Raw genomic sequence first — 121,896 nt, 5'->3', positions numbered from 1 at the left:
CTGAACTTCCTTTGTGCGCTGCTGCTGCCGAAAGACCAGGTTGTGCCTGCTCCCAGCTGGTTCAAGCAGCAATGGCGGGTGGATTTACCCGGATGGGAAGGATCGATGAAACTGCTCCAGAGTTCACTTGAGGAAGAGTGAGGCTTTTAGGAAATGCCCTTGTGCAGGAGTGTAAGCATCAGACGGAAGAAACAAGAGGGTGACAGGGACACGGTGTTTGCTTGGCGAGTGGGAAGGGGAGAGCTCTGGTGGGCGTCTCGGTCAGGAGCTGGTGCAGGGTTAGTGCTTCCCTTCCTGGAGAGACGAGGGTGATGCCAGACTTGAATCGCTTTAATTAGGCTGTCACTGCTAAGGGATGTACTGGTGAAGTGTTTTCAGAAACAATTTAAAAGTTCACGTTCATCGAGGCCTCACTCTGACCAGACGCAGCCTTGCCCGGATTCTGCAACGTGTCTCAGGGTGTTGGTCCTCGAGACTGGCCTGTTTCTTCGCAGGTGAACCTGATGCCTGGCTTTTTGGGAAGATGCCCTTCAGTATTGCTTTGTTTTGCTATTTAAAGCATGGGCACTGAAATGATAGAACGCTTGCCCCTTGGGCTTGCGTATCCACAGCGGGTTTGGGAGACTGGCTTGCAGGCTGCGGGCTGCAGTGGTTGATGCTCAGGACAAGCATGACACACACTCCTCTGCTTTTTTAACAGATCTTCTGGGCACCCAAGGGTGAGGTGCTGCCCAGGCGGCCCCAGGTCCGCAGGGAGGGCTGGAGGCGGCTTTTGTGCATGAAAAAATGTTCTTTGGTGCAGTTCAGGAGCCTGCAGAGACTTTCCATTTCCTATGTCATTTCTGATCTCCACAGGAAAGGGTGATGCCCGCATGTCCCTGCACAAGCCAGGGGCAGAGTGTGCGTGTGTCCTTGTGAGCACTGGGGTATGCAGTCCCTCAGAGTCGGTGGCTGTGCTCCTGGCACTGCTCCCTCCACTCTGCCTGGCAGCTGGGATGCGGCTCCGCCATGTCTTAAAACGTGGCCGAAGGATCACAGTCATTCAAGTACTTCTGGAGGTTTTGCCTTTAATCTCCTGGATAGCAAAAGAGGGCTCAGGTCTGGGTTTTTTTGCCATTTAGTACTTAAAGGGATGTCCTGTGACGGTGCAGAGCGCTGTTAGCCGACAGCTCATTTGGGGCCAGTAACAGCATCACCCCCCCGCCTGGCAGGCGCCACAGAGCAGATCCATCTAAGGAGATGGAAACATCAAGTCAGATAATTGCGAGGGTGACGTGAACGTTGCGATTCATACGTTATTTTAATAACACTGACAACAATTTTCCTTATACGTCTGTGTGGCAGCTGGAGCTGAGACCAGTGCTGCCACCACGATGCGGCTCGGGTGAGCCGTGGTGCGGCTGTATCCCGGCAGGTCTCGGGTGGAGGTGGGTGGGTGTGTGCCGTGGGACCAGAGGAGATGAGTGTTTGCACCTCAGTGTTTGGAAACAAATGTGTTGACTGCAAGTGCTATGCCTGAATCTGTTGCTCCTGACTCTGCCAGACTTCGGGGGTGGAAATGGTTGAATTTCTGTCACTCCCATGGCTCAGGCGCTGCTGGGGCCTGGGATGGGCCGCGCTGTGAGGCGAGGGCCAGCGCCACTCCATGGCTGTAGCTTCAGCAGGGCTGGGGCAGCTCCCCATGGCGCTGTGCCCCAACTCCTCCATCTTCACCCCCAATGTGGCACCAGAAGCTCAGGCTTGTTGTGCAGAAAGGTGTCTGAGATGCTCCATAGGGTATTTTTCTGCCCCAGAGTAGGTGGAGGCATCGAATCATTTTGGTTGGAAGAGACCTTTAAGATCATCGAGCCCAACCGCAAACTTAAGACTGCCAAGTCCACCACTAAACCATGTCCCTCAATACCACATCTACATGTCTTTTAAATACCCAAAGCCTGTCCTTGTCCTGCTGGAGCAGTTGATGCCAGGTACTGTGAAACATTGCAGCATGGCCTTCACGCTAGCGTGGCACCAGCCCCTCGGCCACCCTGGGGACTGAGAGGACAGGAGGGATCCTGACCCCAGCCGCTGGCTCCCTGTGCTCCATGCCCCTCTGATGCCAGCAGGGCAGCGTCCTGCTGACCTGGCAGCGGTTTAAACCTCTTGCAAAACAGGAGGAAAAAGTTTCAGCTGCTGTGAGGACGGCGGCCCCCGGCGAGGGCTCCCCTGGAGGGCCCTCTCCATCCTCCCGGGCAGTGCACGGCGAGGGCAAGCGGGGATTCCGGCACCTCTGCCCGGAGGGAGCCCCGCCGGGGGGCGGTCGGGCTGTGCCGGCAGCCGGGGACCCTGCGCCTGTCCCCAGGTGGCGGCCACCCCGCGGGGATGCCGTGCCGCTGGTCCCGGCGCCGGTGCGTGGGTCCGCGCGCGTGGCCCCGGCCCCCGCCCCCGCGACGGACACGCGTGGGCGGGGCGCGGGCGTGGGCGGAGCGGCGGGGCGGGGCGGGGCGGGGCGGGGCGGGGCGGGGCGGGGCGGGGAGCGGCGCGGCGCGGCGGGGAGCGCGCCCGCAGAGAGCCGCGCTCGGTGCCCGCTCGGCAGCGCCTCCCGCCGCCCCGGCACCATGTGGCAGCCGGCCACGGAGCGGCTGCAGGTAGGGGCGGGGGGGATCCGGTCCGGCGCCGGGCGGGGGGACCGAGCCCGCCGAGCTGCCCGGGGAGGCCGGCGGGGGCTGTGGCGATGGGAGCGAGGCCGGCGGGAGCGGGGCCGGCAGAGCATCACCCCCCCGCCCCGGTACCGGGAGTTTGTTGCAACTTCTCTCCTCGCCTCCGCGGAGGGTGGGTGTGCGGGGGGTTGGGTGGACGGGACTCGCACGCACACACAGTGCCGGGGGAGGGAGGCGCTGTCCCGGCCCGGGTCCCGGCAGCCGCTGCCCGGCGACTCCGATCTCCCGGCGGGGCTTCGCTGCCGGCAGGCGGGGGCGGCACGGCTGCGGCCACCCCGGCCCCGGGAGGCGGCGCGGCTCGGGGGGGTTTCGGCGGGGGAAGCGCCTTTTGCGGTGAGGGAGAGCCCCGCCGGCCCGGCCGCCGCCTGCATCCGCGGTGCGGGACGGGTCACCCCCGCGGCCGGGCGGGACCCGCGGAGCGGGGCGCGGGGGACACGAAATCCCGCGGGAGACGTTTGCCACCCCCCAAATCTACAGGTCCGGGTGGCTCGTGGGAACAGGGTGCTCCCCGCGCCCCGCCAGGTGACCCACACCTTTTTGCGGCGGGTCGGGCTCTGCTAGCCCTGGGCTTTCTTTTTTTTAATGTGTGCTTTTACGCATATTTCACATTCAGGGTGAAATCTGAAACAGGCAGAGAGCAAGATGAAATAAAACTCACTTTGTTGTTCCACTGTGCCAACTTCATGTAGTTTTCCAGAGCAAGTGTCTAGTGAGAGAGAACTGGACATTTTAAGTAAGGATCAATGGTCTTAGCTGATAACAAGAAAAGGTTATTATTGCTTTTGCAATTGAAATAGTGAATTTACTTTGATATCATCAAGCAGAAAATTCAGTGGTTTGATTTGAGTTGATAGTGAAGTCAAGCAGATCGTGAGCTTTAATCTGCAACAGCCAGTAACGGGAATTATTCCTGTTCTTAAAAAGACATATTTCTCTTTATGACAAGAAACTTGATTTTTAGTGGATAGGAATGATCTGCCACAGCTACAGTTCATGGATTCAAGGGTGAAAACTGTGTCAGCACTTTGTTATTTATTTGTTTCCCTGTGTTAGCCAGAAACCTCTCTGTAGTGAACACAAGCAGCATGATCCCCTGTATTAAGAAGTGAATGATCTTGGGCCGGTTGTGGGGGCAGCAGCACCTGTATCACCTTTGCTCTGGAGCAGGGTTGTCCCCTCGGGGGCTGCTGCAGGGGAAGCACCTGAGGTGCCTGGTCCTCTGGCTTACCTGTTGCAGCACAACACGGGCTTGTAGTGAGGGGAGCCCGTGCTCCTCCCTGTCGCTGGAGGGGAGCCACGATCACCAGAGTTCTCAGCAGTGGCCACTGACTCTGTGCAGCCTACTGTAGGTCACCTCTCGCTGGGGACTCCGGGCATCCTGAGCCTCCCAAAATGCTAAGTGCCCGCAATTGCGCTTCTTGCCAACAGGAGTTTGTAGGGAAGCGTATGAAGAGCTGTAGGTTCTCTAAAAAACAAGCCAGAGGGATATAAAATTGCAGAATTAAATGATGGTTTGGGCTTGTATCAGCTCCTAAAACATGGAGAAGGGGAAAGCCTTGGAAAAGCCACAAGAAGCCCATAATAATGCTGTGTTCACACAAGGTTTAAGTAACAACATAGTGAACGGTATACAAAATGAATGGAGTGAGTGGAAGGATGCTGGGAGTAACTAGGATGTGATTCTATAATTGGGATCTGGATCCTGATCCACATACACACAACCCAGAGTTGCGTGGGCAATAGACTATATAATATCTCCAACCCCTTTGATTTTTTTTTTTTCTCCAAAAGAACTTTGAAACCTGGTCACTTCATGTAGCCTGATCTCCCATTCTGTCCCTAAGAACTACATGTTGAGCATCACCAACCTGGCCAGAGCTGCTTGGTCCCCCTGAGGAGGGCTTGTGCAAGGCAATAAATACATATTTTTTCCCCTTCTTTCTCCCTCTCAACATCTTAATTCAGTTTCAGGTGTCCCACATTACTGTCTTGGTCCCAGGCTCCCCCTCTCCTGGCTCCCAGCTGCTGTGAAACAAATCTTGGTGCCACTGGGGTGTTGAAGGGGGGCCCTCTGCTTGTCCCTGGCTGGCAAGTGTGTGTTGGGAGGGCACGGGGCATGGGATTTTGGTTGTAGCAGGGGGGTATTTTGTCACTGGGTAGAGTAGGTGACATCTTGTGGTCTGCATTCATGTGGTCTGCGATTACGGGTTATGCCAAGTCACTACTGCAGGATATTTGGGGAATGGCCCTGTATTCTATATGTTCTTCTTCTAGCTGATGTATGAGTGCAGAAATTGTGGAGCTGGCAGAATTTTCTTAATGTTTTCATGTGTGAGTTGTATGTGGCGTAATTTTGACCCAGATGCATCTTGCATTAATATCCAGCTGTGGTGAAGTGCAGCTCTGTCCTAAATAAAACGGCAATGAAAATATTTTCATCTTTCAGAATATTTCTTTTGGCCTGGTTCAGTAAGGGAAAGTATGAACTGACTTTGGAAGTGACTGCCTCTTGGTGTAGGTCAGTCCTGCCGTCATTGCTAAGGGGAGCTGTGTATGTTTAACTTAAACAGGAGCAAGCATAGTGGCGTGAAGACTTCTGTCATGGTCATCAATGGCTTGCAGGTCTCCTTTCCCAGTCTCGTGCAGTGTATAACAAGGTTGCGTGTTCCTGGTCTGTGGCCATTCATGTAAAAGCTAATTTTGTTGCAAATGTGCTTGGTCCTGTCAAGTTTCACAATTTGTGCTGAAATTTTTGGCGTTGACTAAATGGGTACCATTCCAGTAGTGAGGTCAGCAGCAGAGCTCACGCATACGCAATAGGGAGGAAGCGTGATCAGCAGCTGGGTTACAAAAGCGTGGCGAGCTGGGGCACGAGCTGGACATCTCCCCACCGCTGTCGTGGCCACTTGCTGCTGAAATGCAACCCCCCTTTTGGTGGCGCTGGTTTCTGGCTTTGCTGGAATAAGCTGTGATCACTTGTTTTGTTTTTTTTTTTTGTTTCTTTTTTTTTTTTTTCTGGTCACTTGGTTCTCCAGTCCACTTCTCTCTGATGGAAGCTTTTCCTGTTATCCTGCTGCTTAATGAAGAAGCCTTGCTGTTTCTGGAAGATATGCTGAATTGATTTCAATGGATTAGAGGAATAAGCTAGAAAAATGTAAATACAGAGGTTTCTGGACTTTCCTTGAAAATACAGTGAAGCTTGCATTTTCTTCTGGTGTTCCTTTCCTTTTCCATTTTGTGATTCTTGCACCTATAGTGACATCACAGTTATATATATTTTCTGCAAAGTTCACATGACAGTCAGTTACATGGGAAATGGCACAGCGGGGACATTGCAGGAATATACCATAGGGATCAGCAAGTCTCTGGTGTGGTACTCAAGATTATGATTTTGCAGGTAATACAACCATTAACATTATTCATGCTTAATATAAAAGAGATGATCTGGGACTGTGTCTTTTTTGAAGACTTTTTCCCCTCTAATTTCTGTGGCAGCATTCCTGGTTTGTGTTCAGTAAAGTGTCGGTGAACGTACCACCCACGTGTGTGCCTCCCCGTCTTCTCTGCTGGCCCAGCGGCCAGGGGGTGTTTCGGGTTTCTAAGGGCTCTTCTCCCTGCTGGGAAGGATGGGACTCCAGCCTGGGCTCGCTGTACCTTCTGGGTATGGTTTTCGTTGCCGTGTCTGCAGCAGAGATTATTGATGGTTAAAAGCAGTGCGCTCTGATTTTTGGCTCGGCATTTGTGGCAGCGGCACTGGTTGAAACAATGCCAAAAATCTTCTGAAATTTTTCTTTAAAATTATTTCCAAATGTGCCCTTTGTGCCTGGTTCGGGACACAAGGGTTGGGAGTCCTCGGTGGCGCAGCTGGCATTTCAGAGCCACTGGCCTCAGCGATGCTGCTGTGAGGACTCTGAAGTGGTTTTTGAAAACCAGGTCTTCGTGCAGTTTCATATGCCTGTCTGAGAGATGACTGCTATTCACTTGGAAACCTAAATTTTCCTGGAAGCTTGATGCCAGGCATTGTTTCTAGATAATAAATCCCAGTGTGTGCATAGTTTCTGAGGTCATGCTGTTTATAAGCCCGGTTTATAAGTTTTCCTGCTTTCCTTAACACGTGTGGGTAATGGTGATCACCACGTCCAAATACGTGCTCCCCTGGAGCAGGAGACGCGGTAGTGGTGGTGCTGCTGCTGCCTGGCCTTGTGCTGTAATGCTGGGTGTCCCTGAGCTGAGCTGTGCCCACGAGCCCTTGTTCTGGAGAAGCTCTTGCTTTTCTTCTGCAGGTGGTGTGGCCGTGGGCTCGCACAAGCGGTGGTCAGGCAGTGGGGAGGGGACAGTGATGCCGTGTCACGGAGCCTGCCCCTGCCTGCAGGTCCATGTGGGAAAACGCTGCTGTTTTAGATGCTTTTCTTGACCATGCGGTTGCCTTTTGCCAAGCGGTCACTTGGTTTCTGCCATCATCTGGGCCTACCCCAAACCACTGTAGGGCAGCTAGAGAGACCCCCTTGCTGCCCCCCACCTCCCAGCCCTGCCAGCTGCCTCCCCGCTGCGGGGCTGGACATCGTTTGGTGAAGTGGCTTCATAAGTACATGCCAATGGCCAAGTGTTCATGGTAGGACTTCAGTGATTCTCTGTCTACTCATCTGGAAATTCAATATTGTTACCAATACCCACAGTTTGGGGCCATTTCTGGGCAAGGATTTAATAGTGGATGGCTGTGGTGTATTCTCATATGGCTAGAATTTATTTCTTTCATAAAATATAGTTCCACATCTTCTCTAAAGTGCTGTGAAATGCCGTGGGGGAGAGCTACAGGTGGGTGAGATGAGATGAAGCAAATTGGGTGGTGAAGCGCAGGAAGCTTCAGGCCCTTCTTTACTTAATTTTGCCTTTGTGTAACTTGTGCATTCCCTGTGAAGTCCATGGGAAATGTAAGGTCAGTTTACCATAGTCTTTGAGTTATTGGTGTAATTTACCTCCACATCGTTAAGATATAGCAGTAAAACCACAGCGTGGGTATTGATGGAGGTAAAAAAAGTGAAAGCAGCAGGACTAGGGATTTTGCTGCTCGCTTTCTCGCCTACCTGCGAGCCCTGCCCTCCGAGACAGGAATCATAGAATGGTTCGGGTTAGAAGGGGCTGTAGAGAGCATTTAGTTCCACCCCCCTGCCATGGTCAGGGATGCATCCCACTAGACCAGGCTGCTCAGTTGTTGAACCAACCAGTTGTTGAAACTCTTCACTGAAGAGAAGTCAGGTCTGGGCAGCGTTGTGTGTGCGATGGCTTTGAGGTAATGGTGGGCGCGGTGGTTTTATGACAGTGTGTGTTTGTGCCTGTGCAGATGTAATGTGGTTTTAGGTGCTATTGCTGCTTTCAAAATGAACTTCTTGACTTTCTATTAAATGCCTGGTGTTCAGACGCATTCATCTATTGAAAAACGCAGTACGCGGTCAGTTGAAACTAGAGCTGGAAAAACTCTTCTCTAAACCAAACACAAACAGGTTGTAAGTGTTAAGCATGCAAACAACTGTCGAGGCAGAAACCGCTGCAAGAGGTGTAGCAGGACTGGTACTGCAACTGAGCTCTGGTTTTATTAAATATTATGTCAGAAGGAAAAAGTGAAAAGTATTTGAAATTTAAGCTTGAGTCATGTGGATGCAAACATGCGGGAAGTCTTACAGCCCAGTGTTTTGGCTCTATATAGCTTCAGGATATCTTTCAAGGCATCAAAGTTTTTGCACTAGTTTGCTGCTATGGCTTTACAGCAGTTAGAGATCTTTAAAACAAAGCTCTGTGATTTCAGCAAGCTCATCTGGCACCACTTAGCTCGGGCAGTTCCTTTTTTCTACGTTATTTATTCTTTGTAGAAAATGAATGGCCCTGGAAAAATGCTAATTTTGGGAAGCATTCTATGACCAAAAGAATCAAAATCAGTGACTGCCTTGTGGAAAGCCCCCTGGGAGATGATCTTAAGGGTTCATTTATAGTGTACTACTAGTTTCTGTTTACGAAGCTGACAGCCTGTTTGATGACCAAGAAAAATTAAAAAAAAAAAAAAAAAAAAAGCAAAAGCAGTGATTTCCTTGAAGGAAGACAAACTAAAGCATTCAGTCTAAGTAGTTCAGGACTTTAACTGCCTGTTTCTTATTTTCTCTTTGTGCCTGGTGGCAGCCAGCAGGACAGTCAGCAGTGGCGTGTCCAGAGCGTTACTGTTTCCTTCCAAGCGTGATTGTGTTTGCAGCAGACAGACCTTCAGCTGGGCAATGGGAGACGTGCTGCCGAGGCTTTGTGCTAGCGTCCTTTCACATAGCTCAGTACGGCCGTGACTTCGTTGGCGATGTGTCTCTCAGTGCAAGCAAGATGAGAGTCTGGCCCAGAGATGTGTAGATGAGAAGTCCCTTTAAGCGATGTTTAGTACTTGCTTCCTCGTGCCCGCCCCCAAGTGCTTTCATGTATAATAATTGAACTTATTTGCACTTCAAATAATACCTTGAAAAGTTGCAGGTTACAGTAGTCTTAGTCTTCTGGGCTGTTTCTGAATAAGCACATCAGAACTTTTCAACCAAAGCTTTTAAATGTGGGTGACTGTAAATGTGCCCTGAGAAGACCTAATATGGCTTTTCATGATTCGTTTTTCCTGCTGAAGTACTGAAGATATGGAGGGGCAAATATAAATCTTTGATGCACAGAATCTTAAAAGAAAAAAAAAAGAAGTTGTGTATTTCTGGTATTTCATATTCTTTTAATGACGGCCCTTCAACCAATCATATACGTGGCCTCAGAATGATTACCTTGGTCTCGTTGCACTGACCCTTTCCTTAGCAGTTTGGTGATGGTTTCTGAAGTGCGGGTCTTTTTGAAGACCAAACATGTTTTCATTGGGAGCATTTAAACAATAACCGCTTTTCTGACAAAATGATTATCAGTGGTAATAATTCCAGTGTCAATTTGGAAATGTATTTTGCCCTTCCATCTATTCCCTCGTAGGCTTCCCCTGCTCCGTTCTGCTGAGCACTTCAAGGGAGGGGTGGAAGTCTGGAGCAGGTCGGGGGCCTTTTGTTGGGCTGTTTCACTCCCCTTTCGCAGCTTAATGTCTGGTTGTGGTTCCAAACGATGTTAACAACTACATTTCTAACCTGAGTTACTACTAGTAACTTTTACTGACCAAGCTATGCTGCGAGTGCAGTGCTGTTTAGTTTGGGATCTCCGTGCCGTAGCCATACCCTTTGTGGTGTTCGGTCCGTGTCATGCCAGACAACTTTCAAATGTCTCCTTATGTGAAAACATTTTCTCCAGATATATTTGATGGGAACTGCCAAAAACACTGAGAGCAGATAGAAAGTTAATTAAATGTCCTGAAGCACAGATTTGTGGCCATCTCTTTCTTCCTGTGCCAGGCTCCCTCTGGGTTTGAGAGATGGTTATTCCATACATTTCATGTGAAGCTTTTAGAATGACCCTGGAGTAAGTTTCCAAGCATTCAGAGCCTCCATTTAGGGCCAGGCTTTTCCAGAGAGCATTTTACCTGGTGGACTGAGCTTTTCTGAAAACTTGCCCACTTGTTCAGTGCCTGGAGAGAAGTGATGTTCAGAGTCTGGTCCCACTGATAGAGTAGCTGCCCTGAAGACCTTGCAGTGGGATCTGGTCCAGGATCCACAGTGGTCAGTACCAACCTTGAGCCTGACTAAATTGTGGAGCAGGGCAGCAGTCCCACCCATTGGGCTGTTACAGGAGATGCAGAAAGTTTGTATAGTCTCATTTAAAACAAACATTTCTCCATGCTATGGAGCTTTTTCCTGATGGTGTCTGCTGGCTGGAAGCCAGGGCAGAGGAGTTTGGGGTCTGCAGGGGACCAAGGGCATGAGACCTCTATGTTGATGGTGGCAACATCAAATACATCATCTGAGCCTGCAAGTTTCCAGCTCTCCGTTCCCTCCCCGAGCCTGGGTGTTGAGAGACAGGAGGGATGGCCGGACTCAGCGTTTCTTCTCTGAATGGCTACAGGGGGAGGCTCTCCAGAGGGAATCTCAGCTGCTCCGTGGCTTTCCTATAGCTGGGGATGAGCTTTCCTGCTGTCAGGATTAATCTGTGCTTTCTGAGCCGGTGGTGATGATACCGACCTGAAAATGGTATAGTTTCTTGGAGTGGGGGAATTTCCTCTCCCTCCAGTCATTCTGGTTGAAAAACTAGGCCAAAAAACCCTCTGTGGTTATTTATGAAAACTATTCAGTCCAAATTAATATGCTGAGCTTCGTTTTTAGTGTTAAGAAATCTTGTCCTCAGTTTTCTAGTATTTCCTTCTGCTGAGGAGAGGAACACCATGAGAACAATTGTGTCATGGTGCGCTAGTTCTTCTGGCTCCATCTTGGAGCTGGAGAATATAAAGACAAACAGCAAAATTATTAGGAAAAAATACATCAGGCTTCAAAAATGGGGTTTTAATCTTTTTTTTTTTTTTCTCCCCCCGATTTGAGACTATTTATTTACCAGAACCTTTTGCCCATTTTTAACTTTTCATCTGGGATTTTTTTTTTTTCCAGTTTTTGACTAGAAAAGTACTTTTTGAGCTTGAGCAAGCACCAGGCTGCATCTCCCCGAGCTGCCTGGGTGTCAGGGCATAGTGTGTACCTCTGCCCCGGCTCACTGTGCTGGGTGTCTGTGGAAGGCGGCAGTGAATTTCTTTCATCTTCCAGAAAACTGTCAGCTTAAGCATCAGATTAACAGGAGTGAGTCAATAGAAAGATTTGAGAGAGGATTTTGGCTGTGTGTTGCTTTCCAGCTGGGGACTTCAAATTGTCTGATGAGCTGAGTGATGTTTTTCATGGGATCACTTGTGAGGGGACTGAGGAAGCATGACTTCCAGGTACAGAAACAGGCAGTTTAACAGATTTCTCATATGTACCTATTTTAAGGCAGAGGTGAACCCATACCTAGAAGCATTTGCATGTGTGTGCAGAGGATGAAGTGAGAGATTTCTGTGGCTGGCTTGCTTGCTTATGCCATAGTGTCCATATTGCTTTCTGTGCTGCCAGTTCCAGCATTGCTGAAAGATATTAAACCAATTTTAATGTGGGGTGGGTTTTTTTTTGCTTTGTGGTTTGTTGATTATTTTTTTTTCTTTCTTTTTTTTCCCTAGTCCATGGGAATTTTCTGTGCCTGACCGTAAATTTGAATCAGAAAATGTAGAAGCTTCAATCTTGTCCCAGTGCTTTTAAGAGGGAGCCTGTACAGCACAGATCTGCACAGCCTTCAGTTTTCACAGCTGTGCTCTGTTGTTTGGATTAGAATCAGAAGGAAGGATATTTTGAAAATTTTATGCCAGTCCTCTCGATAGTTTGCCTGAAAGGGCCTATTGAGCTTGATACTGTGTGTTTGAGAAAATCCTGATAGTAAAGACAGCTTTGGTGCCTCCTGCTAAAACAAGCCGCTGGAGGGATGAGCGGTGCTGTTAGAGAGTGCTGGTGGTTAACTTTTCTGGTAGCCAACAAAGAGAGAACCCAACAGTGATTCTTGAGACACCGGAAGCCTGGTAATCCTCCGTCTGAGGACAAGGCACAGGGGTTGGCCCCGGCTCTGAGCCTGCCTGCTTCGCAGCTGGGCTGCCCTGGGAACCGTGGGTTTGTGCCCCTGGCTCCCCCCAGGCTGGGCAGTGCTGCTACCAGCACGACCACCAGCAAAGCTGCCTGCTGGGAAACGTGGTCGGGGTGATGGCGGAAGCGGAGCCCTCCCTAACGCATTCTTGTTGGTGGAGCATCAGTGCTGAGGTGTGCAGAGGGATGTTACTTTCTATGAGATTGGACAGTTCACTTTGATAAATGTCTGTTAAATCACTTGGATTTATGAATGCAGTCTTACCTCCATGCCTTTGAATCCATTAACTTTTATCTTGCCATTTGAGATGGCAATATAACTTTTCAGTGGTTTATGAGGAACGTTAGGAAGCAGTTGTCTGTGAGTGACTGTTTGGTTTTGATCTGGTGTTTAGAGGCTCTTTTTTTCATTAAAGAGCCTGAAGCTTGGTGCTAGGATGTGTAATATTTTCAAAGGGCAATGTTTTAATCTTGTACCTCTCAAATACAGAGTTGCTGTAAAAGGAAGAGTTGCACAGTTTGAAAGATTACAGGAGCCCAGGTAGGTCCTGCTGTTCCCTTTTCCCCACAGATCAGTGTTGCAATATTCGGTTCTTTTTTCTTTCTTGAAGCTTTGAGCACGCGTGTGACTCCTTGTGCCTCCCCTTCACAATCCTGTGGTTTCTGGCTGCGTAATGGGATGCACGTTTCCAAGGAGTTACCCCGCTGCAAAGACTTGGGATTTTGTTTTACTCAGCAGCTAGCGTGGATGGAGCTCAGGTCATTTCCTTGGGGGTGTGCAGTGGGGACTGGGGCTGTGTGCTGTAGGAAATAGCCCCACCAGAAATCCCTGGTGTGCCGCAGGGTCTGCAGAGGCGAAGGGTGGCCTTTCTGTGCAGCACGGCGAGCCTGGAACCACTCTCTAAATGAATGAGACAACTGCCTTTCATGATCAAGGGTGATGAAAAGCCCTGGCACTTCAGGACAGTGAGAAATACTCACTGAACTTTGAGTTAGTCACTGCTTAATTGTTCCTTTCCTGAAGCCACTCTCCCGCATCCTTCTCACATTTAAAATCCTAGAATCACAGAATGGTTTGGGTTAGAAAGGACCTTAAAGATCCTCTAGTTCCAACCCCCCTGCCATGGGCAGGGACACCTCCCACCAGACCAGGTTGCTCAAAGCCCCATCCAACCTGGCCTTGAACACTTCAGGGATGGGGCAGCCACAGCATCTCTGGGCAACCTCTTCCAGTGCCTCACCACCCTCACAGGAAAGAGGGTGTAAGGTAAAGAGTAAAATCTACATTTTCCCTCTTTCAGTTTAAAACAGTTACCCCTCATCCTCTTGCTACGCTCCCTGATAAAGAGTCCCTCCCCATCATTCCTGTAGGCCCCCTTTGGGTACTGGAAGGGCTATAAGGTCTCCCTGGAGTCTTCTCTTCTTCAGGCTGAACAACCCTGACTCTCAGCTTCAGGCTGCAGAAGCGGTGGAGCTCATCTTCCCTAAGAAGAGTCACACTTGAAGAGATCTAGAGTAGCAAGTGCTAGCTGAAATGAGCTGTGGCAAGATCTTCACCCAAAAAGAGGCTTTCCAGAGCTGCAGCTTAGGGATTTTGCCCCCGCGGTCAGATGAGCTCCCACTGGCTTTCTGTGCCTGGGACTGGGCTCCAGCAGGTCAGAGCAGGAGTCCAGCTGTGTGGGGCAGCGAGGCCTGTATAGGTGAAAGGATCCGGGGACATTTGTCAGAAAGGTGTAATCTAAGGAGGCTTTGGACTAATATAAAATGCTTTGTACAGATGTAGAGCTGCTGGGGGTAGGAGGAGCAGGTCAGCAGTTGGGGACCAGTGAGGTCCATGAGCAGTCTGGGGTCAGGCATGGCCCAGGAGCCCCCTCTGCAGAAACCTTGCATTGAAACAGCTCGCTTCTGGTTGGCTTAAATTATTTTCAGAGGGCATTTATATTGTTTTTTCAGGTTAGGATTTTTATTTCTCAACATTAGAAGTTATTCATGCTGCTTTCACAATATTAGAAAAATTGCCACACGCAGTGGGCAGCATTGACCAGGGAAATGCCCATACCTTGTTTGTTCTGAAGTTTACTGTGCTGGTTCTGGAAATAACAGCCTGACCTTTTGTTCCTCTGTTATGGTCTGAGGGTGTTCTTATGTGGATGTGGAGCTTTCCAAGATAAACGAACTGAGTGTGGTTTGGCATTTAAATCACTAACGTTGTATCAAGCTAGAGAATTTCAGAAACCATTAATATCTAAAGGGATGTCATTTTGTTCACTTGGGGATAAACTTTGCCCCAGTCTATATGTGGGTCTTTTTTTTTTGGTTCAAATTCAGATCTTGGTAATGGTATAAATTTAAGTGCCGTTGCTAATGCCAGTGGAGTTACTTTGTGTTTCTTTTACTTCATGTGTTTTTAAGAATCCAAATCTTACCCGATTGTTTTTCTTCCTTTTTTTTTTTTTTTTCTTTTTAAGAGTAGATACATGTGAAAAGATTTGGTGTCTGAGAGAGCTGAACTGAACGTTTCTGTATTACTCTTTTTGGAAAGCATGTGTTATTGAAGTCATTCTGGACTGTGCCCTAACGCTGTTTGGATAAGGGGCTGCCGTGGACCCCAGAGAGGATCTGGGAGCAGGCTCGGAGCATCGCTGGCTGCTGGCCCCACGGTGCCTGCAGCCGCCTCCCAGCACAGTGTGCAGCCCGTGCCCAGCTTCAGCAAATATTTTCAGTTTTGAGCTGAAAACCATATTTCTCATTTGTGAATCTAGTCTATTTCTGAGGCCTTTTCTTATTTTCGTATTGCCTTGTGAAAACTTATTTTCTTCTTCAAAGGGTTTAAAATGCCTGCTCTGCCTCCCCCGCCCCCCCACAAGCATTTCTCAGGAACAAAAAAGTGTTTCTTGCCTTGCAACCGTTGTTACAGAGCTGAGGTTAGAGAGCAGTCTGCCTCATCCCGGGAAAAAGGACATTGTTCCCAACATTTTCTTAATCTCAAAACCATATGTGGGACAATAGGAAAGTGCTGTCATATTCTTCCCTATTACCCCAAAATCTATCTGGTAATACTTTTATTTATTTTTTTATTAAACAGCTTCCTGGGAGGTTTTTCGATCTGGTCTCCTTACCGAGTTTTACAACTCGGTATACACCTGCATAAAATCAGACTGAAACATTTGCTTTAAAAATATCTTAGTCCTTACAGTGCCATACATGACTTCCCATATAGATAGTAAAGTGATGTTGTGAGTTTGAGGAGTCGGATAACAAAGTTAGTCGTTGTTAATCACTGCAACTGTGCTGCAGAGCCGTCGACACAGGGCGATTGCGGCTGGGTAGTAGAGTGTTCAGAAAACTTGCAGTCTTTGTAGCATCCCAGTTAGAAGGTGTCAACATGCAGCAGTACAGTTTTATTTAAGATAGAGTTTTATTAAAGCGCATTTATTAGGCCTCCTCTGCTAAAGGAGCAGGTAAAGGCTCCCTTCACAATGCCACCTCCTATCAGACCAGCGGGATCGGCTGGCCAGGGAGGGAGCAGGGATGTCAGGACCACTCAGGGGGACTCGGCAAGTATTTTCTAATAGGAACAAACTGACACAGCACTGCTTGTCCACCTATTATTCTTCCCTGGATGTGGAGGAATGACTTTCAACCATGTAATCACCTCCTTAATGTAATTAGTTTTTTCTCCTAAAAGAAGGCGATTGCAGTGGTAGTGATGCCAAGGTGACGTTGTGCACTAGATCCTCTGCGCTGTGCAGTGATGTTTCCCAGGTGAACAGCGGGTGTGATGCTGTTGATGCCAGAATAACGCCCCTTGCTTTGCCCAGGTGATTCACAATACTTGGCAGTCATAGTCACTGTCTTTGGCCCTTCTAATTCTTCCTGTGTACAGGCAGGAACAGGATACAGAGATGCTAAAGTCCAGATCTCCAGCTGAGCAGGGAGTTTGGGCTGGCAGCACGCGCCGTCATAGAGAATTGGGCTGTGATCTTGTGCTTTGTAAAATTCTCATATATGCCGTTGTTTGTGCGGGTCCAGCCTTTGAACAAGGCTTTGGGAGAGAGTTTGGAGGCAGGCATCTGCCTGAGGCTGCTGTGTTACTCGGTGTCTCCAGTCGCTTGCCTGCCTTGATACATCTGACCAGGAGGAAAGGGGCTCCATAGCGAGAGTTTGTGCTGTAAATGCTGCACAGTGATTACTGCCGAGGCTGGTTATCCCACGTGGTGGTGAACTGCACCCTGCGAACAGATCCAAGGTTTGCTCTAGGAAATATTTAATGCCTTTCTGCTTTGTATACTTGGAGGTCAAAAGAGAATGTGCCTTTTCTAGCTAATCATCATCTATTGCAAACTAATTGTAAGTAAAACAAAGCAAAAAGAAAGTGTGTGAAGTCTGGCCAGCTCTTCAGTGACGTCTGGACCAACTAGTCCAATGCTATGTTATTTCTCTGACTTGATTTTACTGAACTTTTATGGGTTTTTGAAGTTTTACCCTGTGTAGCTTACCTTAACTTTCAATGTGGGGTGGTTATTTTTTGTGGGTACTCCCCCCCTACTCCCCCCCGCCCCAAGACAGTGGGTCAATATAAAGAATTATTTTAAAGAGTGGATGTGAGATGGCTTTAAAAAAAATCATAGGAGTTGCTACCAGCACTTATGTTATAGATGCTCCACTGGAAGTTAATAGTGATTGTTCTAATGGGCAGGATGCTCACTTACAGGGGTCGTATTTACAAAGGTGTGGAATTTATCTCCATTCCTGGGCAGTATTTGGCGCTGAAGGGGTGTGTCCTTCTCCTTCAGACCTGGCACAGGATCAGCAGGGCACTTTGGATGGTGGGGAGGCTGCCCATGTCCTGCCATGTGAGTGAGCATTTCCGTGTTTACCTCTCTTGGCTGTTTTGCCCTTTCCTCCCAGAGCAGCCAGACCTCACATCTGCCGAGATACTGGATGGACAAAGGCTGGGTCCTCATCTGAGGCGCTGAAGAGTTACAAGGGGCAGTGAGATTCAGTTTCTAATGTGCGTGTTTCCATTATTGTCTTGTTAACCCTTAACACTATGTGATTACTAGTATAGATATTTACGCTTGGTATGTAGCTACAGAAATATGGCAGGATTATTGCTAAATTTTTAGTACTTAGTGTAAGTAAAATCAGTTTGTCAGATTGCTTCCTTTTGTGTTTTTTTTTTTCTTATTTTTAATTGGTAAAAGAGTATGCACAAACAGGGTTCAGATAGCCAGAGCCTCCAGAATCTCATTGTCTTAATTGAAAAATGTCAGCCTTTGACATTAATGAATGATTTAGCTAGTACATGATTTAGTCACTGGGGAGAAATGGAATCGACTGCTGCAGCCATCCTTTGCTTCTAGATGATAATGATAAGCTACAGCCCACAGCTCTTAAGAATTAATAGCTTAGAACATTATTTTTGTATATTAGAACATCTCATTTTCATTATATTTGTGAATGTTTTATTCTGGAATACCTTCACTTAGGAAAAAATGGGAAGGTGCACAAAGGACATCCTGCTGTATCCTCAAATGTCACTCTTCAGCTTTTTACAGTCTGCAGATGCGTTGACAGTGCTTTGCCTCTGCTTTTTTAAAAATCAGTGTTTTGTTTCTGTTGACCATTCTTCCCTTACTGGAGGAAATAAGTTGTTCAGACGATGTGTGGGGATTAGCTGTCTATTGAACTACCATGGTAAACAAGTAATTAATTCTCATCAAAATGTACGCTGTGCTCTGTACGTGGATTTTATGGAGTCTTCTGGAAAGGAAAATATTTTTCTGTCTAAAAAGCATTTCCTACCCAGTGACTAGCTGTAAAAGAAACAGCTTGAAAATATTTCCTGGCCGAAGGAAAGGATCAGTACATACTTTTAGTTTGCCATTGTGGTTAACAGCACTATGTGTTTTTCTAACACTTCCTCAATTTTTCTCAGTTTTATGTACATAAGTGTTAATAAACATAGGTACAGAAATAACAGTCCGTCTGAGCCAATCCGTTTGATCTTTTCTTTTGGTAACACCAATGCTGGGATTTTGCAATGGATAATCTGAGGAGTCAGGCTTGGCTTTGCTCCTGTTTGAAATAGCTGTTAAAATACTGACGACTGCTGCTGGATCAGGAGCCCGAGGGTTGTGCTTTAGTTGTTGTGTTTTTTTTTTTCCCGTTTTTCTTTTTTTCTTTTTTAGTGTATGGCAGGATAGGCGGGTGAGGTCGGTGTGGCTGCTGGAGTGCCATGCGTGGGGTCTGTGCCACACACAGTTGTGCAAGAGCAAGCGGGAGTTTGCCATGAGACATGTTTCAGAGCACAGCCACCAACAGACATGTTTTGATGACCAGCTTTTGCCTTTAGAAACAAAAGCATAGCACTTATTTCAGCTTCTAAACCCGATTAGTGAACAACCATTAGCAGCACCAGGCGACGTGCAGCTGGTGGTTTGTAGAGCTTAGATGATGTTTTTTATGCCGTCACCAGGCAGCAAAGGAAGGTTGGGGTTAGCAATACTGGTGTTTCCAGAAAAGGAGAAATCAAAGGTTGCAAACACATATGTCCTCAGGATTTCTGCTCGGCCTCCCCATTAATGCAGGATTTTTGCTGTTGTCTTCTGGCTGTGCCAGTTGCGTTTCTCCATGGGCCAGCATAGGGGCTTCTGCCACTTTGCAGGCAGGGCTTCGCTGGCATCGCTCCCTCTTAGCAAGCTGTCCTGCATGCGCCCCGAGCTGCTCCTAACTCAGCAGCATGAAGTTATTCCGAATTGTGAGTACCCTTTTCCCTTGGACTTTTCCAGGCTTACTCCATTGTTTTCACTCCTGCCCTCTCCCGGCCATCGCTCAGCAAAGCCGTGTGTTCCCTAACTGGGTGCTTCTGGGTGGCTCAGCAGCATGGCCATCTTCTCGTGCGTCCTTACACTAAGGGTTCAATGTTGTTTTGCTGTTGTATCATACTGCAAATAACTGCCTAACTTGTTGCCTGAGTTTCTTGCTGATTCCTGACAGAGCTGTGTTTGCCTTCTTTCAAATCATGTGTCCCTTGAGCTGAGTGATAGTCTGGGATTTCTGTAGTGCCTCATTTTCTATAGACGTATGATTTTCTGCCTTAAATTGTTGTCGGTGCATTTTTTTAAGTTGCCTTTTACCTGTTACTGTCTCAGACATCTAAAACTGTGGTTCTGAGATGCTCAGAAAACCTGAAGGCAAATGAGAAGATCTAAATTTATTCATCCTTTGCACTCTTTCAGCCGTGACGGTTTCCATACTAACAGATTTGTTACAACTTTGGGAGATCAGGGGTGAAAGCAAGAACTGTTAGGGGCAGTGACCTCTGTGGTACCAAAAGCCAGGTGAGACAACACCAGTGGTTCTTCGGTAGCTGCGCTCTTTGGCAAAAATAGGTTTGAAATGTTTTTTGAAGGCTGGGTACAGAGACAGACCATAAATAGATCCTGTAAACTTGCCCTCCTGAGTTGCAGAACATCCCTCAGTAGGTCAGACCTGAAGACCGCCAGCTATTCATGCTGCATATACTCATATGTGAGTGTACTGCAGTGAAATTATCACAAACCTGGAACGAAAGCAAGCTGTAAATGGAAGAGCTGTGCCAATCGAAATAATAAAAAGAGGAGGCTTGCCCCTAATAAATGCTGTAGTGTAATTGCTATAAAAGTTTGTGTATTTACAGTAACAAAGGTCTCATTTCTGCAAAAGGTTGGCCATATGCATATTTTTACCTACTGCGAGCAGCTGCCAGTGCCCACAGGCCTGTGTGCCGCACGGTGAGGAAGGGTCTGATTTCTTGCAGGACTGAGGCCTTGCGAATCATTCAGGGTTTCAACGCACATGTGTCTTTTCCGGAATTGAAAGCAGCTTTTATTCCCTGGGCTGAGCTGGCAGCCGGCACAGAAGGCAGTCTGCTTTATGTTTATCAATCCAGGGAGAAGTCCAGCTCTTGTGAGTGTATTTCTCATCTGCCAAGAGCATCAGTAGAAAGTTTGACTATCTTCCACTCTTTCTTGTTTTCTTTTTTAATTACTTGAATACGTCCATTCAGGGAGGCATTTAATTCTTTAAATATGGCAAGGAATGTATTAGTGAATTAAGGGTAGAGGGTTTAACCCCGTGATTTCTGAAGCTTTGCTGACGCCTGGCTGGTGCCAGTGGCTGGCTGCTGTGTGCCAATGTGTGGTCTGACCCGGGAGGTGTTGTGGGAACGTCCCCTCCGCTGCGGACCAACCTCAGGCAGGGAATCCCGAATCCTGTCCCACCGTCCTCCCCATGCCTCTCAGTGTGGGGATGCTGCCTGTGTGCTGGAGCCTTTTTGGGGCACCTGCAGAGGTTTTACCTGTGGACTGTGTGTGGTTTTTTTGGGAAACCCTGATTTAAGCTCTTGCTTTGTGCTATCTATCTATGTAGAGTGTATTCAGAGAGAATAAGCAGCCTGGTCCTTATGCATTTGTTAAGCTATTCCGTTCATTTTAATTAGTCCAATTTAAGCTGTGATGTATGTGTGTAAAAAATGGGCCTTGGTCACTTGGGGGCTTGTCTGAAACCCTGTGATCCAGGGCTGTAAATAAACCCCTGGCAGGGAGTGAATGCCAAAGGGCTTTAGAAGGGTCTTTTCAGATGATTCCTGTGCCCGTGTGTGGAGAAACGGGGATGTGTAAAAGATTTCCCTGGTAGCTGAGGAAATTTTAAAAGTCTGTAATGGTGTATTTAACCGTCAGAGTTTCTGAGTTCTTACAAGCAAATTTCTTCCATAAGTTGTGGCAGCCCATTTCACTATCCGAACGCCAGGTTTATTACTATATGAACTTGATAATTAGTTTGTAATCTGTGCATAGGCATTTCATCCTGGCGGTTTTGTTGCAGAGAATAATTTGCCTTTTATTTGTTGAGGGTGGTGGGTTTTTTTTTTGGTTTGTTTTTTTTTTTTGGTGAAAACAGAAGTCCCATTCATGATGGGCACAGCAAATGTAGTAAAACACTATCATAGCTGGGATTTGTTGTACGCTATGGATTTATGTCAAGAATGTTAATGATTTGTTTATGAATAAGTGAGCCTGTAGTATTGTGAAACAGTATCTGGCAGGGCTGCTGAATGGACATTTTGAGAGCAGAGGATTCTTGAACTGAATAAGCTTGTAGATATTTGTGTGTCTCAAACTAGTCATAAGTAGGCTTATGGATTTTAAACAGAAGTGTTTATTTAATGCATTATCATCGTCTACAGCGCTCATCTGGCATATGTATGGGCCACTTGATAACAAGCAAAGATGTTGTTAAGTATTTTTTAAGGGCAGTTAATCTCCTTCTAGTGGATTTTATTTCAAATACAAGGTTTTCTTCCAGAAAGCAACACAAAGCCTTAAGCAGAGCAGTGTGGTGTTTGCAGAGTCTGTGTAGATCAGGAAGGTACTCTGGACTTGCAGTGTCTCACTTGGCTGTGGCACCTAGTTTAGCAGAGCCATCACTTGAGTTTCCTGATGGATTTATTACTTGGCTGCCTATTTGTTGTATGATCCCAAATATACACCTTCCTAATGAGGGCTTGGGAAGGATTTACCACTTTCTTCTGATCCCTGTTTTCTTGGAAGGAAGCCTACTGATGGGTAGGAGACGTGGTTCGTTCCCATCTTACGTGAGTCTAAAGACTGATATCCACTGTATGTTGGGGAGCACTTGTGAGAAGTGAAGCACAGTCCCTCAAAAGAATAATTTGGGGACTAGATTGAACTTCATCCCAGGTAATGATTCCTTGCTTTGCCTGTTACAATTTGCACGGTCCAGATGTGGGATCTAACACTGGGCTATCAAATCAATTGACCAACAGCTGATGTCCAGCAGCACACAGTGAGGGCTCTGTCACTGTTTTTGGACTCAAGTCCTTAATCAAACTAATGGGTGAATTTTGGTGCTATGTAAATATCATAAAGTTTCCAAAAAATTATTGCAATATTATAGAATCATAGAATGTGTTGTGTTGGAAGGGACGTTTAAAGGTCACGTAGCCCAACCCCCCTGCAGTCAGCAGGGACATCTTCAAGTAGATCAGGTTGCTCAGAGCCTCATCCAGCCTGGCCTTGAATGTCTCCAGGGATGGGGCCTCCACCACCTCTCTGGGCAACCTGTGCCAGTGTCTCACCACCCTCACTGTAAAGAACTTCTTCCTAATGTCTAATCTAAACCTACCCTGCTCTAGTTTAAAACCATTGCCCCTCGTCCTATCGCTACATGCCCTTGCAAACAGCCCCTCCACAGCTTTCTTGTAGGCACCAATATTTATCCTTTCTCCAACCATCCTTCCTGTAATGAGTTTTATAGCAGGTTAAATGGGTGCCAATGCTTAACAAGAAGAAAGGGTTATCACTCAAGCAGGATTCATGCATTTTTAAATGCAGCGAAGCCTCTTGAATAACTGCAGGTAGAAGATGACGTGTTTATCACTGCAGGAGGAATCTTTGCCCTGTGACTTCATGCACTGCGGGCAGCTGAGCCCAAAACCGAGGGACTTCAGTGCTGTGTTCGGGAGGTATCAGAGGCAGTTGGTGTTGTGCATCCAGGCTGCTGTGTGGAGCGTGACTAAACTCTGCCCGATAAATTATGGCATTTCTTGAAATAGTGCCTTGTACTTTTTAATGAGCTGGGCTATCAGCTGTGCATCAGTGGATGGGTAAAATGAAGCAAGAATTGCTTTAACATTAAAACTGTGCCTGGAGGACTTCTCTGAGAAATTGCTTATGATTATTAAGTGAATATAATACGGTAAGACAACCTTGCTTCTTTGCTGTGCTTTTTTTTCATACTGAGTGCGGTTTTGAAAGCTGAAACATGTACAGATGGAAAGTAATGTTGAAATGGGAATGGCTTTGGAAGCTGTGCAGTGTTCTCTCCCCTTGAATGTGGGTAGGGAAGAGAGGTAAGACACAATTTATTGAGATGCAACTTTTATAGAAGAATTAGATTTCCTCTAAATACAGTTTGATTGTGTGCCAAACAGAAAGGAGGCTGGAGCCAGAGCACTTCATGCGCCGAACTGGAGAAGAATCTCTTCCAAACCAAATGGGCTGGGGAAAAATGAGCCTTGTATTGCTTGTTCCTTCTGCTGTGTGTGCATACGTACAGCTAAATAAATGGAAAGACAGCTCCACTCTGTGACAATTGACGGTGGTGATGATGAAGTGGCTGTGGGGGGCAGTTGAGCTAGCTGCAGTCTAACCTATTATGGAGCAACAACACCCCGGGAGTGTTTTACGCAACCTAGGGCGGGTGGCAGAGGTTGCCATAGGTAGCTCTGCCAAATTATCACTGAGACTTACCTCTGCGTCCTGTGTGTGTTATTTCTTCAATGGTATGTTTGTTTCTTACTCTGTTTTCAGAATTGTCTCCTGTTTCTTCCCCAGAATTGTCTTGTCTGAGATGGTATTTCAGCAAATACCTAGCCCATAAGCTGCATGTTAGCCCTGCTCTCCAATACAGCAGCACACACTCAGGGAGGAAGGCAAGGAGCAAAACTGTACGGAATTGATGAACTAATTTGTTCTCTAGATAGGTGCTTGTGCCCTTTTCCCACTCAGAGACGTACCGCACCATTAAACACTATTAAATATTGGCAGCTTCCCAGTAAACTGCGTTTGTGATTTGTCTACTGTGTAAGCAGAAAAGGCAATCCCAAATCTGCTTCAGGAATGGCTTTACTCTGGCAGGTTGGGAATATCAGTGATAGCCACCAGAGCCTGCTTATTTCGGACTATAATGGTGATAAAACATGAAAGTGGAAGTGCTCATGTCGTAGGGCAGGAGTTGGAATTAATCACTCTTCTACAGATGCTATAGGGAAAATAGATTATAACCACAGCCCTGTTTCATGTGCTGGTTCACTTTTAATCGCCATACTAGCGATGGAGTACTGCATGGAATATCACAATTTTCAAATGATTTCTAACCTTTTTTTCTACAAATAGCAATCTGATCTAATTGAAGATGTCCCTGCTTACGGCAGGGGCGTTGGACTAGATGACCTTTAAAGGTCCCTTCCAACCCAACACACTCTATGATTCTATGAAATTAATTATTTTTAAAAATCAGTGTTTAAGCAGATGCGCTTGTTGTATAGTTTTTTCATTGTGCCACAGTCAAAACCTATGGCTGTCTTTTATGGGTGACTATGGCATACACTCGCCTGGCTTGAACAGCAGAAAGTGCTGCTAGTTCGTGTTCCTGTTTCTACAGGGAGATGCTGTAGCTCCTCAACCTCTGATTTTCTCTCTTGTGCTCCTTGTGGTGTGAATGACACAGAGATGCACGTGATACCCAACCAGTGGTTAAAGATGGAAAAGGCAAAACTTGGAGCACTTCAATTATGGTGGTTGCTGGATGTCACCCAGGAGGGAACAGGCTTTGTTGAATGATCAAAGGTCTCCTACGCTCATTGCTGCTCAGAATGGAGCAGACAGATGTTTATCTAGCTGATTGTCTTGTAAAACTGTAGATTTGGCTTGTGCAAATAGCTGTGCATGCAAAACTTGACTGCTGTTATTTCAGAGGCTTTTCTACTGTCATCTGAAAATCTGTTCCATGTAGAAAACCTGGGATCCAAAATTAAATAAAAATCAAACAAGGATAACCTTCTACTAAAGCCACCCAAGACTGAAAATAGTGCAGTTGGATTAAAGGTCAGCATATTGAAGGCAAACTAGCAGTGATTAACTGACATGGAGTTAAAGTTCCCTATCAAAACCCATGCCTTCAGTTAACAGCTTGCCCAGACTTTCCACTTTTGAGGTTATCTCTTTCAAGCTTTACTTCTGGACTGAAATTACATTCTTTGTGTTTTGTTTTGTTTTTTTTTTTTTTTTAAATTAAAATCGTTTAGTTGCGGTGGTCTCCCAAGTAACTTTACAACAGTACAAACATTTTCACAGACTTTCCTTTAAATAATGCTAACACTTAGAATGCAAGAGAACAGCCCCCTGTCACCTAGCTCAGAATCAACCTGAAGGAAGAAAATGTCCATTTTGAGCGTTCGGCTCTGACCGCCCTCCGAGTTCTCAAGTGGAGACCTAAAGGCAAAGCCTTACTTTGTGCCCATGTGGAATGTTTTGTCCTGAATGTTCTTGACTAGTGTGTAGGCAGAGAAGCTTTGCAGTGGGCAGCCTTGAGGATCTCAGCAGCTGTAATGAATTCCTGTGTGCGTGCATCCATCTGCCTCATATTTGCATTCTACCTGGTTACTGCCATATCAGTAAATGCTCAGAAATGGGGTTCCCTGCCCCCCCCCTCGGCCCCCCCCCCTTTTTGTCTTTAGTCCAGGTTACTGTTGTTGATATAACTTAGTTTGGCTTGGAGATTTTTTGAAAGAACTATATGGCTGTTATATATGCAAATAGCTTAGATAAGCATAGTTGAGAAGCCATTGGTAGGGCTGCAGCATGAAAAATTTCAAGTACAAAAAAAAAGAATTGTAAGATTGATAACGCTTGTGCTTAGTGGTCAAAATGCAAATAACAAAAGCTGCAAGTCTGGGCAGAGAGACATGCTATAAAAAGCATTATTGCAAGATTAAGCTGTAGAAGACACATTTTTGCACGGTAATCTACTGGATTTATTTTGACAATTATTTATTTGTGGTGATTGTGAAAGTGGAGTTTCTAGCAGTCTTGGTATAATTATAGAGGACTGAAGTTGTAAAGCTGCTTAAACATTTTGCATCACAGTTAAGTGATTTTTTTTTTTTTTTCAGCCAAGTACATGCCTTTTTTGATTAAAAGAAATATTTGTCTTGAAACTCTTTTCCCCCAGAGGAATGACTAATTGGTATTCACAAGATTCAATATTTTAATATTTTATCAGAGGCCCCTAAATTCTTTCACTCCCTTCTCTTTCAGGGTAAATAATTTAGATTTCAGATGCATCAAGTTTGATAAAAGCCACCTTGTTAACATCTCCTGTAGAATTACAGCTCTGTGTGCTTTGAGGGACGCTGAAATAACTACATCAGTAATGCTCTTATGTTAAATTGAACAGGGCAAAGGAAGACGACAGTGGGGAAATGCTGGGCAGGCAGTTCATTTATTTTAATTTTGTTGGTTCTTTCACATGTGTTTGACTAGCTGCCTGACACAGGTACACTGGAGACTGTAAATGTCATGAGTATTCAGAATAATTCTATCGTGTTGTGTTATAGGAATATATATTAGATCTGCATCTAGAGAAGCTCGGGGCTTTAACAGCCCAGGCCCTTTTCCCTGGATGTTGATGTTTTATATTATTTCATTTCCCCTAGCATTTTAAAATATGGTTTGCAATAATTGACAGGGTTTGCACCAAGAAACATTTAATAAAAAAAAACAAACCAAACCACCTCTTATTTACATTCATGTTTCTTCTGCAACTTCTCAAAGTTGAGCCCAAACTTGCAGATTCAAATTTGATTGGCTTTTTTCAATGTAGAATTATTTAAGTTGTAACGTGGCTGAGAATGGATGGTGTTTAAGGTGGTCAGCATCAAAGGAAGAGGGAAGAAAGTTGAGGCTGTACTGAGAATAAGGATGTTCTTCTTTGTCTTTTGCTCTGCAGGATTGTTTATTCTGCAGTTGTTTTCTGTGTAGAAAACTTGTCATTGCTGTGTCAAACAAAGTTTGGAGCAGGCTGGGCAAAAGTGAGAGTGTAATTACTGGAAAAAGAGAAAGTAGCCTTCACAACGTAAAGTGGTTGAATGATGATCCTTGTACAGACCTGAAGTATTCCAATTCTGCTGGCCTTGATGGAAGGGAATGTTGGATAGTTTTGAGCTCTTCTGCTTTCTTTAGTTAAGCAGTTTAATATTTCCATGATTCAATGATCTTCATTTCATTGACGACGTTGAGTTATAAGACTGAAAAAGCGATTCAGTTACTACTCTAAAAAGTAATAATTCTTCATGTAGGCACATGCAGTAGCACATGTAAAGCAGCAGTAAAGTTGGGGACTAGTTCTGTTCCTGTTGAACTTCAAATTTGTTTTGCCACAGATTTCTGTGGAAGCAGGGATTTTTTTTTTTTTTTTTTCATGGCATATGGGATTCCTAAAGACTGGGATTTGAGTATGAATGAGCACGTGTTTCCAGAATGGAATTACTTGAGTTTGTTTAATCAATTGTGGATTCCTCCAGAGTGACGCTGCAATGCCTGTGTGAGGAGTTCGCTCTTTTTAATTGGTCCCGTATGTACTGGCAGATAGTGTATTAACCATGCCTTGGGGGAATAAGGGCGTCTGGTTGAATCTCATGGTGCATATTTTATTTCTTTTCTGGAGGGATTTGCCTTTTTTTTGTGGTGTGGTTTTGTTTTTTTGTTGTTTTTTTTTTTTTTGTTCTAAGGACCATAGATATGTGTATAATCACTAGCATTTTGAAACTTTATACTCAGCTGAGGGATTAGTTAGGCTTCTGCAAAATTATCTGAAGTTTGCTGACAAGTAAAGAAGAAGAAACAGGTTTTACAGAGAAGCTGGAGTTTCTGAGTATCTCTGGATTTGGGTGCTTAAATTGTGAGAACTTGGAAGCTTGATCTCCCTTCTCGTCGAGTGCTAAGGACTTGTCCTTTGAAAATCAGAAAAATGGAAGCATCAGAAAAGATTAATTACTTTTGAAAAACTTTGAAAATACCATGCAGATTCAACCTTTATATCTGGATGACATGGATGTGAGAAGGCTGTCTTGCCCATGGGTGCCATAGGCTAGATCCAGCAAAGGGGAGTATCATCCTCAGCTGCTTCACTTGATTCATCCTGCACTGGAAAAGTAGAGTAATTTTGCCTGTTTTAGCTCAGCTTGACTAATAAGGTAGTTGCAGGAGAAACAGTAATGTAAATGAGTTGGTTTGATTTTCTTTTGTAAAGGTTTCTTGGTGCAAATCCTGTCAATTATCCAACTCTAAAGCTTTGCTGAATTAATGAGACGCTTTGTAGAAGGGTATTTTTGATCACTTTCTGTAGACTCCCTTTTTCCTGATGTAGGTTGTCTGGTATGCTGCTCTTATTCATGGCCTTAAAAAGTGGGAAGACCTACTGTGTGAAGTCCCCTGAGGATAGGGGTTATGCATTTGCACTGCTGTGGCACCCAAATTTTGTCTATATTCTGCATCATCTGGTTAAACGTTTGTATAGCCATAAATCCTGGCAGAATTCCCCAATATTGAATAATATGCTGATGGAGGCACAAAGGGAGTAATGTTTCAGGAGATTAAATGCTTGTGATTGTAGTTGGGGCTGGGGAAGTCTCCTTGGGAAGGTGCATGTGATGGGACAGCAGTGCTGGCCAGAGATGGTTCTCTTGGGGATGCTGTGGAGCAGGTACTGTTGGTGCTCAGGGGGATGTGTGGAGAGAGGGAAGGCTAAAGCCACTGGGCTGCTTTCTTTGCCCTCGGCACGGCTTGGGCAGATGCACCCTGATGGAGGCTTTCCAAAAAGGCTGACTTGCTGAAGAAGCAGGTCTGTTCACTTGGAGATGGCTTGTGTCCATGGGAAGTAGGAGGACCCCCTCTCGGAGACCCTCAAGAATGCCAGGCTTAAATCCTGGGGGTGTTTCAGACCTGGCAAAGGCAGTGCTGTAAATTAGCATCAGAGGAGGCAGTGATAAAAAGGACAGCTTTAGAGAAAGGAATGGATTCTCATTGTCTTGTAGCTGTAAATACAAGTATTTGTTAGGTTTATCCCAGAAGTTCGTTGGGTTTATATTTAAGCAATACATCAGAATTTTTGGCAAGAATTTGTACCCTTGGTTTCTGCATAGTATTAGGCACAATGTTACCTCTAGCAAATAATGGGGGCAAATTCCCTGTTTGTAGCAGGCACCTATGTCATCTAGTCGGTATCCCTGTCTCAGTGAACAAGTCTTAAAAAGGCAAGAGAGAGGTTACTGAACTACATAACTGCTTAACAAGTTATTGATTCATCGCAAAAACTGAAGGAGAAGAGCAAGAGAGTGAAATCCTGGTTTTGCAAGGGCTGTGTTGGGGAATGCAGTGGCTGTTCTGGCAGGTATTGTATGAGATGGGCTTGCTCTGCCAGGCACAGAGTAAGGAGAAAGAACTTTTTAAAGCATCCTCTGACACAGAAATTATTGGAAAGCCTCCAAGAGCAAATTGAAAAAGCAACAGCCGCCTTCATGCTGCAGGATTCCATTGTTTTAATATTGGGCCAACTATACCAGATAATACATCTACTGGAAACTCATGTTAGGGAAAAAATATGTTGGAAGGCAGCTAAGAGGTCAGCTCAAAATCAAAGTGAATGAACTTGACATATCTATGCTGCTGCGTGTCCTATTTTGTTCTTTCTCTTCTTGTCAGCTCCTATTTCCTCATTTATTTCCACTCTTCCCTATTTTTTTTTAATTTTTCTTGTCTTGGGCTTGTGTTCTGGCTGCCATTTTTCCTGAAAAATGCTAGGGCTGAAAAATACCTGTGTACGGGTATTGCACAGAGAAATCCTGGCATACTGATACTTTTGAAATTGCAATCTAGCTTAAAATTCCAGGCTTGCACACAGACACAGTCTTTTTGGGGAGGTATTGCTGCTCTGGTGATGAGAAGATGTACAGCAGGTAATAAGCATGACTTTATTTAACTTCAGTGCTCTGCAATGGAGCTGGGCTTACCAGGCTGGTTTTGTTTGGTGGGCTTCTGAATGTAGTTTGAAGACCAACATCATCAGGGATAGGATGGAAGAAAAAGGCAGAGTTTTTACTGCAAGTGTAAATGTTTTTTACAATTATTGCATTTAATAAAATACAGAGCACAGCTACGTGTTAATTTGGCTTGGGTGGAATGAGAGCTAGTTCAGTCGTGACAAAGTTATTAAAATTTGAGAGTTAACTGATTTCTGAGGCCAAAAGTTTGGGAAGCAGTTATTTATGAGAGCGGCTCAGTTGATACGTTGTTGGAAGTCATTATACTTTATTTCTATTGGTGCTAAAATAATGTTCTTCTTGTATAAAATACATGCCATGCACACCAGGCATTGGAAACTACAACTCATTTCAAAATATGTTTAACAGTCATCAGTAAATAATAAACTGTAAAAGCCCAAATTGAAACAGACATATTTAGATATTCATCTTCCATCCCCATGCCTAATTTCCACTGAAATAATGAACTGGGAATTTAGGTACTGTAATGTAGAGACTGATCAAAGAACTTTTTATTGTAGTAGTGGGACTTCTTTTACCTCCTCCACTAATGTTTTAGGGCGGTCTTATTTTATTTTCATGATTATGAGTGTTCTGAAATACTGACTCCTTCCTATTCTGATGTGGATCTCTATAGTGGGACTTCAGGTTTTGAGCAATTACAGCTAAACTGGGACCTTAGTCTCTGAATATCCTGTATATTCAGCTTTGGTCAGGGGGGTTAGTTTGGCTGAGCATAGAGAAATGTTAGAGGATCAGTCATGAAATTCTCATCTGGCTCTGAAGTTCCCTGCAGTTTGGAGGGTGTTTGTATCTGGGATTGTGTTTTGTTTGGGCAGCGATCCTGCTGATTGGAATCGCATAAGCTTGGCAACAGAACGAAGGCATCCAGCCAGAGCAAACTCAAAGTACACAGGGTCTGAGAACAAAACGTTTCACATGAATTAAATTGTGAGGAAATAGAAATTCTTTAAACTTGTAAGAAAACAAGGCAATATGAGTCTCATCACACAGGCAGCTCTGTGATCCAGGCTGTCGATAGGGAGTGCAAGTTTTATTTATGAAATCTTGATAGTTGTGTGTTTTTTTAAGAGATATGTCTTATCACCGCAGGACAAAGAATATTCCCCAAGAAACTGGTATTAGAGTGAGACGGAATAACTCTCAGTGCTTGCATGTAAAGATCCAGTAGCATCTTTGCTGAAAGGCTTTTTGACACTCGATTGATTTTGGTTTCCTCTGTACCATGCACTGCAGCTGGGCTTGCCATCCTAAAAAGGTTCCCTGTGTCCTTGTCCTGCTTTTCTATCTGCAGTCCTGTGTCCCCCTTCCCTTCATCTGTCCATTTTTTCTGTATATTATAGGTTTTTCTATCACAGCTTTATCCTTGACTGCCTTGTTATGTTCAGTAATGGCAGGAGGAGTGCAGGAAGGTCTCTGTGCCTGGCAGCAGGGAGCATTGCTCGCAGCGTGACGGGTTCTGCCTCTCCTGGTGCTTTCCTTTCCCTGGTCTCAGGCCGTGCTTGCTTTGATGCTGTTTTCTGCACAGTCTCCGATCATACAGATTTGAGTTTACCCTGGTAAATGCAGATTACTTTTTTCTGTGCCAAACACTCCCCGCTGCCCCCATCTCTCCTCTATGCTATCTGGTAGGAGCCAGGGAATGTGAGGGGGGGAAGTAGTGGCAGGCACTGGTTCAGTTTCTAATGTGCAACCATGCAGGTGTCACGTGGAGGGGTGGCGAAGGGAAGGCCTTTTTGTTCTTTTGTGGCACCGTGTTTCCCAGATGCTTTGCCCCTGAGATCCTTGGGGATGTCGTGCCCTGAGGGTGGCCATGCTGAGTCACGCCGTGGGGCTGCCCAAGCTCCTCTACTTACAGGGCACCTGCAGGCAAGTCTGTCGTCCCCTCGTGGCCCTTGCCATTTTTTTGCAATCGAGAGATGTACGTTCAGGCATAGTTATCTGCTTTTTCCCCTAAGTAGCGTCCGTTACCTGAAAGAGACTGAATGGATTTAGTTTGATAGGCTGGCAAAATACAGCTCTCATACATGCTCGATGAGATAGGCTTTTAATAACCAGATTTCTGGAGTTGGATTGGTTTCAAGAAGATTACTCGGGCCGGATCTGCTTAAGTATAAAGAGTCATGACATGATCTTGGATTTGTGCGTGCCAGTCAGTTTTGTGTTACAGAGCAGGCTGCTGATGGGATGATTTCTGACTTTGATAGGTGCTTCCATCCCCTCTGTAGAAGGTTTTATTGTTGTGTTCAGTACAATGTTTATATGAACTGCTAGTAAAGGGTAAATAAATACAGCACAGTAAAGTTTAATATGGGGGAGGGGAAAGTATTTAAACTGTATTAGCAATATTTGTTTAACAAGAAATGGATCAGATGTGACATTTATGTGTACTGGATAGCATTTGCTTTAAACAGAACAAAGTCTTGAAATGGAACAGTTTTTGTATGAACAGTATCAGAATTCTTTTCTTGTCAAAAAGCCAGAGGATTGGGGTGGAATGGGGACGGTCCTCAGGTCCCAGCCCTGCTCATGTCACTGATGGTGTAACCACGTTGCTGAAGGATTACTATGTTCTCATCTCTGATCAAGAGTAAGAGAGTGGAGTCTTGTATCTACAGACTGGATACATTCACAGTCAAATTCCACTGGGAATAGGTGAAAAGGGACACTTGGACTTTCTAAAATTCTCTTGCAGTTCGTTGCACTTGGTTGTGTCTTTCCCCTCCTAGGCTGCTGTGTCTTGCTGTGGGATGCTGTTGAAAAGTTTTGGTTTCATTCCAGAACTAAATGGATTTCAAAGGTAGAAGAAGTACTTGAACTGAAGTAGTAAATTGTAGACATTATTTTTTAATTTCCCGGCGACTGATCTTTTGCTGATGCTGTAACATGGATTTCATCTGGGAATTCCTTTGTAGGTGCTGTAGCAGGATGAGCTGCACAGAGGATTGCTTCTCATTCTGGCAAAACCCTTTTTCAGAGGCCTTGAACTTTTAAAATAACTCTTTTTTTTTTTTTCAGAAGTTAACGTCCTGTCATTTGGGGATTTACACTCAATGCATGTCTTTGGCAAAATTTGGCCAAATACAGGTCATATAGAAACATGATGCCAGTTTCTGCAGTCATGTGTTGGTTGTAATGCTGATGTTAAGAGATAATGGGGGCTGAGGGCTGAGGTGCTAAAGACTTTCTTACTTACGTTCACTATGTCGAAACCCGATTAGCCTGTAAATTGTCTTCATTTTGCTCATCTCCTGTTGCTGACATACAGATTACAATGTGTTACAGTCCTGTCTGTCTTGAAGGCTTTTTTTATATTTACATCCAATATATAACCCTTTCTTGATCTATTGAATTTGAGTCTTTGTTTTATTTCCATCATGAAAATGAAAAGATCCACTCGCCCAGGCTTGACTGCTGAGTACTCAATGTTGTGAACAGCAGTGACCGTTTAGTTAGGACCTGAAGATGAAGAGCTGTACAGAAGTGTTAAGCATTATTACTACAAATTGTCAGTCCATACTTTTCTCCTCCAAGGGTTGTTTAATTGTATAGAGCCACAGTTGTTTTCTTCAAGACATTTGGCCTGAGTTGTGGAAGTCACTGTATTTTTGCTGACAAACTAAACCAAACCAAAACGATGTTAACTTTTACTTTTGATAGCAACAGCAAGTGTGCTTGGACTAAATACACAGCACCTAAAATTTGCAAATTGAATGTTGTGAAATAGTTATTCTAGAGCTAATGCGTGACTGTTGAGCTGATAACAAAATATATGTTGAAAACACTTTAGAAGTTATTGATTCTTATGTTCAGTTAACCTGTAGCTAAGAGGGTTAGTGATGACAGGGTTTTCATTGAAATGGGGAGCACTTTGAAGGTCACCAAGAAGGAAAATATGTATTGTAGCTCTGTAGTAACAGTCTTGGCCTGCTAAGGGTTTGGGCTACCAGTTATACCCTTCAGCTTTCTATTATAGGGGGAAAGGATGCCGTCAAGACTGGTAAACTAAGCAAAGGAAAATGATGGAACTTGAATCCTTGAATAAGCAAAACCATGGTTTTGTATTAAGATAACTTTCTGATGTTATTAGAGGCTTTACTTAAATTTTATTTTGAACGGTTTCATGTTCAGCAAGTAGGAAAATATAATGCTAATTACAGCTCTGACCCTTTCTTTGGCAATTAAGCTGTTTTATTTGCTCAAGGAATTTTAAAACTTGCTGCCAATTTCTTACTGTTATGTTGCTCCTTGCATTTCTTTAAAAATGTAAAGTCTGTATCAGTAGCACCATCTAAATGGATAAAAACATGCAGTTAATATTTGTGCCAGTTAAGAATCTCTTCTTGTGATGATTTCAAGTATAAGAACTACCAAATGAACCTAGCGGTTCTGGCACATGAAATGTGAATGGTATAATGTTCCCTGAACCTTTATTCAATGAATTGCTAAAGTCATGCTTTTCAAGAACTTTGTGAACTTAAAGCACTTTAAAGAAATATTCTGGGTTTGCAGCAGTGGAGAGCCAATGCCTCTTCTCAAAAAATACGTTGGCTACTGTTATAGGTCAGCCTTTGCCAACAGTTTCCGCAGGAGATGCCAGTTTGGAGTGGAAACTAAGAAATGGGTTCAGCGAAGCACTTTATCCTGTTCTTGGCTTAAAGCACATGAATAATCCCATTGACTACCCACGTGTGCTTTACTGGGACTGCTCACACAGTGAAAGTTAGGCATGTGTTTAAATAACTTTCTTATTTGGGGGCTCACTGCGTGATGTCTCCTGGCAGAGACTTGATTTTCTTATGGCAGCCATCATATGACCTGTGTGGAGGGAATGCAGCGTTGTCTGCTTTAGCCATGCAGTCCAAAGAAAAAGGCTATTTCTGTGTCCACCCCCAATCCGTCCTGCACTTCTCTGGCAACTAATTATCTGTTTGCTGCCAATTGTGCTCTAGTGTTTTTGGCACCCAACCACTCCAACTTGCTGCTCGTACAAGTATTGAATTGCCTTTGTAAGGCAGAGAGTAGTCTTGTCCTTGTTTAAGACTGTATATGTGGTTGTTAAAACACGAAAAAAAAGTACATCGTTGTCATATCTTTCCTCATTTTGGTCAAATTTTGCTCGCTCTGTCAGTAGTCCAACTGAAGTTGATAGATATGCTAGCAGAGGAGAAGAACCATTTCGAAGGCCCAAGCTCAATACTCAGGGGGGCTAAATGGAGTCTTTTCATCTATTGAGTATCTAATGGAAGCACCGTTCTTTATTTGAGAACCTCTGTAAACAGATCATCTACGGAAACGGAGCTCTTTCAGCACACAGGGAGGGAGAAGTTAAATGCGAGGATAGGATCATCTTCAACCTCATATTTAGCAACCGTTATCTCTGGTTTAATCCAAAATTGGTCCACAAGCAAAATAGTACAACTTCATGTTAAAATACATTTAGGTAAGTTTTCCACCTCTGCCTCCTCTCCCATCCCCTGCACACACAAGGCAGCAGAAGACCTTGGAGGCAGTATTTCCCCGTGCTTGCAAAAGGGCTGGTCACAGGCAGGGAATTGCTGTGACCTGCTCATGGCGGGTCTCCAGCACCCTCTCCCTTCTGCGTATTTTCTCCTCCAGAAATACAACCTCAGCAGTAAGTTAGCAGACCTAGAGCCTATATATAAAAGCAAGGCAAGCTAATAGAGAACTACAGTTGTAGTAGACAGCAATTAGTGGGACCAGCAAGCCCAGCACTGCGGTTGGTAACCAGCAGTGCTCCTTCAAACTCAGGATCTCAAACTTTGAGCTTGCTGTACACTCGTCGTGGCTGGTTATCTGTTGTTTTGCCTTTGCTAACGACTTCACCAGAGAAGCCTAGGAAACTCCAAACAAAAGGCCGTTAATCCCAATTGAAAGGTAAAATGAAATAGGTTTTCTCAGGGAGTTTAGTAATCCTAGCTGGCAAAGAGCTCTGTTGTCTTCAGAAACATGTGTCAAAGAATATTCTTTAATGTACAATCATCTTAAATGGAGTACTTTTTCTTTTTTTTTTTTTTCTGGAGCTGTGTTTGAAAGAAGGAATGGGATAACGTGTAACATGAGCCAGATAAAAAATAATATGAGTACAATACTTCACTGGGGTGGAAACTTGAATGTTTGCACAAACAGCACAGAGGCCCTAAAGTATTGCTGTAACAGGCTGTAACTTCACGTGTGAGGTAGGAAGACAATACTATTTTCACAGGCTGTTAGTGTTTATGCCTTGAATATGCTTATGAGAATGTTTAAGGTGCTGTAGATCCAATATCATAACAATTATTAGACCTAAACACTGATGAGCAAAGGATTAAACTGTTTAAGAAGTGTATTAACAGGCTTTCAGTTAGCTAATGATAAAGCATTTATGAATTAAGTAGGAATTTTATTTCCAAGAAGTTCTCATGCATTTTCAATGAAATACTCCAATCCACAAAAATCCATATTAAAACAGTATAGTATCTATATTTTTGATTCATCCCCTGTGTATAAATAAAATGTTTAATAGGCACTTTCCTCACCTAAAGCACAGGACTGAAAAGCAAGGACCTGAGTTGATTTTCTAGTTCTGATAGAGACTTTTTGTACAGTTCTGGGAAATCACTTAGCATCTATCTTTCTGCAAGCCAGATCCCGTGATGTTTGTCTGCCTTGCAGAAGTGAAGGGGAGGCTGAGGAAAGGGGTGACTGCAAAACAAGTTAAGAATCTGCCATCAGAAGACAGAACAAATGGTTTGGTTTGGATAAAAATAATCTGGAGTCATTGCACATATGTCTAATAACTGCTGATTTATAAGAATCAAGTTATGAAGCTTTAATAAATGCGTATTTCTTTAGACAGAGCTGCAGTATGTTACTAGCTGGGAATACTATATTGATTTGCTTCATATCTGCATATTTTCCCCCTTAGATACGTAGTAGCAAGCAAAAATGTTCAGTTTCTCAAATGAAGGTCAGTTCAAAGAAACATGCAAATGCTGAAAAATTTCTCTGACTCCCCTGATTCCACAAAATTGATTTGGAAATCTTTCAAGGATTGGCTTTCTTCACTCTAAGCAATTGCTGAGAATTTTTTCGTTCAGCGACATTACTGGCTACTTGGATAGTTCTTCACCCAAGCCTGGGGAGTTCTTTCTTGTCTGTTACAGCAAGTGACAAGTTTTGAATGACATCTGTTGGTTAGTACCAGCAGTGGCATTTACATTAGAGACTACAGGAACTATTGCTTACACAGGAAAAGAATTTAAAATTCACATGCTAAAGACAAACGGATGAGGCATTCAGCTCAGTGGGAACGGTAACATCTACAAAGGTCAATGGGATGAGCTTTAAGTACAGAGGAAAGAAAACGAGAACGGATGAATCCCTAGTTCTTTGAATGGTCTTTGATCCCCTTTTCTTCTCTTCATACGGTCATTAATCTATGAATAGTTTTATAATATGCCTGGGAGTGATCAGAGGTTGAATTTAGATCCTTTTTGGGCTATACATGGATTCTAATGAATCCTCTCATTTTGTGTGTATATATCTTATTAAATTAAAAACAGTCTCCACATTGCTAATAGTAATAATGTATATTCACTGTTTTAAGTTGGAGAACTTGTTAACTCTCCCCATGGAAATTTCTAAGGCACTGAACAGAAAGTGAAACACACAGATATGTCCAACTATTAACTCTCACTTTTCTGCACTAGAACTGGAGATAATTGCTTTTCTTTCTCTGTGTAGCACTTTCAGACCATGTTAAAGACTAAGTTGAATGTCCTAACTCTTCGGAAGGAACCTCTCCCGACAGTGATCTTCCATGAACCAGAAGCCATCGAGCTGTGCACCACAACTCCCCTTATGAAGACCCGGACTCACACTGGATGCAAGGTACTTGGGAGGATAAACTTAAGGAATGAGACCATTGTGAAGACGTTCTCTGTGTGTGTGACGACTCTAAAGAGCCCATAATAACCAACATGGTTACTGTTGTTGTTCTGGAAACCCCATTAGCTGCTACTATTAGTATAAGGTTTGTAAATCAAAAAAAGGCACTGAATGTTTCTGAGAGAAATTCTGGGCTTCAGTAAAAAAGGGTTTGGCTGTGTAGCACAATACAGGTCATGGAGAATTTCTAACAGTCTGCAATGAACATCACTCGTAACACACCATCACTGTTTCTCTAAATGCTAGTGCTGAGATGGGAGATGAAGGGACAAATGCCACGTAGTTGCATTTAGCAATCTGTACTAACAGAGAGATACACCTGCTGAAACAGGGTAGCAGATTAAAACTCAAGGTTGATTTTTTTTTTTTAATTATTATTTTTTAAAAAGGTGGGGGGGGGGAGGCAGAGGAGAGACTGCTAGATCTTGATTCGCTTAAGCAACAAGATGAATTTGCCCAGTTACATCAAAGCACAGCTTCTGAAAAAGCTCTTCTTCAAAGTTTAAAGAGTTTCGAGTGTGTTCTTCTGTGGTAAGAAACCATATAAAAATAGCAAACAAATCTGCTCTGTTTGCATCTTCTGTTGGAGCCATTTTCCTTGGTAGCAGAGCTCGCCCAGCCTTGCAGACACAGCTGGGGGCCAGTCTGGCTGGTGCTGCCAGTTGGGGCTTGGTAGTCAAGTCCCCTTCGCCTGTCCGGGCTGTCACTTGTCAGGAGTGTCCACCCACCCTCGAGGGTTGTGGTGAAAATGGAGAGAACTGGGCTTGAGCCTCCACCGCTCTGTAATGTGTCAGCTCTAGGAGAGCCATTGCCTGATGCTACATGTACTGGATAAGGTCCAAAGTGCAATTAAATGTCCTAGCCCCCTCCCCTGCCAGCGTGTATACACACGCGTGTGTGCACACACTCTTCCTTGTTGGAAGATCTGATGTAAGTGAGATGGGGTTGGAAGAAATTGCTTCATGGTGTGTTCCCCTGCTTCTCTTGGCATACTGTACGGATGGCATGGGCTGTGGGCATGCTCTGAAGGGCTTTGCTTGGGCACCTCCAGCTCTGGCACTTCCGCAGCAAAGTTTCTTCTTGGGAAGTGTCATTTTTGTTTGACTTCTTGCCTGTCACACTAGCCAAGAAACAAGACTGCTGCTGTGTGTTGAAGCAGTGCTGCCCTGTGCTGATGTGATGGAATGCAGGGCAAGGGACCCTCATATGCTTTGTACGGTAGCTCCTAGCATCTGCTTTTCCACGGTGGTGTCTTTTGTCCTTTACGTTGACATCTAATGAATTTTTAGAGAATATTAGCTATCATAAAAATGGTTCACAAAGTATCTGGCTTTCACTCCTAGTGAGAGAGAGTTCAGACATAATAATGCTTTCTGAAATCAGTTTATTTCTGTGAGTGTGTATAGAATTTAAATGAACCTTTTCGCTTAACCTACAGTCCTTCAATTGGAAAAGATGGGTTGCGGAGAGATGTTTACCCCCTCAGTGAAGAGAATCTTATTCTATATTTAGAGATCTCTTTTATTTATTAATTTATTTTTCCTGCAATGTAACATAGTAGTGGTGACTTAGGAACATCTGCTGCCACAATGCCACCCTTTTCCTGCTTGCACTGTTTCTCCTTCTCCCCTTCCCCCTGTAGCTAGTTCACCTCCTGCCAGTGCTGGAATCCTACGGTGGTGTTTTTGGGGTGGTGCCCAGCCCATCTTCAGACAATTCAGCAGTTGTGATTTCCAGTACCCACCTTGGGAAGATGATTCCACATATGTGTTGTTCTTATGGCTAAGAAATCCTCTCCAGTCATTAACTGAAAGGCTCTAACAGTCTCTCTGGTCACAATCTCCTTCTCTTTCCACTCTCTTTTTTTCTGACTAAATTTATTCTTCTCTTATGGGGCTTGTATCCTCCAGCTGTTTATAGGTAATTAGCCTTCCTCTCCTCTTTCCCCTCTGATTATTAGTTCCTTGCTGAGTGATACGATAATAGTGTTGCCATAACAAAGCCAGTATTTTATAATACGACTTTTCGCTCTGTGTGGTCTGATCTGTCCCTGTTATTCCAGATGCAACGGGGGAGATGCTGTGGTGCTGCTGGTACCACTGAGCCTCCTCTCTGGTTCTGAGACATGGGCTTTTCAGGCAAGAGCACAGCATCCAGTTTTTACTTTCTTTCATGAGTCACACTCTTTTGATCCTTAATCGTTTTATTCCTCTCGACTGAAATCCCTCCAATTTTTCTATGTAATCCCATTAATGAGATAGCATCATTCTTCTGACATCTCCAGACATCTAATTTTATTGCACAGTTTTAACATAAGCCTCAGCTGGCACCATCGTGTTATGGGAACTTGACACATGCAATTGCTTTGCTGTTCAGAGGTCTGGGCATTGGTTTTCTTATGCGATTGCACTTTTCCTTGTCCTTTCCTCACAAGACTGGCTTTTTTTTTTTTCCCTCTTTCATTTGGCATTACTGCATCCTGAAGAAGCAAAACTCTTGCTGAGATCCAATCTCATTCTGTAATTGAATAGGATGGTTTTAAGAATAGCAGAGAAATGTCTTGCTTGAAGTAATCTAGGGGCAACCCCCCAAAAATCTGGAAGGTTAAATAATTGAACAAATTCTGAGAGCTTCACTTTCCCGCCCAATTCCAGATCTGATGGTGTTTAGGTGTTTCCTAAAATATATTTTTTACTTATAGCAGAAGGCTTAACACTCATTCCTCCTCTTAACTGCATGTCTACACCTGCCTGCTTGGGCTGGCTGCGCTGTCGCCATTCCCACCCTTCTCGACTCGTGGCCATGATTTCACCAAGCAGGAGAAACAGATAGTATTTGCATTGATTTGCAGCACAGAACTTTAGGTGCACACGTTTCGGAGTTTGTGCTGCTGGTTGGTCATTGAGACAGAGGTTGGCTTGGAGGCTGTAATTTCCAAGGGGCACCTTCTTGCCCCCTTCCCCTCCTTTCCCCACCAGTCCTGTTCGCAAATGGGGAGCGACAGCCCTGCGCCCTGGGGTTGGACTGTCGCAGCTCCACTCAGCAGAGAGCCTAAAACAGAAAAGGATTTCTGGGTATAATAATAAAGCACTTGGACTCTTGTTTTTTCCTGAGGTTTTGTTTGCTTTCGTTTGAGCCATGGTGTACGTTAGGCGAGAGGCAGGTCTTTGGCCCCTGAGGAACCACAGCTTCTTGTCCTCCTCCAGCTGAGGCTGCCGGGGCAGGGCAGTGGGATGCCGTGCCCAGAGGGTTGTCACCTCTCTGGCAGCTGCGGGTGAGCACCCATGTGCGTCTTGCGTCTTCCCTGCGACAGATGCAGTGTTTGTGAATGCTGGCGCATCAAGTGTTATGGTCAGTAGCTGCTCCGAAGAATGAAAAAGTCCATCGGGCTTATTGTATACCTGTAAATGGCAAGTCTCGGCTTAAGCTAAACCACCCTGTGTTGGGGAAGGACAAAAAAGAGTGAGAATAAGTCTTTTTCTTCCTAGATGAACCACACTTTGAATCACAGGTTCCTAATTTGCTCTTATTTAAATAGAACATGTTTCCGTATACAGGCATGAGTGTGATTCATATTTTTGTATATAAAAAAGTGTCCATCCTTGTTCAGATCCTAAGGATTTGATTAGACCATGGCTGTCCTGCTTTGTAGGTCTTTCATGTCAAATGCTGTGCACTCTTGTGTTTCAGCTGGAAACCTCCTTTTCCTCTATCACAGCACTAAGTACCACCAGATGGAAACTGAAAATCTGGAGTATCTCCAGAAATTAGTTGCTCTCTACTCAGAAATGCGTGCTTTCTCTGCGCCTTTTAACATATTTTGTTTAAGTTCTATGTGTTTTATTCTTCCTTAATGTGCTAATCGGCTTACGCTGATTCTAATGTTTCTTGATTTCTGTCCCTTTGAGCTACGGTGGTGGCATGAAGGGAACTGCCTAAGCGACTCTCTCTCTCCTGCTCTAGCTTTTCCAGGCACTGCTGCAGTAATGCAAAAGGACAGAGGTTAAAAATGCTGCCTGCAAATTTTGAAGTGGTGTCACGGGTTTAATTTTTTTTTTTTTTTTCTTTCTACTGGAAGCCTCTTCAAAGTGAAGTCAGTGCTGAATAATCAGTTGCTCGTTCTTATCCACCTGGGTCAGGTGATCTTATTCTTCCCGTTCCCAGCAGTGGACAAGCTTTTCTCAGCAGCCTGGGAGGCTGAGATGAGAGGTCCATAAAGAGTGCAAATAATCGCATTCTCAAGAGTATGCTTTTACTAAATGGCACAATGTATATTAATGATATGGTGTTTGCACGCATGATACTTGTTGCTTCCCTGTCTTATTGGATTGAGTTGGTGACATTATTAATTCAGGCTTTGTAGAAGGTATGATGTTGAAGTTTCTGTGATGGTGTATCTTAGTTGAAAATTGATGAAAGTCTGGTTTAGCAATTTGTATAAATGGTGTTAAAGTGGTACTGGTGTTTTAAAATCAAGTCTTGCACATATTGATAGAGATTTAAAAAATAGCCAAGAAGTAATACAAATAAATGGACCTTGGTCTTTCAGAATAGCTGAATCGCTTCATTCACAAGGCAAAAAGAAAATGATTCTTATACTAAGCTTGCTGCCAGGTGGTGGTTACGGGCAGGGTTTACTGGGGGCTTGTGTAGCAGAAAGGGGCCATGGCTGGGCCTCCTTGGCACAGTGTAGTGTCCGCAGGTACCCACTGAGCTCGACTCTGGGACATGTCTGATGTTACACCCATTAACTGGGCCTGCAGTGCTTTCTGGGAGAGCAGGGCAGTGCCTGAGTGGCCTTAACCTGTGCAGTGCCAAGGGGCTGGCTCTGCATTCCCACAGCCTGCCCTCCGGATGCAGCTCCCTGCCCTTTCACAGGGGCAGCCTGTTGCCCTGGTTGCTGCTCTTCTCCTGGCCTGGCCAGCTGCTGCCAAGAGTTTTCATTTTCCCTTTCATCTGTCTGTCTTTCTCCCATTTTTCTTCTTTTCCCAAAAGTAACTTTCACCACTGGAGACAAGGCATGCCATCAACGGTGGGCCCTACTCATAAATCTCTGCGCACGTGAAATTGTCTCAACATGCTTTGAGCAACAGGATTTGCACCAGTGTAGCAGAGACTGGAAGTTAGTCTGCAAGGGAAAAAGTCATAATAAGTTTATAGGATGAAGAGTGAGTAATATTGATCATGATCCGATTATGATTCATGGAAATAAAATGTTTCTCACTGGGATGCTTATTAAATAAATAAAACATTGTCTTAAAATCGCCTTGCTAGATCTGATTCTAATTCCTTGGGTAAGAGAGTCATTTAGGAATAACGTCTGCTCAGATATTACTGCCTATTTTTGGTTTTCTTGCCTTGTTAATTTTGATTGCAAAGGCCTTGCAGCAGGACTGTCTCTTACCACATGCTTGCAAAATACCCCATTTATGCTCTACCCTAGATGCCTCTGCAGCAAATGTATTAATGTTGTGTTGCTGCTTTTATTGGCCATTGCGCTTCTAAAACTTAGACTGTCTAAAACTTCTTAAACTGTTATTCTTTTTTTTTTCCTCTCTAGGTTAGACTTCCCTAAGCTGTTTTGCCCAGCATTTCTGTCCTATGCAGCCTCTGCCACTTGTGTCCCATCCTAATCAGCTCAGCCATGGCGGTGGCAAAATACATTATTGCTTTAGCTTTCAGGAGACGGCGTGCTCCCCATCTTCTGGGCCTGGTGGCCCCTCAGCATTCGGAAAATGGCCAAATTGATGAACCATCCTCCCAGCTTTGTGCAGCCCACACAACATGGTTTTGGTAGTGGCGACCCCAGCCTCATACCTCTTCCCCTTCATTACTCCCCAAAACTCAAACTTTTGCTCTGGCCAGCTGGAGAGTAGGTGAATGTCTCCTCTCTGCCTCACTGTTACTGTGTGTGGGCTGGTTTTGTGTGTCTTGAAATTGAATCAGTCAAAATTAACGCAAAGAGAACATTGTCTCTCACTTCAATACATAGAGACTAAGGTGCTCTTTCCTGTTTGTACTGTCCTGTTGGCTCAAAAGGGCTGAAAATATGCCCCAAGACTATCCGAGATGGGGAAATACAGATGACATAAATGGGTGTTAACAATCTAGCATTTTACTTAAATTTCCATAGATAATTTAAAAACCCCACTCTCCTTGAACGTTTATTGCTACTTTGGCTACTGAAACCGTAGCTGGTTGGAAGCTGCACGTATTCTTAAAACCACCTCACTTTGTCCTTATAAAGCTTAATAAAAATGTTCTCTGTGCAGCTATAGCATGGTCAGGAATGGTTGTTTTGAGTGGAGGCTTATCCATCTGTAAATATAAGTCCAGCTAGCTGCCTGGTCTTCATTACCATTTAGTAAGCCTGTAATAAAAAGATGGCCATTAACTTTAATAAAGAAACAAATTAAACAAGTGAGACAAGCTAAACTGTACCATCACTCCCCAGCCTACTGTTTTCCACCATTTTTAATGCGAGTGTGAAGCACAAAGCTTTTTTTCTTCTTGCTTCATTAAAGGCTTTCTGTTGTTATCCTTAAGCATTACATATTTTGTACTGTGAATTGAGACTTTCTTTTTCTGCTTTTTTCTCCCTTCATCAAATGAACGAAAAGGACGCATGTGAAGTCTTGCATGGGGAAAATTTTAATAGCTTTGCTATGGTTAGATATAGTGCTCGTTGGTGAGAGATAGAGGCTTTAATGATGTATTTTCCAAAAGTGAAGTGCACAAATAAACTAATGCCCCAACAAGTACACTATGTGAAGACGAAGTATTCTGTTTACTTTTTTTTTCTATGTAGTGTTACAGAAATGAAAAAAAAAAAAAAAAAAAAGAAATGCTTACTACTGAAGTTAGGGAAGAGTAAACTGCTTGCAGAAGCCTTACACGTGACTGTATCCCAGAGTGCTTTAGAGAATTTGTCTGAGTCTTGTTCTAATATTGAAAATGGAGAGTGGCATGTGCTCATTTCCTTCGCAAGACACGAGTGTATGGTAAGGTCCTGTCCTGCACCTATGAAGTTAATGAGAGCTTTGCTGTGGGCTCCATTGGGAGCATGGTGGGATGTCGTGGTGCAGGACGGCAGCTGCCTTCAGGCAGCACATGCTGCATGGTGCTTGGCACTGGCTGCTCTCAGCCTTCAGCTTCAGAGAGGATTTCTCTTGCATATGATTTTTTTTATTACGTGCATGGAAAGCCCATTTACGTCAGTGAGGATTTACGCTTTAAATGCATGCAGAGGAGTTAACAGAAATGTAAGGGTGGATGCAAGTGGAGAACGTTGTTAAAGCGTCGCAATGCTTCATTTCCTGAAGTCCAGGGTCTTAAGTGGAGAATATAAATTGGCTAAAGCAATTGAATTAACCTTAAACTGAGCCTGCTTTAAATAGGACCTTCTGCAGTGCTCAGTTTTGCTGTGTTGGATGTTTTTTGGCATAATTTTATTTGCTTACTGGTAAAGCGGCATTGTAAGACTAACGTATTCTGAGACCGGTGGAAGTTATGTCCTGTCAGGCATGTTGGTGGTACTTTTTTTTTCTTAGCACTTGCACCGGTGACATTTTTCAAGCCATGGTTCAAGTAAAGGGCATCTTGTTATTCAGGAAGTTCTTACATCCCATCTAAAAATGGTCATGTATTTAAGCCAGCTTCATGTTTCTGCTTTAACACTCTTTATAGGAGAAAGTATGTGGCTGTTTTCTACATACGGTGGAGTAACTTTGCCCTGAATATATGTATATTAATTAAATGAAAACAGTTTTGCCTATTTCTGTTTACTTTTGGATTTTCTTTAAGAATGTCTGTCTCAAACCATTTTAAAGAGTTCCATTAAAAGAAATAATACCACCACTTTGGGAGGAGAGCCCTGGTGACAGGTAGGACAGGAGGGTTTCTGGGAGCTGTTCTCCATGTTGGTGGCCAGCACAGGGCTTGTCCTGCCCTGGGCTCAGGGCCTTTACCCTGTGGTTCCCCGTGGATTTGCTTCAAGCGGGAGGGAGCTCAAGGCTGAGCATATAGTGAGGAAAATAGGGAGCGACCTGGGTTTCATAAAGAGATTTGCAATGAAAATAGTCATGCCCACGTGTGTGCTCCCAGGAGGACAAGAGGATTGTGTTCCCTGGGTAGGAGGCTTCAAATTTTTATGGACTGTGCAGATGATGCCTAGATCTGTCCCCTGGGAAGAGAGGTGCCCCCCTCCAAGTCCTGACAACTAGCGTGCAGGGGTTCTCCTCGGCGGTCCCTGGGAGCAAGGCTCTGGGTTCCTGGCTTTGTGTGAGGAGTGACCTGGTCCCAGCACTGCTTTGTCTTGCATGAAAAAATAAAAGCAGAAGTGTTGCACCAGGTAAGCCAGTTGCTCAGATGTATGTGTGTTCAAGCCCGTTCTCCTTGGCAGTAGGCTGCAGAAAATATCCCCTAAACAACAACACCAAAAAAACCTCGAAAAATGCAAGGAAATAAAAAGTCAGAGCATCCATTAGCACATTGTGCTTTACTCCTCCCCTTGGTGCATGTATTGTATTGCTTGCACAACCACTGTGTACCTTACATTTCTTCATAATGCTGTAGTTCTGTCCCTGTAGTGTATGCGGTGAGTCTCAGTGAAGAAAACGGGTGGTGATGCAAGATATGGAGCCTGGGAAAAAGAGTTTTTAACATAAACAGCAGTTCCTTTGGCTGGAATTGAGCATTTCCTTTGGCTTCAAAGCTTTGATGTTATTAGTTGCCTTTCATTCAACAAAAGCTTGATTTGGAAGTCATCAGCCCTTAATTTTGTTAGCAAATGGTATTTTTCAGCAGAAGTAAACTAAATCATACTTCTTAATGTAAAACAAGGCACTACCAGTTTATATTTCAATTAGTTATGGAAATGGTTGACATTCAAATAGCACTGTGTAAAATGCAAATACATAGGAATTAAAAATCCTTCCTGTGACTTGGTTGAGAATGAGCACTGGCCGATCCTGAATTTCACCCTTGCTTGTAAAAGCAACTGAGAAACTTGTGAGGTACCAAGGAGGCCAGGTACTGTGTGCTTGTGAATGCTCCGTAGCTCTTTACTGTGTATCACTTGTACTTCTGTAGTATTTCTCACCCAGAAAGATCCTAAAACGCTTTCTAAAACAGCTCTGTTGTCCCCTGCTGTTCGGCTGCTGTTCTCAGCCAGCAGCCCTGTTTGCGGAGGTCAGATCAGCTCACCAAAGCTCCGGAGGAGGCTGTATTGCGGATAAAACATGCAAACTAAAAAAGATGCTGAGAATTAAAATGCATGCTTCTATTAAGTAGTAATGCATTGAAAAAAGTACTAAAAAGCAATATATATTAATGAATTCCTTTGACACATAAAAATCCACGGAATACTTTTGTATCTTGAAACCCAAACGTGGGGTTTTTTTTGTCAGTTCTAGAAATCCCACTTTTCCGGATACTTGGAGCTGCTGTCTAATTATAGCTGTCTTTGTAGGAGACAGCATACCAAAATAATTTTCTCTAAAAGAAAATTTAAATATTTAAAAACAATTTAATCTCCCTACAGCAGGAAATATTTAAATTTTGAAATTCTAAATTTTCAGAATTTCTGAGGAGATAAACTTCAATTACACAGATATATAATGCCATGTAGCGCATGCCAATAAATTCTATCTTTTGCAATCTGGCACAAAACCAAGATACCAGTGTGAAGCACAGTGGCAAGTATAAGGTCCTAGATAGCTACAGATGTGTTAGGATATTTATTTTTTACGCTGCAGAAAATATTGTGCTCATCACAATTGTTCAGCCAAAGCCTTCTGGTCATAGGAGCTAATTGCCTCCATAATAATTAAGGTTCAAATATCTAAGACCTAATAGCTTTTGACGTATAAAAATTAAAATGAGATTAAAATTTATTATGGTGGTTACTCTGAGCAGATGCTGCTGTCAGTGTCGATTGTTTTGTTCTAGTGTGTCCTTGAGAAATGTTTCCATCTTGGTGTGTCTGTTTCAGGGTAAGGATGGAGCTGTGACTTGCGTTGCTGGCAAGCACTGGGAAGCTGGTGCTTCTCCATGGCCATTAGGGCGTACGGGCCCTGCTGTGAGCTGGCTCTCAGGAGGAGGCACCCTTCCTTCATAGCACGTGAAGTTATTCTTTAACAAAATCAAAGAACTTCTGGCTCTGCGGTTGTCGCTCCCTCATATTATTGCAGTGGGCACCTCCCCGCTCAGCAGCATGAAACATGCTAGGAGAGGTGTTGGCAGATCTTTTTAGGCATGCTTTTTTATGACAAAGACATGCATGCTTATTCTGTGGAGGTATTCTGTGCGACTCTTCCCCTGAAGCCATGGATATTGTTTCTTTGATTTCCATTAGAATACTGCAAAATTTGCATTTGGCACTGGGTACCCACTGCTCACACTAGTTTGAGCCAACATGAGCCTTCTCAGGAATTCGTAATCTCTGCCTACAGCTGCACTATGCCCAAAACCTTCAGTTCTTACTTTGGGGCTGATCCTGCGTGCTGAAAGCTTCCCACTGAAGCAAATGACATCGGCAAAAAAAGGAGGCTGAAATTGGATTACAGATCCATTCCTCTGTAGATGAGGTATCATCGGGCATGTCCATAGATGCACAGGCTGCTGGAATGTAAACTAATGTTGCAAGCAAAAAAATATTATGTCATCAGAGAAAAGAACGTCCTGTGTGTGCCACCTCTGTTTCTGTTGGTCCCAGATGTAATCCTGTTCTCCTCATACTATTGCAATATAGTCTGCAATGCAGCGTGATGTATAAATACATCAACTTGGAAGAGGAAAGAAATTTTTCCATTCCTGGGGTTGGATGTCAGGGTCTGAGACTAATAACACTTTTTTTGGTTTCATTAAAAGATTTTTTTGCATAGTTAATTAAAATTTCATAACAATAACCATCTTTAGGCAATACTTCTGTGCAATTTTGAGTCTTGGTGTATGTTATCTATTCTGCTCAACTACCTTTATTATAATCTATTGTGAGTATTTGACTTGAGGCTTGTGGTAATTCAGTAAGCTTTATTCTCTGAGAGTCTAGGTTGCACAGGAATAACAAGTGCAACAGAGGTATGATTCTTATTTTTCCTCCTTTAAAATTGATCTATCTCCTTTCTTAAAGTTTACAGTCTGATTTGGAAAATCAGTAAGTACTGCTAGCTTAAGAACTTCCCTTGTACTACTAACGCAAGAATCTCTGGTGTTCACCTGTAGTCATTTCACAGCAAGATTCTATTAAATAATACATACTGTCACAGAAATAAGATACTGAATTTCACAGCAATGTAAATTTTTAATTAAGTTTATCAAGTTTTATCAGTGAATAAAGAACTAATGTTGAATTGGTAGTGTCCTGTTAAATTTGATAGAACAGAATGGTGTTTTATACCCACTGAAAGTATGGTCTATCCCTTTTTGGGAGCGGATGTTCATTTGCCTGTTAAATATCAGGGTTGCTTTCTGATCACTAGAGCATAGCACACTGGGGAAAAAAAATTAATGAGTTAATCATTTGAAAGATGGTCTTAATTCATTGTAGTCTTCAGGTTTTTCTCCTGTAAGACCAGGATGACATGATCTTCTGATTACAGTGCTTTCAAGATTTAAATAGCATGGCAGTGACCTGCACTTGGTAATAACAAATGTGGGACGTAGATACCTGACACTTAATAGGTGCCCATACACAAACATTTCAAGTAGAAGGAAAGTACTTTGACTTAAATGAGCAAATTTTGTAGGAAGAGCAAGTTGAAAGTGTCTTCATAACTATACTTTATAAAATTCACTGAAGATTCATTGAACTGTTTGCTGAGAAAAATTTGTCAATGAGTAGTTATTTGGTGGGATTTTTTTTTTCATCCTCAAGGACTTTTTTATTTCAGTGTGTGTTGTGGTTTTCCCCCTGCCCCCCAATTTATTTTTTAGTAGCAGAGAGAAAACAGGAGGGGAAAAACCAAGCTTCAAGTCACAAACAGATTTAAATTAGTATCTCCAAGATCAGAGAAGGATCTGTGTAAAGATTGGTGTAGTTGCGTAGTAAATTGGGAGAGGTGATAAGGAAAAGACAAAATAAGATAACGTGTGTCGTGATTATTTTAAGAATGTCATTGAAGTTCATCTGGAGTATCCTCTGGGGCAGGATGGGCAGAAATGAAACTGGTTCCCATTCTTTATGGAAGCTGCTTTTTTGACTGAATTATGTATAGGCTGGGAGTAATTCTCTTGTGCTGAACGTCTGACTCATTCTTACAAATAGCACAATAATACACTTCAGCTTTGTCAGCTATTTGTAACCACAGTGGCCAGAAACCCTATGGGAATCATTGTTAATGGGATGCAGGTTTTGGGTTGGCTTTGCTATGGTATAAATTGGCGTACTTCCTTTGACTCGACTGCCATGCTAAGTTATATCGTCTAAGAATTTGGCCTTTTTGCTTGACATGTGGCATGGGATTGGCTAATGATTGAAAGCAGTCTGTTAATGAAATCAAAGTAATTGAGTACAGCATATGTGAACCAGGGCTGTTTGTCGTTTGTTATTAGGCTGAAGTGTTAAAAATATTAAGTAATTCTTTAAATTATTTTTTTTATAAAACAGTTTGATAGTGGTTTAAAGAAAGGTGTGTTTTTACCCCAGAGCTTTGCCTTGAGTTGCATTCGAAGGTCTTCATACAAGGCCAAACAAATCAAGTGACTCTGCATTCACAAATGGGAAATAAGATATACATCTAATAAATATATTGCGTATGTAATTTATGGAATAAATAAGTTTGGAATAGTTTACCGCACTTCCTTAGAAACACTGAGGATAAACTCAATGACTTTGATTACCAGCAACTGACTGATGAACTACTCTAAGGTTTGTGTTCTGCAAGACTTTCCTTATCTGTGTATATAGTTTTTTGTTTAATGTTATCAATTTTATGCAGACAGTGTGTGTCTCCAGGGTGAAACTTGTCCCAAAGCAAGGGACTAGCGCACAGCTATCGCTATAGCTGTGCTCCGAAGGGGTTTAACATGGAACATGGGGCGGGCGGGTGAGTGTTGGCTGGGTTTTTTTGTTTTTTTTTCTTTGGTGGGGGGAACACACTAATAAATATGTGGCAAGGAAAGCATACGGTGGGATTTCCGAGGCCTGGTCCTGCTCAGCAGCTGTAGTTGTGTCAACTTTTCGAGTTCTGTGTGTGTGTATATGTGGTAATGTCACAGGCAAGTGACCCTGGATTTAAATAAGTCAATAAATAAACGTGAATCGAACAGACCCCAGATCTGGGATGTCTGTGTGCATCCCTGGGATGCTCTCCCCGCGGGCTGCCCAGGCCCAGCATGGCCTGTTGCCCCCACGCACCCGGGGCCCCCAGCTGGTGTCTGCCTTGGGGCTGGGGTGGGGCTATGGCAGGGCTCTGTGTTTCTTGGTGGCAGCTGGCTGTGTTGAGGGGAGTGGGGCTGGTTTTTGTGTGTTCTCCGCCTTCGGGTGGCCCCATCTTTTAAGGCCGGGCAGTCCTTCCTGCCATCGGGATACGAAGGAGGGCGAGGTCGTGTCTGGCCTTGTTCCAGGCCTCAAAGACCGGTACTGGCTTCTCTGCTCTGACACAGGTTAGGCCAGGCTGGTACAAGTGCTGAGGCTCCCGTGTGTGCTCCAAAATGTATCGCCATCTTCTAAGTGGGCAGCTGCCTGTGCCTGAGGGCTGCGGTGCAAGCACCTGCGGCTTTTCTGCAACCTCTGTCACCTGGATAACTTAAGTCAACAGCAATAAACCCTTCCTGCTGCCCAAAAAAGAAATAAAAGAAAGCCCTCTGGCATGTCTTTAGGTGGAGGAAAGGCCAGAGCAGCCAACCCTTTCCTTAGATCCCCTTTGGCCCTTTCAAGGAGGCTTTCGTGTTGCCATAGGCCTGAAATCAGACACTGAGAACTCATGGCTATTTGAAATACTCTCTTCAAGAGTTTATGCAGTGGGAATTAAATTCCTATCATTTGAGACAAAAGAGTTTCAATTTGAGTCTTCCACTGTGACACTAGAGGACTCTCTGAAAGTCTATCTTGAAACCAGAGGAGAGAAGTTTAGGTAATTTAGCCTCTGGACTTTGTAGCGTGAGCCTTGTGAACAATCATGAGGCACTCTTGCTGTCTCTTTAAATTTGTTAGCGTGCCCTCATTTTGCAGTTGAGTTGTCATCTTGTGCCGTGTGACTCAGTACCGCACGGCTGATGTGAGCCTTGCTGGGGACGGGTGAAGAGCAGCGGGGCAGGGGCAGGCTTGTGGTGGTCAAGAGCCCCGCTTGACATTCATGCAGCAAGGCAAATGGCCAAGGAACGTGCATCTTCCAATTAAATATTAAAATCTACTTTTCAACAGATTTCATAAGATTATTTTTATTCCAGTTAGCTCCTCAGTAAAGTGGTGAATTTTATTTTGGAGTGAGACATAGAGATTATGATTACAGAGATCCTTCTTTAACTCCCCCCGCCCACCTTTGAATTAGGTTGCATGTTTGCTTTCCGTTAGCAATTACCTTCATGTCAGTATGAGCGCAAGAGGTTATAGAAGTGCATGATGTTTCTCACATTGTAGTGGCTTTCTGCATACCAACCCCTTTGCCCTTTTGACTACATGGAAAACTATAAATGTGTCATGCAGGAGGATTTAAATGAATGTTGTTAAGGTCCCAGACACTCATTTCAGAGCTGCAATTTCTTAAGAGCTGTCTGAGCTTTACCTTACGTGCAGCCATCACAGTCATGCCGACTGAAATCCTGCTAATTATTTTGGAGACATTTTTGTATGACGTGTCTTGAGAAAAGAGTCTGAGCATCTGTGAAACAGATGAAGTGAAAATTCCTCTGGCGTCTATCAGCAAACATAAGCAGGTGGAGCATATCCAAGTTTCTGCAGCTGAGGGAGGGGCTCCAGAAGACACTGTCGTTTGCAGTGCAGAGGGAAAATCAGAAGAAAAATAATTACTTCTATATCTTAATTTGATGTTGCCGTGTCATATAAAGCCAGTCCGGGAACAGCAGCTTTCTGCTTTATTTCAAGGGCTACTGTAACTCGATTGTCAAGTTTGTATAGGAAATGAACAGGACACTGCAGACCCTCTAAGATGCAAATTGCTGAATCTAGAGCTGTGCACTGCAAATAGGGCTCATTTCTCTGTTTGGAGGGTGTTTTAATATTTACACTTCTTGCCTGTGCAGGGTTAATCAAGGTAATCACTGAAATACATTGCTGCATCAATCTTCTAATTGTAGTAGTCCTGAAAATCAAATGGTTTGTATGTTTTAAGGCAAACCCCAGGAATTTTGAAATAAAAAATATGCTGCTGGTGCCCACTAAAGGAAATGTGTGTGGTAAGAAGCTGTTTTTGCTGCCCAGGATGAAAGGCCAGCTGGCATCAATTAGCACTTTATGTATATGCACTTTTATAGAAATAATTTTTACTGAGCAGGTCTCAAAGCCTTTTAGTGTCACTTGGTTAATCCTCATAACGCTCCTGTGCAGAGCTGCACCATTATACACATGGACAGACTGGTAATCGGGGAGGTTTAAGTGACTAATGTGTAGCCGCACAGTGAATCGGTTCCGTCCCATCCTATCTGTCTTTGCAAGGCAGCACTACCTTCACTCAGAAAGGAAACCAAAATACAACATAAAGGTTATGGCAATGGTTATGTGGTATGCTTTAGAACATCCTTCATGAAGCAATGCCTTTAAACAGTGTATGGCACAGAAATAAGATTTGTTTATTACACGAAGGACAACTATAAAGGATTAAGTAATTTGTACATTAATTGACTTCTCTACTTCAAGTGCATTGTTGATGTACTTGGATAATTGTGTAGACAAAGAATGACATTTCCCAGCACATGAAAGGAAGCCTTGCTGCCTTCTCAAGAAAAAAGAGAGACTGGAATTCTTTTTTTTTTTTTTTTTTTTTTAAATAAATGCTTTCTTCTTCTAAGAGCATGACTATGCAAAACCACAGGCATGCCAAATTCGACCCTATGTGTGAAATGAGCAAATGTCCTTCACTACTTTCTCTGAAGTTTGCACCCACTTAAAACGGTCTGCAGTCTATTTTCCATAGTAGTCTTTAAAGGTCAAGAAAGTGCAATTAAAATATGCAGCTACGCAGTTAACTCAGTACTTCCTCAGTGGCATGATCTGACCCTTGGATAAGAGGTCGGTACCTTACTTTACAACTTTATGGTCCTTGTGTTTTCTGTCCCTGGTGGGGAGGAAGTGTGGGAGACTGCAGGCTGTAGTTGTGAGGGCGATGTCAGAAATGTCATCCCTAAAGTATGGGGCCTTTCTCCGTAAGATTCTACATTGATAAGGAGGAGTTTTAATTTTTTTTATATATATATTTCCCCCCCTCCCCGGAAGGTAGTTATAAAGGGAGCGGGGAATTCATAGAAAAAATTGCCTAGTTCCCTAGTGTCTCATGCTCCTGTTGAAATCAGACAGTATACAGACAAATTATCCTGTAGTCATGCCTGACTTGTAGCCTCAAGATATGAACAGCGTTTCTTTATTTCCAGCTGACATGAGGTATGACTGATGGTATAAATGAGGATCATCATTGTGAATGAGCCGGAGATGCCTGTGGTTTAACCCTTGGGTTTGGTTAAGCTGGTGTGTTGGTTCACATCTCAGGGCTATCTTTCCAATTAATATCCCAAAGTTGATGAGCTGAATAACGTGAAATGTATTAGGGTGCATGTGTCAGGTGATGGTGAAAGTGCTGCCTTGTTATACGGATATGAAAAGATGTTTTTAATAGAGTGCTGTATATTCATAAGCAAATTCCCTTTTCATTTTATGGCAATATAACTCCACAGCAACTGCACTAAACTTGTAGAATTGCTCTGATATCCCACCACTGCAATCTAAAGCACGGTTTTAAGTTTCTCCAAGGTGAGAGGAGTGTTACATATAAAACCCCCTACTTTTTGTATAACGTAGGAGACATATTGTTCATATTCTACCAAGTGAAATCTGTTTCATATTTCTTTTGCTGAGTGTCCAGATCATATAAATGATTGTGGCCATTGCTGTATAGCATAAGCCATGGTCTTTTCATGTCTGGAACAGTTTGACGTAATCAACATGTATCTAAGATATTTAAGATGCTTATTCAACATCTAAAAAAAGCTATGGTTCAGGCTGCTATTCACAAATGTAAAATTCGGGGATCTTTAGTAGAAAATGAACCCCCCAAAAAAGCTGTGCATTCCTCACAGATAATATTTATTAACTTAATCCAGTGTTTCATTCTCCCCCTTCTGAACAAAAGGGTAAGATAGTATTGGCCACTGTTGTCCCAATCGCCTTATAAAGTGTGAATAATGCCCAGATTCCTGACTTGCCCCTGTGTCCAGTTGCCTTGCACACACAATGAATGGATTCAGGCAGGAGATGGGTATGAGGGTAGTTTCAGGTTTTGCATCATTAAAAGTGTGTCCCTACAAATCTTCTGTTCTGACCACTTCTTGGTAAGGGCAGGCAGCTTCAGTTTAGATTTCAGATTTTGCATTGAGGATACAGACCCTGGCCACATACTACTGGCCATCTCTGAATTATTTTGTAGAGGCCATACAGAAAAACTAGGAGAGTGGTTATGCTGGATATATAGCAGTACTCTGGTATTGGTGCTGTGACTGAATCCTCATGGTTTCTTTGTGGTGAGAAATGAAGTTATTTCATTTTACCAAAGTTTTGGTGAATCAAAATTGGTTTACCTGGTTCATTTCAACATGGAGGGATGACAGAAGTGGACGTTGCCCTTCCCCGAGCCCTCTTTTTTTTTTTTTTTTTAAATACAGGCACTGTTATTTTTACCTTTGCCTACATTTAAGCAGGCATTTTATCAGATTTCATGTATTTAGTCAGGTTTCATGTATTTCCTGGCAGGTAGGATACACATGCAAAAGGTTGTATGCACACAAGAACAATTCCAGTTTACTATGTGATATTTTTAGCATCCTTCAAGATAACTAAAAAGGGGACCTGCCCCAAAGCAGATCAAGGCAGTTTTGCAGGACTGTGAACAATATGGATTTGTCTTAGACAAGTAGCATTAGCTGGAGATGTTACTTTCACATTTATGAACAGTCCTTCAACAAATTCTCCAAAAGATTTGTTCAAACAAACAATTTTCCAATTTATTCTGTTTTTTAAAAACAAAGAAAGTAAATTACAACCATTATAAGGATCACTTTCCTTCTTTTTCTTTCGAAGCCCACAGAAATAATACTGTCTTGGGGCCCTTTTGTTCGTCTGCAGAATACCATGGAGAAAATCCGTTATTGCCTTTTTTCTCTGTCATTTTCTGTAGATTGAATAGAGATTGATTGCTCTTCTGAGATGAGGAAAAAAACAGGCTGTGCTGTTCTATGATATTCTGCACTTGCCATAGTGGAGAGTATGAAGCAAGCAGTTTAGTGGTGAGCTTGATTATCAATGAATGTAGATTCAATTAAGTCAATTTACTTATATTATTTCCTGTTCACGCAGTCAGATCTCCTGCTGTCTTGTTGTCTGGAACCTGCTTTTTCAATTGTAGTTTTAGATACAATTTTTAGTCCTCTTTGCAGTTCATGATGAATCTTCCCTAGATATTGATAGTAGTTAGATTTGGCTGAAGGGTGCTATTGCATTTTATGACTCTTGGTTGTTTTTTTTCTTCTTTTCTATCTGTTAAATCACACACCTTTGACAAAGCAGATGCTGACCTTGGCATTTTGTAGATATTGTAGATATGAAAATTCACAGTGATCAGATACTTCTTGTGGTACTTGTTTATTTTTTGATATTTGCATATGCAAAGAGGCCCAACAGGCACAGTAGTGGTGGTTTGCTGGCAGAAATACTCCCTTGCAACCACAGCTGGGGTAACTGCATATGCAGGCAGAGCCCGCTGATGTTCTGTGTGTTGCATGTCCTGAGTAGTCTGTAGAACAGAAGTAATAAAAATGACTTCTTAGGAGTTTGTTTCCAACTGCTTTTCTCCCTATAAGGAAATGCTTTTGTTCTTTTGTTATGTAGTTTTATACTTATTTGCTTCTTGGCATTCAGTTCCCCATAAAATCAACATCTATGTTTAAAAATATTTTTAAAGGCAGGCTGTCATAAAATGCATATGGATGTCATGGTATTAATTTAAAATTATATGCTCAAAAAAACCCCACAGAGGTGAACTCATTTAAGAGACAGTCTATCTCCATACAATGCGACATATGTTTACCTAAAGAATGTTTCTGAATATCTCTAGGGATATTACCAATGAGAGAGGCAGCAAAAGTGAAGGATCATTCACATGTTTGGAGGAATGGTTTTAGTTTCATGTAATCCTGCGCTATGTGTTTGAGATACACGGGGAAGTATAACTATTTTGGCTAGTCCGGGCTTGCCTCCCCACTATCTGTATGTGCTGAGATATTTGTCTCATCCGCACCTTGCTTATATAGGGTAAAACACATGGACCTGGATCATCATCTTGTTCTGTATTTGACCTCCAGCAGTAGACGCCTTGAAGAAGGAGAAACTGAAAAGCAAGCAAGACAACAGTGCCTGCACCTGGCCGATTGCTCAGTGTTTAAAAGGGTGTGGGATGAAGTAGCTTGTGCCTGATCTCAGCTGGTGATCATCTTATGGATCCTCTTATCCTTCAAGCATGAGATTTGATTACCTTTCTGTTCGTGCTCACATAGCTGTAAATATAACACCTGCTGTGTTACCTAACTTTGTAAAATTACCCAATTTTATAACCCTTTAGCCAAGGAAGTACAGTTGGTTAAAAGAGGGGGCCTCTCTGTCTCAGCCAGTAACATCAGGCCAGACAAAGTAAAAGTGATTTTTCCAGCTGTGACCTCTGCCAAAGCTCATAGACTACATCTGCTACACACCGCTGCTCAGGTGGAAGTGTCCTGCTCTGCCCGTGCTGTTCCCAGTATAATACATGCTGCATACATGGCTATACAAATATATTGAAAGATAAACAGACCAAAATGACTGCACCTGATGGTGCTCTTACAGTGGTTCAGTCATGCAATCTAGAGGGTGAGTCTGAATGAGAGGTGCATTCAGATCAGGGCTAAGATACTTGAAATACCTCTGAATCCTCCATGTTAAGCAGAACATTTAGAAGGACACTGTCAACCATAGGAAATACCTCCAGGTTCTTAGTGAGTGCTTAAATCATGGGTTATAAAAGAAACATGAAATCCTGTGCATTTACAACCTGATTCTCTGTATCTATTCTTGGATGTAGTATCTACAGAAAACGTCATTTGAAGTGCAAGAACAATTAAAGTTTTGCTTGCAGAATGGAATACTGTAGATTATTGATAAACGACTGGGCCATAGGCATAGCAATCCTTATTTCCAGTGCCAGTCCTGAAATGCAGCAGCACAGTTCAATTGTATTCTGCAGTAAATTTATGCAAATTAATTGTTGTTCATACTGATGAAAGCTGTTTTCACTCTGGGCAGAATGAAATGACTCTGATGTCTCATCCTGTTTTTTCTTCCCCTTTTTCCTCCACCCTGATGTCTGGGCGTGCGCTCTCATTGTTTTTTCTTTTTTCCCCTGCAGTTCCTCTCTGTATTCCAGACGAGGAACCTGTTTTTAATTTTCATGTGTCATGTCTGTCTCATAAAACACACACACTGGATCATATGACTGTTGCGCAATATTAGAGCGCTGTTGAAATGAATATCACATAGAAGGACTTGTAAAGTCATCTTGAAGTAAACCGTACTAAGTTTCAAATTTGAAAGGGGCAATAATTCCATACAGATGATGGAAGTAAAGATACACTGACCACGAATAACAAGTATGTTTAAAAACAGTCCGTGTGGCTTCGGCCCTAGTCTCTGTCACAACAACTGCCCCCCATGGTCCTGCTGAGCACGGGCAGGTTGGGGGGACAGTCTCAGCCCCTCAGGCGGGACGTGGTGGGACCATTCTCATGCGCTGCCATGGGGACGTGTTCAGCATGGCTGTGGCCCTTGTGTTGTATATGGAAGAAATCTGCCATCCAGCATTGACCCAAAGCGTCATCTTTGGATCCCAGTCAGTGTCCAATTATGAAACAGCTACAAATAACTTAGTTATGTTGTTCTGCCCTGTCCTAAGGCTCTGCGTGACTAATCATTTAATAAGGTTTTACTTTGCACGTGCAGGCGTAACTCTTTGTCCAGTGTACGAGTTCACTAATGCAGTTTCAAGAAGTCTGTGGGAATTAGGCAAGGGAAGAAGATCCCTCATGGATGTGGGCTGTAGACTTCAGTAACTGGTTTCTCTGTGAACCAGGGGCGTCACTGTGTTATTCATTCTCTTTCGCAATCAGTGCTGTGTGTTTTTTGAGTATGTTGCAGCAGGAATAGTTACCGGAGTTTTAAAGTAAGTAATCCAGAGGAAAACACCTTTTTGCTCACAGTGATTCAGACAATAGTACACTTCCTGACATGAGACACCGGATAGGGATTGTACAGGTAGATACATCTCTACTGATTAAGTGGAAGGATGTGGGGATTTTAATGATGCATGTTGCTGTTATGCTGCTGAGCTGATCTGGAAAGAGCTTGTTTTCCTAAAACTCCTGCAGCATCAACTCCACAGCACATATTGCAGCAGGACCCAAACCGTTTTCAGTCTTGGTGTTCTGGGAAGGGTGAACTAGAGCCAAAACCAGACCCCCTCCTCCACCCTCTACCCCTCCCTTAGCTGAAGCAGCAGAGCAAAGAGCCAAGCTGACAACGATCTGAAGAGTGAAGGAACAAGGGAAACTGTAAAACGTGCAGGATGTTATAGAAGCAAGTTAAGAGACTTTGCCAAAAAAAGCATTTTTTTCCACATAAGCATGAACCTGTCATGCGTGTGCTTTAGATACGATGCAAAACAGGAGGAGAGATGCTTTTGAGTGCCCACGTGGAGGGGAAGGGCTGTGCAGCTACGTGACGACTGACAGGACATCATCATTTTAGGATGAGTGTTTCCTTCAGGATAATTTTGTATTCCTGTGTTAAAGAAATAGGAATAGGGGCAGGAGCTGAGCAGAATGTGCCCTTTATGTCTGACATGCATGCGGAGTTTTGGTTGCCCCCCATGCTCCTATAAACTGCTTATTTGATTAAAATGGCTGCTGGCCACCCAAGGTTTTGCTTGCCCCTCTCCTTTGGAGCTTCTCCATCGTATTGCCTCCAGGTTTAGAAATCCCTGGGAGCAGAGGTGTAAAAGTGCCCCGGGCAGGGCTTTGCTGCTTCTGGACATGCAAACCAGCAAGCAAAAGATCATAGTCTTCCGAATTTATATGAGGGATCACCCATTTATTGCAGAAATGCAGCACTGTGATACCAGGGTGTGAGAGCATCCTGCAGTGACTCAGCTTGGAGAAGCTGAGGCTGCCTGTCCACGGGCCGTGGCCGAGGGCTGTTCCTGCCGTGGGCTTTGCCGAGAACTTTGAGGTATTTCTTCCCGGCATGCGCCAGCTGAGAGGGCTGAGCTGTTTGTCCGCACGTCTGTCCTTGCCCTCTCCCGAACCCTGCCGTTGCTAAGGCTGGCACCCAAACAGACGCCCGAGCCAAAGGCAGAAGGCTTTTAAGTTCATATCTCATGGTCCTGAAAATGTCTAGTTTTAAACCACTTAATTTTTGGTACCTCTAGCAGGACGGTCTCCTAGAAGAAAACAGGGCTCAGTGAAAAAATCTTGTCCGGGCAGAAATGCTGATGAAAATATAACTTGCTTTATGGAGGTGCTTTAATAAAGGAGGCAGTCTGCTGTGCCGCAGACTGGAAGCAGTCGGTTGTCAAGATTAGGAGTTTTTGGTTCTTGACATGCAGCTTTGTTTTTTAGAAAGACTAGTTGGTGTACTGTGCTCTGAAGAGCCAAAAGCAAACAGAAAGGTCGTGGCTCTGTCTTCTCCCTCCTCTCCAGGTTTAGGAGAGGAGGAGGAGGGAGTGCAGCACGCGGTTTTCTGATCGACCAGAACAGGCTACGGCAGCAGCTGCAAACACTTCGCTTTCGGGTGGAGAGGTAATTTCAGCACTTCTATGTGCTGATGTTTTGCAAACTGCAGTTGTTTCAGAGGCACTTTTTCCACATGTGCATACTTGGATGAAGCAAAATATTTTTACTTAGGATTCTTGGACTCGCCTTTGCACCTCTCTTGTTGTACAGAGATTCTTGGAGTTCTTCAGGCTTTTTCTAGAGTTTCTTTGCACTGACTCAGAGGAGGATTTCACATATATGGTGGCAAATTGTAGTCTGACAGGCTGGTGTAAGCCTAGAGTCATTCCAGAGCAGTAACCGAATCAAAATCTGGCACAGAATTATACTGCTATTTCTAGATCCTGAATTTTCCATGATTTCGTTCTAATTTGCTTTATGTTGCACTGCATTATTTTTTAATAATGCTGAGAATAAAACGGATTTGTTTTTATTGTGAGTCTCTTTTTAGAAAAATTATGACTTTGACTAATTATTTTTATCTATGTTGATCTACGTTGCATATGTGCTTACTTTCTCCATGTTACTCCTGTATATCCAAGGATAGGAGCATGCCCATGGCGCTGTGGACATGGTGAGAGCTAGTGGCAGAAGTGGCTGCCCTATGCGACAGAGCAGCATCCGTGCCTATTCTTGCTTTGCAAGATAAATGGCCATCGTTTACCCAGAAGAGGTGGCGTTTGCAGGCTGTGTGAATGTAAAGTAATGCAAACCTGCAGAATATTTTTTTTAGGATGTCCTGTATTATTTCTGTTTCCACATGTTCTGGCTGCTGGAAAATGCAGGTTGCAACCATGAGCTGTCAGTTCTCTATGTTCTTTGGCATGCAGCTTGAATCATGGTAACCAGCTGCAACCACATTTAGAGGTCTCTTCCCCCCCCACTCCCCGCCATCCTTTCTTCTTGTTTCATTTCCTCAAGTTATGGCTTAAGTGTGGCCATGGATCACAATGGTGGAACTGCGTCATCCCAAGGCACTGGGGTGGTGCTGTTGGGTTATCCAAAGGAATAAACCCTGTTTGGTTTGACTGTAATTTTGCTTTATTTAAGGAGCAGTTCCTAAACAAAATACCGAGAGTAATTTATATTTAATTTTAACATTCTCTTAGTCTGAGGAAGTATCAAAAAACAGATATCAAAAAACCAGATTCAAAACTACTATAACTAGAATGCCACAAATCTGAGCCACATTCTGGAAGTAGTTTTGAAGTAATTTTTTTAAAAAATATATTTACATATTATTTTGTATTTCTAAAAAATTAATTTCTCTTTTGATAACAATTTTAGGTACCCTTTCCGATTCTCATAGTTGAGAAAATTTGTTGTAATGCTTGGTTGTGAAGACTTTTTGAAAATATATGTATTACAGAATCACAGAATGATAGAGGTTGGAAGGGACCTCTGGAGATCATCTAGTCCAACTCCCCTGCCAGAGCAGGTTCACCTAGAGCAGGTTGCACAGGAATGCATCCAGGCGGGTTTTAAATGTCTCCAGAGACACTCATGTATATGTGTATTTGTGTATATGTATGTATTTATATATAAACATTTTAAATCTGTTTCAATGGCATGAGAAATGGAACCCTTTCCGTTTTCTATTACCAAATTTACTCTAGGTTTGTTTGGTCTCCCTCCTTTCCCTCCCAAATTAAATTGGTGTCAAATTTGTTATGAAAACGTCCTTGTACTTTATAACCAGTACATAAAATAATGAATTGGTTTTGATTAAAGGATTGCCCTCATTAGGGTCATCCTTTAGTTAGTGATTCTTCCATACAAAAGTCTCCTGCTGAAGACAATAGAAATTCTGTGCACAGGCCCACTAGGGGCCTGGGCTGCAGCGGCCTCAAGAAAAAATCCTAAATTCTTTCATGATTACGTGTTTTGACTATAATGTTTCACTGTTGTCTTTGTAATTTAGCCATTCTTACAGCAAGTTAAGAATGTTTTTTTTTTGCTTGGATCGCTATAATGATTTCTGCAAAGCTCATTGAATTTGCTTTCCTATGTGGTTGTGTCCCATGTGGGGTTTTTAATTTTGCCCCAAGCTCAGCCTAAACTTCTTCATTTAAATGCGTTTCACATCAAAGTCATGGCAAACACAAATGTTTTCCTTGGTTTTTAATGACATTACAAAATTGGCAAAACATTATTTAACTCTGGGCCTGGATTCTCCACCTAAGGAGAGTTGCTACCAAAGTTACCTGAATTTGCAAAACTTGGTGGATGAAATGATATTGTTTACAGAGATGGAAATAAGCAAACGGTGGAGACTTGGGAGAAGAAATTCATCAGGGAAAAGCTTCAAAGCGTTCTTGAGTCAGCTCCTGGTTTTCTCTAATCCCCTCTACCAATAGAGGTCCTTTTGATGCACACTAAATGACGCTTATCAATTGAAATGGAAATCTGTTATTTACGTTAGGGACTGATGGTTATCAAATAGGCATCCTTGATGAAAGACCTAGACTTCAAGGAGCTCATCCCCAGCAGCTTAGCAGCAAAGCATTGATGGTTTTGTCCCTGGAGCCAGAGAGGACCAGGGTTTTCCTGAGGGCACCCTACCCCTGTTAACCGCAGTCTAACGTGTTCCTGAATTTTCCATCTTTGCTAGAATGGAATCAATTACTCTTTCTGTCAGTGCGAATACAGTGCTGTTTGAAGGGCAGTTGAAAGATTTGTGAGGCATTTTGATAACTGCAAGGATAAATTGCTTTCCTGCTTAGCTGGGGAATCCTTTAATTATGCTGTTGGAGGCTTTACATGGCAAGAGCAGAGCATCAAAGGTGGCAACGGGCTGCTTGGGATGGGCAGCATCAGCTGGTGTTTGGAGGAGGAAGGGATACGCTTTCTTTTCTGTCCATATCTACCTCCGTGCAGTCAATGCTCGCTCTGCGCAGGCAGTCACAGTGGGCGGTGGGGAAGTAGGTAACTACTGTCAAGCCAAGCCAGGTTTTGGTTGGCAGGTAGTAGAGTGTAGGAAAAATCTTAATTTCAGCAGATTTCTATGTCAAACCCGCCCTCAATATTGCATAGGGAGTAGGTGTGAACAGAGCATCAGGAATGCAGTGCATGTGGTCTGGCTGTGGTCCTTGCATGCCAACTCATCCCAGCACCTCTCTGCTTCATGCCACCCTGCAGAAGAAGGGGGAATCCTGGGGCTCACCCCTGCAATGCATTTCCTATCGCAGTTCATCAAGCCTGCAAGGCAACGGGCTGGCATCTGCTGCTTCAGCCACAGCCCATGGCAGAATATATTCCTGTTTCAGTGCAATTCTTTCTAAAGGCATTATCTATTGAGCGCAGTTAATTGCTCTCAGTGGGAGCCAGAGGTTTTTGGTGCAACTTCTACAGTCTCATGAGGAAGACAGAAAACACGGAAAGTATTTTCCACCACTTTCTGCAGAGTTTCTGTCGGCATGCAATTGCTGGTATGCAGCTCTTCTTCCAGTTTTCCTGCAGGTTGCCACCTGGGTAATTCCCCTCTGCTCCGTTACACGTGGCAGGGGGAACATAGAGAGGATGTGACCTTACTGTGACCCGCCAGTGAGTACCCTGCAGCCAGATTTGTGGATATCCAGCTGGCGCAGGTGGGACGCTGTGCTGCAGAGCATGCATCAAAGGGCAATGCAGTGAGGTGCCCAGGCGCAGGGCTGCAAGGCGGGTGGTGGTGGGCAGGAGGGGAGGATATGACCTGCTCATAGCGGTTTTCTTGTCTGGGTGTCAAAAGCTGTGCAGAGCTGGTCAAAGAGCATGAGACACGGTTATTTCAAAAAGAGTTTCTATTGTTCTTTAACTATAATGTATGTTTTACTGAGTCATAGCAACATTATGATCTAAATTAAGTCATCTGCCTGCTTGGAAAATGCCCTAATATTGGTTTTACAGTATCTTCAGTTTTTAAATTCTTAGCCATAACTCTCCAGGGAAATCCCTGAGGAATCTTTGCAAGCCTAGTTGTGAAATCATGTGGGTTTTATTGATTTCCACAGGATAGATCTCTGATTTCCCATTTTATGTACTGTATAAAACATCTTCACTTACCTGTGCTGTCAGGGATGTTGGCCAGCAGTGAGATAATACACACTTGTGGAAACAGAGATTTATTACTTAAAGTTTTGCAAGCAGGAGGCAACTATATTAGTTGCTATGATATAAACCAGCCCATACCAAAATGTTTAGGACTGCTTTGTATTCTTTATGGAATGTATGGAAGCGAAGAGCTGGGCTTAATGGCAGCTTTGTTCAATAATTGCAGTATGGCTCATATTTAGCCAAGGTGAATCAAATAACCTGTAATGATGAAATAGGGGTAGGACCAATTTGTGACAGTTACAGCTTTAGTTTAACAGGTTATGATGCATGAAATTAGTTAATAACTAATGGGTCTTTATGCTACGATAACATCTGGTTTTGTTTTCTCTGCCTGCAGTTCTTGGCTTGATCCCAAAACAAGATGCACCTTCTCTCTGACAATCAGTTGGATTTTCCAGCTGCCAAGTCACAGAGCAAGCTCATTTCAGGCCTTAGATTTCTGGCTGTGAATCCAAAGTAATTCAGCTGATTTCAAAGATGTTATTTCATATATGTCTGCATATATATGTGATGGAAAGATTCATCCTGTCATCCCATGTAAAGAGATCTATCCATCTCTCCATTTATTTTGCTGTATGAGCTAATCTTGGCAATGGGAGTTTTATCTGTTTCAATGCAGCCTTAGAAAATGATGACTCCCGTGATTTTTTTTGTAGTTATCTTTCTCTCTGACTTTCCCTCAGGCATCCAAGTACTATCTCTCTAGAGGAGATTTCAGCAGCAGACATTAGGAATGGGGAAAGAGTCGCATGATATGACTCATTAAATAGAAATAAAGGAAAAAGATTATAAACTAGAGCTGTCTCAGAGCAGGAACCACCTATTGTGAATTTTCAGGATTTTTCTTTGCTTTTGGTAAATGTCTGCTTCTGTCTCTAAATAGAAAGCTGAAAAATAGGCTGGTGAATGGGCATTGTGCACTTCCACAATTAGTAAAAGCTTCAGTCATGTCACAGAAGTGACTCAAATGTCCCGATTTCATTCCTTCGCCATTTTCACTCATCTTGGGTTTCTCGCTTAGCAAGATACAAATTGCATTTTGGAGGGGAGGAAGGGCTGTACTAGAAGCTACTTTTGACAGCTACTTTCAGTTCGTAGAAAAAAAAAAAAAAAAAGAAAACAAAACCCCCTTAAGATCTATCTGTTGCAGTGAATCATTTCTGCTGTTTCGGGAAGGAGGACAGAGTTGCATCTGGTCCCTGGTCAGGGCTGCTCAGAGGCACTTGAGATGGTGGCTGAGCTGTGTCCTGGGAGGAAATAATACAGGTGACTTATTTGCAAATGAACGCGGCGGGCAGTTTAGGCAGAAGTTGGACTGCGGCAGCCTGTTTTCCAAGGCTGAGCCCCTGCTGTGGCAGATGCAGTACAGCCCTGTGCTGGATGCAGGCTCTCCATCCAGCATGGTCCGAGCAGCCTTGGCAGTAAACACTCCTTGCTGCACGTCAGTCTGCAGAATGTAAATATTTAAGGGGTCCTGTTGGAAAAGTAAGCTCTTTCAAGAGCCTTCTGTTTATAATAATTCACAAAAGTAAATGTTTCCTATTATACAAAAGCATGTGGTAGGTTCCTGTGCTTAAGCACTTCGCTGAAGTTGTATGAAAAGCGTAAGGAGCTGGTGAGCTCAGCTTGCTGCTCCTTGTCAGGCACGCGACCAGTTTGGCATGGCGTTCTGTCCCCACGGCAGCGGGCTCTGTGGGCTTGTCCCAGACCACCACTGCCTTCCTCAAGCATGACGCTGGTTGGACTTCAGCCTCCCTGAAATGTGGTTGTGGTGTATGTCACATCTCACGTGTGTAGCTCACCTGCTCCCAGCAAATCATGTCCCTTTTTTTTTTTTTTTTTTTTTTTTTTTAATTTCAAGTGCTGAATAACACATGGATGCAGCTCCCTGCAGAAGTTCACTGATTGGACCACATTATTTATTAGGACACAGGGATTTAAAGGTATTTGGAATAGACTGCTTTTGATATCCTTGAGGGCAAAACCAGGTGATGGCTTTGTAGCTGATTCAGTGGAAATGTTGGCATTTTTCAGGGCTCTGCTAGCACCTCCTCTGCGGAAGGATGATATGGTTTCAGCACACTGTCACTGTTTGTTTCTAACCTTCTGGTTTAAGAAAATGGTGCTACAAAGAGCGTTCTGCGTTACAGAGCTGCTTCTCATGACCCCTCATACGATGAAATCATAGGCAACAATGAGCTCCCAGACTTCTTACAAAAATCATGTGGGTTTTGTCTGATGACTTTACCTTGTTCCTTTTTTTCCCCTTTTTTTTTTAAAAAAAAGAAATACATTTGTGCTGCCACAGTGCAAGCGGTGTTATAGTGACCTTACTTTGCCTTACTTTGTGTCACTGTAAATATTTCCAGCATCCCAGCTGCAGCTGAAGTCAGCAGGGTAAACATGCCTTCCAGTAGGTCCCGAGCCTCTGAGGTTTTCCCACATGGGTACAAGTCTCCCAGGCAGCAAGTTCTGGCTTTACAGGCGGTTTCTTGTTCCTTTAGACCGATGCCGACGTATGAGTCATGTCAGGGCAGGAGCCTTGCCCAGTGGCATGGATTGATGCAGGATGAGTTAATGTCTTGTTGAATTAAGAATTCATTGTCTTTTCCTGCCTTGTGTTGTATTTGACAGTTGTTTATGGTCTGATATCAAGTTATTACAAGGTGGGGTTTTTTCATCTCTTTAAACTGATGGGTTATTGAAGAAGGCTGTATATTCAGCTAATTTGATCCGATTGGTATTTATTCAGATAGTAATATTTATCTTAAAAGTGCACTCTGATTAGATTTGTTAACTTTTACCATGAGACATTTATCCTTGGGAGAAAACAAGAGGTAAAAATGTTCTGGGAGGCTGGCCAGCAATTTGGAAAGCTCATAGTAAAAATATGAATAATAATGGATGTTTGACATTGATATAAAAAAATCTCATTTCTATAGTCAAGATTTTTCATCCAAGATACTTGCTTTTGCTCTCCGTTCCCATATATTGTACTACCCAAGAGGAACAGGAACAGTGCAGCTAACTCAGGCGATTGTAAGGAAGTTACCAAATTTTTGTAGTGTTACTTGAAATTTTTCTTATTCTCTGAAGGACCAAAAATGCATGTCATGCATAAACTAATTTTCTCTATCTTTTCCTTTACCACCTGCCTGCTGTGTGGTGCCTGTGCTGAACGTGAGTGCTGCTGCTGGTGGCAGGTGGAAAGATGCAAGTAGGAACACGGAAAACCCTGCTGCATCTGTGTGTCTGTGAGGCAGCTGAGTAAGAGGAAGCAGAGGTTTTCTGATGGTACAGGGAGTGCTTTGCCCTCGAGACTGGACAGATCGGAGTGATGCTAGTTCAGCTCTGGCTTGGAGTTATGAGGTACTGCGAGTAAATAAATAGTAATTTATTCTCCTGTGTTGTCAGTGTACAAGTGGTACCATAATGAGATGCTCCCAGCTTTTCAAGCTGACATTTGCATTCCCTCTCGTAGTTTTTGATTCCTTCCCTGTTTAAAATAGATGTATAGGCTTATTTGAAGAAACTGATTGTTCAGGTTAAAATAAATAAACAAATACAAGCTCTCCATTGCTACAAGATCCAAAGTTACCCACTGGTGAGGACGGGTTACAGGTCCCTCTCTGTTCTCGGTGCCCAGAGGACACGCTTGTTACAGCCTGGCTCTGAAGCTCCTTTTTTTGCATGAGAGGCAAGAGACGAGAGCTGAAAGATTTGGCTTTTAGAGTTGGAGGTTCTCCAGTTCGCCGAGAGTGTGTTGACTGTCACCAGAGTCCCATGACCTGAGTTTATGAGGAAGAAAATTGTTTCTTACTGTGTTAGACTGTCATATAAGCAACCGTAGAATGATTGTTTCCAAATCTAGTATATCCCAAGCTGTAGATTCTATTTGTGTGTGCACTTGACTGGCGTTAGACAGGTGTCTACTACAGCCACCGAGTGGCACTCCACACCCAGCGATATAACCCGGGAAGGGTCTATTTCTGCCATCAGGTTGCAAGGATCTAAAATGCAATTATTTGCAAGTGTGTAGACACCATCGAATCAAATTGAATTGCTGAAGGTTAAATTACTATCTTCAGAAATGTTTTTATAATATCCAGCTTGACATTTCATTATCTCAGTACAATATAAATATCAAATTTGATTAGCTCTTAAGCAGCAACAAAAATAAACCAACATCTTTCCATCATTTTTACTCCAGAAAAATAGTAGGAGGAATTGTAAAAAATAGGTGGTTGCCAAAGGTGGATTAAAGTTTAAAAATATCCATTGAAAAATGGTATTTGGTCGGGTTGCTAGAATATTTGTTTACTGGAAGGTGCCATTATGAAGAGTGTTGGTGTTGGAGGCAGATGTTCAAGCTGCTGCATCCATTGCTGGATATAACTTATTGCTGTTCAGGCAGTGCTATTTTTTTCATCCAGCTTTAGTGTTGCTTCCAAGATTTATTTTGACTCTGAGACTGCATTGTGCTTACAGGACCAAAACCTCCCAGTAGCTTGCCCAATATCTGTTTTTTAATTAAGCAAAAGATGAATAAAACATCACATTTAATTGACCTTGTTGGCAAAAACATTTGAGGGCAACTGGCTGTATCCATATTTTTAAATTAAGATATTATGGGTCAAGCAAACCGCTGGTGTGAATCAAATTCGAGTTACCCTAAATTTGAATATGGTCCTCTGTGCTGGAATTTACGCAATGCAATATTTAAAACATTATTCAGTGTCATAAAAAATCATCCATCATACTCTGTGTCTCTAGAATTGTTTATAACCATTTTTATTACCGTGCACAGTTTCTAGCTCATATTATAATTACTATTCTAACTACGTGACATCAATCTAATTCTCTTTTGTGAGATTAATGGGTAACTCCAGCCTACTATTTTACATATGTAACTGTGAAGGCAGCTGTTGGAAGAGGAACTTTAGCAATATTTCTGAGTAAATGCACTGAATACAGCTCCAGTTTCTAATGAAGATGGGATATCTCTGCAGCTAAGAAAGAATTACAATTCCCTCTGGAGCGTTTCTGTTGCAGAGCATTGTTAAGTTTAATGACTGTTTTTGAAACAGAGGAAAAAGTTGGTACCATCCACTGCAGGTCACTTCCTTGTTTCACATCATGCCTGGTGGTGAGCACACAGCCCTGGGTGGGATAAATGATTGCAGCTTCACTGACATCTGTGTGGCTACAGATTTGCACTGGGCACAGACGTCATCCACTTTTCTCTAAACAGTCTTTTAAATGTCAGCTTCCCGTGATGGAAGGCTGTATCAGACCAGGACTGAAATTTCAGAGTTTCAGAATTCTTTCTTACATTTTTTTTTTTTTGTCTGCAAATGCCAATTGTATTTTCTGTTGACTTGATATTTTCAGGAATCTTTGATTCTTTTCAAGTTATATGAGTTCATCTCACAAGCGGTGGTGTACTGTTTATGGGTACCCATGGGGACTGTCTTCTTATGACATCAAATACTCTAGGGATTAGTATGCACACTTTAAGAACAAAATCTTTATATGCTTTCTGGATTGTATTCAATTGCAAAGAAAGCTATTGCTTAATTGAGATAAAATTAAACCTTATTAGCTGAAGTTATAATATTTTATAAGATATATGAGCTGCATCCTTAATGACTGATAATTGCAATGATTTTGGAAGTGTGACATTCCTTTTTCATGATAGTAGAACTATGAAACAGGTTTAACGGCAGTGCAGCAGAAATAGTTTGTCCTTTAAAGGCTTAAGATGGGAAGCCATTCTTCATTTTTATCTTAACAAGCGAGAAAAACACTTTGTGTTTTTCTTCTAAGTACCAATGGACTGTCATGGGAAAATGTATGACTAATTTCTCTTTAGTCTCTGTTCTTGAACCTGATTTCCAATGAGGATTTAGGAGTTGAAAGAGGCATTCAGAAGTTAATTCAGCCATTTGGGAATCTTTAGTACTCCACCCATGTAACCTGGTGGACTCCTTCAGTTCTTTATCATGAGTTTCCATTGGTAGTGTCTGATAGTTACACAACAGAAACATACACTTACTTTTTTGCATATATTTATGTTTTAGGATTTAGCGTATGTCAGTTATGAAATGCTGAGCTGTTACATACTTTGATCACTCTGGATTTGTTTGTGGGTGTTTTTGTTTTTTTTTTTTTTTAAAAAACAAACAATCAAAAGATCTGATTCCCTGTCCCTGATCTGGTAGAGGTGGACAGACTCCAGAAGCATCTCTGAAGGAGCAGGTGCTGCTCCAGCCCATGTCCCAGTGACTGAGGATCTCTGCCAGCTGGTGCTGGGAGATGCATGAACCCCAATGCGTGAACCTCATCTCTTGCTATCTGGTTGAGCACCCTACTCACCACCCAGGAGACAGGGTGGTTACGGGGCTACACTTATTCCAGTCTAGTTTGCGTGAAGATGGCAGCAGTGTGGGGTGCTATGGAGGGTGGGGGTGGTCGGTGTTGCACTCCCCACTGCCATCATCTCTGCCTGGGGTAGTGCTACCCACCTGCACCATCCACCCCAAATGTTTTGTGGAGTGGGAGTGGGAGCTGGGAAAGGAGATCACACTCACCCTGCAGCTGTACCAATGCTACAGCGATGGTAAGCACTTCATCTGACCTCTTGGGATTTCCAGATGTTGTTGGTTGCTCTGTTTTGGTATACGATGTCCTTTTCCCTTCCTTCTCCTCCTCTGTCAACCTAGAGAGATCACGCATGCCTTGCACAATAACTTCTCTGCACTTAATTCACTGACCTAAATCATCCAAGCAAGTGTGTATCTCCATATGACTATAAGCTTTCCTTCCTAATAGGCTTGATCATGCCGGAAGACTTTATAAGCCAGCAGAATGGATTTTGATCCCTCTTTGTTTTGGTTTTGGTGCAACACAGCTGTTAGGATGGTGCCTCAGCTCCATTAAGGACAAGCACTGTGTTTATCTTGGCTCCTGGTTCTCATTCACCATATGGCACCATGGCTTCGCTCCCATCTGTTACGGGAGACACTGTAGTAGTCCCGCATTTCTCTACATGACATTGATGTGCTACCGCACTATGCATAACCTGGTGTGTCAGGCATCTAGCTGTATGTACTAAACACAGATTTCCACACTGAAAACATAGTTTATGAAGCCTTTTTTAGTTTTTTGTCATGTCTCTGTGAGCTTTCCAGATTTCATTTCAGTCCAGGTTTTTTAATGCGAGTGGCTGTGGACTGTGCAGCTGAAGAAGGAGGTGAAGGAGTAGACATCAAAAAGGCTTCATCATTAAAAAACAAGGATTGCTTCAAATGACAGGCATCAGCATGCAAGAGGCTGTGCTGGCCACCACGTTTCTGCTTTCTGTGCTCTGTGCCGGAGGTTAAAATCGTATTTATTTCTTCCACTTCACAAACGCTGGTGACTGACTGCAGAGCAGGTCAAAGCCCAAACAATCTTCCTCTTAGGCAATGGCTAGAAATAACTTTGGGGCAGTATGAAATACTTCAGATAGATGTCCATATGACAACTTGGTATTCAAGCCATGAACCAGAGCCAGGGCTTTGCAGTTGCTTCAAGTTGTTTTACTGGCTAGCTTATCTTGGTTGTGATAGATCAAAAAAGACTATATCATAGACCTATAAAATTTTTGGAAAAGTATTACTACTGCTGTTGCTGAGAGGATTGTTTGTTTTCCTTCTGTGGCGTTTGCTAGCAGGAGTTACCTCATGTGTGTTACGAGGGTCCCCAGCTCTGCCCTTGGTTTTCTCCTTGGCCCGGGTATCCTAACCAGCTTTTATGCCCTTTTCTTGTTCAAGGGTGTCAAAATCACATCTTCCTTTCAGCTGTTGCTTTTCTGCATGAAGGCGTTCAGAGGGAGCGGGGAAGAGTACTGCTGTGCCCTGCTGCCAAAATGCATGATACGTTCATGTGGGCTGACATGGGGCACTGGAAAGCCCAAGGTCATTCTTGCTCTGTGACCTCAGTAAGTTCCTGCTGTCTGTTGCTTTGCTATCAAAGACTTGGACACCAGTATATCTTTTTAGTTAAAAAAAATAATAAATACAGTCATTTCTTGGTAACTTAAAGCTAATCATCTGTTGGAGAAGAGAAGAGCGATAGCTCCTTTTAACCATCAATTCAGTGGGTCTTCAGAATAGATGGTGTTTGGTTTTCCGGCCATGCTATGCATGTGATAATGTCCTTCAGATGGGGTTGGGGCTTTGTTCATCTGAGAATCATCTGCTGAGAAGTGCATATGAAGTAGAAGAAACTTGAATTACAAGAGTTTGCATTCCCTAACAGGTTATATAGTCATCAAGGAGAGTAGCTGTACACGTACGTAAGTCAAGGTCTTTAAGTGTTATGAAAGCTGCTGTGTGTGGCTTTATCCATCTACGTGGAAGGATTTGCGTTAGTCTTCTGTTGATTCTTGCAGAATTTTTCCAGGCCTAAGATGATGATTGTGCTATCTGGCAAAGCCCAGAGCTTTATCTCCTTTTCCACCCTTGGATATAAATTTCTGTTCTGTTCTTTTGCAGTGTGTGTGTGTGTTTACTTCATTTTCATTTTGAAAACAAGTAAGTGCCTGAAGGTGGCAGCTTAGTTGCTGGAACTGGAGAAGAACACAAGCAAGATGAAACCTGTTCTCACCATTGCATCCTTAATATAATTAGTTCAAATGCAAGATCTTGGTTATACCTGACATTGTGTTGTGTAAGAGTTTTAAGCGTTGGAAAGTGTGAAGGACATTATGTCTCCTTTGCCTAAAGCATGAAAGGAAAAGGCCATTTTCCTTTTAAAAAGAAACTCCATAGCAGTTTGTGCTCTACATCAAAGAGAAATGTTTGGTTTCCTAATCTCTTCCAGACAGTTTGTAATACAAGTCCAAAGGCAATCTATAAGTAATAGCCAAAGTGATTTTCGCCCTCTCTCAAGTTCTCGCTTGCTAAACCTAATTGTGCTGGTTGTGTATTTTTCCAACGTGCAGCAGCCTTATATGATGGAGAGTAGATTTTGCTTTGGCAGGTGGTACTGTGCCGTCATCCTCTTGGACCACCTCCAGGAGAGCACAGGTGATGGTTCTGCTAGGATCTAACAGCTGCTGTGTTTTTATTAGCCGTTCTGGCTGGTATCCTCTATGGTATGACCCACCCCTGAGATGCACTTTCTTTGGACCATGCCGTGGAGTTTCTTCTGTTCACCTTCTAAAATTTTTTCCCAATATCTTAAATTAAAAATGTCAAGGTAAACCTTTCAGTGTTTATTCTAATAATTGGTTTATTATCAGATTAACTCCATTTGAGTGGCTATAAGGGGCCTAGGATCCATATGGATCATCCAGGGACATCCATGCACTTCCCTGCGAAGGCTGTGGTCTGGTTTGGAATTCGCCCTGGAAAGAGCTGCATATCCAGCAAGAGCTTTCTCGGGGTCATGTCACGGCTTTTTCCCTCTTCCACACATTTCCAGTCTTCCCTATATGAAGTTCCCACTTGCTGTGGTTTTCATAGCATCCACACTCTGTCTGGGCTCTGTCCTGAGCAGAGGCAGCTCCCACCTATTTCCATCGCCTGGGTGGCACTGGTGGGGAACTTACCCATTGCCAGGATTGCGCTTTCCTGGGAGGGAAGGAAGGAAGCAGAGCAAATGGCAGGCAGGAAAGAAGGCAGATGCAAGAAGTTACCTTGCTTCACGAATACCTCTCTTTTGTATTTGCTGATCCTTGGGCGTTTATGTAGCTAGGACCTGCTCTGCAAGGCCAGTGGGAGTGCAGCAGATGTGGTGTAAAGGCAGCAGTCCCCCATGCTGTTGGGAGACACCGCTTCTGACAACACTGTGCTGAGAATGAGAGAGACAGTTTCCCAAGCACTGCACTCATTGGAAAACTGCGTCTCTTTTTGCAAGGGCAGCACTCTGAGCATGGCTGCTAGAGCCTGATTTCCGTTTCCATTAATTACACCACTCCCTCATAAATTTCCCTTGCAGTTTCCCTTGGTAATACTATTCATCACCTCCTCATCTAAACTCTGGAGTTGGGGTATACAGGGACATGTAGGCAGCTGCTGTTTATATTTTAATGATACAGCTTGCTAAATGGTTCTGTGAGAAGAAAGGTGTTATAAATAATTCAGTGGAATTATTTTGTAGTACATATATGTGTATATCATAACCTGTTAGAATAGCATCATGTCCTTTTATGCAGATAGGAAGCTGTCTTTGTACACTGCTGAACAATTTGGGATCTTAGGAACCTAAGGCTGTGACAGGCATTACGATATGAGGCATTAGTGCCATTTCTAGGTGTTGGTGATTTCGTTCACAGAAGCGCTGTTCTCCAGTTCACTAGTGCATATTGTGTGATCTTGCTGCCATGGGAGCAACCGCCTTGTTCTTGCTGTGGCTGTTTTAAATGTGGAGATTATAAAAATCTCTTTGGTGCTTTTGTGAGAAGGGAGATGCAGTTGTTTTCATAGAATCATAGAATTGTCCAGGTTGGAAGGGACCTCTAAGATCGTCGAGTCCAACCATCAACCCAACACTGGCAAAACTGTCACTAAACCATGTCCCTCAGTACTACGTCTACCTGTCTTCTAAATACCTCCAGGGATGGCAATTTCACCACTTCCCTGGGCAGCCTGTTCCAATGTCTGATAACCCTTTCTGTGAAGAAATTTTTCCTAATATCCTTCCTAAATCTCTCCTGGCGCAACTTGAGACCATTTCCTCTCGTCTTATCACTTGTTACTTGCGAGAAGAGACTGACCCCCACCTCGCTACACCCTCCTTTCAGGTGGTTGCAGAGAGCGATAAGGTCTCCCCTCAGCCTCCTTTTCTCCAGGCTGAACAGCCCCAGTTCCCTCAGCTGCTGCTGACAAGACTTGTGCTCCAGACCCCTCACCAGCTTCATTGCCCTTCTCTGGACAAACAGGACCTCCCTGTTTGCTGGTTCCTCATCTACATTTTTGTAATGAAAATAAAAATCTTACCTTGCTAATGGCAAAACATGAAGACAATTTATAATCTATATTGTCTGCCATAGTACTTAGTTTTTCAGGGGGGGACTAACATCTATTGCATCTTTTTTCTCCTTGGGAAAGAAAAGGTAAACGTGATCCTCCAAAGAAACATCATGTGCTGGCTGCCTTTGCCTGGAGTAAGAAACACTGGGGGGGAGAGGGGGGGCAGTGTGTGTGTTGGGTTTTTTTCTGTTTTTTTTTCTGGTAAGTATCTTTTAGAAGCAGGATGTTTTTTTCTAAATAAAATTCCCTCACAGGAATAGCTAGGTTGGCCTGTTCAGATTTGATTTTTGCATACATGGGTCGAACTATAATGCTGTTTGTGGGTTTGCACTATAATTAAAGAATCTTCTACTTCGTTTCGGCCCAACAAGAGATACCAACTTGTTTTGATGAGGTGGCAGCAGAGGAAAAGAGTGGAAGACTAGAGAGAGAGAGATGATAGGGGACAAATAATATAGTGTGTGCTTTTGCAGTAAATATCTACATTTTTAGCATAAAGTAAATCTAAAGTAAATTCTATGTTACCCAAAATGCTGCTTTCTCTCTATTGTGCTGTCATATTTAAGCTCATGCATAATTAAACCTAAAGTATACGTTATTTTCTATTTGAAAGTATTTAACCAAAATAATAGTAGCTTTGGTAGGAAACTAGACTTGTTAGAAGATACTTAGCAAGCGCTCTAATCCTGCGAGTGAAAGTACAACTTTGTCTCGTTCCAGCGTTGGATCAGGCTCCCTAGGAACAGGAGTGCTTTGACTTTGCTTGCTTCAGCCTTGATGGGGAAAGCTACAGACTTTTAAAAGACAAGTTTATTGTCTTTTATTTATTAATTTATTTATTATTGTATTATATATAAATTATAATATAATTTATATATTAATTCATTTATTAATGCATACACTGATCTCTCTTGCCAAATTTCTGTCTGTGTTTCTAGATACTGAAAAGAGTGGTCAGCTTTTCTTAAAATGCTCAACACGTGTTGCTGTCTGTGCTCTTTTGAAAATCTCTGTCAATATCTCAAAGCAAAGGGAGAGAGCACTCTAAACCCATGGGCTTTCTTGAAATGCCTTGAAATATTTGGTTCCTGCTGTTTGCGGAAGGGAAACCTTCCCCTGTGGGCATTTTATTCCAGTCTTGGACGTTGCTTTGTCAGTTCGGACCCTGCTTCTTTATTCTTCCTTTTCTGTCTGATACTGGAAAGCGCCGGAGAAACTATTATGCACTGGTTGGACTCTTACTTTGATATGATCAAACTATTAAGCTCTTAAAAAGATCTGCTTGTTCTATTAAATAATTTTAATAACTATATGGAAAATTGTAAGTGTAGGATGATGAGAAATGGCTAAGACTAAGTATTTAGTTGTTACAGAGCTGTGAAGCACCTTGTTAATGGAAAATGTTCAAATAATTGTTTATGTAGAAAACAATCATCAGACTTCTGAGATTTTTACCAGATATATTGCAGTCATGGTTAGCAGTATGTTAACTTCTGGGTGGTGAGACCTCATTGAGCGTATTATGCTATGGAATGGCCTGTGCTTTGTCAGATGGATGTATTTCGCTTAGAGACAATGTCATAGGCAGCCTGCGCTGAAGAGCAGTTTCAGACAGTTAGTGTTGCTTTATCCAGAACTGACCATCCGTCCGCAGGTAGGCCAAGCAGCAATTGCAGTAAACATGTCTGAGCTGTAGTGGCAAAGCATCTCTACTCCCCGTGGCTTGGCCGTGTAGTCCCAGCGACTGCCAGACTGTGAAGAGGAAGACAGACAACACGAATGAGTGGAGCTGCTGTTGTATTTCTTTTACCCTAACTTCTCCTAAGGCAACATAGGCTATGGAGAGTAGATGAATGTGATGCTCTGCGGGTTCAGCGGTTGCTCTGAATCAGTATTGATCCCACCACTGTGTTCTGCTACTGTATCTTTATATCCTTCTTTCTTACTATTCATACAAATACAGAAATCCTCTGCAAATATAAATTGGAGCAATTTTTTAAATCCAGATGGCAGTTTGGGTTGGCTGAGAACTGCAAGAATGGGGCCTTTTTATAATGTTATTGATTATTATATTTTTAACTGCAAGTATTTATTGTTGCACAAAGACAGTAAGTGTCAAGGAAAACAGTGAGAGTTTATTTATTTCCATCATAAGTAGTTTCTTTTTTTCCTTTAATCCCTAAAATTTGTACTGGTTTGTCCTTCGTCAAACCAGATCAACAGCAGGGCTATTCACTATAGATTTTGTCTTTGCAAAGGCAACTTCAGTGCCAGTGGAAACTATGAAAATGAATTTTCTGCCCTTTGTAAAAGCCATGACCTCTGCAATACCGGAGAGATGAACTGTGGATATGAAGGGAGCTCCTAGGAGTTTGCTGTACAACTGGTATGAGTAGTGATTGGGTCTGACCTGCAGCCATCTGAATTGTACTGGGGGCAAGCTGCTGTAATAGATAATCTAAATTGCAGCAGTGGTAAGTAGAGCTGTCCCCAGAGAAGAGAACCTTTGCCCCCCTCCCTTTCTTCATCCAGACAGTCCTCCGCTTCGGAGTGCCGCCTTCCAGGCTCTCCAAACCAAGGCTTGGTCTTTCCTTTCATCTTGGCTGAAATTAGCACCACAGAAGTCTCCGTGTTTTGGTTTTTGCTCCAAGTGGTTAAGGACTGTGCTTGCTGGCTGCTGTGTAGACTCATCACCTTAGAGCTGAAATACATACCAAGAGAATGGGTTAGAGGCAATGCAGCTTTTTTGGAGTGGTGCACAGGTGATGCTGTGATTAAATTAGCCAGAAAAGGAGGGAGGTGTTCCCTCTGTGTCACTGTAAAAGACCTCTCACTGCCTGGAGAAATTCCCAGGAGATGAACCTCTCCGGAGCCCAGGTAGCCTGCATGAATACCCGATTCACTGCCTGCTCACAGGGGCTAAGGACCACTTTCAGATCTTCCTGTACTGGTTGGAAAGGCTTCATCCAAATGGAAGGTGACTGTCTTGGAGGTACACACAAGTACTAAATCCATTGTGAAAACAGGACCTCGGAGGCACTGTGAACCACGGCGTTGGAACTGAATGAAAAATTGTATGGCACCATTGTCTTCCATCATTATACTCTATGGGACAGATTTGTTCTTTTAAAATCTTTTATTTAGCCTGCTAACATAGGGTTTCATTGTTGAATGGCAAGTTTCTGGTTAAATTGTAATATAGTGTCATAAACCTTAGAGGCAGCAACATTGTATTCTTTCTATCTGTGCAGAGCCTGTATTGCTATGGCACCGATCCAGAATTTGATAACACAAACAAACATAAATGATAAATCAGGAATATTTATCTAAGGGCTTATTTAGCAATAAAAAGAGCTGTTTAACTATATTTTCTTTTAATAATATATTTAGTGCTTTTTATTAAGTTGAAATATGCAGGGTCTGTTTTTCATTGCCGTGGTGTAAGGAGCTCCATCCCAGTATAAGTACTGTATTTCTTCTTCCTCAGCCTTCAAACAACACTTTTCTTGGAGACGCTAAAACTTGTGAGGTGAGAGCTGGAAAAGTCTCTCAGGGTTTTGCTAAGTCATGGAACTCATTTCACATAGGGATGCATGAAGGAGATGTAAAACTAATGACTGAGTACCTTAATAGGAGACTTTGCAGATGCAAGTATAGTTACATTCATATGGGGGGTGATATTTCTGTGTTCCCCCGTTCTCTTCAGGGAATGCATTTCATTTGCCGTGTGTGGAGGACAGCAGGAGGAGTAAGTGCTGCCATTTCTAGGAGTCTCTCGTGTCTGTGGTTTGTTTTGTAATTGTTTCTTTTTTTTGAATGTTACTGGTCTTACAGCACTCAGGAGGAGGAAGTACTGAAATGGTTTAGTTGTCATTATTTTTCTTCTGTTCTTTCTGCAATGTAGGCCTGACACTTCTCTTGAAATACAAACCCGATTTGTAGTCATCTTCAGTGGTCCCAGAAGCTGGCTCCCTTCCCTTTTGCTCTTAATTTCAGGTGTTGTCAAGTTGTGCCAGGAAGCAAGTGCAGTTGAGATGTTTGGTATCCAGAACTGAATGTCTTAGTAACATGGGTTTTGTTCAGTTTTATTACTTGGCGTCTTCTTTTAAAAGGAAGAACTAAAGGGGAAATACAAGGATCTCATGGGGAATGCTCAAAGAAGGGAACCTTGTGGGCAGATCTCTTAGCCATAAAAGATCCTGACAGTTGTGCACTCTGCATGGCTTTCTGGGAGTCCTTCAGTGTCCAAAGTCTTGGAGAGTATGTAAAATGCACACGTCTTGGCGCACAGAACTCGGCCCAAGTTATACAGCCATTCCCGTACTCGCTCTTTGCATGCTCCATTAAGTACAATTGGAGAAGTTTTTGTAGGACTGGTGCCAAAATGAGCTTTCTGTGGGTTGGAAAGAAAGGGGAACAAAGTAAATGCAAACAGGCTGCTCTCCCCCTCTGCCTGTGGGCTCCTTCTCTCTGCTACAAGACAACAGCTGTGAGGTGCCCAGGACCGAAAAGCTTTCTGAAAGATGTTGAGTTGCTTAATCAAATTCCCATGCTTTGTTTCAACCTCATGTAAATAAACAAGGTGTAGGTAAAAAAGCTTGTGTGTAATTTGAAAATAAAAGTGAAGGTAGATGTCTGTTTCAGGGGAGGTCATGATCATACAAACTTAGGCCACTTTCTCCTGGCAGAAGGGACGTTCTCAAAGTGAAGGTTTTGAGGTGGCAGAGGAGAGGTTTTGGAAGGACTTTATGTGAAGGAAACTCCAAATAATTGCAGCTAGTGACTGCAGTGTGGATTGGGTTTTCTTCTCACTTCCGTGGCCGCCTCCACATCCCCCCTTACCCTGGGAAGACTCCTGAAGGACAATGGGAAATGAACTGGCTTATACAAGAATTAATTTCAACACAGTGGTAACTCGGCAGAGAGAAAAGAAGTTATATGAGGCAGTGAAAGCAGACAAGGGAGGAAAGTGATCTAAATAGCAACACAAAGAAAATACTTGGGAATAAAAGTAATCATCAACTTGTACGGTAGGGTATCCAGCAGCCCTGCTGAGGTTGTGCATGATCAATGTATTTGTTCATTCAGTTACGTCTTGCACTACAACATTTTTAAATCACTGCTAGAGTTAAATTGATTTCTTGAGTTTTAAATAGTGCAGCGTAAATCTTCCACTCACACCGTGACCCAAGTGTCTCTGACTGCAAGTTAGTTGCAGTTTGCCAGTTCCACTTGATTTCATTTCAGACTCATCCCCGCAAGCCAAACCACAAAAAGAGCTTCCTGTCCAGTGGAAAATGAAATGCAAGAGGCAATCCTTTTGTTGCTAACGGGAGGTTGCAGGGAGCAGAGCTGGGTCTTGCTGAGGTTGTGTTTGGGCTTGGTTGACCATTTTGCCAATTAGGCAGAGACTTGTGGTTGCATTTAACTTCTGGTTAATGCTCTTAGGTCTGACTGAGGCTAGTAGTTTAATACCCAGGATAGTTTATAAAGAGGCTTGTTGAGCAGCAGCCTGGTGTAATAAAAGGTGAAGTGCTCAGACCGTTGCGTTTCTCAGGGCTGCGTTTCCGAAGGAGAGCTCTGCGTGGCTGCCTTATTTATCCCGCACTGGCTATTTGGCCTCTGGAGACAGTGGGCTTTTTCTTGTTTGCTTTTGTTCCTCTCAGACTTACGAATTAAGCCATCAAGGTTATTTTTTTTTTTTCTCTTGCAGTACATTTATTTACTAAATCTTAAACTTAGCAAATGCCAATGTTTTTCCCCCCTCTCCCCCAGGCAATGTGAGTTGGTGAGGGGGCTGGTTGTGCGGGGTAAGGAGGGCTCCACTCCTGTGGTCACTCTGCAGAGGTTTTTGTCTTCTACTCCCCTCCCCAAGCACCATCAGCAGGAGGCCTGGCATAGGTCTGCTCTGGAAGGACTGGGTGCTCTTGGGTGTCTCGCTTAGAGCTGGGACAGGATCTCAGAGATGTGCCCTGCACTTGACGTCTGTCATCCGCGGTCATAGAATCATAGAATTGCCTGGGTTGGAAGGGACCTTTCAGATCATCTAGTCCAACCATCAACATAACTCTTGACAAAAACCATCACTAAACTGTATCTCCAAGCACCACGTCTACCTGTCTTTTAAATACCTTCAGGGATGGTGCCTCAACCACTTCCCTGGGCAGCCAGTTCCAATGCTTAATAAGCCTTTCGGTGTAAAATTTTTTCTGAATATCCAGTCTAAACCTCCCCTGGTGCAACTTGAGAATGTTTCCTCTTGTCCTATTGCCTGTGGATGAGTAGTTGTATTTTCAGGCAGTAGATTCCGAAGTGCTTTAGCAAATGCGGATTTACTGGAAAATGAAGGCAGTGCTGAGGAGAGCTTGTGCCCAAAACCACTGCCCACCTGAGAGCAGCAAGTCAACTCCCAGGCAAAATGATGTCGATACACCCACGCACCGGACCATTCTACACCAGGGAAACATCTGCCCCCAGTGAGGAAGGGATAAAAATAATCAGAAACCCCAATTAAGAAAAAACAATGCTGGCGGGCCCCCAAGGCACTATGTGGGAGGCAGAACCCACCGGCACTCTGGTCCCTGAAGTGTTTGTCCTGCTTGGTGTCTGAGGAATGAGAGGTCCTTTGTGAGTGAGTTGTGCCCTCTGTCAGAAAAGCCCCATGCCCGAGATGCTGCCCTGGCAGATGTGGGACTGGACGTTGGGACACCCACCCTGGACCACGGTAACTCATCTGCTCTGCCTGCTGCCATGTTAAAGGGCTTTCCTGGGCTAGCTCAGAAGCAGCAGTGAAATTGGTAATATGTTTTTCTTTCTACTGCGGATGAGCATTTTTCAAGAAAAGGCATTTTCATAGTGCCCCAACTCTTCTTCACCTGCTCCAGCTACCTGGAAGCATGGAGGCTGTAAAACCTGGAAGAATAATGATTGGTTAAAAATAACTAGGGCTCTTGTGTCCTTTAAAGGGATTCAGTTGGAGGATTGAGTTATGTCCAAAGTCATTGCCCCGCACTATCACTTTACACCTTGCTTGTGTGGTGAACCCTTTCTGGGACTGAGCTAAGGCAGGATCTGCTGCACGGCCACAGCTGAGAAACACGTGGGAAAATAAAGACACCTGTGAAGGGCTGCTGTGAGCGTGGCTGTGGGGACAGAGGGAGGGAGGCAGGGGAGGAGCAGCTGCTGCCCAGTGGTAGTTTTTCCAAAGGAGTTCTGAAGATGTAAAGAGTTGAATGCATTTCTTGCTGGGCTTCTTTATTATTTTTGTTTTCAAGGGGGAAATTTAGCATTGTTTCAAGACTTAGGTTCAGCTTTGTTCCCACTAAAGGAGTCAGATGCTGGCTGTTGACTTAACTGCTGAAGAGGTGCTGACACTTCCAGTTTTTTCTGGGGCTACTCTTTGATTCCTTGGAATAAATCAGACATTAACTACTGATCATTTTTTCCCTCCCTCCTAAATCGGAGGGCAGCTGTCAGAGTCGATGGTTATTTTCCATTAAATGGTTGTCCGGCTAGTCTGTTCTCCCTCTGAATTTTGTCTCTAAAATAAAACAGTTCTTCACATATTTCTGTAAGCCACGTTACTGCATTTACTTAGTACTTCTGTGTGCTGAGGAGCCCTGCGGTTCCCACAAAGACCCTTGTGTTTTTGCTGCGAAGGCTTTGGCTGGATGGCGGGCAGTGTGGGTGAGGAAGCAGCGACAGGCAGAGGGAAACTGTGCAGCCTTTTTCCTTAACTGAGTCAGTTTGTTGGGTCTTACTTAAGCAAACGTTGCCTGAATGCAGGTCACGGTATTTGCTCAGTGATCCAGTGGAATGTCTGGGATATTTTTGTTTTTCCTCCAGAGCCAAAAAGCAGTTCTTGGCTCTGAATCCCAGCCTGAGGCAGAGTCACCGCGCCTGAGGGCAAGGAGAGCCGAGCTGCTGCGGTGGGGCGGCGAGACGGGCACCCTGGCTGGCACGGAGCGCTCCCTCTGCACCAGGAGCTGGCTGTGTTAATTACAGATGTTCAAATGTCTCTACAGCTAAATTTGCTTTTGCTGAAATTAAAGATGTGCCATGAGTGACTGAGCCTGCTGTAGGCCTGTACCACTCATATCCTAGCTCCTCTGTGGATAAAAAAACATCCATTTTCAGTGCTCAAAGCTGTGTGACTTTCTCTCCTCCCTGGCCCTCCCCGGCCACCCAGCGTGGGAGGCATGGTGGGCTTTGTGCATGCTGCCATTGCAACGGAGCTCTGTGATGGCTGCCTTGTCTCCTGCCCGGCTTTCCAAATGCTGCACTGTGTCGCCTGGCCCTGAGGGACCGGCAGACGTCCTGGTGGGTCCTGCCAGGCTGCCCAGGGCTCCTCTCAGAGAGTCTTTCCAGAGCTTTGTGACCAGGGATGGGAGGGTAACAGGCTGCGTGAAGGCGAGGAGTTCCAGGTAGCAGTGGCCATGGAGAAACAAGCCCTTTTAGTCTTATTTTTTCTTATATTCTTATGATGAGGTGCTGTTTGGGACCCACCAGTACCATATCTAATGCAATCTTCTGATGCATTTTGGAGGCACTGGAGGATGTGGGGTTGTATCCAGACAGCTTTGGACTTCTCCAAGCCTGGTGCCTGGTGGTGTGGCCAGCTGCTGCCACTGCTGGGCCACAGGGTAGCCCAAGCACAAGTTTTCTGAGCAGCAGCTTCTCGCGGTGTTTTCCAGCCCTGGTAATTATGGAGAGATCAAGCTTGCTTGGTTCTGGCCTTGACAATACATTGCACGGAGGCTGGGTGAAGCTTGAGCCTTCTTGTCTTGTGTGTGCTTTTGTATTGCTAACCCAGAGGGTGTCTGCATGTTTATCTGTCTTCAGTGCCAATTTGTTAACAAGGCACGTACGCATCCTCCAAAACCTGTCTGGCTGCTCCTTTCTTCAAGTCTCCTCTGTATTCCTCTTAAATATTTTTGCAAGTTTATGCAATCTTTAGGCTGGTCCTTCTTGCTTGGCCGGGACAAGCTGACGGTTTCCTGGCTGACTGGAGAGCCTGGACCTTTGCATCCTGACACAGACCTTTCCGATCGTTTTTTCATTAGCACATGCCCTGAAGTTGCCACAGGAGAAATTCTTCTGATTTCAGGAAGAAAAAGTCACATTACCTCTGCTTGCATCACCTTTAAGTGAGGGATATCTTACTGTCTAGAATCAAACATAATCAGTTGCAACTAGACCAGATTTGAGACTAAAAGAATGTTTATTTTAAAACACAGATCAACCAAAGAGACAGTCACCTATTATGGAGTCCTGTGTGCATACGTGTTCCCATGCCAGACTCCTGTGCCAAGAGAGCATCTGCCCTCATGTAATGTAATAATTATGGATCGTTACAACTTGGATCTGCTTTCTTGGAGCAATGATAGTCTGTGGACTGGGGATAGGGAACAGAGGGAGAAAAAGAAATTGGGCTGCCGAACTTTAGGTGCCCAGCTAAGGCTCATGAGTTAGGAGCAGTAAGGACTGATGGTCCACAGGGGAGTCAGATCTGAAGGCAGATCAACACATGCAGGAGCTAAGCTGTTCTCTATCTCATGTGAGCTGCGAGTAAACGATGTGAGGCCAATGGTAAAGAAAATAATTGAGTATGGAAAGTAACACCCTCTTATTACTTCTGACAAACTGTGCTGTGCTAGAAGTGAAAATGTCTATGGCAGCTTCTATATTGGTCTTTTCAAAGTCGGTAAGCTCTTGAGCCCAGTTATTAAAAGATATTTTCACTGTTACTCGACTGAAGGGGTTGAAAACAACATCAAAAGACTCAAATGTTTTCATGTGTCCAGGACAGTGCATGAAAGATGACGTCGATTATCTTCATGTCCTTTGAGATGAGACACCTCTATGTGTCAGATGGCTGAAGCTGTGTTCTGAAGGGGCAAAGGCACAGCATTTTTCAGTTGAGGATGGTTTTGTAATATTGACGCTGGTGTTGGCAGGTCTCTAGGGTGAAATAAGGAGCTCTTCAGAGCATCTTGGCTTTTGCTAAAGGTTTGAGTGTTTGCAAGCACAGAAGTGCTGAAACTACCAGTGTATTTTATGTCATGTTGGGTGACAGTGGCTTGTCAGGGAGCAAAGGATCGGATGGAAAATGCCAGTTTGCTGTAGAAAGGCTGGAAAGAATGTGGATAATTTTTAACATGCACAAGAAGCTGTTGCTAGTTGTATCTTCCATAAATCCATGGGAAAGATGGAACACACAAACCAAAGGACTGAAAGTGCCATAAAGAAATATATTCCTACCCCTGCAAGAAGATATGATATGAAATGCCTTTGTTGCTTAGAGGTTAACATAGTGGCATTGAGCTGGCTTTTCCATTTCTTTTCTCTTAAAATACAGTGTCTAAAAAAAGTAAAGGCTGCAACAGCTTGATTGTAATTTACACGTTACAACCAACCTGTGGCTACTCTGCCTTGCACTGGGGCTAGAGGGGAGGTAACATGGCTACTGGCCTCAGTCTGTATAGGATGACACTTGCTTTATAGGACATGCTGTGCTGTCACAAATAAGTCATCTTCCTGGACTGATGTTTGCTGCCAAGTGACCTCTGTCCAGTGTTTCAGAGGAAGGAAAAGCATTATTCAGCGCTGGTGAGCTTTGGCTGGTGGTCAGAGATGTATTATCACAGACGCGGCTTTCAGCCTGAGCTGTGGCTATTGCCAGTTCTTGTCAATGGTGACTCTCTAGTTAGTAAGGCTACACAGTTGATTCTGTTCAGGCACTTCTTCAGTGTGTGTCTGCACATGCAATAGTAACGACGATGTCTTTCTGTGCCCTTCACATCTGCTTCTTATGAGTGTTAAAGATTAAATTCTTTTTTAAATTATTTTTATACTTCTGCTGGCTTCACACTGATGAGACACCATTGATTTTAATGGAAAAGACCACTAGTGGGAATTTTTGCCTCAAAATAATTTTCTTCTCCATCTGATAGTGGAAGGAATAATCTGTTCTTTGATCTTTGATTGGCAAACTTGGAAATCAGAAAGGAAGATGGATGTACTATAATAGCTTTATTCTAATGATATCTGTGGTCAGTGGTTTCTGGGCATTTAAATAAAAGCAGGTGTGCTGTGAGACGTGATGAGGTAGGAGCCAAAATTCAGGGAGCATTGCTTGTGGAATAACCTTGTAACTGAGAGCTCAGGGAGAAGTGCCCTATAAATCCATTTTTTGCCAGTTTTAGTTCATACTGGCACCGTCCCTGCAATTATGCAAATGTTAATATCTAAGTTATGAAATCGGCCAGCTCCAGATGCATTGATATGTAATGGATAACTTGTAGATGATACTTAATCGTGAAGAAAACTTTGTTCTGAACAGGATGCTGCCTTCTTTGTGTCAAGTATTCGAGGTGTCTCGCCAGCCCCTGTATCCCTGTTCTGTATTTAGCAGGGGACAATGAAGTGATGAAATGTTAGACATCTGTCTTCACTAAGAGCTTCAGTAATGCCACTCTTGTGAAATGCTTGTATCTCAACTAGGAAAAAATATGATCATTTGTTTAAAAAGGAACAAAAAATAACAACATTAGTAGGTGTTGATGTTTCTGTGTAAGACATAGTACAGGAGAGACTCTAAACCAGATGTTTTGTTTTTTCTCTCTCCTGTGAACTCCTTGTTGTAATGTCTAAGCACCGTATAAATATTTATGAGTGTGTCCTCAAAGGAAAATGAAATTTATATAATGGAGATGCAAAGTGGTGTTAAAGGAAGCAACTTTCAAAGGTTCCTACAGAGTTATACTGTGACAGAACTGGGACAGTAAATCAGACCATTACGCCCCATTTTGGTAAACAAGCTGTCATCCCATCCTTCTTATTAGTTACTTTTGCCTTGGCTGCTTTCAGAGTAATTCAGTGCTTTTCTTTGTAAAATACAAATACTTTATTTGTAAGGAAATACATTCTTTTCTGTAACTTCACACTTAGGCAGGCCACGCACGGATTGGTGGCCAACAGGGGGTTGCAGGTAGCGGCAGGGAAGGAACAGAGAGAACATGAAACTCCATTTACACTCCCGTGTGACAGCCCGCTCCAGTCTTGCTCCTCAGCTGCCGGAGGTGTCCCAGGCGTCACTTGGGAGTCGTCCATGCTGAGAAGCTGATGTTCTGTGTGCTGGGGGTGAATTTGCAGCACGGAGCTCAGCAGCACTAACTGCCTGGGAAGACCCATAATAATGCTTCCTACGTGGGATGTAGCTGCCTTTGCTTTCCTCTCGTCTCCCATTCGTCACGCCGTTGTGACAGGGCAGCTCACATGCTGTCAACAGCTTCCTCTTGCAGACAAGCCCGCAGTGAAACAATTCCCTGCATTGACTGTTGGGCACTAACGAGAGGCGCGTATTTCCGCGTGCTCCAGGTGATAGCGGTCCTCTCCAAACAGCGGCTGGGAGGACGAAATGTTGCGGTGGTGGCAGCATCTCACCTGTGGCCGGGGATTCAAAACTGTGTGTTTGGGCAGTGACAAAGTGCATAAGCAAGATGGTAATTTTCTGTTCCTCAGGGTTTAAAGGCTTTGTGCAAATCTCTTTGAAGTCAGTGAAGGACTTCTGTTACTGCAGCGGGCGTTGACTCTGACCCCAAATGCTCAGTTAATTTACAGTGTGCGCTAGTCTTTTGTTAGCTGCCTCGTGAACGTGAAACAGTGCTGAGTGAACCTTCGGAGAATATGTTGAATGTGCAAATTTGCGCAGTGATCTTGATCTTTTCAAAGCAATATGACTGTGGATATATGTTGAAATACCCCCCAGTATGTTGCAGACACATTCCTCTTTGGTCTTGTACGTGCTGTTTGTGTGTGTTTAGTTGGCACTATGAGCTCTGAGGTTTTCTTTTAAGTTATTCTACAGTACTTTAGGGAACTCAATTCTCATCACTAATAAAATAAAATAAAGCAAAACACTGGTAGGTCTTGCCTTGTTAACAATTCTAGCTGTTGTGTTTCCCACTGTTCCAAAAAATATAAAGCTTTATAAGATTTAACATATTCCCAGTGCAAAGCATGAATATTTATAGGTAAAGAATAAGACTTACCATTTTGAAATGTCAGTGCTATGAAATTGCTTTTTTGGCAGGCGTGATTAAGCCACATGGACTTCCAATAATGTTTTGTAAGCTTTTTCCTTAATTATGGCTTAATTTAGGTCTCTGAGTTTAACAAAACCTATGAAGCTTGCAGCAAAATATTTTTCTTGTGGAAAATGTTGTTTGCATGGAGTACAAATCCTGTATTCCTTGTGGGTATGATTTTTTCAGTGTGTTTAAATGTGGAAATCCCATATTTTTTCTTTATGTTTCTTAGAGCATATACAAAATAAAAATAGCTGATACTGTGTGTTTAATATAGAATTTTGAAGAAATTAGTTTGGAAAGTGCATGTGATTACTTTTTTTCTCCAAATGCCTTGAGTAAAATGCACACGAGGTTATAAGACATCAAGCAAGAGGCACAAGATTCTGTCTTAAGCAGTTACTGCTGCAAGAGACAAATTAGAAGCAATTTTGTTTTCATAAAGTTGTTCTTAAATGCACTGTTCTGACAACAGCAATAAATAGCATAATTTGCATAATTGTATTTATGTGGCATTGATCTGTCTTTTCCAGAGAAAACACCTTTTCCCAGATAAAATAATCTTCCATTCAGCTGTAAGTGGAAGAAAGCCTCTTCAGCAACTGCACAGATTTAGGGGAATGTTTCTGCACAAGCTTAATACAGAATTTTGATATAGACCACTCAGTGAATTTGATTTTTGGTCAACAAAATACAGTAAGGGCACTAAAACCACCTTGCTTTCCTATGCAGGTTGGGTAACCGGATATTTACTCAAAAGAGCTAAACAGAAAAGCACAGAGATGATGTGATTAAACTAAAGTAGATTTATTACTGGACTTTTTAACAGCATATTTTCTTAAATTGATGTAATAAATGTCTCAGCCCTGCTCAAAGATAGATTTTTGAACAGCTTTGAGCCATTCCTGGCTTATTACTTAAGTAGAAACAGCAGAATTGGTGGAAAAACAGGATCATTTTGGAAAAAAACATTCAAACAGTTTAAAATCCTTTGCCATGATAATGCTTTTCTGACCCCTGCAGCCTTGCGTTATCAAACTGAGGATGTCTTAGTCTCCCTAATATTAATGTTTGAAATATGGTATAAATAAATAATCTGAATAAAGTAGCAAGAAAAAAAATATGGTTAGCATCACAGCTACCTGGCGCCTGCTCCACTGGCACTTAGACTTGCTAACGTGAGCTTAGAGGTACCATCATGGGTTCTAAAGCTGGCCTTTCCGGCGGAGATGAAGAAAGTTAAATCCCTTGAAACTCGGAGACATTTTTAACATCTGGGTTTGAATGGTGAAGGTCAGCATCTGAAAAAGCAAATATCTGGAAAGTGGTTTGAAAACTTTTTTACTAAGATGATGGGGAAATTGGGGAGTTTGCGTCGGGGGGCGGGGGAGGGGGGTGAGGGGAGCGGGTATGTGCTTTTATTTTCCAGATAAAGGAAAGTTCCCAGGGATGGCAGAAAACACCACTGGAGTCTGCTGTCTGTGTTTCACCTGTTTTTGCTCTTCTTTGCAGGTTACGTACTTGGGTAAGGTTTCCACAACAGGGATGCAATTTTTGTCAGGCTGCACAGAGAAACCAGTCATTGAATTATGGAAGAAGCACACGCTCGCCAGGGAGGATATTTACCCGGCTAACGCCCTTCTGGAAATTCGCCCTTTCCAAGTCTGGCTGCATCATCTGGACCTCAAAGGCGAGGCGACAGTCCACATGGATACCTTTCAGGTAGCACGTATAGCCTACTGCACTGCTGACCACAACGTCAGCCCAAACATCTTTGCTTGGGTCTATCGGGAGATCAACGATGACTTGTCGTACCAGATGGACTGCCATGCTGTAGAGTGTGAGAGCAAGCTGGAGGCCAAGAAGCTGGCCCATGCCATGATGGAGGCCTTTAAGAAGACTTTTCACAGCATGAAAAGCGATGGCCGGATCCACAGGAACAGCTCATCAGAGGAAGTGTCTCATGAATTTGAATCTGACGATGGCTGACTGAACTCGTTCACGGTTCAGCAAAGGCAGAAATGGCCTAGGGAATGAGAGCTGATAGATGAATAAGCAACAATTGAAACTGGGGAATGAAAGGACTGCCAAACACTTGTCTGACCAGCTTTTTAAATCAAAAGAGCAATTCAGTACCTGCAGATATGCATCATTAAAGTAATTACGTTACATTGAAATCTGCTGCTGTTGTAAAAGTGAGAAAAAAGCTCCCTGCCCCACCTCTCTCACCCACCCATCACTGTCCCTCTCTCATCTCTGTAGTTCAGGTGCATACCATGAAGTAGAGTCATTCCTGTTTGTCTTATAAGACTGGTCAGGCAATTTTATTCGTGGCTCCTCTGGCATTCCTGGCTGGGGGCTGAGGCTGATGCACAAGAGCAAGTAGACCTGGAACGCCCTAATGGTTCCCGAAGAATCTTTCTCCATGATGCATCACAAAAATCCTTTGACCATACGTAGGCTAAGACGGCCGTACATAGCCTTTTAGACTAATGGCCTGGCATTCTGCAGTTAATTCACATTTCACAGATAAAAAATGGAAAGAAGATGCTTGTATGTACACGTTATATCATATGCTATCCTTTATTTTATTCATTGTACCTATTTTCTTAATATACCTGCTGTCACATCTTTCACCCAGCGCCAGTAGTTGCAGTTTCAGTCTGTATACTGCAAGATACCAAAAAGGGGTGGGCAAAAATACTCCGCGATGGCCAGGGGTACAGCGAGCCAGCACCACTATCTGCGTGTTTTCCAACCCTGATGTGCTCTGCAGGAGCCGGGGGGCCCACTGGTAAGAGTTGAGGGACACTTGGGTCTGTCAGTGTTTGAACTGTGACTTCTCATCAACCTCAGGTCTGGAGTGATGTGTGAGCATGGTAGCCTCAACTCCGTGTTACTGGCCTCCGCATTGCTGGTCGAGTGGCCCTGGTGGGATGGAGCTGGTAGTGCCTCATCGCACAGCCAGGGCTGTGTTACTGTAAAGATCAAAGGAAATGGTCCCAAAGGAGTCAGGTTTGAACATCTGTTCTGGTTGAGAAGCTCATGTTAAGATTCCCCTATCTTTCCTTGTTCATAGATATACAGAGTCATGCCTTTCTTAAATGCAGATGTTTAATAAAACTCAAATAAAAGGAAAAATCTTGTTTCACTTGATATTTTTTAAGGCCAAGAGCAGATCAATAGTTTGCAAGTAATGCTGCTCCTTTATACAATTTTGTTCATAATTATGGTAATGTTAGGGGCACTAGGGCACCTTACAGAAGCCTTAAAAGAAAGCTAATCGAAGCAGATAGCTCTGTGTCTGTGTTTTGTGGGTCTCTGTGTTTGTATGTGAGAGTGTATGTGTGAGTCCAGTGTTAAAGCATGTAGATTGAGCATGGAGACATACTGAGGAGGGCCCACACCTCTCGAGAAAATGCTTGTTGCTTTACAATGTATGTAAACTGTTCTCCAGCATAAGTGCATTCATACTTTAATAAAAAAAAATGTTTTGAGTTAAAGCTTGGGAGTTTTAAGCTGTCTTTCCAATGCAGACTCTGTGGTTTTGTTTTATATGTGTGGGTTCAGTGTTCTTTCGTTTAGTGGAACGAAAATGTTTGTTTATTTTCCTTTACCATTACATCAGTTTCCATGAGAATTACCTTTAATATTTTAAAGTTATTTTCTTTTAAACATTTAGTTAAATTATTGCTGTGAGATTTTATTTTTTTAAAACTTTGCTGTGTGTGGATATGATTTATAATTTCTGCTTTGCAGGAGGTGGCAGAGATACCCCTCCACACGCCTGGCCAGCTGAAATGGGCTCTGGGAGCTGAGTGGGAGCAGTGTCTTGCTGCAATTAGAGAAATCGCCGAGTGGCTCGGGTGTGGCATTAGATGGTGGGATGGGGAATAAAACAGCAAGCTGGCAGCTTCTGGAGCTGTTTCTATCTGAATCTTTGGATGATCCATTGTTTCCAGATATAGCTCTAAAAATGATTTCTTTTTTCCTTCCCACAACACTCATTTGCAAGTGGAGGGTCATGTATGGGCTATATGCTGGACAAAAAAACCCAAACCAACCCTGAGTCCTGCTATGTATGTATCTGTCTTTTTGACCAAAGGCAAAAGTAGTCAAAACTTCATCTGTTGACGAATTATTGTTTTTTGGTCAGAGCTGTAATCATGTGTTAGTTTCTTTACTTGTTTGGATGCTTTGCCACCAAAGCTGCTGTGAATCAGCGTGTGAAATCCCGTTTCATCCCCTCAGCCAGATGTCCCTGCCGACAACAGAGAGGTTTTTTGACTGCGTGTCTCAGCTCTTAACCGAGGGCTGCTCGGGTGTGGGAGAGGGGGAAGGAACACACCAGCCCTCCTCACACACAGGCGCCGAGATGCCTCCTGCCCGCCCTACAGAGAGAGGGCTGTGACCGGCAGCGTCTGCCAGCAAGAGCCATGGGCTGTGGTGTTACTACCCCCTGTAGCCCACAGCCCCGTGGTGTTACTCAGAACAGGAATAATCTGGGAGTGTGATTTTCAGCTCTTTTGCCTGCAGATTGTTGTCTACGGTGACGCTCGATGGCAGGGCACGGCATCGTGCGTTGACATTAGCAGCGCTGCGGTGCACTTGCTCGGTGGGAATGCAGGTTGCTCGGCTGTGGTTTTGGACTGTTTTATTTCATGGCTTGGTGTCAGAGAAATCAATGCTTTTGGGAGCGCAGGGCTTGCCTGTTTGCTAGCTGCCTGTGTGCCTTTGTGAATCTGTTCCGAGGTGCTGACGGGGACCCTGATGGGACCGTTACGCGAGGCGGCCGCCGGGTGTGCAGCCCTTGCTGACTTTGCCGCTGATTTGGAGTGGGTTGAAGAGTTCTCTCTAAGGTATTTGATATTGTGGCATCTGTGATAATTCCTCAGCATTTCGAGGCTGTGAATTACATGAGAATTTTGAATGATAAATATAAAATACAAAGGAGAAAATTCTAGTCCTTGTGATTAGAAAATCAGCCCCTTTGAAACACAAACCAGCTATTTTCTAAGGGTTTAAACACACAAGGGAATATGAGGGAATGTGAATTCCAGCTTGTCCTAGAAAACGTGAGATTTGAAAAATAATCAGTATCATGAATTTGGATCCTTAGATAATTTGGAATTCAGGCCAAATCCCTCTGCTTTATCAATACCAAATGTGTGATGCCATTTGCATGAAGGAGAAAAGCTTTTACTCCTAAATTGCAAACATATCAGTTATCACTGAATATCAGTTGCCAGTAGATACCGGAATGAAACAGCAAGTTAAACTTTTCCTTCAATTAATCTGTTGGAAAAGAAAAATCATAACGTTTCCATCAGAAGTCACTTCCAGTTGGCTAAAGACTTTCTTTTTCAACTACAAAGAGGCCAGTTTTGGATCTCATTGTATCCCGCTGTGGGTTGACGAGTTCCTTCGGCGTCAGCCAGGAAAACACGTAAGGGATTTCTTTCCCTCTTGTGTTTGTAGGGGGCAATAGAAAAGGGTCCAATATCTAAGCGTGTTGTTAGAACTGCAGAAAAAATAGAGAGTATTTAGGTCATTACACCTCAACATCAATATGCAACATCACCGGTATTTTGTCAAGGCGATTTTCGTAGTTTTTCTAACTACCTTAAAAAAAAAAAAAAAAAGTTATTGTTATTCTATATAGAGTAAGTTTGTTCAGTTTTCATGCTCTAAAGTCTAAATATCTTCTGTTCATACTAAGTCTTCTGTGGAGCTGTGAGTGGATGATTGTAGTGGAGGAGCAGTTGTGCTACGGGGAGAGCAACACACTGCACTAGAGAGCACGGGTTGCTCCAGAATTGTTTACATGTGTATGGGGCTTTTTTGCCTGTGGGGAAGGAGAAAAGCAGAGAGTCATTTCTTTCGTGTTTTAAACTCAAAGGCCCCTAAGAACAGCTTCATGTTTTGTTTTTTTAAAAAAAAACCAACACCTAAAACACAACCAACCAACCAAACCCCTCTGCAGCTGGTTCCATTCCCTAACGTTCCAGTAGTGAGTGGCTTCATTTTTACGTGAAAAAGCACTTGGATGTTGCCAATGAATTGCGTTTAATTTTCCTAAAACCTGCAAATACATGGCATGCGATTGAGAAGCCTTTGATACAGAGGCAACCCCATATCAGTCTCTTAGAAAACTTGACATATATACATTGTTCTTGGAAGCTTTGAGACTTCAATATCCGTGCATTCACAGTGAATTTTATTTGAATTGTAATGTTCTCTGTGTGTCTGTGTACACGTATGTATGCGTATATATGCATACACATGTACACACGTCTTGAAATGTGATGCTTGTTAATAAGTATTTTCTATATGATGGACATATGTAATGGTAGGTGTATGTGTGAAGGGTATCTTGCACGTTAGTGTTGAGGTAAATGGTTTACTTCTTAAAAAGTCATTTTTCTTTAGTGGGAAGCAAATTAACTTGTCTATCTACATGCAAAATTTGATATACTACATGCATTATTTACCATTTACCACCAGAGCTACCCACTTCATGCCCAATTAGCTGCTGTAAGAATGATGTACGATTGGGCTCATTTTACCCTGTGGCAGTGAATTATTAATTTGTGTATAATTGGGAAATGATAGCTTAAATGTATGGCTGTTATCCTGTAGGCTAGAGTGTTCAGTCTGCCAAGAATTTACAGTAGGAGAATATATCCTTTTGTAAACATAGGGACATTTATTATACCTTTTTTTCTAATGTAATTTTAAGCAGATAGAGGGTGTTTTTTAAAATATCGTGGTTTTTTGTTAAAATCCAGTAGAATGCTTCCTTCCTTCCCTTGTACAACTGATCATCATTGTCCGCTTTTACCCATTGCCCAAGGGCTCTTTTGTCTCCATGACGTGACTCCTGCGCTGCCCTGTGGCCAGGCTGGGGGAAAGCTGGGGATGGTCCCCCCACTGGGCCCAGCGGGGACATGGGACAGATGCTCCTGTCCCTGTGTCCGCAGGCAGTGTGTGTGCCTGCGCCAGGGGCACGGTGTCTGCAGGAGCCTGTGCTGGCACAAAGGAGTCGCTGGGGAGCTGCAGGAGGCCATAAGAAAGTTGGGTCAGGCTGTTGGTTTGAATTTTTGTAGCACAGGCTAAGCTTGAAGTTTGGGAAGGCCTCTTTTGTATGGCAGTAATTCACTGTAAGTGCCACGACAATTTCTTCAGTTAGGATTGTAATTAATTTTGATCAGGGCTGTTAAAGCAGATACAATGATTTATTGACAATAGTTGTATGTTTGGAGAGATGTTATCCTGCCTTCTGCGGCGTCTTCCCTGAAAAGGGTTGTGAAATGTGTTGGAAGCGCAGACGTGATGCACGTGCTGACCATGTGCTGCAGACGGGATTGAAGCTGCAGGCTGTTAGAGCTGCCTGGGGGATGGAAGGGCACCAACAGGGAAGCGTGTATCTACGGGATAATGGAGCAAGGGCAGGCTGAGGTTTTTGCTGTCTGAGCATGAACCAGTTATGTGAAAATCCGGGTAGTTCACCGTTCTTTGAAGGGCTTCCCCAAACCAAACAGTTCAGCGGAGACTGAGGGGTGAGGATAAGCTGTTGGAGAGATTTCTGTGATCAGTTCGGCAGAGATCCCTGCACAGTCGAGTGACAGGAGTCTTCACTGGCATGAAGAAACGTGATGTGCTCAGCTTCCACAGCGGCGGCGGGGTTAGGGATGCTCTGGTACGGCCGGTGCCTGGAGGTGGCTGGGTTTGTGTGGTGCTGGGATGTCACGGGGTGTGCGCAGCAGCACCGAGTTGCTGTGTTCTGGTGGGACGTGGCTGCCACAGGGCGTTCCATGGGCTCCTCGGGTGGCACCGTCTCTGTCCCTTCTCCTTTTCCATCAGTTGGTTGATTTCAATTCGTTACGAGCCTGATTGACCCTGCTGAAGGAAAGAGGAGCTTCAGATTGTGTATCTGAGGAAGAGATGTGGGTTGCTGCAGGCTCTTTTCAGAGAAACTGGACATGAGAAAGTAGGTTTCGAAGGTACAGCTGAGGAACCATTAAAAATACTTGGAGTAACAATCTCTATCTATGGAGCAAGTCCTGGAAGTGCAACCGAAGATAATCCTACCGCTGTGCTAACAGCCTAAGGAGACAAAGCTTGAGCCTGGCACAGCAACTTTTTAGCAATAGGTTGTTGTAGGCAATAGACCAGTTATTGCTAGAAAGATGGGAAGAGATGTCTGGGGGATGGTGTTTGCCTTGGTTTTTTAAATGTCTGTGGTGGAAGGTGTACGTGAAGAGGCTGCTGCTCTCTCATCAGGAGAAAACTGCTCACGTATTAACGCAGTGACTTGTTTATGCACTTACACTGGCAAGGTGAAAACACCTACTGAAAACGTGCCATCAGAAGTAGCCCAGCTCTGATGGCAAAGGAGCGCCTTTTAATTACTGTGCGTGTCGCGTGGTACAGAATCCACGCGTCCCTTCACGAGGGGCCTGTTACGGTGCAGACTGGAGCATCTCTCTCACAACTTCCACCATCAGAATGGGAAGGCAGTACTAGAGAACCCTTATCTATTATGCTTTGATTTGCATTGTGTGCAACATTCTCTGTTATTTTCCTGTAAATTGTATTGCTCTTGGAAAGAAAGGAAACACTGTAATCCTATGAATAATGCGTAATGTGGCTGGTATGTTTTTCTGTGGGCAGTATAGATTTTCTGAGAACGACAGACAGGAGTGGATTTCATTCTTGGAAAGCGAGTAATTTTTCAAAGTTGATATGGCTCATGTGCATGTGAAAAAGTAAGTTATCGCTATCTCAAATTAGTTACCTCTCCCTTAGAGACAGTAGAAACAGTTTTAGACATAATTACTGAGGATATAATTAATCAAGGTTTTCTTGCAGAGTTGGGTTAAATTGTTGTGGCTGAGTGCTCAGTACCATGCCGGTGCTCCCTGGCTCGGTCTCATCTTTAATGGATTCCAGATCTGGTGGTTTCAAGTAACAACAGCTTTTCCAGATCCCAAGACAATAATGAAATACGCAGAGGAACTTCAAAGGAAACTCCTCTAGAAAGGAAAAATGAGGTTAAATGATGATATAGTCAACTGTGGGATATTTTTATATCCATAAAAGATGTCAGGCCTATCCCAATGCAGAAACAGGTGAAACCTGAAACTGCGCTTGACGAATAGACTGTGCTTTGTATCTACCCAGGCTCTCCTAAACGGCTTGGGACCTCATTCTCTCTGGGGTTTCCAGGTGGATTTCTTTGTGGGTTTTTTCTGAGTCAACTCTGGCCACACAAAGAAGAGGCGTTTGCGTCTCCCTTCCCTGTTTCTTTGCTATTCAGTAGTGAAGGAAGGGCCCGGGATGAGCTGGAGCCGGGTCTCCTGTGAGAGGAGCTGTGGAGTGCCTGCGCCCTCTCCTCTGCTGCGCTCGGCCGTCCTGCTTTGTCTGTCCTCGGCCTCCCTGGGCGGGGGTCACTGTCACTTCCAATGAGCCCTGCTTCGCTCCCGAGGCCATCGCGGTGTCTTCTGCAGGTCGCATGCTCTGATTAAATTCGTGTGACCTGTCAGAAAAATACATCTTTTCCTACCAGTTTTGTGGAAGCGTATATATGGTAGTGCGTTAGCCTGTGCTGAGCGGAGGGCGAAAGGCCACAATCTCTTTCCTGCAGTTTGCAGAAGGGTGACCCACAGTAATTGCCCAGTGCTTACTAATTGACTCATTAGAGGTCTCTGCCGGTGTGTGTGCAGCAGGGGAACCACGTCTGTACCACCTCAGGTCATCAAAATCTTGATGTCAGGATGGTGGCATGGGACCAGACTGGTGGTCCCAGTTGCCACATGTGTCTCTGGGACAGCAGTCACTGCTGGGCACACGGGAAGGCACGTGAGGCCAGGACAGCCCTGGCACCACTGGCTGTGGGCTGCTCTCGCCGCTCGGCCGAGCCACGGGCCGGGGTGCCCAGCAGGCTGATGGCGTTTCATCTCTTTGCAGGATGAAGCGATGCTGAATTGTGCTGAGCTTTCCTAAGGCAGCATGGTCTCGTGCGGCAGGTCGCCGCATTCCCTGTGCCTTACTTACCGAAATCCTAATTTATGCCATTAGAAACGTTAAGAACAAAGAGTTTCGGCGCGGTTCACGTTTTGCCTGTGCGCTGCAGTGGGTCTCAGCTAATTCATCATCAGCGATTTGTTCTGCTTGAAATCCTGGAGAACGGCTCCTCTCCCGAGGTATTTCTTCCGACTTAATTGCCAAGTTATAGTGAAATATGAGGTTCGTTGTTGTCTGCTGGAGCGCTGGGGATTCTGTTTTGTTGGCACATTTTTCATGACCTCGTGTCAGCAGCATAACTAGGCTATGAGATAATTTGTGTGCTTTAGATGAGCAGCTGCATGCATCTTAGCTGGAGAGGGAAGTAAGTGTGATCAGTCCAGTGGAGTTAATTAGGTGAAACAGAGAATTAACTCTAATCTTGTAGATTAAGTGATGTCAGACCATGCAAGATGTATGTAACTTTCGTGCAGGTGAAAATCAAAATGGCCTGAACTGGTATGCACCAAGATTTGATAAAAACGAGAGAAACAATAGCTGCAAATGTGGAAAAAAAAATCTACAGCCATTTAATAGCTGAAAAGGAAAAAGTGTTTTACCCTTATTTCCCTGTGGCGCTTTGGTTCTGCAATGGCTTTCCACTCATTTCCTAATTAAACAGTTTTGAGGTTGGAAGGAAGGAGGAACTGCTCTGCAAGCCCTGTTCCTCGTCCTTGTGCTGTTGCAGGTGTCACACTGTTATCACAGGCCTTTGGAAGCCATTGAATTTACTGACATATTTTTGGCAACAGGGATGAGGGTTAAGTAGTATAGGAAAAACAGAAGAAGCAGACTTGTAATGGTGCCTGGTAATCCTTAAATTGCCTCTCCTTTGGAAACTGCGTGAGTTACTTTGAGGAATGATGGAGGACAGATTCTGCACCAGCTTTTTGCCCTGCAAAAAAACCTCCTGTGTGGGAGGTAACCAATGCTTCTACAGGAGACCTGGTCTCTGAGACGTCACCCTGAGGAGACAGTGGTTAGACATTAGCTCTGTACTGATATTCACAGCATTTTTCTTATGCATTTCTGATAAAACTGAATGTATTGAGTGTGTTTTCAGTGTGTAATAGTTGGGTGGAGGAGTCTTAACTGTCTTTTGGAAATCTGATAATTACCTTGAGAAAAAAGATTTAGGGCGATTTAGTATTTGTAGTTCAGAAAAGCACCAAAGGCATGTTATTAAACCTGCTTTTATTGAGTTTTATTGAGCCACAATATCTGTCATCCTCGGCATCCTTGGCAGGTTACATGGTTTGGGTGCTTCTGCGGAGAAGGATGAAAAATACAAGAAAAAAGCCCTTGTGGTTTATGATAACAATGCAATTATTGTAACTTGTAGTGCGTGACGACGTGTCACCTTGCCAGGTCTTTCTGTTGCATGCTCCTGAGCAGGGTGACATGGTGGGGAATCCCAGCTCCCCGTCCGCCTGCCGGAGATGATGCCATCGGAGGTGGCTCCACTGTCAAAACTAAGCCATGGCACAGATAAATGTAAGCATTAAAAAATAGGTGGGAGACTTGTGGAAAAACCCTACGTTGGTGCCTACCAGACGGAGCCTGGTGGTCACAGCGGAGTTCCACCTCCTTATGTTAATGCCCTGTGTCAGCGTGAAGAACCCACCAGATGTTGTAAACCCCAGTCCCTTGTCTGGCTGATGGGGTCTGGGACACACGTCACCTAAAAGGAAAAGGAGGGGGATCAGTGCATTAGTATGTCATTACCTACTTGAAAACGTACACGGGATTGCTACACCATGAACATTTTTAGACCAAGTAGGGATTGCAAGATTTTGTCTACCACAGTAATAAATGAACACGCGGTAGCAGAGAGCGTATCTCAGGAGGAAAATAACAGAAGTTAAAGGCTCCACTCCTCAAAATCTCATTACCCCATTCTCGTTTGTTTGTACCTGTTTCTAAATTCAAGGAGTCCCACAGCGCAGTTCCAAGATAGAACATCTCATGATGCAAGCAAAAGAAAATGAGTTTAATGAGTGCTGCATCTTCTACATCCCATAATTTTATCAGTAAGCTCTCAGACTTCTAGAAATTGCTCTGAAATTGGCAGCCCAGACTTAATATCTTCTAACATTTTGCCATCACATGCAATTTCAGTTCTCAAGTGACTCCAATTTTAAACTCCCGGTGATTTAAACAGCTGCATTGTGCAAAGGCTGGAGTAAGAACATGCTTTTGTAATCAAGCAGCCCCACTCTAAATTTTATGGCATGATGGTTACTGTGCCATTCAAACTATGCCCCATTACACAGAAGTGCATTCCTTTGATTTTACCAAAGAGACCATAAATATAACAAAAAGCATAGCTGGAAAACATGATTTCATGCCTGGATTTTTCAGCTCCTTGCTACTACGAAGAGTAAATGAAGTGATCTCTGAAAGGGACACATCTTTGCAGTGAATTATGTTTGTATTGTTTGTATGGCTAGCAGAGCTCATCATTAAGCTTACCAGGAAAATATATGCCTCTTACTTACAGTGTTTAGAGAAACAGGGAACTCAGTTTTCAAATAAAAAGCATAAGAATGTAACTTCCCATTTCAGTAGTTTAATATGGTGGAGGCTCAGGGTGTGGGGGAAGGAAGTTATTATGCTTGATATAAAAATGTAAAAGATGGTCCATAAATGCATAAATAAAATTAATCGTCAGCAGTCATATGCTTGGCAAACTGTAAGGCTTATTTGCCTTAAAATTTCTTATTGTATCCTTTCCCCCCAAGGTGATGTAATGTTTTCATCTCTGAAAACCTGGTTTCAAGAAAGATTTGGCTCCGAAATGCTAATCTGCTTTTGATTCAACATTAGGTCCTAGCAGACAGTACTTTTCAGTCCCGTTTGTTTGATCATTGCAGCCTTTCTTCAAAAAAAAGTCCCAGTGCATGTTGCCAGCCGTGATTGGCAGTCTGTAGCCTGGGAGGCCTCTGTCAGCAATACTGAAGCTTAACCAGGTTCTATTGTTAGTTCACCGCCAACATGAAAAAACTGCATAAATGCAATCAAAATTTCAAAATAAAAATGAATGGGTATACCATCTGGCATTAGTGAAGCAAAACATAAACCAGCATGCACAGGTACAATAACTGAGTATTTAATTTGGGTGATTATGTTTAATACATAATAAAATTTTATAGTAAACATTTAAAACGCTCCTAAAAATATAAGGGCTTATTTGCCCAATGTTTTATAGAAAGGGACTTATTACAAATAGATGTATTGGGTCATTTTGCACTGTGAGTTTTTATAGAAAGTATTGACTTACGTGAAAGCCCAAGTGCAAGCCATTGGCAAGCGATTTCAGCCGGTGTTGGATTAGATCCAGTGGGACAAAGGGCAAGTTTCATGCCAGCTTTAAAAATATAATTGCTCTCTTCCAAACCTCAAATCAAGTATTTTTGCTCACCAACGCTGGTGATTCATTTTTTAAATTATTTTTTAATTTCCAAAAATAGCTATTACTTCCCCTCCCCGCTCTCCCCTTCCCACCCTGATCTTGTTTGGTGCTTCCCTTAGTGGTGAACCTGGTGTCCGGGCACATTCCGGCAGTGTTTGCGGCAGCCAAAGGCAAAACAGTACTGAGTTGGCTCCTGCCTGTGTCCCACCAAACGCTGCCGTTGTCAGCGATCCTCCCTGCCACTGCTGTGCCGGGGGCAGGCTGGATGCCATCAGTGACAAAGAGGAGATGACGGAGAGATGAGCCCTGGCTGAGGTTGTGGTCAGATGGACCGATGGGGCTGCAGAGGGACGGGGTTAAAGGCTCCTTGCAGATCTCCATCCCCGCTTCCTTCTTAAAACACCTTCGGATGGGCTGGTGGCAGTGCCAGTATCAGAGGACACGTGCTAAGGAGGTCAAAAGAAAGGTTTAATTAGGTTAGTCCCACCTCTGATTTTCAGTGCGTGGGTTGATAGCCCATGTGCCCTAATAAAAGTGTGTGAATAAATGGGCTTCAAGGCAGTGGATTTTGGATGTTATCAGAGACAAGGTAACAACAATAATGCTGGGCTGCACATTAATGCCTTTAGAAACGTTGAGATAGTGGCAGCAATTTGCTAAATTTTTTATGGGTCAACCACAGCTTCCAGGCTCAGTATGCTGTGCTTCACCATTAGCTCACTCCAGAGAATCAGGAATTCTTGTCTGGAAGCAGCTCAGAGGCGCCGGGCATGGGCAGGGTAATGCCAGTAGAAAACCCAAGGCAAATTGTGCAATTTTACGTTTATGTGGGTAAGCAGCCAAAAATTCTTGTGTGCACTTCAAGGACAGCAAATACTATTTTTTTCTTAGATGTAAATGTAAGAAGACACAGTAAAATGTAATATGAGTCCCTTCGGTGACCGGGAATTACCACACCAGGCAGAGCAGCGGTCCGTTTTGTGCATTGTCAGGTCTCTGAAAGTGGCTCGTGCTCCAGGCTACAGATGATGGTCCTGTAATGCTATACCTGCCCACTGGAGGACTTTCTTCTCCAGTCTCATGAGTCTGCCCTGAAATATGAGTGTTTACATCTTTTTAAAACTACTTACCTCATTCAGGACCATCTGATGTTCTCATTTTCTGGGGAAATGCCTAATTTGGATGTGAACCCTGTTAAGCTATTAAATGCAGTGATAACATGTGGCAATGAGTTAATAGCTTATGCACATGCTGTGCAACTTTTTTAAAAAACGGTAGTAAATCTTTAAAGCTGTTTAAAATCTGTTTGCTCCCCTGTGCACAGTTCTTCGCTCTGATACAGTGATAATGGGTAAAATCGCTCCATTCTTTCCTGTTCTGCCATTATTCATGCAACTGAGTATGTGTCATTGTGCTTGTGTCTGCCCCAAACTGAAAACTTAGCTTATCATGGTGGGGTTTTATTTCCTTCCTATAGGTCTAACAAGTTCTGCTCTGTACTGTCTCAAATAGGGACCAACCACTCAATCTGAATTGCAATAAAACCCTCAATATTTCTCTTTGAGCGGAGCTTCCATTCTGGGCAGATCCTCTGCCTTGGCACTGTAGAGACTGCTATAGACTTGCACCAGTGGAAACAATTAAAATCTTCCAGAGCATGTGAAAGCCTGGTGGTTTCTTGGCAGTTTCTCATTGACGAGCATTAGTAGAAAAATATGACCACAAGCACCTGGAGAACGTTGAGCAGCGCATTTTGGGGAAATGCTGGTTCCTGAGGCTGCCTGGGGATTCTTCCTAAATACCTGCCCTTGGTGACAAATATTCTTGTCCTTCATGGGTTTTTTTACATTGATTTTAGAAAGCCAAGCACACCAAACTTCAGAAATGTCAAACATAAGGCTATTTGGACAATTTAACTTGGCTTTATTTTGCCAGTGAATGGCAGACACATTGATTACACACATCTTTTTGGTGGGTGCATGGTATTACAGCACTCGAGGGATGCTAGAGGGCTTTGCATGAAGGCTCCTGCTGTCTCTGCAAGCCCTCCTCTTATTTGTAACAGCCAAAGGTGGGTAACAAATGAGGGAGTCAAGATGTGGCTTGGAAAGAGAGACAAGATTGATGGTGGAAGTATTTGAATACCAGCCAAAAATATAATGTAAATGTAGACCTGGCTTGAATAAGTTTATGTCAGGGGCAGGAAATCCTAAAATTGAGATAATGTAAGGATGAGTTGAGCTGGGGTAGGTGTCCATGTCTTTGCAGGCAGATGCTTTCTATTGATACTGTTACTTGGCCTCTTGACTCCTCCATGGTTTTCTCACTCAAGCTTTTGCATTCAAGATTGTGGAGCTTGTTCAGTTTCCTTCCTCAAACACAGGTGTCCGCAGCCCTCCACAACTGCTGTGTCCTCTCACATTGTCTGGTTTCTGCCAGCTTTTGACAAACCGGCAACTACAGCTGAGGTCATGGAGCCTTTGGTTGTGCCCGATTCCAAGGATGACGTGACCTGCTCCCGAGAATATGTGGTGGAGAAGGTTCACGTGAGAAGGTCCTATGGGTTATGATGGAAAAGACTTTTTAAAGCAAAAGATCTTACAGGAGAAGGTAAGAACAGTCAGACCGCTGGTTTGTCTGGTCTTGGTGCTTCGTTTGGCAGCTGGATCCTTTCAGCCAGGAAAGGCTCATCTTTGGCTTTTGTACAGTTCTGTGAAACCTTATCAAAGCCATAAATATTACCTCAGCCCTCGAACTGGACCTGAAGGGGAAGTGAAAATCCTTCCATCCGTAGGCCTCGGAAAGGTAGGATTTGCAAACAGGTCTTTATGACTGTGAAACAGAACCCTTTTACCAACAAGAAACCTTGGTACACCTAAAATACAAATCCCAAATGCAATACTTGAGCCCGCTTCCTAGATGGTGGAAATAATGAATATGTGACATATTAATAAATCTTGTCTACGGTGTGGTAAATCTGTCTAAAATTTTATAGGAGTTCCTCTACAGTGCACTGTCTTGGCAATAAATCATCTCAAGTCATAGAAACAGGACAATGCTATAACTGAACTGTAGAGCAGAAGCTAAATTATTTCTAACAAGTGTTCATTTTATATAAATATATATGCATAGTATACATAAAAAATACATATAAAATATATATTTGTGTAAATTCTCATTACAGGGCATGCCATGTACACAGGTTTATGTGTAGAGTACAGTTTCTTTACATAACTACAAAAATGTTAAACTGCACTTGGTTGCTTTTAACAAGTCTGCTCTTAAAACCACAGTTCATAACCTTGAATATCCACATTTTGAACTGGAGTGTTTTATAGAAGGTTTTGGGGGTTTTTTTTGGTAGTTTTCACACTCACAAAAATATCTGTGTGTTTGACATAACTATGAAAAAAATACTTTCATCCATTGCGATTGATAATGGGTATTTTTTTACTAATTGGCAAGAGAGCGGTTAATCTGGAATATATTAGTTTCGATTGATTTGGCAATTGTCTGTGATTTTGCACTCTGATAGAACAGTTGTGTATTTGTATTTTGCAGAGCACTATAGATACAAAACCTCTCCCTGTTTTAGTCTTAAATTGCAGCATTGGTATGAAAATGGGCAAGCTTGATAAAAACAAGCCACGAAGAGATAAAATTGCCTTTGAAAGGAAAACGAAAAGTATTCACTTAAGCAATTCTTTTGTCTACAAAATATTCTATGTAGATTCTTGTATTGCTTTGCCAGAGTGGGTTGCTGGGTGCATAGAGGACAGTTTGACAACCACAGCGGTACCAGGAAGAAACGTCCTGATGGTCAGTATCACAGAAGCATTTCCAGGCCGTGGCTGTTAAGCAAGCACATCGATCTGTAATGAAATCTAAATGAGGCTTCTTTGGGAGATTTAGAAATCTGTTAAAATAACATCACATTGTCAATACAAGTCTTAACCCTTCTGTTAGGGTTTCCAGTTGATGTCAAGTGAGGTGTTTGAGATATGAACTCCTCTCCGATGTGAGAGGGTGGAGACTCAACTCATTTCAGAGCTCTGTAGGAGCTAGTAGATCATATTAATCTTACTCATTGTTGTAAAAGCTGTGGCTACATTTTACCTGCTCGGAGTCCTATTTATGGCCTCTGGTCCACCTCTGTGGTCAGCCTCCATACCTGATGCTACTGACAGTAGAGTGGCTGCCCCAGCCCACAGCGTGGGAGCGAGCGCTTGCGGTGTCAGGCTTTGCAAGGCGGTGAGAAAAGGCAGATTTGCCGTTAGTGGCAACCCACTATTTGTGAGCAAAGAAAACCCTCCCTTTCTCCGCTAATTAACAACCAGTGTGACGTCTCACCTGTCGGTCTTCCTGGGATTGGGTGGGCAGCTGCCATCAGTTCGACGGCCTGATAACCACGTTATTTGGCACTGTACGGCCAAGCGAATCCTTCTCTGCTGCTGCCTGCTCCAGCAAAAGTATTTGCTACGTAGCTCCTTTAATTACAGATTGAAGGCATCCACATATTCAGGATAACTGCAACATTTTCCCCAGGAATGTGGGAGATATTTGTCATTACCAACTTCAAAGAGGGGGAGAGGGAGAGAAGGAATTTAATTCTGCTTGTGTATGAGGTAATGTCAATTCCTTGCAGTCAGGAGACTGGGGCTTAACTGATATCATATGGCTAACAAATGTACTCCAAAGCCGGCCTCATTTGATTGCTTTTTAATAACTAATAACTCTCGGTGGGAGTCCAAAATATGTACGTATAAAAAAACATGCTGGAGCTGCCTCTCTCGCCTGCCAAGATCACTGTTACTGAAACAGATTTGTACCTTTTGCAGTCCTGGAATAGACACCAGCCGCGGCTGGACACGTACTCTCCCGCCCGCCGCAGCCGGCAGCGTCTGCCGGCGGCAGTGTCTTCCTGCTCTCCCTGGGCTTGGAGGGGGCTCGGATCCCTCCTGGGATTCTTCCTGCCTGCCCAGGCCACCCCACGTGAGCACCCTTGCCCACGGCCGCAGGGCTCGCGAGGGTAGCAAAGAGCCACAGAGTAATATTTCTGTCCTGAATTGTTTTCCCCGTGGAGCTCATGGCCTTCCTGAGTCACAGATCTCAGAGCAAGGAGTCATATCCTCTGCGATGGGGCAGGAGGTTCAGCTCTCCAGCCTGCTTTGGTAGCCCCCAAGCCACCCTCCCCAGGTTCTCAGAGCCTCCCGAGTCCATGGGCTGCCACCGGGGTGGCACTGGTGGTGTCCCTCGGTGCCGGGACAGCTGCTTACAGTCACGTTTCCCCAAACTGTAGGCAACAGCTGCCTACAGTAAGATTTCCCCAAACAACTCTGCAGAGCAGGGCCTGGGTGCAAGCAGACTTCTGCAGAGCAGGGCATACATGAAAACCTGAGGTATTGATTACAGCTGAGAAAACCAGAGGCTGAGTCCCACTTTATTCCCTTCTTCCCCTGTCCCAGCCGGGTGGCTGAAGAGGAACAGAATCACAGAATGGTTGGGGTTGGAAGGGACCTTCAGAGATCATCTAGTCCAACCCCCTGCCAGAGCAGGGTCACCTAGACCAGGTTGGACAGGAACGTGTCGAGGTGGGTTTTGAATGTCTCCACGTCTGTGGGCAGCCAGCTGCAGTGCTCTGTCACCCTCAAAGAAGTTTTTCCTCATGTTCAGATGGAATTTTTCCCCAAAAGAGGATTTGATGGTGTGACTGCTGTGTCACACAGTGCCACCTGCCTCCCTCCTGCCCATCCTCCAGGCAGGTTTCCCCCTCACTTATTTAGCAGGTGAGTGGCCAGGGCAGGGACATGTAGGACCAGAAGCCATGACCGCTGGCTGGCTTCCCAGGGCATCTCAGTGGCTGGAAGCGGGTCGTGAAGCAGCAGTTAAAACACAGGTAGGCAAGTAACCCGAACGCACCACGACTTACAGAGGCTCCGAGGAGCATTGTGCTGCGAGAGCCTGCGGGAGGCGGGTGGCTCCGAAGGGCAGGCAGCAGCGGGGCAGGAGGAGCTCCAGCGCCGGACATCGGGCCTTCTGCTTTATGGCATTTCTGAAACTTCTCAGGGGAGGTTTTCAGGCTTCTGTTTGTCTTTTGAGCTAAGAGTGACTGTGGGGAGGATGGCTGATATTTCTTTCTTTTTAATGAGGTGTCCTATATGCATTTTAGACCACTTACAATACTTTCCTGCCTTGGATAGTTTTAATATCTGTCTAGGCAGAGTTCAAAGTACTCAAGGTTAAGAAATAACTCAGTGAAGTTTCCAAAAACATAGATTTATTTTTGTTTGATGCCTTTTTTTATGACCTATTAAGCTGAACATTTAACTAGGAAAAAAGAAAAGCAAATGCCCTGTTACATACATACAGCATGGTGAATAGAAGATTCTTACAGTGCATTTAATTTACCTGGTGAACTGGGAGATGTCAAGAATGGGGAAGGGACCATTTCCTCTCTGATTTGGCAGGTAACCCGCGTTGGTGCACTTCTGTGGGCACTTAGTGTATGGACTTAAATTAAATTTGTAAGACTATATTATTTGTTATTGGAAAACCTTAATTCAAGTAATACAGAGGGACATAATTCACGGTAGCCTGACATGTCTCAGAAAATTTTAAGGTGTTTTTTTTTTGGCTGCTCTCTTAGATCCCAGTCTAATTTGGGTAAGTTTTGTACTCTGCGTGTGAGGATGGCAGTGCCTGCCAGCAGCAGTGCACCTACTGGCACTGCCCCAGTACTGGGTTAATGGAGCAGAGCCAATACGATTGAAGAAACTCATACTAAACTTCCAGCCCAATATTTTGGCGTAGGCTACAATGCTACAGTGCATTTCAACAGCACAGATGCAAGATAAGCAAATAGCATTGGTTTTGTTTCTGACATTGGGAAAAACAGGATAGCAGGGGACGGTTGATGCAACCTGACTTTTTAATGATAACCCCCATAAATGCAAAGAGCTAAGCAAGAAGGTAATATGTAGGGAAATGCAAAGTCACTGGTATTTGAGTCATATATAGAAATTAAGATGATGTAAGATATCTCATTCTTTTCTAGTATTGAAATATCTCTCCTGGCAGAAGCTACTCCGGCTTGGTGCCCCTATGAGGAGAGCGAGGGCCACAGTGGTGCACATCCCAGGTGCTCTGTAAGGTCCATCTCCTGAATGGTTGCGGGGACCGTTTCCATGTGAGAACCTGTGATTACAGGGCTGCTGACATGGGTCTGCTCAGCAGAGTTACGTAGGCAGGGTTCAGCTGGGAGTTCTCCGTGTGAGGGAACTGAACTCAGCAGGGGTTGCCCCAATTAGCTCATGACAGAGCGTTGGAGGAACAGCCTTGTGGAAGGCTGGGGAGCCCGGCTTAAGGCCACTGAAAGTCGGGGGTGAGATGCTGCTACCTGTTCGTCTTGCAGAGGTCTGAAGTCGTCAGGAGAGTGCGGTAAGTGCAAAAGAGTTTTTTCTTTGTCAGGACTTTGGCTTGGGTTTTTTTTTTTTGTTTGGGTGGGTTTTTTTTGTTTGTGGTTGTTTTGGGTTTGTTTTTGTCCAGTGGCCCCAACCTTGAAAAAATGCTGATCCTGCATGTCTTTCCCTCTGGCCACGGACAAAGACTCTTGCGGAGAGTGTGATTGCATCTGGGTTGGTGTCAAAAGGAATTCAGATGGCTTGTGTCTATAATCAGAGCTACAACTGGGCAAATTATGCTTGCGATAATTGATATGTATTTAATTTCTATTGCTTAACAGGAGGATGCAGGAGCAGGATTAATTCAAATGAGTTTGTGGGAAGGGTATCAAAATCCATACATGGAAAGCAATTAATGAGGGACTTCTTCTGGGATTATTGGAAAGACTACCAGGAAGACAGAATATTATGGAAAATTAAAGATACTTGATGCAGGCCAGGAAAAGGAAAACAAAACCCAGGCTGGATAATTAATGATTAAATGAAAATTATATCCTTTTCGGGAAGAAAATCAACACATTGAAAGAGTCCAGAGATACTTCTGTGACTAGAAACTGATGACTGGGGCCCTTCCACTGTTTCTGTGAAGCACAGGCAATGTTTTAAAATTAGTAGAAAAATCGTGAGCTTTAAAAATTATTCCTCAGAAAAGCAGAGGTGAAATGCTAAAAATGGCTATTTTGTGTTGCAAAAGGGAAGAAAAATGACTGCAATGTCTGTTCCCCCTTCTCCAAACCCGCAGAGATAATGGGCACATCAGAGCACGTCTGCCCTTCTCCCCCCTCCCTACGGCCAGAGAATTGGGCCAATTTATAAATATCATTCCTGGAAGCAATATCAGGAGAGGTTGTGGACTGTTACTATTAAAAAACCGGTGACTTCGTTTTACTTATATGTGTGCTGTGCTGATTTTACTTCACTGCTATAACGCTGCCTTTGATTAGATTTTCGTTAGGATTGACACTAAATTTCACAATACTAATGCAGTTATTTATGTGAAGATCTTTTCTTTGGCCTTCCACTTTGCCTGTTTCTCCCTGTCCGTTTTAGCTGATTTTGTGGAGTTAATGATGAAGGAACATGGTTGGTACTTGCAGCAGATGGTTTTGAGCTACTTCTAGGTAAGGTTGGGTATACCTTTATACAGTATCGATAGACTTAAAAAACCCAACTAAAGAAAAATACCCAAAAGCAAATAAGCCAATGTTGGTCCCCTGTTACAGGAATGGTGCTGCTGTAGGAACAAATGATAAGAAACGGGGTTGATCTGACAGCCTTTTCCAGAAGGTTTCGGCTTTACTGAAGGCTGAAGGTGCTCAGCACTAGGTGTGTCTAGTTCTTGGTGCTGTTTAAAATGCAGATCTCCCAGCCTCCTCCTCTTGGTACGAGTGAGTTGTTTAACCTCTAACATTTTATTCTCTATCACTTGGGCACGGTATTGGCAATAAGAATAGTTTACAGCCTCGTGGGGACCTAGAGGCTCTGTTATTAGGGTTTATATAATTAGAGGTTGCATCCTACCCTGTTTGCTGCTACCTTCCATCCCAAAAGGTGCGACACACCCTGATAATTTGTTTCTTCCCCTGACGCGTCTCTGCACTTTCTTAACACCACCACAGCTGCTGCAGACCCAGATCCTACCCTTGGAAAACCGAGGTGGTTCCTTAGCCAGTGCCTCCCACCAACGTGCAGAGCTGCTCCATTAATGGTCACCGTGGGCATGTAAAGGGACCTTTACCTCTGATGAAAATCACCTTTACCTCTGATGAAAACCACCTTTATCTCTGATGAAAGCCTCCTGTACCTGTGGTGAAAGCCGTGCCTGGCTGCCAGGGCAGGGTGAGCTCCATGGGGAGTCCCCCTGGCACAGCCCTGTCCCCAGCGAGCCGTAGCGAGTGTTCGGATGTGGCACCACTTCACTTAATTGTTTCCATTTCTGCAACGAGACGGTATAAAAATTCTTGTGACTAAGCACGCAAAGGCATTCATAAAAAAAAGTCTATTAATTTTTATGCCTCATAAACGTAAACCACAATTCACTTTTAAGTTTGCTGTGAAAACATTCCTCTTAAAAATCTAAGTTTATAGGGCACAGAACAAATAGGATTTCAGAACAAAAGCGTGGTTTCTATTCTCTCAAGAGTTCTATTATTGTTAATTAATAATTCTGTTTTGCCTTTCTTTGTTTTCAAGGCTTTTCAAGGAAAATATTTCTGCAGCTCTGCTGTTTTACTGCCTTTCTTTGATGAATATTTTATCAAATAGTAATCAACATCTTGTAATGCAGTTGTGTGGTTTGTACACTGAAACCTAAAGCATCCGAGAGAAGCAAAAGCAGAACACAAACTTGTCAAACCTTTACACTTTCAGAAAAGCTGGAGTGCCATAATATAAATTTATCCTGAAGCCAGGCAGCGTGTTGCCGTTTTGCTGCTGCTTCCCTGAGCGGCGGGATTTGGCTGCTGGCTTTTAATGGTACTTTTAATCATACTTTTGGAAACGTGGGCATAGGAAGCGGTGGTGCCGGTGAGGCCACCAGCTGCTGTCTGCGCCGCGAAGCCAAGCCCTGGCAGGCACCGACGTGTGCCTGTACCTCCCACGAGGTGGGACATCCGTCTTGAGGACGCTGCAGCCTTCGACCTGCCGGACGATTATGGCAGCTGACCAAATAGTAGACTTTTTTATTATTAATTATTATTATTATTATTATTATTTACATAACGGAGAGCTATTTGAAAACCGTGTGGTGGTTTGATGGTCTGAGCGTATGGCTGTTTCTCCTCGGTGGCTGTGCTGGGTGCCCACAGACCCGTTTCTGATGCACAGCGTCGCTGCGGGGTGAGAGTGCTGCTAACAGACGTGATGTATTTACAGGCTGACAAAATGTAGGCCTTAAGGCTGAATATTAATGTAATAACCCTAGCTGCAATAAAACGGCTGTTTGTCAGAAGTGCTGATCTCCCACAGCTTTCAACGGCCCTAATTTTTTTCCCCCGTATTCTTCAGCGCTCTAAAAACCAGAGCACTTTCATTTCACTCTCTAAATACAGCCTTGTGTCAAGCAGCCTTCAGTGTTTCCATTTTGTTTTGGGATTGATTCCTGTGTTCTGCTAAAGCCAGAGGGTCGCAAACTGTTTGGGGGACTGTTTTGAAGTTTTTGTGTTGATTTTTTTTTTTTCTTAAATATTCAGAAGAATATCAATAGATACAGCACTCCCCCAAACAGCACGCAGGAACCACAGATATGCTGTCACCATTAAATGACACCTCCAGGGAAGCTTCAAGCAGTTTAAATGCAGGAAATCTTTCTGGTGGAGGAGCGCTGGCATGTTTCTGTGGTGTCTGTTACAAGGATGTATTTAGAGCATCGCTGTCATTCGTATTTTAAGTTATCAGGTGCAGAGGAAGTGCTAGGAAAGCCTGTGCCCACCCTGACAGAAGAGATTCCTTTTCTCCTGCCATCACACTTCTTTGTTCAGCCCCAGTTTCCAGCTGTATGGGCAGCACCAGCTTTCACCATCCCTCCTCAGGTCGCCATGTGATTTCTATTTTTTTTTTCCTTTCCTGAGAAATGGATGGAAAAATAAAGGCCGGTTTGTGCCGGGGGAGCCGCGTCGGGAGGGGAGGCTGAGGCTGGTGGCCGCGGGGCAGGGTGCGAGGCAGCAGCACGTAGTGAGGTCTGGAGGCTTCACCTGGCTGCGCTGCTGTTCCTTAGGCTTTATTTTTGAAAATGTATCTAAACCTGAGAGAGCTGTTAATCTTCTAGTGATGTCCCTCCAAGTGATTCTTCTTGCACAGCAAAGCCCTGCCAAAGTTTCTTGTTCTCGTGTGGCCTTGGATTGCTGATATACTATTCAGTAGGAAATAGAAAGCTAAAACCAACACTTGTTGTGGGAGGGCGATCAAAAGAAGGTGAGCAGGACTGTTTCTTGCCCCTGAGGAGATGACAGGGCAATGGCGTGAGGAATGTTTGCTTTCCTATGGCTATTTTCATGTCTATTTCCACAAGTATGAAGTAGGAGGAGCTGCAATGAACATTTCACAGGAGCAAATCGTGTTCAAGATCAATAAACTAACTTCCATAAGCTTTGGCCCAAGTTTATGTACTTAGGAGTGGCATTTAATAAAAATAAAAATGCCAGAACCAATATACATCTCTGAGCAGACAGAGGGTTTATCATATTCCTATTTTATGATCCTTTTGCCAGAGGGAACCTCTTATCACAACTGTGCTGGTGTTGTTGCATTCATTAAATGCAAGGAAAAAAAAGAGGGAAATGACATTGCTCCCCCAGCGTTTCACTTCTGATGAGTGGTCCCGCACACCGCAGGAGCTCGGAGCCAGGCACGTCCGGGAAAGCCCCCTCAGCTCCCCATGGCACGAGGTGGCCTCGATGGCACGAGGGTGATACCCCCCATTTAGCACTGGCACATGTGTTTGGGTGACAAAGCCGGGTGGTGGCTCTGCGCTGATCTCCAAGGGGCTTTTAGAGGGTTCCTCAAGGAGGGGGCAGCAGGAGCCAGGCTTGACTTGCTGCCCGGAGCCTGAGCGGCTGTGGATGCTCAGCAGCCATAACCCGGCAGCTCCGCTCCAGGATGAGCCTGGGGGAGGGAGAGAAAGAAAATACAGTATTTTTTTCTCAGAGTAACACCAACTTTTCTTCCTCAGATGGGCTGTGTGCGCGGAGGGGTTGCTCATCTGAGTACATTGGGTCAATACAAATTGCTCAGTGGTGGTTTTTACTCAGCTGAAGAGCCAAAGTTTAGGATTCTTTCACCATTTCTTTAGCCTGATGTGTCTCCCCGCCTCTGCCTGCTGTGTGCTGCTTTGGGCACAGCTGGCCTAACCAGCAGGAGCTGTAGCACATCTTCCAGACTAGATCGTGCTAGTGTTTACAGGAAGTAACAGGGGGATTTAAGGGAAATATGAGTGAAACATCCTGGTTGCGAGTAACTTGCCATCAGATGGCACGTAGTTTCCAAAGTAACATACGATGCATGGAGGAAATCCATCCTTGCATCCCCCGAGGCAGTGAGCGAGAGCCGACTGTGGCTGTGCTCCCCCAAATCCCTTGGAATAGCTCTTGCACCCACGGGGAGCTGGAGGGCAGGGGCAGTCCAGGAGCACGCGGGGACAGCAGGTCACTCTGCAGCCGCAAGGATGGGCACGTCCGCACTGGGGCATCGAGACCTTTGTTGGGTGGGCAAGCTTTACAGGGAGAGGAAAGATATTTGTATTTTTTTACTTTTTTTTTTTTTAAAGTTGGAAGGATCACTGAATTTTGTAGCTGTTTCATCTAAATGCTGAGCTCTCAAGGAACTGCAGCCAGCCTCCTGCCCACTCTGTGGGAGCACTTACCGCGCCACGGGTGTCAGACAGTTGGGGAGAAATGTGGGTGGAAAGAATCTTTTGGAGCATATTGGCTTTTAAAGAAACAAACTGTTTCTGGGGTAATCTTTTAATTGTCGCTTGTGTCCTCGGGGTGGTCAGGAGCCAGCCTTTTTATGCGTTGCTAAATATTCAGAACAGAGTATTGCTACACCCTGCAGCTGAAGCCAGATTTTAAAAAATGTTTAGATACCTAATTCCCTCTAAAATCAATACTTGCTAATTAGCACGTCTGTTTAGCTTCACACACATACATATAAATTGCATATTACTGATGGCCTGCACAAATATATGCCTCGGTTTCCAGACATTATTTAGAAAGATATGTTAGAGGAGCTGAGAAGGTACCTGCAGATCAATTAGTATCTCTAATTACTACTCTTGGATGCTGGTTGTTCTAGGTCCACACACAGCTGAGCTTTTCCAGGTGGAGCTTTGTCCCTGCTGTAAGGTGGGCAGGTGACCTGTCTGTGCCCTTTCCCTCCTCAAGTTTAATCTTTAGAGGGTTGAAGACACGTTTGTGGGATTGAGGAGCTTCAGAGTACTTTTCTCCCTGGAATTTCTTGTGGTGTGTAAGGGGAAAGGGCAGGAGAAAAGGCAAAGAGAGCCTTGATGAATTCGTTGTGTATTAGCAGTAAGGGCAAGGGTTGTCAGAGGGCCTTTGGCCACAAACCCGGCACATGCCCCTCTCCAAAGAACCTGTGCCTGTGGATAACACTGATCTCTGTTTCCCTACATATTTATGTATATATAAACATCCTGGTGTGGTGGATTTCTGAGCAATATATATCTGAATTCGTTACGAAAATTGTTCTTGTTAAATTTTCTTGTCATTTGATGTCAGATAATAGATTAATGTTTTTAATTTTTTTTACTCTGTCTACAGTAAAAATCTAAAAGAGTTCTTCACGCGTTCGACAAAGTAAGTAGACATAATTACAATCGACAATTCAATTTTCTAGTGCTCTCTGTGCATTTTCTTTACCTCATCAATAAAGGAAAATAGCGAGGAGGCTGTCTATAAGGACCGTGGTTTTTATAAGGCTTTTACACCTCTTTCATGTCCAAAAAGCAATAAAATTAGGATGAAACTAATGAAAACAGAGTCTTCAAAAATGTGTATTTTAGAGGTGTACACAGACTAAGAAGAAAGATTTGAACCTTCTTTTCTTCATGGCACATTTTGGATCAAATCCAACGCTGGGCTCATGTTCCGAAGCTTGTAGGTGTTTTAAATCTGGGATTTCAACATATTTCCAACAAGGTAAGCAGCTTTTTGTGTACTAGGGAAAGGGGGGGATGGATGATGGAAATAGACAGATTTTCTCTCCTTCATTCAAGGTGATATAGCTTAAGCCTGACTCCTCTGAAGCTGGTGGAGGACCTGCATCGCTGGATATGGGCAGGTGTAAGATCGGGCTGATTCTCCTCCGGTGGGTTACATCTGAGCAAGCGGTTTGGAGTCAGAGAGAAGGACTGGGGGCGTTCAGGGTTTTGCAAGGGGAAGAAAAGAGGCAATTCCGTCTCGGCTGGCAGGATGCGGCGGGATGCTCGGAAGCTGCGTGCTGGGCACTTTGGCTGATCCATTGTGAAGCTTTCCCTGAGCTGCTGAGGCTCTGCGTGATGCTCATGTCCGCAGCACGGGAAGCCGTGTTTGCCAGCTGACCTCACACGGAGCGGTGAGGATTGACCGTGGCTGATGTGAGCTCTGATGGCTGCTTGCTAGGCCAGAGCTTTTCTGTGCTGCTTGGCAGCAAGCGCTGGCGCTGGTGATGGATGGCCTGGCACAAAAGCACAGCAAGGACCAGGCTGGATTGCCCAGGCGACTCTGGCTTGCTCCACGGGGGTGGAGGTACCCTTCCCTGTGATTTCTTTTCTGCTGATATTGCGCTCTGCAAATTATGAGATGCCAAAAATACATGGGGAAGTTTTAATTGTAAGGCCAATTAAATGAGAGCATGACTGTGTTAAATCCATGGATCCACAAACAGCAGGAATACATGACAGCAGGACTGGGTCCTTGCATGGATGCATCTGCATATTTCCATCAAAGGCAGTCATATGTCATTTTATGCTTGTGCAGCTTTTTGCCCTAAAGATCCTGTAAAAAAGGCTCTGTTTAGGGTGATCTTTTTTTTACTGAAAGTTGGGCTGCTCATGAAGATGTCTGTGCTTGTGACAGCTGGGAAGAATTTGGGATAATTGTTTACCCTTACCAATTTTTTGGACAAAGCACAAAACAGAGCAGTGACCAGGGGCACAGCTTGGGCCTCTTTATTCCAGAAAGGCCATGTCCGCTGGTGGAGCACAGCCCCAGGTACGCAGAAATCCATGAAAGGTCATCAAAATGGTGTTCACCAACCAACCTCCCAGGGCACAGCCCTGCAAGGAGCCTGTGAGGCATCCTGAGAGCTCACCGTGCTTCAGCCACATGCTGAAATACAACCGGTCTTGTCCTAATTCCAACCAAATCAACAAAAGCTGTGTCAGTAATATTTTAATGGGCTGTCATCTGGCTATGGCACACTGCAGGATGGCCGTGCCAGGGCTGTGAGCCCGGGCTTGTCTCTGTGCTTCATGGGCTTCAGAGTTGACTGCCTTCACCTTCGTGACTGGCATCCAGAGAGGAGCCTGTTGTTTCAGTCAGATCTTACGTCTTTATGGAGTATTGAAGAGACATCACGTGTCTCACTGGGGAAGACCAAGAGACCTTTGGGTCTTCTAACCAAGATACTGCTAAAAGCAGGTTTTCTAACAGGATGCTCCCACTTTATGCTGATCCATCCGTCTTGTACAGGTGCCTTTTTCATTTTTAGTTTCAGAGCAGGAGAAGCCCAGTGACAGGAAGGACCATACTGTGCCCTTAAAAAAAGAAAAAAAAAAGGCAAATTATAGGTCTGTGATTTCAGTGCTATGAATATCACTTGTCACCAAGGTGTGAGTTTGGAGTCAGGGGGCAGCGCGGGGAACAGCGTGCCAGCCAGCCTGCTTGAACTTTGGTCCTTCTGAACCAAGAAATACTTGAATTATTTTATGCAACACGTGGCCTTTTGATTCTGGCAAGCAGAGGCAGAAGAGAAAGTTGCTATGCAACCAAGCAAGCAGCTGCTGAGCTGAGGAGTCCAGGAACTGGGAAGTTTTACAAACAGGAATTGTCTTGAAAAATACAAACAGGCAGAATTTTATGGTTGCTTCCAATTTTCATGTTTGTCATCATCTTGCTTCTGAATTTATTTAGCCAATGTTGGCAAAGGGTCATAGAAATGTTGCCTCAGGTGCAGTTGGCAGCCTGTTTTGGGGACTATAAAACTATGGGAATTTGGCTTTGGTGACAGTGACATTCTGTACATGCAGCTGACGAGGGACTTTAATTATTTTAGTCTAGGCTTGCGTTGAATCCAGAAAGCTCCCCCTGTAACCATAGTGCTGGCTTGGGCCTTGGGCCTGACTTCCCTCTGGCAGCACGCGGATTCAACGTGAGGTTGAGCCCAAAGCCGGGGCTGGCGGGGATGTGCCGTGAGGAGGGACACCACGTGCTTCACTTCTTCCTGAACCAAAATGAGCTACAGGGGCCTTTGCCGTGGGGTGAACATTTGTTATGATGAATGGCTGAATTTTGCTCGTGTTGCCTGCAAAAATAAACGTGGCTATCTTCTTAAAGACCAGGCAAACAGAAAACTATGGTGCTTCTCCACTGCTCAGTTGTAGTTCTGATACGTGTTGCTAGCAGGGAGGCCTGTCTATTGTTAGCCTTTTACTAAATAAATGAATAAATTGTAGTGAAAAACAAGCTCCTTTTTCTTCCCTCAGATATACACTATGAACTAGCAAAGGTTGCTGACAACCTTTTTAGTGGAGTTACAACTGAATTACAACAGGACGTAAAACACGAGCTCTGGCTACCACTTGTGCCATTTAACTGCTTAATAAATTCCAAGGTAAGTGGTCATTCAGGGCTGTAAACAAGCCCTTTACTACCATCCCTTCCCATACAGGCTGTAGACACTGTTTAGACATTGACTTAGAAGTAATGTTTTGGAATAATCACGTCTCCCCCTGCGCCATGACATAATTCGTGTGGGGGTGGTTAGGCGAAGCCCCTGCATGGGCAGATTGATGGTTAAAGGACTGACAAGGAGAGCCACAAATCCTTCATCAAATTACAGCCAGGGTGTTCAGGCTGCCTCCTCCTGCTCTTACTGATAATATCTAGCCAGCAAATTATCATATCAAAGTATAAATTCAAAGCAAAAAAAGTGATAATCATCTCCAATTCCTGGTGGATAAGAAACTAATGAGAGATTTAATGTACTACAAATGCAGGAGATAACAAAATAATTACAAAATGGCAAACTGTTGAAGACTTTTAGGAAGAAGGCAAGGAGAAAAATGTTTTTCAAGTAGTGTTTGGTATAAGGAAAACACGTATCAACAGCCCATCTTTGAATAGATGTGTTAGGGAAGTTATACCCAAACATGTCCACTTGGTTCATTTCCTTGTTCTGCGTGTTCCTTAAATTGTGTTCCAGCAAGAGACAATCATCTTTTTTTTCCCTTTTTTCTTTTTTTTTAATAATAAAGCTCATTTCGCTGGTCACAGGAAATAAGAGTCTAATTTGTCTGTTGATGGTTTGGGAGTACATACAGTGAATGGGTAATGGTGCAGGCACTCAGGAAGCCTTTCAACACAAAAGGCTGTTAAAAATACTTACAAGATGTTAAATCAACCTGAAGGACCCGAGTGGGAAAAATCGCAGAGGCTTCTGTCCGTGAAGCGGCGATGTGTCTGCCTGGAGCTGGGGATCGGTGAGTGACGAGGCCGTGGGGGACGGCTGAGTTTGCCAGTGGGTGGTACACGCCATGCAGCCGTCCACAAAAGGTTTCTGAGAGGGGATGAGCACCAAGAGTGAGTTTGTGAGGCCAGACTCTATCAGAGGGGAGATGTATTGCTGGTGAAGTGTTTTTTTTATGGCTGAATATGAAAGAAAATTGCATCTTACAGCTATTATGTGACAGGAATCTGCAAAATGAAGCCATGCCCTGAACCTGGAGAGGGAAGACGGAGGCTGTGCTCAGGTCCTAGGTCTGTCTGCCAGAGGGGACCCTGCTGGTTGCAATGGAGACTGAGGCAGGTAAGGGAGGCTTGGGCTTGGGCTCTGCTTGGCAGGGTTGTGCCTGTAGTGAGAAGGCGGCACCAGGAACCACTGGAGCAGCTGAGAGTTTAATCTGGACAGAAATGCAAGAGTTGAAGAACAGCAGAACGGCAGTTAGGAGTTGAGTTGTGCTGTTGGAGGGAATGAGGGACCTTATGGTGGGTGACAGCTCAAGGACAACAAACTGCTCCCTGGGGAGAAGAAAGCACCGTTTCAGATGTCTGTGAAGCCATCATTTGTCTCCCGGTGAGTGCAGGCGTGAAGGCTGATCCGTGGAGACTTTGGCCCTTTTCCAAATGCTGCAAATAGCGATCCTTGTTCCAAAGAGCTTACAGTCAAAACCAAAAGAAGACAAAGACTAGTTCAAAAGAAATAAGCGCAAGAGAAATTTAAGAGGGTGCAATCTTCAAAACGTCATTAATTGTAAATAATGATTTGCCTGACCTTGGCACTGCTCCCAGGAAGTCACACCAAGCTCCAGAATGCAACACAATGATGCACGACTTGAAAATATTGTGTCAAGCACCACCTGGTTGCTGTTAGCTGAATGCCTCATTGACATTGCTCATTCGTTCTTCACTCGACTGAGAACTCGTGGATTCATTCATAGACGGAGTTTGGTGGAACTGCTTGGCAATCATTAATAGTTTTAAAATTTTTAATAAATTCCTAATTAAAGGAGGGGGATAAACAGAGCTCAAAAAAAGTCTGCAAAAATGTGGGGCGTTTTTTGCAATTTCTTTTAAGTATTTTAAACTGCTTGACAAATATTTTTTTTTTTAAATCTGCCTTTGGGATGTTTATGGAAACTACTTTGATAGGTATACCCAGATGCTGATAATGCTTCTTGTCTCTTCCTCAAGGATCTTGGTATTTCTTGCGAAGATACGATTTCTATGAAACCTGTAAGTGAAGATGCCCAAGTGGAAGACTTCGCCTCATAGATTCATGTGCCTTTTTGTCCCCTTTTAAAAACGTAGTGTTAATTTCCTAATTAATAGTGAGATGATGTTTGCTCTTATTCCCTTTCCCTGTAGGTGTGTCTGTGCTCACGCAAGTCATGCACATGTGGTTATTTACGTCTGCATATCTGCCTCTCTGTCATCGATTGTTATGATTTGATTGCTGTATACTCATGGTTGAGAAAGCAGGGCTAAAATGCAGCTTGAAGTTGGAGAGCCTGGTGGTAATAATTAGCGCCTCTTGAGGAGTGACTCCATGTTCTCGAGCTGACCCCTGAGGAGAAAATCTCTACTGTAAGTGGCACAAGTT

General features: G+C 43.7%; 1 protein-coding gene across 4 annotated transcripts; it reads left to right on the top strand.

The window, feature by feature from the left end:
* Window positions 1–2,501: 2,501 nt before the first annotated feature.
* On the top strand, window positions 2,502–92,645 carry PID1 (phosphotyrosine interaction domain containing 1). 4 transcript variants are annotated; one of them, XM_074592686.1, is made up of 3 exons: window positions 2,502–2,627; window positions 37,725–37,871; window positions 90,658–92,645. In XM_074592686.1, exons 1-3 carry the CDS (start codon window positions 2,598–2,600, stop codon window positions 91,132–91,134), a joined length of 654 nt encoding a protein of 217 aa, XP_074448787.1. In that variant the 5' UTR covers window positions 2,502–2,597; the 3' UTR covers window positions 91,135–92,645. The 4 variants fall into 4 exon arrangements, with proteins under 4 accessions (XP_074448787.1, XP_074448790.1, XP_074448788.1 ...); XM_074592687.1 differs by lacking the exon at window positions 2,502–2,627 and adding an exon at window positions 2,698–2,811; XM_074592688.1 differs by lacking the exon at window positions 2,502–2,627 and adding an exon at window positions 35,815–36,178.
* The last annotated feature ends 29,251 nt before the right edge of the window (window positions 92,646–121,896 follow it).

Source organism: Larus michahellis, chromosome 6 (genome assembly GCF_964199755.1).
Source record: "Larus michahellis chromosome 6, bLarMic1.1, whole genome shotgun sequence".
Lineage (NCBI taxonomy): Eukaryota > Metazoa > Chordata > Aves > Charadriiformes > Laridae > Larus > Larus michahellis.
This window is presented reverse-complemented; position numbering and strand designations above follow the sequence as displayed.

What these genes read in the sequence shown, in the direction of transcription:
- PID1 (XM_074592686.1), top strand. Translation starts at nt 2,598, where the DNA reads ATGTGGCAGCCGGCCACGGAGCGGCTGCAG. An exon ending in CGGCCACGGAGCGGCTGCAG is followed by an intron (nt 2,628 to 37,724) that starts GTAGGGGCGGGG and finishes TTCTCTGTGTAG; the next exon opens with CACTTTCAGACCATGTTAAA. An exon ending in GGACTCACACTGGATGCAAG is followed by an intron (nt 37,872 to 90,657) that starts GTACTTGGGAGG and finishes TCTTCTTTGCAG; the next exon opens with GTTACGTACTTGGGTAAGGT.